The sequence below is a fragment of the Hevea brasiliensis genome, chromosome 4 (assembly GCF_030052815.1).
Source record: "Hevea brasiliensis isolate MT/VB/25A 57/8 chromosome 4, ASM3005281v1, whole genome shotgun sequence".
Classification (NCBI taxonomy): domain Eukaryota; kingdom Viridiplantae; phylum Streptophyta; class Magnoliopsida; order Malpighiales; family Euphorbiaceae; genus Hevea; species Hevea brasiliensis.
Window position 1 is genome coordinate 8,591,549 of NC_079496.1, and position 143,448 is coordinate 8,734,996.

At 35.3% G+C, this 143,448-nt stretch overlaps 13 protein-coding genes, 1 long non-coding RNA gene and 1 other non-coding gene across 17 annotated transcripts; 8 read left to right on the top strand and 7 right to left on the bottom strand.

The window, feature by feature from the left end:
* Positions 1-16,912: 16,912 nt before the first annotated feature.
* LOC110662143 (probable glutathione S-transferase) lies at positions 16,913-17,985 on the bottom strand. Its single transcript, XM_021821027.2, has 2 exons — positions 17,638-17,985; positions 16,913-17,505 (listed from the first exon to the last, which is right to left on the bottom strand). Exons 1-2 carry the CDS (start codon positions 17,944-17,946, stop codon positions 17,152-17,154), a joined length of 663 nt encoding a protein of 220 aa, XP_021676719.2. The 5' UTR covers positions 17,947-17,985; the 3' UTR covers positions 16,913-17,151.
* Positions 17,986-19,978: 1,993 nt separating this feature from the next.
* On the bottom strand, positions 19,979-20,963 carry LOC110662144 (probable glutathione S-transferase). Its single transcript, XM_058145237.1, has 2 exons — positions 20,633-20,963; positions 19,979-20,511 (listed from the first exon to the last, which is right to left on the bottom strand). The coding sequence occupies exons 1-2, from the start codon at positions 20,939-20,941 to the stop codon at positions 20,158-20,160; spliced, it is 663 nt and encodes a 220-aa protein (XP_058001220.1). The 5' UTR covers positions 20,942-20,963; the 3' UTR covers positions 19,979-20,157.
* Positions 20,964-30,010: 9,047 nt separating this feature from the next.
* LOC110662147 (NADH dehydrogenase [ubiquinone] 1 alpha subcomplex subunit 13-B) lies at positions 30,011-36,267 on the bottom strand. The gene is made up of 3 exons (XM_021821031.2): positions 35,841-36,267; positions 30,592-30,663; positions 30,011-30,502 (listed from the first exon to the last, which is right to left on the bottom strand). Exons 1-3 carry the CDS (start codon positions 36,053-36,055, stop codon positions 30,358-30,360), a joined length of 432 nt encoding a protein of 143 aa, XP_021676723.1. The 5' UTR covers positions 36,056-36,267; the 3' UTR covers positions 30,011-30,357.
* Positions 36,268-36,462: 195 nt separating this feature from the next.
* On the top strand, positions 36,463-41,258 carry LOC110662146 (chaperonin CPN60-2, mitochondrial). Its single transcript, XM_021821030.2, has 17 exons — positions 36,463-36,714; positions 37,017-37,041; positions 37,179-37,310; positions 37,665-37,824; positions 38,002-38,273; positions 38,511-38,615; positions 38,783-38,869; positions 38,985-39,074; positions 39,190-39,270; positions 39,359-39,427; positions 39,618-39,695; positions 39,783-39,878; positions 40,039-40,138; positions 40,244-40,347; positions 40,482-40,587; positions 40,692-40,770; positions 40,904-41,258. The coding sequence occupies exons 1-17, from the start codon at positions 36,677-36,679 to the stop codon at positions 41,004-41,006; spliced, it is 1,725 nt and encodes a 574-aa protein (XP_021676722.2). The 5' UTR covers positions 36,463-36,676; the 3' UTR covers positions 41,007-41,258.
* Positions 41,259-41,887: 629 nt separating this feature from the next.
* LOC110662148 (PHD finger protein ING1) lies at positions 41,888-47,957 on the bottom strand. Its single transcript, XM_021821032.2, has 7 exons — positions 47,738-47,957; positions 46,870-46,941; positions 46,016-46,203; positions 45,189-45,252; positions 43,167-43,266; positions 42,378-42,528; positions 41,888-42,264 (listed from the first exon to the last, which is right to left on the bottom strand). The coding sequence occupies exons 1-7, from the start codon at positions 47,763-47,765 to the stop codon at positions 42,154-42,156; spliced, it is 714 nt and encodes a 237-aa protein (XP_021676724.2). The 5' UTR covers positions 47,766-47,957; the 3' UTR covers positions 41,888-42,153.
* A 1,126-nt stretch (positions 47,958-49,083) lies between these two features.
* Positions 49,084-52,043, bottom strand: LOC110662149 (hydroxyethylthiazole kinase). 2 transcript variants are annotated; one of them, XM_058145239.1, is made up of 3 exons: positions 51,457-52,043; positions 50,881-51,297; positions 49,084-50,052 (listed from the first exon to the last, which is right to left on the bottom strand). In XM_058145239.1, exons 1-2 carry the CDS (start codon positions 51,949-51,951, stop codon positions 50,908-50,910), a joined length of 885 nt encoding a protein of 294 aa, XP_058001222.1. In that variant the 5' UTR covers positions 51,952-52,043; the 3' UTR covers positions 49,084-50,052; positions 50,881-50,907. The 2 variants fall into 2 exon arrangements, with proteins under 2 accessions (XP_058001222.1, XP_021676725.2); XM_021821033.2 differs by lacking the exon at positions 49,084-50,052 and having other exon boundaries at positions 50,795-51,297; positions 51,457-52,042.
* LOC110662150 (dirigent protein 16) lies at positions 49,377-50,218 on the top strand. The gene has a single exon (XM_021821034.2). It carries the CDS (start codon positions 49,377-49,379, stop codon positions 50,115-50,117), a length of 741 nt encoding a protein of 246 aa, XP_021676726.1. The 3' UTR covers positions 50,118-50,218.
* Positions 52,044-52,344: 301 nt separating the features above from the next.
* Positions 52,345-53,666, bottom strand: LOC110662151 (uncharacterized). Its single transcript, XM_021821035.2, has 4 exons — positions 53,300-53,666; positions 53,148-53,184; positions 52,925-53,046; positions 52,345-52,826 (listed from the first exon to the last, which is right to left on the bottom strand). Exons 1-4 carry the CDS (start codon positions 53,615-53,617, stop codon positions 52,764-52,766), a joined length of 540 nt encoding a protein of 179 aa, XP_021676727.2. The 5' UTR covers positions 53,618-53,666; the 3' UTR covers positions 52,345-52,763.
* A 1,336-nt stretch (positions 53,667-55,002) lies between these two features.
* LOC110662152 (protein PAM71-homolog, chloroplastic) lies at positions 55,003-66,587 on the bottom strand. Its single transcript, XM_021821036.2, has 10 exons — positions 66,313-66,587; positions 65,355-65,514; positions 64,504-64,687; positions 63,866-63,913; positions 56,978-57,074; positions 56,496-56,659; positions 56,217-56,282; positions 55,932-55,982; positions 55,728-55,832; positions 55,003-55,638 (listed from the first exon to the last, which is right to left on the bottom strand). Exons 1-10 carry the CDS (start codon positions 66,431-66,433, stop codon positions 55,573-55,575), a joined length of 1,062 nt encoding a protein of 353 aa, XP_021676728.2. The 5' UTR covers positions 66,434-66,587; the 3' UTR covers positions 55,003-55,572.
* A 1,593-nt stretch (positions 66,588-68,180) lies between these two features.
* Positions 68,181-70,211, top strand: LOC110662153 (GATA transcription factor 1). The gene is made up of 2 exons (XM_021821037.2): positions 68,181-68,575; positions 69,390-70,211. The coding sequence occupies exons 1-2, from the start codon at positions 68,372-68,374 to the stop codon at positions 69,978-69,980; spliced, it is 795 nt and encodes a 264-aa protein (XP_021676729.2). The 5' UTR covers positions 68,181-68,371; the 3' UTR covers positions 69,981-70,211.
* A 6,113-nt stretch (positions 70,212-76,324) lies between these two features.
* On the top strand, positions 76,325-81,243 carry LOC110662154 (probable leucine-rich repeat receptor-like protein kinase At2g33170). Of its 2 annotated transcripts, none has more exons than XM_021821039.2 (3): positions 76,325-76,938; positions 77,352-80,315; positions 80,607-80,766. In XM_021821039.2, exons 2-3 carry the CDS (start codon positions 77,381-77,383, stop codon positions 80,624-80,626), a joined length of 2,955 nt encoding a protein of 984 aa, XP_021676731.2. In that variant the 5' UTR covers positions 76,325-76,938; positions 77,352-77,380; the 3' UTR covers positions 80,627-80,766. The 2 variants fall into 2 exon arrangements, with proteins under 2 accessions (XP_021676731.2, XP_021676730.2); XM_021821038.2 differs by having other exon boundaries at positions 76,328-76,938; positions 80,512-81,243.
* Positions 81,244-87,839: 6,596 nt separating this feature from the next.
* LOC131179524 (uncharacterized) lies at positions 87,840-88,928 on the top strand. Its single transcript, XR_009148426.1, has 3 exons — positions 87,840-88,112; positions 88,215-88,372; positions 88,821-88,928. It is a non-coding gene; the product is annotated as an uncharacterized LOC131179524 (long non-coding RNA).
* A 10,680-nt stretch (positions 88,929-99,608) lies between these two features.
* Positions 99,609-100,067, top strand: LOC131179367 (uncharacterized). The gene has a single exon (XM_058146188.1). It carries the CDS (start codon positions 99,609-99,611, stop codon positions 100,065-100,067), a length of 459 nt encoding a protein of 152 aa, XP_058002171.1.
* Positions 100,068-115,895: 15,828 nt separating this feature from the next.
* On the top strand, positions 115,896-116,003 carry LOC131179665 (small nucleolar RNA R71). Its single transcript, XR_009148553.1, has one exon. It is a non-coding gene; the product is annotated as a small nucleolar RNA R71 (small nucleolar RNA).
* Positions 116,004-136,521: 20,518 nt separating this feature from the next.
* LOC131179368 (S-protein homolog 6-like) lies at positions 136,522-137,001 on the top strand. Its single transcript, XM_058146189.1, has one exon. It carries the CDS (start codon positions 136,522-136,524, stop codon positions 136,999-137,001), a length of 480 nt encoding a protein of 159 aa, XP_058002172.1.
* Positions 137,002-143,448: the final 6,447 nt, after the last annotated feature.

The following is a 143,448-nucleotide window of genomic DNA, read 5'->3' on the forward strand; positions in this document are numbered from 1 at the left end:
AAACAACTTTAGTTTTCGCATGTCTATACACCTACCCATGTTTGACACATAACCATCTGGGAATCTAAGATTTTTAAGCCATTCACACAACACTGCTTTTGATTGTTTGTCTAATGTGTAACATGCTTTAGGATACTTTCCTGTTGCCATATCCCTCTCTAACTCAGGTCTGTGACAAAACTCTTTCAAATCTTCCCTTGATTTTGCATTGTCCTTCGTCTTCCCTTCAACATTCATCACAGTATTAAAAATATTTTCAAATACATTTTTCTCTATATGCATGACATCCAGGTTGTGGCGAAGCATGTTAGTACTCCAATATGGCAAATCCCAAAAAATGCTCCGTCTCTTCCAACCCGTGTTTTTTGCTTTGCAACTGTTATTCTCATCTGCACCCATATCTGTGACACACATTAATCCTAGATGTTCTATTTGTTCTAAAATTTCCTCACCAGATAGAATGGGGGGAGCACTTTTTGTAACTGTCTTGTTCTTTCTAAAAGCAATTTTATTCCGTCTGAAAGGATGGTTAGCTGGTAAGAATTTACGGTGATTGTCAAACCATGATTGTTTACCACCCTTTGTCAATGTGAATGCATCTGAATCGTCCCTACAATATGGACAAGCAGTCTTGCCTGCTGTGCTCCAACCGGATAACATTGAATATGCAGGGAAATCACTTATTGTCCATAATAACGCAACCCTCATATTAAAATTATTCTTCTTTGATGCATCATATGTCTCAACTCCAACTTCCCACAACTGTTTCAACTCTGCAATAAGGGGCTGTAAGTACACATCCAATTTGTCTTTTGGGTTTCTCGGACCAGGAACTATTACCGTTAGGAACATATACTCTTCCTTCATACATAACCAAGGAGGCAAATTGTAAGGAGTGACAATGACTGGCCAAGATGAATATTGTTGTCCAGACTGACCGAATGGTTGAAACCCATCGGTGCACAGTCCTAGCCTTACATTCCTAACCTCAGCAGCAAATGAAGGATGTGTTTTATTAAAATGCTTCCATGTAGTTGCATCTGAACAATGACACATTACCCCATCTTCATGGTCATGCTCAGCATGCCATCTCATTTCTTTTGCTGTTGCATTCGAAGCATATAATCTTTGCAATCTCTGTGTGAGAGGAAAGTAGTACATTTTCTTATGTGGCACATTGGTTTGAAAATTAGAAGAGCCTCGACTATGTCGTTTGAACCGTGGATGGTCACAAAATTTGCAATTCGTTAACTCACTATCTTCAGCCCAATATAACATACATCCATTAGTACAACAATGAATCTTCTCAACAGGTAGGCCCAATGCTTGAACCAACTTCTTCAGTCAGTAAAAGTTTTAAGTCATTAAATTTTCATCCTGTAACACCACTTTCATAAGTTGACAAATGACATCAACACACATTTCTTACAAATGATGTTCTGACTTTATGTTCAACATCCTTGCAACAACTCAGAGCTGCGAATGTCTTTCACAAACTGGCCACACCTCTTGATTAGCGACTTGTAACATGTCATACAATTTTGAGTGATGGATTTGGAGGCTCCTCCATTACATCCTGAAAGAAATCAGGACCTGCTGCATCCATTACCATTTGCTCATAGGTATTGCTTGTGCTATTATCAACCTCTTGAACAGACTCCGCTATCATAACATTTATGTTTTGACTATCAATATCACTTGTGCGGGGTTCCCCATGTAAAATCCATTTATAATAATATGGCACAAATCCATGCTTCATCAAATGTAACCGAATTGTATTCTCATCGGCATAATTACGATTCTGACACTTTCGATGATTACATGGACACTTCAGTTTATCCCCATCCATCCACTCTGGATGTTGCTTAGCAAATGTTATGAATTGTTCAATACCTTCTATGAATTCTGAGGTCAATAGACCATCTTTTAACCTAGCATACATCCATCTCCGATCTGATCCCATTTTGCTAATAGCTGTGTAATAATTAAGTGAATATTAGTAATGATATGTCATATATCAGAATTACATCATATCCCCAATCATGCGTTGATGAGAAAAGGCCCTAACCCAATTAGAATTGTATCATCTCTACCAATAACAGACAGATAATGACATGTCATATATTTGTAAAAATTCCAGCAGGATCTCCCATTAGTTCTCAAAGTGCACAACATAAAATTTGCACCCAGAGAACAATGAGAGATGTTACAAAATTTCTACAAATAGAAAAAATTATCACCTCAAAAATTGATATGCATGCATCTACAAATTAAAACGCCATATTAAAATATTACTTACCTGTGTGATACTGAAAGCAACGGACAAAATAACGAGAGATAGTGACCAAAAGAGAATGAGACAGACTGTAGTTCCAAAAAAAAAAAAAAGAAATTCTGTCAGTAAATTCTTGTATAAAATTTAACACCTCAAAGTAAATAAATAAATAAATATAGTGTAATTATAAATATAGTGTAATTTACAATCACATGGACGACTCACGTGTAAGCTAAGATCCCTGAGAGAGGCCGGACCTAATATAGTGTAATTTTGTGATTTGTTGTCCCCTCACTCTTAGCTTAAGGTAAAATTGAGCATATATTATATATATGGGAAATTTTTCCTAGTCTATTATGGGTCGAAAATATAAGTATATGAGATTTATATATTTAATAGATAAATTCTATAATATATTTTATATCTTGAATTCATAATGAATTGAGTTTAAGTAAAAAAATTCATACATATCTAAATTAAAAAATTATAAATATATTATAAATATTAAAAACTAATCATGAATTTCATGAGTGAAGTTCATGTTAAAAAAATTTTAAAATATAATTTTTGTATGTATAATGTTTGTATTATATATATATATATATATATATATATATATATATATATATATATATATATATATATATATATATATATATTATGTTATTAGCATATAGGTAGCTTTGCACTCATTAGATTTCAGTTATTTTCATTGGTCAAGACTTGTTGTCACAAAATTGAATTGTTGATGAGAAAAGGGGAAAAAATATGCGTGCTTTGTTGTGTGAGAATTGACTTATTTGAATTAGGTGTGATTAGAATGTGATTTAAATTAAAATAATTAATATTGTATCAAATTAATTTTTTATTTTATTATTTTTAATTAATTATTAATATTTATTTTTTATTGTAAATAATTAAATATTATTATTAAAAATTGACTTATTTAATTTCTAAAAAAATTAACATATTAAAATTTAGATAAAAATATAAATTATTAATAAGTTTTTCTTAAGTGTTCCCACAGATCAGACAAAATGAAATGGGTATTGTCCACGTGGATCTTTCTTGACCCCGTAAGGGATTTGGCAGTGTCCAAGTGGACCCCAATTACACAATTTTTAGAGACATTGGCCCAAAGCCATGCTCCATGTCTCACAGACAAGACTCCTTCATTACACAATTTTTGTCCAGATCATAGGTCAGTAAGCATGTGATTTGAGTGTTAGCTTTAGCTACAATCTGCCAAAAGATTTTTGAATCTACGTTAAGGAGATCCAAAATGCATTGAGATGAAATTGATGCACTAACTACAAACATTTTTTTGAGCTAATTAAGGAAAATAAGAAACAGTGAAAATAGAATTGAATAGAAAATACAAAAAGCCAAAAGTCATATAAGGAAGACACAAGGGGAGATGCTGATGATCATAAAGCAAACAAAACAAATGTCAGCAGACAATAAACCACCATATAACAGACACACCGCTTGTACTTCAACGCATGTATGTAGTTGTGGGTATTACAAAACCCTGAGAATGACAGAAACATATATTTACCCTGAGAATGACAGAAACATATATTGCAAATAAAGTGAAGCAAATGGGAAGTTTGGAAAAGCGGAATCCATGAAAGTTTCATGTTCTAAATTCTTTTATATTCACCTCAATCATTATAAATTAAAAATATAAAAGCAAGAATAAGATTAAAAGCGACTATGTGTCTTGAGAATACTGGCTGCAGTTCATGGGGCATCTCACATTTTACAAAGAAACAAATTCCATTGATTGAGTGGCCCAACACAGTGATGTATCAATTTGTCTTTTTAACAAATAAGATTGTTAGACATCTCACATGGATCAATTGCCTTGGCAGAATCTCAGCCAAAGATAACTACTAGGATCAGTGTGCATTAAATACAGTTGCCTATTATCAATCAACCAATAAAATCAGCAGACTATTTAGCTATTGCTGGTTAAGCCTTTCATCTGAAATAGAAGGCTACTTCTTTCGAACCAGTGTTTCAACCCTTGATTGAGAGTCTCCCATGAGTTCCATATGTTAGTGTAACATGCTGTTTGCCTTACATCAGTGTTAAGTTCTTTGAATTTGTTTATTGTAGTAAGAAGAGTGGTAATAGCAATGAAATTTTGTTAATGTTGTTAATTCTTTTTTTTTTCCTTTTTCCTCCTTCTGCAGCACTTCCTTGTGATTAAAAATGTCTTAACCCGCAAGGTGGTAAAAAGGACCACCAGCTACCATTCTCTCAATTCTCTTATTCATGAATGCCTGAAACGCAATTGCTTTCCCTCAAATGCGCTCAGCTAACACTCCAAATTGCTAAAATTTAGGTTCAGCTTCATAAAAACTATTGTCCATTTTGATTCACATAGAGACTTTTTTACCTCCAGAAAGCAACTATGTATGGCTTCGAAGATAGGTTAAGTTTCTTATATCTAAAACCAAGGTCAAATTATCCAGTCCAAAATCAAAACAAGCAAAGCCAATTCAGCAAAAATAAATTTGGGAGCTGTAGGGGGAATAAGAAAAGCTCTAAAAATTGGAATTAACTATGTACATCACATGCTATAGGAAACAGCCGTCCACACGATGGAAGCAACTGCCTTCACTTCAAAAGGCGCTAGTGCCACCTAAAGGAAAAGGAAAAGATACGCAGAATGAGCATACAGGTTTGCTCTCGCTGCATACATCGGTTATAATATATACAGGGTAAACTACGCACTAATACAGACATCTTCACACTTCATAATATCATCAATAGAGGAAAAAATGGAAATCCTAATGCAAAATGGATCTAAATTCTCAGGAAGAAATGCAACTTACTTTTTTATTGTTTCTCTGTTCTTAATACCCATAAGTTCTTAATACCCATCAGAGTGCAAATTCATCCACGATTACAGTCTCACCTGTGTCGGCAAATCAGAATCCACAATCGTCCCCGAACTCTGTCTCTTCCGTGAAAGGAAATTCTGGGAAGCAAGAGAAAGGAGTTGCAGTGAAGAACGAAGCATCAAATAACACTGCTTCTCTGTTAAATAAACAGAGTAATGGGTCCAAACAGAAGAATAGAACTAATTCAGAGGCGTCAGGCAAGTAGGGGATCGAGAGCTTGTTGAATTGTGATTAATGAAAGACCAAAAACTGGATCGGAAGATGAAACACCCGAAACCAAATCAAGAAAAACAAACCTGACTGTTTCCAACTAAAAAAATTGTGATTTTTGCCCTAGTTTCCTTCATATATGATGAGATAACATTACATATCAACTAAAAGAAACAAAATGACCATCAAATTAAATGGCAAACCTTAAGAGCAGATCCCACTCGTGCTTCAATCCACCGAATTGAGGAGATTTGTTCTAGAGAGCAAAGAAAGCTATTTGGGTATTTGGGAGAACAAGCATCGGCAACTGAGTGATATTAGATGAGAGTTTTTTTTTTCTTAAATAAATAAATGGCAATTAGAAACTGACTAAAATCGGTTTCTAATCCAAGAGTTTTGAAACCAAAATATTCGGTTTCTAAATATACATAAGTATACATAAACTTTTGAAACCGCACAAATCGGTTTCTAATTATAACAAAATAAATTAGAAACCGATAAAACTCGGTTTCTAATTCCTTTTAAAATTTTAATAAATAAAATAAATAATAGATTAATTTTGAAACCAAAATTACTCGGTTTCAAAATATAAATAGAAGAATTAGAAACCGATATGAATCAGTTTCTAATTTGATTAAATTTGAAATCGAAAATAATTGATTTCTAAATAAAATTAAATAACACTTTAATTTTTAAAATCGAAAATAATCAGTTTCTAAAATTAACCAAAAGAATTAGAAACCGATGTGAATCGGTTCCTAATTTGATTTTAAATTTAATCGATTAGTTTGAAACCGAAAATAATCGGTTTCTAAATATTACTAGCAATAGAAACCGATAAAAATCGGTTTCTAAGTTGGCTTTAAATATATTAAATAAAATACACAATTAGATAAATTTTGAAACAGAAAAATATCGGTTTCTAAATTTCAAAAAAGAAAATTAGAAACCGATAAAAATCGGTTTCTATTTTGACATTAAAATTCATAAAAAAGTAGAAATAATATTAATTTTGAAACCAACAAAATCGGTTTCTAAATATACCTAATAGAAATAGAAACCGAAACGAATCGGTTTCTAAATTAACTTTAAAATTTATTACATAAAATATACAATAAATAAATTTTGAAACTGAAAGTTATCGGTTTCTACAATAAATTAGAAATCGAAAATAATCGGTTTTTATTTTCACTTTAAAATTTAATAAATAGAATAGAAATTATATTAATTTTGAAACCGATAAAAATCGGTTTCTAAATATAAATAGAAAATATATTCATTGTGGAAACCGAATTCAATCGGTTTCTAAATTAAATTCAATGAATTAGAAACCGACGTTATTTGGTTTCTAATATGACCTAATACAATAGAACTAATTTTGAGCCTCCAAATTAGAAACAAAAATATGTCAGTTTTAGATTTCGGTTTCTAATCGGTTTCTAAACTGATGCTAATTTAGCATTTTGAAACCGATGTTTTTCTGTTTCAAATTTCGGTTTCAAATCCGTTTCTAATCGGTTTTTGATAAATTTAACTAGTTCTACTCAATTTCTGTTGCAAAAGCCGTTTTAAATTATAAACCGATATAAATCCGTTTCTAAAGTCGGTTTCTGTTCCGATATTTTCTTGTAGTGTTACTAGTTCTATTACTTCGAGAATTCTAACCTTACGATTTACTCCTACCAGCACATTCTTCACTTTATGTAACACTTATAATTAACCATAGAAAATTTTTTCTTGTATCCCCTTTTTCTAACTTAACTATCAAAAAATTATCATTCCCTACCAGCCTTAGTAGGAAATTGCTTATCCTGGATGAATAGGAGCCCCATAAACTATAAGTTCCATCTGAACTAACACGGCTGTGGAAAATATGTGTCATGCCTTAATTCCAAACAAGATACTTCATGTGTTCATTCTCCTTAATATAATCACATATACTGCCCATGGCTTTCCAAACTTCAATCTCAACTTTTCCCATTAGCAACAATTCTATTCACTGTAACTCATTAGCAATTAGCACTTCCTCCAGCTTATAGTTCAAAAGGGTTGTAAGCCTTAGTAACTAGCTCGATTTAACTCATGTTATTACTCTAATCGTCCTTTCATACTTAACACTAAGTATGCACTTACTGTCATTCTCATCTCAGGAAATTGTATATGGATCGGTGCCTACCAAACTCTTAAATAACTAGGTCTCTTTGCCTCAGTCTCTGCTCCTTATATAACGCTCTAGAATCAAAAACACGAGCTAAACTTGAAAAGAAAGAAAAATATTCTCTTATATTCAACTATGCCGATTATCCATATAATAATGTTTAACCTATGTTTCTTGGTTTTTCTCTCCAAATTTTATTATCTCCTAGCACAATTGTGCTCTACCTATAAGGTATCATCTGCATGAATCCTTTACCGTACCATTGTCCTTCCTGACATAATATTTTATAATTTATTAACTTTACTTATACTCGACCTATGATTCATATCTATCATGGTTTATATTGTGCCCTTTACTTTTGTTGATTCCTGAAAGATTTCTCTCACTAATAAATTCTTCCAACACTAATTCCACCCTTATCTATGGTCATTAATTTGATCCTTGAACTTTCTAGTGCTTTATAACCACCCAGACTTGTCACTTTTCGTTCTACCCCTACTATTGTCCTGTCGTTATTGCTTCACTACAAAGTGATTCTATTGATTACACTAAAAATGTTTACCTGACATTCATAACGAACCTCTAACTACCTTCTCACTATCTGAAAAGTCTAACCTAAAGCCTATGTGTCATTATCTATAATTCTTTTCCTATCATCATACCTATTTGATCCCTTAGATTGACCTTTATTCAACTTACTACTTACTAACTTCTTTTTCTTTGCCTAATTAGATAGTCCGCAATACCATCACACACCTTCTAGCTTTTGCTCATTATTATTGTATTCCTCGCCTAATCTTCTTGATACTATTAACAAGTTAAAAGAATCTTGCCCCTTTGCTATCCACTTCACTTTTGGGATTAGGGAATAGATAAAGTATGATCCGATCATATAACTCAAAACTCTATATTTTAGCCCCTGGCACTACCTTGACTACATCATGCTATGAGTATCACATTACTAGATTCCATATCTCCATCACTATTCTCACTAATGTGGTCCCATTTTGGGTTCTCCGTCCTTGTCATTTACCTTGCCAAGAATAACACTTAGCCTACCCTATATCTTAACTTTGTTCCTTTTATTATGCGCTCTTCAGGTTGTCCTTCCGTTTATTTCCTTTGTCTTACCCCAAATAGAACTTGACTATTCTATCCCTGGTTCCATTCTTCTTCCTAACATGACAGCTGCCTGCTAACTATATCTTTCAGAGTCTCTACCACGTTATCACATATCTGTGCTATTCAGATTTGGTCCTTTGACCACTCTAGCTAGTACTTCTACTGGCATTTAGATTATATTGCATATGCAATCAATTCTCCAAACTTGCATTCTATACTTTCTCTATCCATTAGCCTTTTCTGATTTATCTTCGCTAATTTATTGCTCTTAATACTGTTATAATTAGATTATACTATTGTTTTGAACAATATGAAGTTAGAAAAGAACTCGGGAAATTACAGTCATACTTTTATTGTATGATCTCTATTCTTATCCTTTAGCTTACATAATACCCTTACTACCTCGAGAACTGATTCTGCAGTAATTTTATTTATTATTATTATTATTATTATTTTTCCTGTTTACTCAATTAGCCAAAACTTAAGATTTCGGGCACCCAAACCAGTCATCCAATTCAAAGGATTTACATCCATCGTGATCTGATTATATATGATTCCTATAAAGAAACTTGTATCCTCTGCAGGATACCCGAGCCAACTACTCTCTTCCACACTCTACAGTCCCATCTAGGACACTATTCCATAAGTCATCATTATCAGTAATAACCTTTGATCCCTTCTGAAAAGATAGGACTATACCCTAACTTGTTGCAACAAAGGTACTACATTTACCACCTTGCCAAAACCATGTCAAATTAATAACTCTCCTATCATATCATAGCTCTGTGAATCATCAATTCATAGTTTTGACCTTCCCTAGGTAGTAGGGTTGTACTTTATTCCATACTGATACACACAAGGTATACTATTCTCATTAAGCTCTAAGCAAAATGTTTGTCATACTACAAAAACCATCCAAAATTCCATACCGAAGACTAGATGGTCCCACTCTATAGGTGTCACCTTTACTTTGCAACTAGTCCAAAACCTCTGGTCTGATGACAACTCTTAATGCAGCTCTAACTCATGCTAGGGTAACTGAGTCACTGACTCTAGTTACCATCCAACTGTGACCTTTCGATATTCTAGCTCTAGATCCCTAACCAGGAGTTCCCAACTCCTCTACAGATATAGAACTCTGTTCTGGTATTACTGTACCAAAACAGAGGCCATCCGCAAACACCCTCATTATGAAGCACCATGGGGATGCACGCAGCTCTACACAATAATCTCATGTCGGTACTGTAATCTGCAGCTTACAGAGCAGACATCGAGAACATTGTATAGTTACTACGATACGTCCTGACAGACTAGGTCTCCTAATCTCTTATCTCTCTTGAATCTACTATTATCATAAACTTATTCTGACTGGGTCATCCACTGATGATTGCCAGCAGTGGTATCCTCATCCTTATCTAGGGCAACTGTACTTTCAAGACTCACTTTTATATACTCGTGCCTTGCACGAAATGGGCACACCATTTAAACCCATACAGACAGAAATATAGTATTTATTAGAGTACGTGTCCTCATGACAAACCTCAACATGTCTGCTAACTCTATTTCACATTTCTATGTACTCCACGAAAACCAAGACACTAACTGAGGTACTCTTATATTTCCCGAGGTATAACGCAGAATCTAGAAACAAAGAGTTACAGAAAAAGACGAAACAAAATCCTACACTCCGCATGTAACCTCCTAACAAGACTCTTTTTACACTCCCAATTATATTATTTCCCATGAATCTAGAGCCTAAGCTCTGATACCAACTTTGTCACGACCCAACCTATGGGCCAGACCGGCACTAGGACCTGGGCCAGTCTAAAGCCCCCGAGGCCCATAGTAAGCCTAACTATTCCTCAAATCCATAACCAGGCCCATAATTTAGGCCTAATATGCATATAAAATAATCTAAATCAAACTGTTATAATTGCCGACTTAGCCCAGAAATTTTCAGAAAACTAAAATTAGGGGAGCCCAGCTCAACCCTGTTACCTCATTTACAAACTGTTTAAATACCATACAAATCTTCATTTATTAATCTCAAAATTTTAAATTAACACAATTTCTAACAAGGCCCACACTATTATTAACACATGCGGAGTTCTAGATTTTAAATTTAGAAAAGATAGTAAAACAATTAAATAATCGACGTTAAACCTGCGAGGAAGAAAACAGGTTGCTCTGTAAAATAACTCCTCCTGTGGCCTGGAAAAAATATTGAACAGGAGTGAGCGTTCGACTCAGAGAGTAAAATATCAATTTTAACCATAATCTCTATAACTATCTAAAACTAATACACCCTGTAGAGTGAAATATAACACCAGCAATAATTTCACATCATAACATCAAAAAGGTAATTTGGAGAACTCACACACCCAATAATAGCAATCATAATATATGGGAGCTGATCCCTTATACAGCTCTCTTAAATCCAACCTGTGCCAGCGAAGAACTCAGCTCGGACTTCCACTTAATAACCAAATCGGGGTCCTAGCGAAGAACTCAAGCCGTGTCTACCCCGAAGGACCGGGTCCGAGCGAAGATCTCAAGCCGTGCCTACCCATCCTATCCATAGTCCACACCACATTACACGCACACCAACGCACGCACACTGCTCCAAATGACCACAACAACATACATGGCACTTTAACAGTTGTGAATGCACCATAAAACGTGCATAGAGTTTAACTACATAAATATATACATATAAGTGATGCATGGGCATGCTTGAACATATAATAATAGTGAAATTACAATTAAAATTAATATTTTACTCACAGTACACCGATGACTATTGTGGCTGCTGGATGCAGAAAAATAGCTGACCTTGATAACCTAATAATTAAATTATAAATTTATTAGTTCTAAGTTAAGATAAAACTCTAAAGAGGCAATAGACAGCCTAATTCATGCCTAAATCGTGAGTTTCCCTATACCTGGAACCTACCCAACCTGCAAAAAGGCTCAAATAACACTTCTAAATTCTCAATTTCCACAACCACATCTCATCAATATCACATGGCCCCTCCTGGGCCCTCCAAATCAGACAATACTCAAAATCTTAAAAATTACGTTTTAGTCCCTATAATTGACATTTTTCAAAAATCCACTCAAACAGGCTCTAAAAATTCTAAAATTTTACCCCGTGGTCCTTAATAATATTATAAGGCTATTGCAAAATGAATTATAATTTTCTAATCACCCATGAATATTTTATTCAAGAATTTTACTCGATTCCATAAGTTTCCAATATCTAACATATTCTTAATTCAACCTAATTAAATATTCGCATATTTAAACCTCTATCCTCAAGCTTCAACCAATTATATAAAATTTAATTATCTTAATTTCAAATAATCCTATATGCCCATATGCTAAAAATCTAACTAAAATCCATCTATATTTTTTCAAAAATATTCTACAATCACTCAAAAATTCAACAAACACGATAGAATATCTCTAAATAAATTTACTTTCATCATATATTTTTCTTAGAAATTTTCTCCAATTTTTCCTGTTTAAGAAACACTGTATTTATGCTTCACAGACAGAGAAATAATAAAAATTGTCTTACCCGAAATTTATTTGTGTCTCAAAAATTTCAAAAATTTATGAGGAAGCCTCTGGAAGTTGAATCATCTCCATAGCCCATCGGAGCCACCGCCGAAATCACCGCACACGGTGGCCGGCCGCCGGTCGTCGGCGACATTTGCCGGATCTGATCATACCACCATGTTTCTCTCCTCTTCCTCAGTCCATATGTGGTCTCGGATCATCAATACAACGGTCGTATCGTTCTAGATCTGACGAAAAAGTTTGAAAAACCCGAAATTTCTCTCCTCCATATCTCACTCATCCGACCTCCATTTTCTGCAAAATTGGTATCAAAAGAAAGCTCTCGGAACAAGCTTTCCAACGCCACCTGAATCGCCTCGATCGGACGTCGGATGAAGCCGGAATCGCGCCGGAAAGCCGCTGCCCACTGTGCGCGCGTTTTCTCTCTCTTCTCCCTCTCTTGCCGCTGTTTCTGGTGGCTCTTGCCGTCGCCAGAGGTTCGCCGGCCAGGTGGGGAGCTGCTCGAGAGGTCGCCGGCCGTCACCGGAAAAAGAAAGAAGAAGAAGAGAGGGAAGGAGAGGAGAAAAGGGAAAAATGGGGGGGGGGGGGGGAGTCCTCCTCCCGTTTTTTTTGAGTCCCTTTTTTTTTTTTTTTCTAAAAGGTTGGCAGTGACAGTGGAGTCACACGCCAAAGTCACTTTCATTCTTTTTTTTTTTTTGTGGTTGTTACAGCCACCATGATTTCTTTAGAATTTTAAAGTACTTACACTAAGAAAAAGTTTAAATCGAAAGATACTTTTCATTATGCATAAAACAATGGGATCTAACAATACAAGTTAAGTGGGGGATTGTTATAAATAGCTTGTATGTTAGACAGTATAAAGAGAAAGAATTTCTATATTGTTAAATTATAAGAAAGTGAAGGAATGACAATAGTGAAATATGTATAGAATTATATATATATAATTCAATATATATTATTCTATTATGGCACTTAGCACGTATATGTGTGAAATAAAATAATTATCTTATTATAATTTTCGTAAATAAATTACAAACAGATGTATTTATTAACAAGTAGATATATCTATTAATAAACAGACATGTTAATTCTATATAAACAATCATGTTAATTCTATACAAACAGTCACAACTGTTTGTATAGGTGTCTGTTAATAAAAAGACATGTCTATTCTATACAAAAAGTCACAATTATTTATATAGGTGTCTGTTAATAAATAGACATGTCTATTTTATACAAAAGTCATAACTATTTGTATAGGTGTTTGTTAATAAACAGACATGTCTATTGCACAAACAGTTGTATCTATTGGAGATAGATAGATGTGTCTATCTAGTAAAGAAGCCATGACTTTTCATTCTTTATAAATATGGATGAGTTTTTTAATCTACAAATATACTACTTCTACTTTTTCATTATTTATAAATATGGATGAGTTTTTCAATCTAGAAAAATACTACTTCTACTTCTTCTTCTTTTCTTTTAGTCTCTCTAAATTCGGTTCGTATAAAGAGTTCTTAAGGGAAATCTTCAAGAGTTGTTGTCTGTAGATTTCAGGCTTTGTTGTATCTTGAAAGTATATTGCCATAACCTTGCAGCAATCTAGTGGGGGGCAATTAATACCTTAAAGATAGTGATTTATCACGCCTCAAAGCCTATTTTACGCCCACTAACTCAACACTAGGTCCTATTGCAATAGAGATGTATTTTCCTGGCTACTAATGCTAGAGAGTGGATTAATGGAGTCATTAATGCCAAGGTGAAGTTCAAGATTTACAGATGCGCCATACTAAATATTGCATGAGTTTGAATAAGTGATGCTTTGCATTTTAAATTTCATGTCAAATTGGTTTCCACTGGTTATCAAAATCTATATTTTTTTATAGCAACTTCAATGAAGATAACTATTACTATTTAGTTTTCTCAAATCTTATAGTGGAATGGGAGTTTTTATTTGTGTTGAACTGTCCTTTCATGAAAGGATCAAAGGAATAAGGATTCAATTTGGAATCTGTATCACCACTACATGCGTTTCCTTGCTAGAAAGTATGTGAGCCAACAGTAATAGGCTCTAAGAATTGGATAAGCTCTGTTGCTTTCTGTTAGCCAAAGGAAGGAAGCAAGCAAACTCTATGTTACTATTTCTGTTGAATTAACAACTTAGAATGGATTTAAAGAAAAAACAAATAAAGCAATGGTCAGCCAATGGATAGTAGTTGTTATTCTACAAATAGCATAGATTCTCATGTTTCTGGTATTTCACACCGTGATCTTTTATAATCTTGAGGGAAGATGACACAGCAGTAGGAATGGGTCGCAACTCCATAGAGCTTATCGTTCTCCCCATTTATTCTCTCTCTATATGAAACTATAAAATCTAAATCAATATTTTAATTACTAAATGCCATTTATGTCTGTTAATTTTAAATTTAAATGTGCTATTTTAAATACCTCATGGATTTAATTGGATCTCAAAATATCTTAATAACTTATATGACCATTTAGTATAATTTTAAGAGTTAAAATAAACCTTTTGCCTTTTTTTTCTTTTAAATTTACGTTTTGTTGTAAACAATGACCGTCTGGGAACTTCTTGTTTGGGCAATAAGTTCCAAAGTAAAAAATTCTAATGTACGAAATAAACATATGTTTTTAACATAGATCAGTTTATAAATGGGTTTTTTCTCTAACCCAAACGCTAGCTCTCCATCTTCGTCGGTCTCAGTGATGTTCCTAGGGGAGGTCCAGCCGTCCGACCATCAACCCTCCCCCTAATCCTTTCCTTAAATAGCGGTTTTTTTTTTTTTTAGTTTTTTAGGTGGCTTTTCTTTTCTTTTCTCCTAGTGGTTTTTTTTTTTAAAACTCCTTTGGAGTCGAAGTATCCCTCCTTAAATGGAGATTTGGTGTTCTCCGGTTGGGTTTATGGGATGCTTTACATGGTGCAATCGGCTCCCCTACCATGTGGTGTGAAGCTGTTGGAGCTTCATCGTTGGGCAGTCTCGGAGGTGTACGCTGCTCTGGTCCCCTTCGCCTAGTCCTTTCCTGATTCATCCAGCGCGGTTCTAGTCCCTGCATGATCTTTGGTTTTGCTGCTTTTCCCTTGTTTCCATCTGGGTTTGGTAGTACTGAGTAGGGGAAGTATGTGTTTGGGTGATTAAGCTCTTTCTCTGTTGTTCTCTCCCTACACGCTTTATTCAAACGTAGATCCCTTGCTACAAGGACAGTGAGGTTTGCTGGCAAAGCAGAGTCGGCATCGCCTGGTCATACCCGATAGCATAGGAATCCATTTTTTTTCAGGATTTGGGTCTTTTAAATGGGCTTGGATTGGTTTAATGTGCCTTGCTTTTTTAGTGCACTTGAACCATGTATTCCATATTGAATCTAGTGGACCACTTGGCCTCAAAACTCTCCAATCAATATCTCCATCAAGTGTAAAAGCATCTTTTAAGAAATAACAATGTGGGAATAGTACTGAGTAATGTTGTTTTTGAGAAGGAAGATTACAAGATCCCTGAGATTAAATGGAAAAAGCTTGCAGTTTTCGTCTCCTAGGGAGGTTTCAAACTTTAAGTCAATTCATCAAGCTAGCCTTCAGGGATGAGCCCATGGTGGCGTTGTCCCTATGCTTGCAAATTACATTGCAGAGGAGCTGGCCACAAGGGTTCTTAGAGAATGATAAACCAACTTTTTGAAAATTGATTGACAAGATGGACTATTGATATAAAAACAAAAAATGGCCGCTTCCTCCTCCCAAAACCCCCCACCCCCGCAGCCATCCCTAAACCTCCAACACCAACACCACCACTACCTTCCCAAAATCCTCTACCACCACCTGCATGTGGTATTAAGATTTTATAGTCATAGAGATGATTTCAATATGGTGAAATGTTTAATTTAGTATCTGTGTTTGAGAATTTCAATTTAATCCATTTTAAATTTTTTATTTAAATTAATTTAAAATTCTCAATTTAATCTCAATTTAACTTAAAAAATAAAATTTATAAACTAAATTTCTTGATTTAAATAAAAAAAATAAAAAATTCAATTTTTTAATTTTGAGATTGAATTTCCTGATTTTTAAAAATTTTATATTAAATTGAATTTAAATAAAAAATTTAGAATAAAAAGTTAAAAATAAATTAAATTAAACAAGTAAATATGAGTAATTGAGTTTTAATTCATTTTAATATATTAAATTAAAATTTATTGATTAGCAGAGGACACGTAGATATCTTTTAAATTTATTTTATATTTTCTGGGCTCACATAAATTTATTTTATTTTGTTCAATTTTTGCTATAGTTGTCTCACCATGAACAAGCACGAGGATCTGTTCGTGAAATGGATTACGCTGAAGAAGAGTAGGACTTTTGTTGGATTGATCTTCTTCTATGAACTAGTATATTATGCCTTTTAGTTTCAATGCCAAGACTTCACTTTGCCCATGATTGGTGGGATAGTTGTGCTATCAGCTTAGTAAATCAAGAATTAATCTTGGTTTTGAAACAACTAAACGATCACAATTCATGGGTTCTTCTTTTTTGGCATTTTCTCCAGAATTTCAAGTTGGGTGTTTGTGTTTGATTCTTAGACATAATAATACAAGTTAAGTACAGGCAGGCAAAGGCTAGAAATATAAGATGATTCTCCTCTAGAAAATTCCGACGTTCTGGGAAACAATTTTATAAAATATAGAAAGTAACAAGCTCCCATACAAATTAAATCTTCCATTGCCAACACCAAGAAGCTTTTGAATACAAAAGAAGTTCGAAAATAGATAAAAAGATTTTGGCATTGTGATTTTATTTAAGAAGAATTTATTCGATAAACAGAACAACTCATTGAATCAAAAGCACCTCTCACAGGTATAAGATTTTTTCAATAAGTTGTACGTCATGCAGATGCTAGCAACTTCTCCCTTGCCTGTTTGAAGTAAACCAGCATTTCGTCGCGATCCGGAAGATTATCTACGATAATAGGTGCCTCTTTGAAATTTTTAGTCCATGCATGCAACCGAGGAAACTTGTAGGGTTCAAGCATTTTTATGCCCACCACTTCCTCTACAACTTCCAGCCAGTGAGCAATAACGCCATAGGCTATGTCCACCATGCCAATCTTGTCTCCTCCAAAATATTTCTTCCCCCCAAGTGCCTGTTCTTCGATAGTTTTTAGCATTTCCAAGGTGTCCTTCACTGCCTTCTCTTGTTCTTCCCCGCTGGTTCGGTGTACTACCCACACCGATGGACCCTGCAGTGCCAAACATATAAAGGAAGACAAGTTAAGATTTAGGAAGATCAAGATTTATTAGATATTAATGGAAAATTTTAAAGCAAAAAAAGGGAGTCGACTTTTGAACCCAAGAACTCGATAAGTGGGTACCTTATCTTCAATAAATTTAATCCAAAACCTGGCTACAGCTCTTTCATAAGGGTCACTGGGCAGTAGGGGATTTTGCGGCCATGTCTCGTCGAGGTACTGGAGGATGATCACGGACTCGCAAATTGGCTTGCCACCGTGCACGAGCACAGGGATCTTCTTGTAAACTGGGTTATACTGTAAAAGCAAAGGGCTCTTGTTGAAGAGATCTTCTTCTACGTACTCATATGGAATGCCCTTAAGTTTTAGAGCCCATAACACTCTGTAACTATAGGGACTTGGCCATGTTCCATGGAGCTCAATTTCAGCCATCTTTGAGAATTGAGATGGTCAGCGATTATCACCATCATCCCTTTTATAGCGATCAATGAAGTCTAAACCAAGCAACTTAATTACAAGGGTTATAATTTAAAAATGATTGATTAATAGGAAAGAACTTTCCCAGCTACGAAAATTTAAATAAGAATATGGAAATTTGAATCGGATAAAGACCATATATATGTTACTTTCCATTTTCTAGATGATATGCGATGGTCATGCATGACATAAATATAGAATAGCATTAAAAGTGATGAGAAATTGGCATTATCTCTTGAGTAATGTTTTTCTTTCCTTAAATTTTTTACTGTTTTAAAAATATTTTTGGGATTATTTACTCTTATTACACAATATACTAAAACAATATCCGCATTTACTGTCATATATAAAACGGTACCTTTGTTTTCTTTTTTAACTTTTTCATTTTTTATATTTTTTTATTCGTTTTCAAAAAAATATCAATCTATCCAGTGATTTATTTTAATTTATTTTAATTTTTCAACAAATTATTAGATTTATATTAATTACTTTTTTAATAAAATAATTTTAAATGACTTTATTTATATATTGTAACAAAATATATATATTTATATATACTAATTGTGTTCCTTTTTTTTTATTCCTTTTTATTATGAAAAGAAAATAATAATTTCACTGCTAATCATTGTTAAATATGTATAGAAGAAAAACATAAAATTATTTAATAATTTCGAAACGAAACCCATTCGAATGAGGCCAGCTGAATTGGCTATTCCGGCTTCGAACTGGATCGGTCCACGTCTAGGTCTACATCTCACAATAATGTCTAAAAATTTATTATAATTTGATAATAATATGGGCTAAAATTTATTAATAATATTAATCTCTCGTTATTTCCTTAATTGAGGAGAAATTTATACATACTGCATCATCACTTCCACTATTTTTTCTCTCTTGGCAAGTTAGTTTAATTTATTCATCTCTAACATTATTACTTTTATTATTTGTTGATTAAAATTTTAATTTTCGAATTTGATGATGATGAAATGAGAAATATTTTATCAATTTGAAATAAATGTCTCAAATCAAATTAAACAAGCAATTGCTCTCTCATATGCATCTGTTCAATGTATTCAAGGAAGATGTTGGACTCAGCAATTGGCTTGCTATGGTGAACAAGGAGAGGGATCTTCTTCAAGAAGTTCATTCTTATTTGGAAGGTCTTCTTCAATGTACTCATACTCTACCCCTTTCAGTTACAGAGCCCATATAACTCTGTGACTAAATGGGCTAGCCCAGAATCCATGTAGCTTCACTTCTGCCATTTGTTGTCCTGAGATGAAAATGCAAGGTTCAGTGCCAGCAACAAGTTATCTACCTTATGGTAAATTTCAATTAATTATGTCAAATTTGGTGGATCACTTGGCCGCCTGTTACAGAAAGAGAGTCTGGGGATTTTGTTTTGTGTTTCTTGCTCCTATCAGGCGGAGGATATGCTTTTTTAATTTATCTGGTATCAAGATTTTATAGTTATGAACAACAGTCAAGAAGATGATTTCAATATACCACATTAAAATTCATTGATCAGCAGACGATATGCATAGATAACTACATATCCTTTAAATTTATTTTATGTTTTCTGGCCTAGCTCGCATTAATTTATTTTATTTTATTAAATTTTTCAATGCTGCGGTTGTCCACCATGAACACGCAAGGGGATCTGCTGTGAAATGGATTACACTAAAGAAGAGTAGGACTTTTGTTGGATTGGTTTTCTTCTATGAACTCATATTCTATGCCATTTACTTTCAGTGCCAAGACATCACTTGACCCATGATTTGTGGGCTAATTATGCTATCAGCTTTGTAAATTAAGAATTAGCCTTGGTTTTTAAACAACTAAAAGCTATCAATCGATTACAATTCATGGGTTTTGTTCTTCTTTTTTTGCATTTTCTGCAGAATTTCAAGTTTGGTGCTTGTGTTGGATTCTCAGACATAAAAATGCCAATTAAATACAGGCAAAGGCTATAAATACAAGATGATAGTACAGCCAACACCGAGAAGCTTTTAATTTGAATACAAAAGAAGTTTCTTACAAGAAAATAGATCTTTGAAATTGTTATTATTTAAGAAGATTTATTTGATAAAAAGAACAAACCATAGATTCAAAAGCACCTCTCGCAGGTCTCTGGATGTAGGTAATTAAGATTCTTTCAACTTTGTGTCATGCAGATGCTAGTAACTTCTCTCTAGCCTGTTTGAAGAAAACCAGCATTTCGTCTTGATTTGGAAGATTATCTTTGATAATGGGTGCCTCCTTGAAAGTTTTAGTCCACGCATGTAGCCGAGGAAACTTGTGGGGTTCAAGTATTTTTATGCCCACTACTTCCTCTATAACTTGCAGCCAGTGAGCAATTCCACTACAGGCAATGTCCACCATGCCGATCTTGTCTCCTCCAAAATATTTCTTCTCCCCAAGTGCGTGTTCTTCAATGGTTTTAAGCATTTCCAAGCTGTCCTTCACTGCCTTCTCTTGTTCTTCCCCACTGGTTCGGAACACTACCCACGCTGATGGACCCTGCAGTGGCAAACATATAAAGGAAGACGAGTTAAAATTTAGGAAGATAAAGATTCGAAGTAAAAGAGGGGTGTCGAATTTTGAACCCAAGAACTCGATCATATAAGCACTGAGCACGTACCTTGTCTTCAATAAATTTAACCCAAAACCTGACTACAGCTCTTTCATAAGGGTCACTGGGCAGCAGGGGATTTTGCGGCCATGTCTCGTCCAAATACTCGAGGATGATCATGGACTCGCAAATCGGCTTGCCACCGTGCACGAGCACAGGGATCTTCTTGTGAACTGGATTATACTGTAAAAGCAAAGGGCTTTTGTTGGAGAGATCTTCTTCTACGTATTCATATGGAATGCCCTTAAGTTTTAGAGCCCATAACACTCTGTAACTATAGGGACTTGGCCATGTTCCATGTAGCTCAATTTCAGCCATCTTTGAGAATTGAGATGGTCAGCGATCATCACTGTCATCTCTTTTATAGTGATCAATGAAGTTGATATTTGCTTGGGCGATAAGTTAGGTCTCAATCAAGCAACTTTTAATTATTTAATAATGGGAAAAAAACTAGTCTCCTGACCAAGGAAATTTAAATAAGAAAATGGAAATTTGAATTGAGTAGTTACTTGTAGACACAGAGATATAGTCAAGCTATGTGGCTGAGCCATAAAATATTAGCTTTTTTCATTTATTGAAGTATATAATATTAGTTGATATGGTTGATTAAGACCAAAAAATCCCACTTTTCATTTTCTAGGCGATTTGCCATCGTCATGCATGATGAATATAGCTTTTCCCCGTAAATATTATGTTATTTATTAACTTTTTCTTCCTTGCTGATGAATCTTAGAAAATTTCAATCCTCTCTGGTGGTTGAATTCCAACTGGAAAAAAAAAAAAAATGAAAACTCAATTGAGTTTTTTATATTTCAAATTATAACACTGAAGAATAATAATAGATTCACTAAATTATTTTACAATCTATTTTATTCATTAATTTATTAAAATTAGCAAAATATATTTATAATAAAGTAAAAAATTAATAAAATTACAATATTTTTATTTTAAATGAAGAATGATTGATGAATAAAAAATACTCATTAATTAAATTAATAAGTAAATTTTATATATTGTAATATTCTTTATTTTTTAAATATATTTAACAAGTTTTTAATTAAAAAAAAATTAAAATGTAGGGACCTATGGGGCTTGGAGGCCATGCCTCCTCTAGTCCACTCATTGCTTCGCCCTGAACCACATGTCACCCCCTAAAATTATTGCTCCCGAATTATCCCACAATTTTCTGCTTGAAGACTGTCCACGCGAAGCCCAAATTATGTGCATGGAACAATTGTGGCCGAGGCATTGGTGAGAGGGACGTGAGGGCTAATTGCATGTGCATGGGAAGGCCCCAAGAGGGTGCACTATGGTGATCCGCATAAGCCAAATGGGGAGCACGTGAAGCACTTGCGTGGACGTGAGAATAAACCACTAAAAGTGGACCATGAAGCCACTAGTGGAGGCCATGTGCAGCGGCAAAGTGGAGCCAAGCACATTTACGTGCATGAGAATGAGATAGTGGGGCGCACTAAAAGGGCCAAGGTAGCCAAGTGGGCAGCACATAGAACGGCAAGTGGACCAAGCTAGTTCCGTGCATGGATAAGGGCCAAACCATGCAACGTGAAGAAGGGAGTGCAGCCCATGTGGGGGCGTGTGGGTCCAAACGAGTGGGACCAATGCCAAGGCACCAGATTTTCCCTCCTTGCCCAATTCAAACCCAACGGCTGGATTGAGGTGGCAAGCTCTGCCGCACCCCATGTACATCACGCCACTCCCTATGAATATTTTAACTGTGCATTTGAATTAGTTTAAACTTGGCCACACATTGGGCATCATGAGGGCAGACAAACCTTGTATATAAAGAGACTTGTTCCCATTTTGTATAGAGATAGTGAGAGAGGTGAGAGTAAACACATTTGAGAGAGATTTGTGTGAGAGCTACTTTGGCAATTGTACAGCCGTTTCAAGCAATACAAGAAATCCTTTGCATCATTTCTCTCCTTCTACCTTTCTTTTTATGTGTGCATGGTTGTGTGTTGCTTGTGCTTTGGTTGCTTGTTGTGTTGATTTGGCCATTGTGAGTTTGGGTGAGCAAACTTATTACCGTGGTCTTTGGGACATTGAGAGGCTGACTTATGTTGGACACAAGTGCCACACGGTTGAGAGGAGGCATTTTGGATAGTGAAACAATTCTCCTGTGACAGTTGGTATCAGAGCAGTGTGGAGTGTTTCGGCAACTATGGATGATTCGAGTGACCAAGTGCATGAGGCTGGTACTTCGGTGGTGGAATAACAAGTGGCTGGTGTAAGGAGAAAGGGGCGGGCCAAGTCTAGGGACCCTTCTTGGGCAAGAGATGAGATGGGTGATGTTGAGACTAGGTTGGCCAAAGTTAAGCTTCACTTAGTCAACGAGGATGAAAGGTTCGAAGAGTTGGAGAACCGGTTGTTGGAGCTTGTTGAAGGGATGAATGAGACCCAAAATGAGTTAAAAGCTGCCCTCAACGAAGCCCTTGACAAGGTGGCTAATGAGAGTGAAGCCCTAAGAATTGCCCATGCCGAAGAGGTGTCCACCATGAGAGAGGAAAACCGGCTACTTAAAGAAGAGGTAGAAAAGATGAACAGGGAGATGAAAGATGTTAGGGACGAGATGGTGTTGCTTCGGAGGTTGGTGGCTCAAGGAGTTGGGACCAACCCCCACCCCACTCTCACTATTCCCACGGTAAGGGTGGAGATACCCAAGCCAAGCTCATTTAAGGGGGCAAGAAGTGCTCGAGAGATTGATAATTTTCTGTGGAGTTTGGACCAGTATTTTAGAGCATTTGGTGTGGATGATGACACACGCAAGGTGGACCATACTCCACTTTATTTGGCCGAGAATGCCATGGTTTGGTGGAGGAGAAGAATGGCCGATATGGAGAAGGGTACCTACAGTATAAGGACGTGGGATGAGTTCAACAGGGAGCTCAAAAATTAGTTTTATCCAGAAAATGCAGCTGATGAAACAAGGGCCAAGCTAAGAAGGCTCACACAAAAGGGGACAATAAGTGAGTATGTCAAGGAGTTCTCAGAGGTGTTGTTGGAAATTCCGGATTATCCCGACCAAGAAGCATTGTTTTCCTTTAAAGATGGATTGCAAACTTAGGTTAAACTTGAAATAGAGAGACGTGGTGCCCAAGACCTTGCTGCTACCATAGCCATTGCGGAGTCACTTGTTGAATTTAAGAAAGTTAATAAGGCCAAGAACAAGGATAGCAAAGGCAAAAATGGGGGAGACAAGGGTGGTGGTAAGGAGAGCAACAAAGAGGGACCGAAGGAAGGGAATGGCAAGAAATTTGGGTTTGGGAAGAAGGACACACAAGATGGCATATTTAAGAAGTTTGAGAAATCCCACAAGCCAACCGATAGACCTCCTTTAAAATGTTTTTTGTGTGATGGTCCGCATAGGGCAAGAGAGTATCCTAAAAATGCTGCACTCACCATATTGGTTAGAGACAAAGAAGAGAGTCATTCACGTCAAGAGAGATCCAGCATGGGTTCTTTGCAATTGGCAGCCGTGGCAAAGGGTAAACAAGTTAAGACTAAAGTAGCCAATAAGGGCAGGTTGTTTGCACAACTCAGAATTGGGCAAAATAAGGTTCAAGCTCTAGTTGACATAAGAGCTTCAGACAACTTTTTAAAGCTAGAGGAGGCGCAAAGGCTTGGCATTGTTTTCCACAAGCAGGTTGGTTGGTTGAAGGTAGTAAACTCTAAACCTACTCCCACACATGGTGTTGCTAACAAGGTTGCCGTGAAACTTGGTGAGTGGACTAGTCTTATAGACTTTTCTATTGTCTCTATGGATGATTATGCATGTGTTTTGGGAATGAACTTCATGGATAGGGTTAGGGCAATCCCCATCCCCTTTTGCAAACAGCTTGTGTATAGTTGAAGATGTGGGAGCATTTACCATTCCATTGAAGAGAGGAAAGGCCAGGAGTAGCACCCTGTCCGCCCTACAATTGGTAAAGGGTGTGAAGAGGGCCGAACCAACCTACTTAGTGGCTTTACAAGCTGAAGAGGGTGATTGTGCCATGGAGGTGCCTCATGAGGTTTAGAATGTGTTGCAAGAATTCGATGATGGCATGCCTAAGGAGCTGCCTAAACAATTACAGCCCAAGAGGGAAGTGGACCACTCTATTGAGTTGCTGCTCGGTGCCAAACCACCCGCAGGTGTGCCCTACCGAACGGCCCAGTTCTCCTATAATTTGAAAAGGAGTAAGGCAACAGGAGCAAGCCCATTTGAGATTACTACAGGACAGTAGCCCCTCACACCACACATGGTAATGATTCCTTATAAAGGTCCTAACCCTATTGCTTTCAGGTTTGCCAAGAATTGGAAAGAAAAGGTGGAGCTTGCAAGAACCTCATTGGCTAGGGCTACCAAGAAGTTAAAGAAATGGGCCAACACCAAGAGGAGGCACCTAGAATTTGAATAAGGCGACTTGGTGTTAGTGAGGATGTTCCACCGCACTCATGGCAAGTGGCACAAGGGACTTTTGAAGAAGTATGAGGGACCTTTTTCAGTGGAGCAACGGGTTGGAAATGCTAGTCGGGAACACAAGTTGAAGTTGTGACAGCATGAGAAACTTGTGAGGCGATACCAACTTGAGGCAATGGGGGCGTTCCTGGATTGAATGGGGGAGAGTGTCACCCCTAAAATTATTGCTCCCGAATTGTCCAACAATTTTCTGCTTGAAGACTGTCCACGTGAAGCCTAAATTATGTGCATGGAATAATTGTGGCCGAGGCATTGGAGAGAGGGATGTGAGGGCTAATTGCATGTGCATGGGAAGGCCCCAATGGGGGTGCACTATGGTGATCCGCATAAGCCAAATGGGGAGCACGTGAAACACTTGCATGGACGTGGGAATAAACCACTAAAAGCGGACCATGAAGCCACTAGTGGAGGCCATGTGCAGCGGCAAAGTGGAGCTAAGCACATTTACGTGCATGAGAATGAGATAGTAGGGCGCACTAAAGGGCCAAAGTAGCCAAGTGGGTAGCACATGGAACGGCAAGTGGACCAAGCTAGTTCCGTGCATGGAGAAGGGCCAAACCATACAACGTGAAGAAGAGAGTGCAGCCCATGTGGGGGTGTGTGGGTCCAAATGAGTGGGACCAATGCCAAGGCGCCAGATTTTCCCTCCTTGCCCAATTCAAACCCAATGGCTGGATTGAGGTGGCAAGCTCTGCCGCACCTCATGTCCATCATGCCACTCCTTATGAATATTTTAATTGTGCATTTGAATTAGTTTAAACTTGGCCACACATAGGGTATCATGAGGGCAGCCGAACCTTGTATATAAAGGGACTTGTTCCCATTTTGTATAGAGATAGTGAGAGAGGTGAGAGTAAACACATTTGAGAGAGATTTGTGTGAGAGTTACTTTGGCAATTGTACAGCCGTTTCAAGCAATACAAGAAATCCTTTGCATCATTTCTCTTCTTCTACCTTTCTTTTTATGTGTGCATGGTTGTGTGTTTGTGTGTTACTTGTGCTTTGGTTGCTTCTTATGTTGATTCGGCCATTGTGAGTTTGGGTGAACAAACTTGTTGCCGTGGTCTTTGGGATATTGAGAGGCTAACTTCTGTTGGACACAAGTGCAGCACGGTTGAGAGGAGGCGTTTTGGATAGTGAAACAATTCCCCCGTGACAACAGGCTGGACAAACTCTAAATAACTTTAACTCTATAGATTATGGAATTAATTGTGGATAAGCTCAACTTCATAACACTTGCTAGAAAGGGATATTCATGTGTTGCATATTTGCATTTGATATTTACATTTATTACTCAAACACTAATTGCTCTCTTGGTATAAATCATCTCATGGTAACAAGTAGAAATTAGCATACACATTGAGCTTCACTTGCAAACATGTTCAAGTCCGTGGCTCCCTACTACTACATTCTCCTTTCCATTCTAGCAATATTTTGCACAACCCAAGTACCAGTTTCTGCAGATAGAGGAAGGCATACTCACTATAAGTACAATATCTACATTATCAACGGCTGCGAAAGTGGTATTGAGCTGCCTATAATAGGTAGGAGTATTTGATTCTTGTTCGGTTCAAGGTTTGCCTAAGAATCGGAATCGAACTGAAATTTCAGTACAATTCTGATTCGATTTTTCATTGTTTCGGTTCTAGTTCGGAATGGTTTTCGATTCTTCAATTCTGGTATGGTTTCGGTTCGGTTCTTGATTTTTAAAACAATTTTATGTTGTTATTTTCTTAAAAAGTCATACTTAATTGACATTTAAGTTTTAAATTAGATTATTAATACATAATATATCATATAATATATTTTTTAGTTATACTTAAATTATATAATCTTTAACTATAAAATGCATATATAATTTAAGATTAAATATATTATTTAATCTAATAGTATAAGTATATGATATTATATACATTTTAATTATTTATTAATCATATAATATTTAACTATAAGATATAAATATAATTAAGAATCATATATATATTTATATATAAAAGATAATAGTATATTTATAATTAAGAATCATAAGGTGATTTAATATATTTATAACAAAAATTATTAAGAAAATATAAAAAAATATAATATTAGGTTATATTTAGTTTATAATTATATATACATACATAAATATATATAATTATATTAAAAATATATATTATATTTAAAAAAAATAGAAAAATATATATACAAATTTAGTTTTCTGTTCGGTTTCGATTTGATACGATTTCAGTTCTATTTCAATACGGTTCTGATTCAGTTCTCAGTGAAAAATCAAAACCGTAACGGAACCGAACCAAATTCAGTTGGTATGGTTCCTATTAATTCAGTACGATTCTTCTGTTCAGTTCGATTCCACTAAAAACTATGCACAGCCTAATTGTGGTACTCCCCATCACAATGTGGGTAATTTTACCCTTATCCATCCATGGGATCACTTCTATTGGAGTTTCTCTGTGAATTATCGTAATAATGTGGGCTATCATTGTGACTTGGCAAGGGGTTTTGCTCATTCCCAGAGAAGGAGCATTGTAGCTTTCGATCTTAGCAGAGATACTGATGACTTGAGATGTGGAAGAACTGGACAGTGCTTCTGGAAAGTCACTGAGGTTGCTGTCTATTTTGGCAACAACAATTCTACTTGGACTAGAGCCTACAATTGGTCCTCAGTTGCCTCGACTGATAAGGATAATAATAATACGACCCAACCTCGTCCTTGGCCTAAAGCTTCTTTGCCTTGATCTAAGAATTTAAGAGTAGTAAAATCTTGAGAATGGGGCTCAGGATTTTGGCTAACAGGATCATGACACTGCTATATACAAATTTTGGCTTAGTTACATGAACAAGTATATATAAATATAACTCTAGTTAGGCAAAGATTACAACATCCAATTTGGCCCAACAAGACGAGCCATCCCATGCTCAATTTTTTCTTGCACTGGCCATATTGTCTACTGCAACATATGCAAGAGACAAGTACGAGGTGCACGTAATTAATGGGTTGGGTTCCTACATATTATACATTCGTTGCCAATCCAAGGACAATGATCTTGGCCACCACTTACTGAAGGTGGGAGAGGATTTTCATTGGCATCTTAAGGTGAATATTCTTAAGACAACTCTCTTCTTCTGCCGCATGAGATATTCAGATAGGGAATCAAGATTTTATGCTTTTACTGTTGAAGATGAAGGTGCAAGGAGTGCTGATACTGGCAAATGTTTCTGGTCTGTGAGAGAAGATGGTTTCTTCTATAGCAGTGGTAATGCTTCCTGGTATAAGCATCACGACTCGTCAAGATGAAATTCTGGTTAGAATATATTAAATTAAGAAGAAAAATGTAGCCATTAATCACTAATTGGTGTTATTAGTGGGTAATGGTGAAACAAAATAAATAAAAACAGAAGGCTCTAATGGGTTTTTGCAGTTATTTATTTCGCCATATATTGCTGTTGAGAATATATTTAAAACACCCTGCGATTTTTTATGCATCTTTTTCTCACAAATATACGAAATATGAAACTTATAAATTAGAAACTTTAAAATTGCTCCTAAGTTAATCCATTTGGTAAAAATGTGAATTCCTCTTCTTTATCAACCATGATTTGACTTTGTTGAGGATCACTTTAAATTTATTGTGAACACACTAGACAGTGTATACCCTTAAGATCACCAAAAAAAAAAAAAAAAAAAAAGAGATTTTGTCTTGATGCATGAAAGCTGACTCAAAAATATCTTTAACAGTAAATAAAAAAAATAAAAAAAAACCTTTACATATATTATTCTAATATAAGACATATAAAATCTAGTCTGACTTATAATTTGTTTCAAGTTTGAATTTTCACTTTCTTTTCTTTATTAAAATATATATTTGTAAAACAATACAATATTTTATGTGTTTCATTCTCTTAATATAGAATTATATCCACTGGGTATGTAACATTTTGGAGTTGCCAAATGCTCAAACACAATGCGGATCAGAAAATTTCAACATCCAACAAGGAACCACGGCACAACGCAATTTTCCCACTTATTACTGGAATCGTTAGACCATGCATGATGAGTTTGTTCGAGGAGCAGCTATGAGACCCTAAAAGCTCGTTATCATAAGGATTATAGACAAAGGTTGTTGACTCTAGGTTCAGCCAGTACATGAATCCATTATAGACACTGTGTGTTGTGAAGGTGGTGGTATCTTAGAAACTCCTTGTGATTCAGAGACCATGGAAGAAGTACACTGACAACTTTCAACCGAGAAGATCTCTACCTGAAATTAAATCGGGATGTTACGCAAATAACAAGGTATCTGCACTACCCTAAAAGATAGGGATTGATGATGACGTGTTCTTTATCTGGCTGCTAGTATGGATCCCAAATAAAGCTAACATGCCAAGAACTTAGTGAGAAGTTGATAAGTCCTAGGCACCCTTCCATTGCAAATCGATTTTCAATGGTGAACTCTATCTAAATAGCATGTTTCTCAATAGTTCAACAATTCATATCAATTGGTATTCGAGCAACCCCATCTTGCGAGACCCAACACTTGGTGTGGTGGCCTTGCATATGTAGCATACAGTCAGAACATACGTGCCTCCAATAGAACACAGGAGAGCCAAGTTATTCTCTTGCCCTAAATATAACTCTCACCAAAATGAGCTTTTGGCCTAAAAGCATTCCTGTTCAGTATCTTCATGGCTACCCCTTAATGTTTCCAGCTAGCCATAAGCCATTACATTAAAAGGTGCCTAATTTTGAAAATTATAAATGACAAAGCAAAACCCAACGGTGACGACCAAAGGACACTCTTGATCGATCAATCTCAAGAGAGAGCCAGCTCAAAGCCATTGATCCAAAACAATCACGCTGAAGAGGGGAAAAAAACAAAGAAATTCTTCAACCCAAAGACTGATAACTATAACAGAAAAATGAGTATCATTAACTTCAAAAGCCATAGAGCAGCATTAATCTAACAAATCTTATGAAATAGGCGAGTGAAGCCTAGCTGCATTTACTGCCAAACTTATGCACTAAAAGAACATCTTTTATCTTTAAAATTTTTTTAGACAATGATGGGAAGGTGGTAAGGAAAGAAAATAAGACAATTGCTGTTGGCAGTACTTTCAGTGCATACAAGGAGTTTATCAGCTAAATTTTTATTTCATGAGAAAAGAAACAACACCAAGTGAAAAAAGAAACTTAGATGAGGAAAAGTCACAATGATTCCTGAATCTTGATAATTAAATATGCACACTGACAACACTGTCACCAGACATCTGGGCGCAGCTCACCAGTTGCTGGGGGCATCCATTTCCCAGAATTGTAGACATTCTCACCAACTTTCCAACCAGGCACGTCCTTCATTACTTCTGCCTCATACTCAAGATACTTCTTCCACTCTTTGACAAATCTACAGGGAAAAAAGCAGACAAAAGGAACAACTTCAATACACAAACAGGAAGCGCACATCATTTACGGCAGTGGGAAAAGAGCTACTACCTTTCATCTTCTTCAGCTTGAAGAACAGGTAATATTGCTCTGCGAGCAGCATATTTCTCTTCCTTGAGTGCCCTGCAGCATGAGAATTATCGATTACTATATTTATAATTTGTGATGTTTCCACAAAAGCATGCATAAACCTTGGGCATTCTGCCTGTATTATCAGTAACTTGCTCTTTAACCACACATGGTAGAACATATCAGTATATGATCTATTAAACAGTATATAGTTGAAATTAAGACCAGTCGGCCATGACCTGAAAAAAACTCCTCTATAAAGCTACAAATTATCATAAGACTGTTATTTAGCTGGATAAGGATTAAGCAAAAGAATGCAAATGTTTCTCATTAGAGATTATTACCAAAACTATCCAAGTAGACAAATAATCCAGCCTCTTTTGCCAATATATCATATCCCCTCCCTTAAATTGATCAAAGTATACACATTGAAGATAAGTATACAAAGCCCTGAGCCCCATGGTTACATTCAAATTTTGGAATTAACAAGGCAATAAAATATTTCAGCACAAGCACCTGAAGAATAAGATCTAGTTTGCCAATAAATCATCGTTGACCAAGAAATACAAGCATCAATTCTTGATTAAATCACACTTGCATCAGAATTACATCATTCAGTGTGCAAATGTTCTTTTTATGACTAATAACTGCACGTCACAAACACCATTTCTTTAACAGTATATGAAGCGATAAAAGCTTCATCATCTCAATCGTTGCTTGCCCTGGCTATGGCAGCAGAAATTGCTAAGGCCAACTTAGGTGATTATTCAAATGCTACACCGCTGAGATCGCTCACTAGATACAACTATCACGTCAAGAAGATTCAACAAAAACTTCCTTAGCCTTTGTTGGCCATTGAGACATCTGTAACACCCCTAATTTTTAAATTTATGATTTTTGGGTAATTATTGATATTTTATTTTATTTGAATTTTAGGAAATTATTTGAAATTTTTCGGATTTTCGAAATCGGGTTTGATTTCCCGAAAATATAAAACTTTGATGATTTTTAAAAATTAATTTAAAGACCACGTGGCAAAACTAAAAATATATTTGGAGTCTACGAATTTTTTTGAGTTTTCTAGAATTTTTTCGAAATTTTTGAGCCTCATTTTCGGTCCCAAGGCAGAGTAAAAATTTAAAATTTTGTATCCTGAATCGAACCGGCCAAATCGAACCAGACTGGATCGGACCGGTCGAATCGGACCGGCTCCTTCTTCCTTTTTCTTTCTCCCCGCGCGCGTCCCGACCCCTCTCTCTCTCTCTCTCTCTCTCTCTCTCTCTCTCTCTCTCCCGTTTTCTCTCTCCTCCCTCCTCCCCTCGCAGCGCTGCCGCCTCCCCAGCTACCCCAGCTTGCCGGCGCGCCGCCCCACCCCCTTCCCACGGCCGGCCGACGCTCCAGGTGGCCGAAAAACGCGCGCGAACACCTCCCCTACGCGCGTGCGACGCTTCGTCTTCCTGGCCGATCCGGCCACCGATTGAGCCGGGTCTTGTGTCTAAACCCATCTACACCTCGAGAGCTTTCCATAGACACAAAAAACACCAAAATCCATCGAGCGGTTTGTCCAATTTTTGTCCTTGAAATTTTAGCCCATTTCGACTTTTGGGCTAGATTTCTCGCAAACCGTGAACCACACAAAAAAACTGAGAGTACCAGAGCGCTCCACTCGTCGAGAGCTTTGCGGCAATATAAATTTCAAAATTTTCCGACACCGTTTTTCGGTGGGTCCAACGGAACTTCATAGTGTTTTTCCGAGCATTAAATGAGCTTAAAAAATTCCGTAAAAAATTTTATACTAACCCCCGTGTTGTGGGCTTCGTGTAGGTATCTTCAATTCGTGAAAATTCAACAGTTGTCCGGGTCTGTGAATTTCTGGCCAGAGAGACCGACTATCGAAAAAGTCTCCTAATTGGATCGAAATTTTGGCTACCCCACCATTGTCAGACGTCCCGAGCGCGTCCCCGGAGTCAGAATCGGCATAGGTAAATCCGAACCTTACTTTTTCGTAATTTCTAGTACTTAAATGAGATTAAAAATTCATAAAATATTCGTGATAGCTCAGAAAATTATGATTCTTTTTGCATTAGCTTAGTAATATTGCTAAGGACCGCGGCGCAAAGTTTTAGAATTTTTAGAGCTTGTTTGGGTAGTTTTTGTAAAAAGAGTCAATTATAAGGACTAAATTGAAATTTTACATATTGTGATGGATGACTGTCTGGATGGGCCCAGGAGGGGCTGTGTGATGTGATTGAGTTGTGGATATATGAGTTGTGAATATAGAAGTGTTTTAAGCCTTTTTGCAGGTTAGGTAGGTCCTAAGTATAGGGGAGACTCTGTCGGATTTTCGGCACGACTTAGAATGTATTTGGTCTTTTTCTTAGTTTGTACTGAGTCAAATTTATTAAATGATTGTAATAAAATTGTCGTGAGCCGATGACCTTCTTCCTCCGCCACCGCCATAGGATCGTTGTCAAGTCTGTGAGTAAAATATTAATTTTAATTGTAATTTCGATATTATTATATGTTCAAGCATGCCCATGCATCACTTATATGTATATATCTATGTAGTTAAACTCTAGGCACGTTTTATGTTGTATTCACAACTGTTAAAGTGTCATGTATGTTGTTGTGTTAATTTGGAGCAGTGTGCGTGCGTTGGCGTGCGTGTGATGTGGTGTTGGCTATGAACAGGACGGGTAGACACGGCTTGAGGTCTTCGCTGGGACCCGGTCCTTCGGGGGTAGTCACGGCTTGAGTTCTTCACTGGGACCCCGATTTGATTTATTAAGTGAAAGTCCGGCTTAAGTTCTTCATTGGCACATGTTGGATTTAAGAGAGCTGTATAGGGGATCAGCTCCCATATATTTATGATTTGATATTACTGAGTGCGTGAGTGCTCCAAATTACCTTTTTGCTGTTATGATGTGAAAATATTGATGATGTTGCATTTCACTCTATAGGGTGCATTAGCTTTAGATAGTTATAGAGATTATGGTTAAAATTGATATTTTACTCTCTGAGTCGAACGCTCACTCCTGTTCAATATTTTTCCAGGCCACAGGAGGATATTTTTGAGGTTAACCTGCTTTTCTTCCTCGCAGGTCGTTTATTAATGTTTGTATAAACCTGTTAACTCTAGGATTTCTGCATGTGTTAGAAATAATTATTTGATTTGGGTCTGTAATATAAATTGTTATTTTGGACCTGTAAACTTATTATTTTATGCACGTTGATGGACTAGATGAGGGAGCTGAGCTCCCATTTATTTTATGACATTTGAGTATGTGGAGGATGAGCTGAGCTCTCCAATTGATTATATATTGTGTTTACAGGTCGGGTGAGTCAAAGACTCCCCGTTGAAAGGTCCATTTTATGGCTGGACTCTGTCCGGTTGAATTCTTGAAATTGGGCCCAAATGGGCCTTAGAGTTGGGTTAAGGAATAGTTAGACTTACTACGGGCCTCGGGGGCTTTAGGTTGGCCCAGGTCCTAGTGTCGGTCCGGCCCATAGGTTGGGTCGTGACAACATCCATGTACGCAAAGGAAACATAGAGTACATCAAATTATCAGCTATCAAGCCACTTCTAAATTTACCCAAAATCACCCATCCATTCTCTTCTCTATTTCTCCGCCCTTAATTTGCTGTGTTTTGAAATAACTATGCATTAACATCCTCATCCTTTTATGATAACCAAGTCAAAATGTTTCTTGGCAAATCTACATAAATTTGTAACAAATTATAACCTACGACTTGAAAAAGAGTATTCACATTAAAGGACTGTTAGCAGCATCTTCTGCATTAATAACTCCTAAAAATTAATCAAACTAATACAACTAAAGCAACAACTTCAAAGCATATTCCAAGCTTTCAAACCACCCAGCATGTGCAGTTTTGCTAAGATAAAGACTTTCACCTGTGTCACCTTCAGGATACACACAGCTAATCTATTAACTCTCAAAATTAATAAATCCCAAAAAATATTTCCTGTACAAATCTAGTTTCACCTTTTATTCCAATCCATCAAACAACACAACTTGCCCTACAAGTAATGTAATTATGTTGCCCAATTCTGAAGATGAAGAGTCAAATCATGAAAAATTATGTAACCATACCAAGTGAAAACTGTTCAGTAAAGACTCCCTTGCATAGGTTCCCAAATAGAAAGTACTAAAAGGATATACAAAAATCACTCTCAAATGCAAACACATTCTCATTTTTTCTAATATAGTTTCTACAATATTCTGCATATTGCTTACATGTGCAGTGAATACAAAACATTACAAAGCTGAACTTAGATATGAACTTCATTCCCTTTACTTAACCTTTATCTCTTGAGTTTAAATAATCATGATCACCACACCATCTCTAGCACATGAATAATTAAATATCGTAAAATTTTCCCCTAACATTTTAAAGCCCAAGAAACTAAACAATTTACTCAAATATGTCACCAGGGTATCCATAAAAATTATCATCAAATTTAATGTCTTTCATGTCACTGCCATTCACAAAACTCAAATTGATTTAATCTTTACTTGACCCAAGATAACAGTTACTCTAAGTGTATTAGCTGTGTTCAACTACACAAAATGGCACACTCCACTCCGCCAAAAACCAGCTGTATTTGGATAACTTCGAAATTTTACGCAGAACCAGCACCAAAATCAATTCTTCATTGAAATCCATACAAATCAATCTTCAGAAACTGATAATTAGTCACTTGTGAGTGTGTGAGTGTCTGTGCAGATAAATGCCTTCAGAAACCAAAAACCATTCCTATAATCGAATATCAATTGAATTTCGTAGTCAGGTTGGCACAATGTCTAGCTCTTAGTTCCAATATCAACTATAACTCTACCCTCATCATGTATCAACCAATCCAAAAAAAATGTGCAAACCTATTCCCCAATTGACAAGTCAAAACCGCGATAAATAAATAAAGTCTTATAAGATTCATAATTAAAAAAATAAAAAACAGACACCAAAAATATTCAAAATACTAAAATATATAATAACAAAATAAACTAGGTTTAACAACCAAATGGAGATATTAATGTTGATGTTCATTATTCCAATAATCTTCAATCCGATGATGCTAGTAACAGTGACGACAAGAAAAATTCTCCCATTACGAGTTCTGATTTCGGAATCAAACTGAACCCACAGATTAAAAACTACTAAAAAGCAAAAATCAACGACATGGTAGTGTTATAAAACTGCCAGGCTCCTACCTGCGGATCTTATTGCCCTGACCCACTTGATACATCCCGTAGGAGAAAGCGCCGAAAGCAGCAAGGAATATGGCCATAGCGCTGGGTCCCTTGTTGGGGATCCGACGGGCGTACCGGACCGGCGGGAAGCCACCAGGAGGGGGGCCGTCTTGGAGAATCGGCATGTCCTTCACGCTCGCCATACCTGGCTTCTTCCTAATCACAGCCTCCGTCATCTCTGTGTGTATCGCTGTGCCTGTGAATTAGTTTCAAATTTGATGGGTCTCCACGAACAAGGTGAAATGAAGAAGCAGAAAGACGATGGAAATAACTCAAATCCGGTGGTGCTGAATGTAGCGTATCGTGTGCTTGGTTGAGGTTCCGTTGAGGCACGTGTTCGTCAAATCTGCGATGGTGGTTTGGCCAATTCACCGAGTTGTTAGTGTATCAATGCTCTTTTTTATTTTTTTTCTTTGAAAGAGAAAAGGGTTGCCGAGGCCCGGTTCAAGGGCCTGAACCGGGCGGTTCATGATAAATATTAGTAGTCTAAAATCCAATTTTAAAGTCTTCAAGTTTATTTACGGTTTTAATCAAATTTAATGTTGAAATTAAAAAAAAAAAAAAAAACACTATAACTCAAAATAAAAATTAAAATAAAAATCGTTAAACCCTAAACCCTAGAACTAGAAGCTGCCGTGCCCGTGCTGCTTCAGTGCTTCTAGAGCCTTCCTCTTTTCATTAGAAAAGCACCTCCTTCCACTCTTTTCAGCCCTCCTCGTGTACGCTTCCTCTGTTAATTCACCCGTCTTCCTCAGCAACCAGTCCAAAATTCTTTCTTTCTCTGCAATTTGAGCACCATGTATCGTTTCGTCTCTAGCCTCGCTTCTAAAGCTCGGTACTTTCTGTTCCTCTTATACTTTTCTCCCTGCTTATCCATGGGTTTTGATTGTTTTCTCCATTTTCCGTTTGGTACCCTAGTAAATGATGCAACATAACACGAAAGATAATAAATTTAAGGTTTCCGATATCGGATTTCTATTTTCCCCCCTTTAAAATTTCCTTTCTAACTGGATAAAATAACTGAACTAACAGCTTATTACTTGAGTTTTGAAATGCGGTGTCAGTGGTCAATGCTCAATTTTGCGATTTCTGTCATTGCTCATGCCATATGTTAATGGGTTTCTTTTTGGCTCGCAGGATTGCTAGGAACAGCACGCATCAGGTGAGCTGTAGTGTTCTTCCTTCTTTCTGGCTAGTACATTGTGCATTATCTTATTTGATCTGCCTCTGCGATTGTTGCTCTTATCGTTAAAGTTTTGGTATTGCTTTCTCACTTTTTGGGTCTTTCTGCTGTTATAGATTGGAAGTAGATTGAGCTGGAGCAGAAACTATGCGGCGAAAGACATCAAATTTGGTGTGGAAGCCCGTGCTTTAATGCTTAGGGGAGTTGAAGAGCTTGCTGATGCTGTGAAAGTCACCATGGGTCCTAAGGTACAATATATGGTCTCACATTTCATATTCCATTTGATACTAATGGCTAAAAGATTGCCATTAGCTACAAATAGTCTTATTTTTATCATGTGTTTTATTTTGTTGCGCTATCTGTAAATTTGCTTGCTGCACCAGATACATGCCTGTTTGATGGAATCTTAGTAGATCAATTTTACTGTTTAAGTATGCTTAAATAAATGGAATTGAAGATAAGTGTGATTGTTGTTGTGCCCTTACTGACTATCATAGATCTGGTTGTATTTCGTTATTTGTTAAATCTTGTCCTCTTTGGAAACTTCTATTGTTTATCTAATCAGTTAACGGTGGTTGCCAATGGTGATTTATTGTTTGTAGGGGCGCAATGTGGTTATTGAACAAAGCTTTGGTGCCCCCAAAGTGACAAAGGATGGTGTGACTGTTGCAAAGAGCATTGAATTCAAGGACAAAGTCAAGAATGTTGGTGCTAGCCTTGTGAAGCAGGTTGCAAATGCCACCAATGATGTTGCGGGAGATGGTAAGGTTCATGTTTACCTTGATCTAAATATTATTACCAAATGTTACCTTGATTGTTCATTGTTGTCTTTGAAATTTGTGGTAGATCTCTTATTCTCTATGCTACTTATGACTCATGAAATCTGTGATGGTCCTACTTTGTAATAACAGTGACGTCTTTCTTTTAATGTGGCTGCAGGGACCACTTGTGCCACCGTTCTTACTCGAGCAATCTTCACAGAAGGATGCAAGTCCGTTGCAGCAGGGATGAATGCAATGGACCTAAGACGTGGCATCAGCATGGCTGTTGATGCTGTTGTTACCAACTTGAAGAGCAGAGCACGAATGATCAGTACATCTGAAGAAATAGCACAAGTTGGCACAATATCTGCAAATGGAGAGAGAGAAATTGGTGAGTTAATTGCAAAGGCAATGGAGAAGGTCGGCAAAGAGGGAGTTATTACAATCCAAGTAAGTTGAACCATTTTGACGCATCTTGATCCATTGCAAGTGGCTGTACTTAACCTAATTTTACCTCATTTCTTTAACTTAGGTTGTCAGAATTGATGTTGGTAAATTATTTTAGATTTGATATCAGTTATAAAAGCTTCTTCTTCTTGATTGGGATTGGAGTTAAGGGATTGTTCTGCTTTGTTTCTCATGTTACAATTGGGTCTTAAATTCTTAATTTATGTCAAACTGTCGCAGGATGGGAAGACTTTATATAATGAGTTGGAAGTTGTTGAGGGAATGAAGCTGGACAGGGGTTACATATCCCCTTATTTCATCACCAATGAGAAAAACCAAAAATGTGTAAGCCTTTACTTCTTCTGAATCAAATTTATAGGCCATAGCATATATCTTTAAACTTTTGTGGCGCCTAGATGGCTGGAATGTGACTAACTGTTCCTTTCAGTCATTTAGTTTAATTTTGCTGACTTACTTTATACTTAGTTATATACATGCCTGTGTGCTTACAGGAATTAGAAGATCCTTTCATTTTGATCCATGAGAAGAAAATCTCAAGCATAAATGCTGTGGTGAAAGTATTAGAGTTAGCTTTGAAGGTGAGTGTTGCCTTCTTATCAAGCATTCATAATTGGAGCATATTTTAAATCCTTTATTAAATGGTATGTTTACATTTGGGCATGTAGTTGACAAGAGTTTCTTGTCTTTGCTTAGAGACAAAGGCCCTTGTTGATAGTTGCTGAAGATGTGGAAAGTGAAGCATTAGCAACCCTTATTCTAAACAAGCTTCGTGCTGGAATTAAGGTTTGATTTTATAATTGGGGACAATGCTTTGTATGAATTTCATGTGTTTTCAATTCACTTGAGTTGTGGATTAGTGTTTATATATTTTTTGTATTTTGATTTATGTTTTACTTAGGTGTGTGCCATTAAAGCTCCTGGTTTTGGAGAGAATAGAAAGGCTGGGCTGCAGGATCTTGCTGTTCTCACAGGGGGTGAGGTGAGTTTACTTTTGTACATATATTGAAGTACTTGTCTACAAATTTTATGGCCTCTTGTAACTGAGTTCTGTTACTTCTTATTTGCAGGTGATAACTGAAGAACTTGGCCTCAATCTTGAAAAGGTGGATATAGATATGCTTGGCAGTTGCAAAAAGGTAAGCTCAAAATTCATTTTGAAGATTGTGGCAGCTTAGCCATGTGATGATGATGTTGCTTGAATGTGAGATGGGATAGGATTTGGTTGCAAATCTTATTGATATTGAAACTTTCATCTGGATGCATTATTATTATTATTATTATTATTATTATTATTATTATTATTATTATTATTATTTTGCCTTGTAGATTACGGTGTCCAAGGATGATACTGTTATTCTTGATGGTGCTGGTGACAAGAAAGCCATTGAGGAAAGATGTGAGCAGGTTGGTTTTTATTCATTATTGGACATGCTCAAGACATTCTTTCATTCAAATGTAAAGCCTGATCAATGAATACTGCTGTGATTGCAGATAAGGTCTGCAATTGAGTTAAGCACTTCGGACTATGACAAAGAGAAATTGCAAGAAAGACTAGCAAAGCTTTCTGGAGGTGTTGCTGTACTTAAGGTTTGTTTACATTCTCATGTATTGTCAACAGCTTGCACTCATTTGCCAGGGACAGATTTTGTGCTGGCTGAGTCCTTTTAAATACTGACTGGGTCTGTTGCTGATACTGCATTGCTTTTTAGTAAGTGTGGTAACACCAGTGAAAATTTGCTGATTGCAGATTGGAGGAGCTAGTGAAGCTGAAGTTGGTGAGAAGAAAGATAGGGTTACAGATGCTTTAAATGCTACAAAGGCAGCTGTAGAAGAGGGTATTGTGCCAGGTAATCTCTCTTTTTTTTAAAAAAAAAAAAAATTTAAATAACTTCCCCCAGTTAGGAGAGTAATATTTAGAATCAAAAGGTAATTAATGTGTTCTCCTTTTCCAGGTGGTGGTGTTGCTCTTCTTTATGCCTCAAAAGAGTTGGATAAGTTGCAGACTGCTAACTTTGACCAGAAGATTGGTGTCCAAATCATTCAGAATGCTCTAAAGGTTTGTCCGGTTTTAGAACAAGGGGCATCAGATGAATCTCATATGATTTCTAAAGCTTTAGATGTTCCAACATGCATGCTATTCAAATGTTGTATGTCCTTTGCTTATCCCTTATGTCTAACCTATAATTGCAGACTCCGGTACATACAATTGCAAGTAATGCAGGAGTTGAGGGAGCTGTTGTCATTGGCAAGCTACTAGAGCAGGATAACCATGATCTTGGTTATGATGCCGCCAAAGGTCAGCAATGCTTTTGTGATTGTATTTCTTTTTTCTTGTTTGTAGCTGGAGATTGAATGCCCATTTAAATACTAAATTGATTGGTAAATTTGATGCATTACCAGGTGAATATGTTGATATGGTGAAAGCAGGGATTATTGACCCATTGAAAGTAATTAGAACTGCTTTGGTTGATGCAGCAAGGTGATCATAGGAATTTGTATTAAGTATTGGTTTTCCTTGTTTCGTTACAAGCTTTCCACCTCTTGGCATTCACTAGTTCAATATTTTTATTTTTGCTTATCAATTAGCACTTTCTGTGGTCATTTGCTTGCAGTGTGTCTTCATTGATGACAACAACAGAGGCTATTGTATCTGAACTTCCAAAGGATGAGAAGGATGCTCCAGCAATGGCACCAGGCATGGGCATGGATTATTGATGTTCATCATAAAACACTGACAGTCACTAAAATCCACATAGGCTATTTGGCTCTTATAAATTTTTTAACGAGTTATTATTGTGAAGGTCCAAAGGCATCCATGTATTCATGTTTCATAGTGAGATCCGTAGGTTGTAGTCTGGGGATTGCGTAGTGCAAGATAAAGCCATCTTGAATTCTTGATTGCTAGGACAATGTAACGGCACTCTTTTTTGGTCCCCTTGGAATAAAACAACGTTACCTATTTTTCAATTGGTGGATTTGCACTGGGTATTTTTCTTTAAGTTTATTGGTAGATTCATTTTGCACTTGTATATGCTCCACAAATTATCAGTTCACTTGCTCATAAAATATATATATATATATATATATATAAACGGTTATCTAGTGGCTAATCTTCTTGGATGTAGCTGCATGTTTGCCTTGCTTTTGCGTTTCTTATCTAGTATTAATATAAAATACAAACCTCTTGGCAAAATTCAATTACGTGTCACTTAGCACCGGCAAAATTTCTTCACCAGTTGTAAGACTCGACTCGCAACAATTGGACATTTGACCCCTTTCTCCCCTTCCCAAAGGCATCATCTAGGCTTTAAATGGTAAATTTCAGCCTTCATCTAAGTCGACAATGTTCCAACACGAACAGGAAACATGCATAAAGAATCCTCTGGAAGTCTTGCCACTTAATAAATCAAAATACTTCCACTGCAACTAGCCTAGTACCAAAATTCTAAATATGACAAACAAATGTGTGAAAAAACGTGCGCCCTTGCATTTGCGCATGCATGCGGAAGAGAGAGAGAGAGAGAGAGAGAGAGAGAGAGAGAGAGAGAGAGAGAGACATTCACAACATCCTCGGGGAAGATAAAGAGATGGTACTGTGTATGGAGTTCTAAAAATTTATTTCCAATGCAAGCGGTGATCATCTACCAAAACTAGTTTTAACATAGTCTTCATAAAATTATAATGGTACAGAATTGCAGGTTAGCTGAAATCACTAATATGAAAATCAACAAAAAGAAATTCCTGAAACCCAGAATAATCCAAAAATAAGGGGAAAAAAAGATTAGTTAATATGAAATCAGTTTTCCAATAAAAAAAATTATCAAATTCCACATATACAATTCCTAGAACACAGTACTCCACATCATCTGCCTTTCCGTCGATTTTTTACAGCAGCACAATCTGAACAATACCATTTCCCTTTTGGTTGTTCTTTCAGACCAACACAGCCAAAATGGAACCATTCTATGGTGCACTGTTAAAATAGAAGAAGCTTTAATTAAATTGCATATTTAAATAGAAGATGATTAGATGCTTTTCACAAAAGAGGCTTGGAATAGAATGGCCAAAAGGAAGTTGATTACATACATGAGGGTTATCACAAGCTACCATCTCTCCATAGCTAACTTGCTGGCAGAAACAGTAGGTTGGTTCATTTGGATCCACTGGACAATCTAATTCCATACCAGTAGGATTTGCTGAAGTTGCCGCTGTTGCTGCTTCTGTAGCCAGGCGTGTTCTGCACATAAATAATTTCAGTAGCCAATTGTACAACTTACCCAAAAATATAAATGCTGTTTATTTCATGCAAAATCTTAAATCAATGCAGTAAAACTTCATTTGACAGAAGGCAATTTAAAGAATTTCCCTCACACACACATACGTGTGCACAAGCATAGCCACTTTCGCGTGAGAAATACTTTCATATGCATGCATATTCATGCTCCATTACAGATGGGTACCAAGGATGAAAGTCTCCCAGAAAAGTGCCTCATAAAGGCTATTATTCCTTCTCAGATTTCTGCCTCTTGCTCAGTTGTGGAACCCTTGGTGCTCTCCTAGAATTTCCCTATTTTTCTTCATCATAAGCAAATAAATCCCCTCATACTTGGAATGATTTTATTATCAAAAAAGTCATCTTTTCTTGGGGAAAATGTTCTAATTCCAGATATCACAGATTTCAGTATCAAAACTTCCATTTCAAAAAAATATATATATATAATTAAAAGAAAGATGAGACATTAACCAAATCAACACTCAACAAATAACTTCCATAAAAGGGGAAAAAAACCCATAAATTTAAATGCTTAATCTAGTTATTGTATGTCAAGTAATCACTAAGGACATTAACAAAGCAAAATTAGAAGAGATGGATACTTTTTGCGCCCTCCTCTGCCACCCTCACTAGTCCTTCCAGATTTAGCACCACCATCAAGACTTGAACCAGGCAATGCAATTGCTGCAGCACTCTCTCTTTCTATAAAAAAAAAAAAAAAAAAAAAAAAAAGAAACATATGGTTAGGACAAACACATGAAAAAAGATGGAGATACTTAAGTGGGGTAAATTTCATTAATTGTTCCTGAACTTAAGGCACTTTAACAGTGTTATCTCTTAACTTCAATTTGTAACATAAAACCCCATGAACATCAATTTAGGTAACACTGAAATTCTTGTGACCTAATATTCCTAGTTTGCAGGTAAACTGTTGGAGTGGTATCACCATTTTGGCATTTCTCCCTCCTCCACATCACCATCTCTTCTCTCTTTCATCTCTCTCTCTCTCTCTCTCTCTCTCTCTCTCTGTGTGACTAGTGTTTCTCTCCCTTTCCTTTCCTTGTCCCCTTCCTCCCTGACTATCATTCTCTCTCTCTCTCTCTCTCTCTCTCTCTCTCTCTCTCTCTCTCTCTCCTCTTAAAACTCATCTGCAAAAAGCCTACAAGAGATCAATATTAGAATCAAGAAGAGATTGATCCCAAAAGGACATTAATCTATAATCTAAAAAACAAATCAATTCCAAAAACACAAATTAAATAGAAACACAATCAACAACCAACAAAGAGAAAATCAACAAACCCAAATGGGAGAGGAGAACCTAGATGAGTTCACGAAGAACCATGATATCATATTGTTCCTCATTCTCATTCCAAATTAACAAATACATCCATCTCATTTCAAATACAGTAAAAAAAAATATCATCACAAAAATTAACAAATCCAAAAATTTATTCCCAAATCTAACAAAACATACTAATTTCAAAATAAACAGCCCTAAAATCAACACATAGAAAATCAACAGCCATGGGCCAAATTTAGGACGTGAGATGTTGCAGAGAGGGTGAGATTGTGAAGAATGGGGGAGGTGAAACCAAATTGTATCCAACAATGACAACCTCCTCGTCCTTCTCCGCAGAGTCCTCACTATGCAAATCAAAACTCGTTGCCTCCTCTCCCACTGTTTCTTCATTTTCCTCATCATTTTCGATTTTTGAATCCTTTTGGCCACTTTGATACTTTATCTTCAAACCCACGACACCACCCTTCTCTTCTTCCTCACCACCAGCAACCCACTTTGTTTTATCCTTCACCAGATAAACCCAGCCAAAGCTTAACTCTCTTTCTTTTTTATTAAAAAAAATAACCTTGAAAAAAAAAAAGGTTGATAAATACAAGAAAGACAAAGTATACAGTATAGAAGCCATCCTCCATAGCCTCTCTCATTCCTTTTTAACAATTCGTGGAATATATAGAACCCATCTCTCCATCTCCACTTTCTTAACTGTTGGCATGATAAGGCCTACAAACCTTATGGTTGTGACTGGAATATCAAGCCTTCCAGGCCTCTTCTTCTTCAACACCATCCTCAACACCAATGGTCCAAAAGATGAAGCTAAAGTAGAAGCCAAAGAATAAGGGAGGGCAAAGGGCGGCTTCTAAAAACGAAGCCGTAAAGGAGAGCAAGGAGATGATAGAGAAGAAGAAGTGGATGATGGAGATTGCAATGCTTTTGAATGGTTTAGTGTTAGGGTTAAAATTTATGTCGATGATGGAGAAATTAACACAGGAGTTTTGTTGTTGGCTGGGAGAGAGAAGGGAAGAGACTAGAGAAAGAAATTATATAGATTTATTTTTAATTAAAATATTTTAAAAATTTTAGTTGAAGTGTCATGTCAGTTTTTACGACGGGGAAACCAACCATTTCAAATAATAGATACTTTATTGTTAATCAAATTAATGTTCAATGGGTTTTAAGATATTCAAGGACGGTGTTGTTACAATGCCGTAAGCTCAGGGATGATGCGTAAATTTATCCTACTTAAGAGATCACATGAGAAATGTAAGAAAGCCTGTTGCTAAACTATAATAAAGGATGCTGTTACAAAGGTAAACAAGTAAATTACCACGTCGAAGCTCCTCATCGAACTTTTTTAGATATTGATCAAGTTGTTGTATGTGTGCATCAACCTGAAGCACAATTAGAGCAGAACAGTTAACAAGTTATTATTTTATCTAAAGTAGGGCAGTAATGAACATGGAGTCGGTCCAGCATTAAAATCCCGTAGTATCCTTCCATAAAAAGTTACAACTTTTTCTGAGGGGTTTGGGGAAGAAACTGACTAGACTCGAAGCAATCAAAGATGAAATCTATCAATAATCCTGAAAATGAAGAGCTTGCATTGACTTCCAGGGTCATATCAAGAAATGACATCAATATTTTTTTTGTACAGAAGAACAATCTCTTTGAAGTGACCAAATGATTTGAACTTTAATGTAGCAACTTTAAGTAAAAGATTCAGACATTGATCTAATTAGTCAGAAGTAGTAAGATTATCCAAACAAGACAGCATACCTCTTTAACCTAAAAATTAAGATTTGAAGAGAAAGGCTTGTCAGAAGGTAACAATTCATGAACCTAGTCATGTGGTTAATACAAATTTATTGAAACTGTGACCTTTTTAAGCTACATGCTTATCAGCATTTTCCTTGTTTCCTATGTAGGTTTTCCATTTCTTTTTTAACAATAAAAACTGCAGTGCTGAGTAGTTCTCAGAACTTGCAGCTGCAACCATAGAAGATCAAGAAACAACACAACCAACAATTATAAATATGAAAAATAATGAAATATGTGTGAGATGCTAATCATATAAGCTTAGGCAACATCAGACACTTGTCCCAACTCCTAAGTGTATTAATCATCTACAGAATAATAATATGATATTAGACATACCAAATCATATGCTTGGACGGCCAATGCAACCTTTTCATCTGCAATTCTGATGCTATGCTTTTGTTCGTCAAGTGCCTCATCTGAGAATCTGATAAGTGAGGTATCAGGTGTAATATTTCCAGCCTTAACTCCTTGCTTAATATCATCGATTTCTTGTTCACAACGTTGTTCATTTTGTCGCTGGATTTCTGCTCATATATATTTAAAAGGAAAAAAAAAAGTTTTGCTTGAGAAAAGGATAGACGTATAGAAACTTAAAATCTTAATTAATTTTTCAGTTCATGCATTGGCCAAATTTGGGGGGAAAGAGAGCAATGGATTGTAAGGGGAAATAATTCTAAGCATTAAAAGTTGAACCTCACAGCATAATGCAGGATTACACAGAGGATAAAATTGCGAAACAAAGCAGGGGTAAACACACACACACACACACACACAATCACATGTACTCTTTCCTGTCCCATGTTCATCACAGATTCATAGTGAAATGACATGTCCAGGCAAAAGTGACACCCATATCTTTCCAAAAAGAACTGAAAACATAGACGCTCCCTACTTAGTAGCATAAACAACATGATGCTTAATCTACGTAAGAAAAACTCTGTAATTCACAATTACCACATCACCAAATGTAAAAGCTTGGGAGAGAAGGACGAAAAAGAAGAAGTAATGGTGATCATTTATCTGATGCTTTAACATCTTTAGCTTTACTATGGAGGACCTTTATCCCTAGGGAAATTAGGTAATACACAAATAGAAAGACACTAAGGAATAAAATTGATAGAAAAGAAGAAAAAAAAATAAAAAAAATATAATGATATTATTATTAATAATAATTTCAGTGTAAGGCGTACCCTGCAAACTTCTATCTAGATCACGCAACAAGGCATACTTCTTCTGCAGAATATTAGGCAGTGATTCCAGGTCTGCAGGTGTAATCAATTTTAAAGTCATTCATTAGTAGAAAACAAAAAGACAACAGAACACTTATTGCTGTATGATAAAACAACATATCTAAAGTTCACATGGAGTGCAGTATGTGATGCCAGAAATATAAATCTTAATCCCTGTTGCAACTACTGGAAGGGAAATAGAAATAAGGTAAAGTTAAAGCGGAAAAGGCTCCTCTATTTACTATAAACATACTATATTTTCTCAAATAACGAATTCTAAACTAACTAGTGTTGATGAAAATGTCAAGAACCTGCACCTATCTCAAGACTTCAGTTATCAAGTCTCAAGTATAAAAGCAACCAAGCCAAATGCATGCAAGTATTTGTCACTATGGACACTTTTCACCACTAAGGATAAAAGTATTTCACGCCCAAAGAAGAGAATCAACTTTAACAAGAGACTCTCAAAACTCATAAACATAAAGAGTATAAGACCATCAAAATGAGGCCGAACTGAATATAAATAACAGTAGGAAATCAGTCCAATACAAAATTTATACAAGAACCCTTCAAATTCTAGTAAAATATGCAACCGGGCAAAAAGGCATGGTTGAAATCGTCATCAGATTTTAAACATTTGATAAGAATCCAATTCTGTTGCCTTAATGTTCTTCCTCACAGTAAAGATTGTTGGGTTTTTTTTTTTTTTTTTTGTCGATTAAACAATAATGGAAAAAGAAAAGAAAATTGAAAAAATATGAAAAGGACTTGATTAAAACATATGAATACCAGAGACCATTATGAAAAAATAGACGGAGAGAGAGCTTACTGGCTTGGAATTCGTCGAGGAATGACATTTTGGGGAAATTAGGGTTTGAATTGGGGATAAGCTGAAAGTGATTTTTGGAAGAGAAGATTCGAGTGATTGTTTGCGTCGACAGAGTGTGTGAAAGAAATCTGGGCTCTACAATTAGACAGTTGTCTTAACGATGCTTGTTAATTGATTCTGATCCTTCCCGCCACAGCCGTGCAACTGATTTTGCAGGTCGATAAAAATGTCTGTGAATGTGATTACCCCGTGGCGGTCCTTGCGTTCCCCAGAGAACGACGCCGTTTGCTTCATACTTTTCTAAATGAAAAATTTATTATTAACCTTTTTATTTTAATAAAATTAATTATTTAACTCCATATTTAAAAAAATATATTAATTAGCCAATACAAATACAAGAGAGAAATTATTATTATTATTATAATTAAATAATTTAATATTTAAAAATGGAAAAATCACATAATTATTTTTTTTAAATTACAAAAATTAAATAAATTTAGTTAATACTTTAAATGATTGAAAATTAAAAAATAAACGAAATAAAAATATAAAAATTAATAATTTATAATTAAAAATAAAATAATTAGTTTTGTTAAAATAAATAATAAAATAATAATTTTACTTTTTTAAATATATATTAATAAATTTCTTATTTTATATAATTTGTCAATACATAAATCTATTTATATTAATTTTATAATAGTGACCAGCAAAATTAAAGTTAAAAAATTTAAATTAATTATTATATGTGTTGAAGTAAGAGGCAATATTCATAATTAAGAGTAAAAAAAAATATTAAATGTAAATTAATTTTTTTTAAAAATTATAAATGCTAAATTTATTTGATTTGGTCTGAAAACTTATTGAATTTAAGTCCAAATAGAATTAAGAATTAAAATTATATTTAATTAATAAAATTAAATTTTAATTAGAAAGATTGAATTAAACTAAAATCAATTGAAGCCATAAGTTTTGATACAGTAGAGGTGAGCTGCAAATTTAGTCAAAGAAAATTCAATATATAAAGTGCCTTGCAGTGGTGATATTAAAAATTGTTAGGCAATTTTTATGAATATGGTAAGTTCATAAATGACTGATTAAATTTGAGAAAAATAATTAATGTTTGGTAATTATTTTTTTTATAGAAATTTTATATGTGTAACAGATTTTTACCTAACTACTTAAATTTTTTTTTTAAAAAAATTTTTCTGTGAGATTATTTTGGGACGACCAAGTTCAACCAAAAGTAATCTGTAACTTTCCAAGAGGCTAAACTTTGGCAACCATCCTTCGCAAAATATTGGTATCACCAATGGGGCAAAATCAATGGAGAGGAAAACCTGAGATTTTGAAATGGTTGCAGCATGATTGGTTAAATTTTGACGAAATTGGCAAAACCTATCATACATCAGACTCCACTCCTCCATGATATCCCCCTAACATAATGATTTAGACTTTCCATAACTAATGCAACTCCAACAACTTCACCGCCTTTATAGTCTCACACCTACTCCATCTTTGTTCTTCCTTGACTTCTATATAAAGAGCAAGGTGCACAGCCACTTGCATGCTCATCTAAAGATCTTTCATTCTCCAGGTGTTGCGGATCCTCAAGAACCTCTAATACAGAAATCACAGGATGTTCAACCAACCATCACCATCTATTTTCATTGCAGTGCTGATTGCTACCATAAACATGGCAACATATTTGGCTGCTACTGACCCTGCACCAGCTGGTGAGGAGCCTGTTCTTGAGTTGTACATGCATGACATTCTTGGGGGCAGTAACCCCACTGCCAGGCCAATCACCGGCTTGCTGGGAAACATTTATAGTGGCCAAGTACCCTTTGCCAAGCCAGTAGGATTTATTCCCCCAGAAGGTGCAGTAGCAATCCCTAATGCCAATGGCGCTATTCCAACTGTTAATGGTATCAATGGCATTCCACTAGGAACTGGCTTGGCTGGTACAGCTTTTGCAGGACAAAATGGTCAAGTTCAAACCCAGCTGGGACCTGACGGGTTGGGACTAGGCTTTGGAACGATCACTGTCATTGACGATGTCTTGACAACCAGCCCTGAGCTTGGTTCGCAGCAATTGGGAAAAGCTCAAGGAGTCTACATTGCTAGTTCTGCAGATGGGAGCACACAGATGATGGCATTTACAGCTATCTTTGAAGGAGGAGAATTTGGGGACAGCCTCAACTTCTATGGCGTATATAAGATTGGGAGTGCAATGTCACATTTGTCAGTGACTGGAGGAACAGGCAAGTATAAGAATGCTGTTGGAATTGCACAGTTGCGAGGACTCATTCCACCTGGTCAGCATGCCACAGACGGTGCAGAAACATTATTGAGGATAATTGTCCATCTAAAATACTAAGAATATTATATAACTGGATTAAATGTGGGATTCCTCGCGCAAAAATGAGTGTGGTCATGATTTCCAATTTCTATTTGTTAACGCCAGATGTACTAAATGTTTCCGATAGAAAAGGTGATGGAATATAGCATTTGATTCCCACAAGGAAGAAATATCATGAATGGACTCCTCTGTGTAACCAGAAAAAAAAATTGGAAAAAGGGAAATTTGTTGGCATATCTAGGTTGGAAATCTAAAATCATAAAATTTTTTGCAAAACAAGAAGAATAAATTTTCAGTTCTTAGGACTTCCATGAAAATTCCAATTAGGTTCATCGACTATACGGCCTGATAGGCAGGCTAGATAGAGTAAAAATTGTAAACTGTAACTTTGTGAAGGTTGAGCTTTTCTGGAACAGCAAACTAATGTGTGTGATGACAAACCAAAGAGGCAAATTCTCTGTTGACTATATGCCTGCAAGAACTGGTAATACCACATCTATGCTAGGAACATCTGATTATCTCTCCCCACTAATTTAATGATCAATGATCACAGCAAACAAAAATCATGGATTCTTGCAATAATATTTCATAAAATTAGTATAACAGTGAGCCTATAATTGCCTGGCAAAAGTTTTGTCACAGTGGAAATGGTATGGATTGATCACATTATATTCTCACTTGCTAAACGAGCAATATTTGATCAAATAGGTCTGGTCATTTGGATTAATTAGTAGTATTCTCGCTCAATATTTGATCACTATTATATTAGTTGTTGACATACCATTTGTACAGAGCTCCTACAGAATCATTACAGGCTGGTAATCTTTGTATGCGAAAGCAGAGCAACTTGATCAAGACTATAAAGGGAATCAATCAAGTGCATCCGCAATGAAGCTGGTCCTTTGGCCATGTTCATTCCCAATTCACCAGCAATACCAAATATGGAAAATGCTGAAGCTGTTGCTTCCAAAGCATGTAATGGATCAACAGCAACAAAAGCTGCAATGAGGGCTGTGACTGCACATCCTGTTGCTGTGATTTTCTGCATCATGGGCACCCCATTATGAGCACCAACAACTCGGTTTCCATCTGTGATGATATCAACAGCACCTGAAACTGCAACTATGGCACCACTTGCTTGAGCCAAAGACTTTGCTGCTTCCATTGCATCCGTTGACTCATGGGAGCTGTCTACCCCCTGGAACACGAAACCCATTTATGAAATTAAAAATATAACAAGATAGAACCAATTAAAAAAAAAAATTGCAAGCATCCCAAATTAAACTGTGAAAATTGACATGAAAAGTTGCTATCTTTACAATTATAAGTGCAAATATCAAACATCGATCATTAATACCTTGGAGGCGCCGAGAGAAGCCTTAAATAGCGCGATGATCTCCGACCCATTTCCCCTAATGACAGTGGGCTTCATACCCACGAGCTCCAAGCAAGCGTTCAACCGGAAACCAGAAGCTCCGGCAGCAACGGGATCAAGAACCCAAGGCTTCCCGAATTTATTGGCCAACACCACGGCTGCTTTCATGGCTGGTAGCCAGTCAGAGGAAAGAGTGCCAACGTTGATACAGAGGGAACGAGCATGAGGAGTGAAGTCGGGAATTTCTTCAATGGAGTGGATCATAGCCGGGGATGCACCAGCAGATAGGAGAGTGTTGGCCATCAAATCCATAGAAACAAAGTTGGTGATGCACTGAACAAGCGGTGATTGGTCCCGGAGTTTCGAGAGTAGGTTCCATGCTCTCGAAGGCCAGTCTTCTATGGAATTGGGTCTCGTTTCCATGCTTGAGGTTGAGGCTATCCTCTCCGGCTCTTCCCCTGTATTCTTCCCTATCATACTTCAACTTGTTGGGGCCAGGAGCTGGCGTTTTCGTTATTAATAGAATATATTTAGGTTTCTTTCTTTCTTTCTTTCTTTCTTTTGATGTTCTGAAAATGTCAACATAAATTAATTCCAATTAAGTTATATTAAATGTAATAAAATATAAACTTATTAAAATATATTGGTAAAAGTAAATCAATCATTGGGCACATTTATTGATCTCCTTTTAAAAAATTAAAATGAAATGACCTTTACACCTAAAAAGATTGGTGGCTTTTTTCTTTTCTAATGGAGAATTTTGTAACTTTTCCCCCTTAGTTTCATGCTGATTTTTTTTTATGTATTTTAAATTTTGGATATATATTTATGATTTCAGTTGTGATTCCATTTAAAAATTTCACACCCATTAAAATAAAAAAAAATAGATATATGATAATAAATTTGTGAAAAGTGAACTTTCTAAAAATAATAAACAATTTAAACTAAACAAGACCTTAGCTAGAATATGTGCAGGATAATTTCCATAACGCGATATATGGTGGATTCCTTGCTTGCATTACACTTCCAGAATGAATATGTCACATATCACCCCATTTGATGTAGATGGCTCAATTTTGTACTCCATAAGTTTGTGTATGATTTCCACCATATGACAGTACAACTCATTGACATTTTTGCAGAGTCCCATGTAAGAAAGCACTTCAAATTTGCTTTTTTTTTTTCCAGCAATCTTGCTTGAAGGCCACAGTGTTGCTTTGGGCACTTCAAATTGCTCGTTTTGAAACAATAATCAAAGCATAACACTGATACTGACAACACCAAGTACCTCAAAAATTCTCAGGGCTATCATCCAATTGTTTCTCGTCTTCTATATCTACCTCCAAAATTTCCTGATAGGCAAGAAGAAATCACACGCTACCCCATGACTAAAACTTCACCATAGTTGACATTCCTGACTAAAGTTAAAGCTGCGAAAACAGTAACTTACAGGGATTCTTTGCTTCAAATAATTGCCAAGTCTCGCAAGAACTGTGGAACGTTTATGCCAAAATCGACCTTTGAGGCTTATCTTCACAAAGGGTCCATCCAATTCAGCAAGCTCAGCTTGTCCTACCACATGTTTAATTTTTAACCTTTATATAATTTTACCACATTTCTGTAACAATAAATTGCAAGAGAAATGAAGTCCATAAAGACTAATGAGGAATCACCTGTCATGCCAACTGAAGTGTCAAAAAGCTGTCCAAACTGCAATGTACGCACCATTTTCAGACATATATTTAATTAAGCATATAATCTTTCATTAAGGAAAAATTTAGTAGTTAACTATGGTAAAGCAAGTGCCCAAGAAAAGGATTCTTACCTCGAGTCTAGCATCAGCTAAGACCTGTCTAACGTTGTCTTCTGTCAAATCAAGGGGTGGCAGCCGCACTCCTCCTCCTGCTGCCGCTGCTACTATTGTCAGTGATGCGGATTTTCTATGACTTCTTGTATTGGATCTCAAAAGTGGCAGCATTTCCAGTTTAAGTGATGAACTTCTCCTTGGCTTTTCTTTGTGGTCCTTTGTTGATCGAGATTGGATATAAGAGGAGACATTGAAATTCCAAGAACGGAGTCCCAGTGCTGGTATAGTAGGTATTTGATAATGGTTGCCATGGAGAAACAGCAGCTCTCTTGACATCTTCACTGAGGTCTCAAGCTTCCCTTCCTACCTGCAAAATGTAATCATAATTGCATAAAAATGGAACTGGATAAGAGTCGTGGCAATTTCTGAACCACCCAGTTGGATAGGTGGTGTGTTCCTGCGACACCTAATAAGTCGCTTTCAATTTCAAGCATTCAAGGAAAATTTGCATGCAACTGTATATTAAGGTTTTCTATTATTAATTTATTATTTTAATTTAGTAATATAATTCCACGTTATATTAAGCTTGAAATGTTTAGTATTCTCAGGAAAAAAAATTGGAATCGTTTATATATTATCGTACGCTAATTTTCCATTTAGATTAAGTTGTGGATAGAAAAAAAAAATTCAACTTAAATTTTCAATTTAAATTTCTTTGGAGTTTTAATGAAAATTAACAAACCATCAATTATTCTTCAAATAAATCTATACAAATTTCAATTATGAGAATAAAATGTTAGATTTTGAGCAAGCATAAATTTGAGAAAATTATATAGATAATATCTCAATATAAAAATATATAACAATAAGCTATTTAAACTTTTATTTGTAATATAAAACTCTTTTATCTTAATTTAAGTAATATAAAATTTTTAATCTAGTAATAAGTTTTTATGTTATTTTTATTGAAATGATACTTATTAGATTAAAAATATTATATTTTTTCTTTATTAATTTGAGAATTATCATGAAAAAAATGTTTAATTGTTTTCTCTTTATTTACAATTCTTATGATCTAATTTGCATATATCAATATTTCAACGACCTATAACTTATTTACTTGAAACTTTCAATTCATGAAAATATTATTTTTTAAATTTGATAGATAACACGTCAATATAAATAATTTAAAAACCATGTCACATTGAGTTTTGTGTTAATTAAATTGAAAATAGATGATTTTATTTTATAAATTAAAATTTAAATACTTTATTATTACATGTCACTAAATTGAGGTACTATCTATATAATTTACCTACATAAATTTCAATAGTCATATGGTTGATCAACTGTTATTATAATCAATTTTACTCATATGTAAAAGATAATGTGAAGCAAAGATGGTGAAATTTGCATCCTAAAAAAAAAATTAGTGAAATTGGCTTCCTTAACACCTTGTTTGGATAGGTGGAAAGGGGAGAGAGGAAAATAACAGCAGGAAAATAAAGTTGACATGATATTTTTCCTTGTTTGGAAAGAAAAAGGAAAATAAGAAGGGAGAAGAAAATTTGTCATATTTTCCTCTAGTTATTTTCTCTCCAATTTGGAGAGAAAATAAGAAATCAAAGTGTTAAAATAGCTTATTTTATCATTTTTTATTTTTCACCCTCTATTTTTTTTTACTTATCTAAATATAAAAAGAGAAAATAAGTAATGAAAAATAAGAAAAAATTTCCTTCTTTGATTCTCCTTCCTCCCTAATTGTTTATCCAAACAGAGTGTAAAAGAAAAGATAGTGCAATTTGCAACAGAGCATATCTTCTTCTAAAGGAAGGGAAAATGTGTAGAGGGCTTGATGAATATAGCCAGACGTTCCAGCTTGGCATTTTCTTTACTTCATCTTGGTTTCAGGAACAGAACCAGCCATTAACAAGATCGCTTCTGTTTATGTCCTCAGTGTTGAAAGTCATAGAATAATACTGAGAGTGGCAGTATCTTATTCACAACACCTGTTTAATTAAGCGACTGAAAATTTTTTCAAAACCCATCTCTCCATCTAAAGTTCTCTAATATGTAATGCTTCCAATAGCGCACAACATAACATACACTGATCCATCCTGACTTGAGTTTTTGAAGTGTGAAAAGCCTGTGTTAGACAACTTCATGTCCATGGTGCATTTCAGGCTCCTTTTTGTCTACTTTCTTCTCTAGCAACTAATGATGTCTGATGATCAAAGGCGCAGTGCTCCATTATGGTTGCACTAAAAATTTCTAAATTCCCCATGAATTTATTAGAAAACTCCAAAAAATGTGGCAACAGCGAAAAGAAGGAAAAGCATTCCACCCGAGTAGCCAACCTGAATGAAAGATGAGAGTGTGTTGCATGGAAAAATAACACAAAAGCTCTGATGCTCAAGAGTGGTGATTCAAAACTCATGGCTCTTACCAGTTTTTCTGAAATATAGTTGGCAAGAAAAGCTCCTCCTAGAATTGCAATAGATGTTGCAACCAGGTGTCCAGCAATAGCTCCAGTTGCCACACCCCATGGAGACTGTAGAAAATGTAAAAAGACAAAATTGTTTTCTGAGAAATTTTGGATCATTGAGAAAATAAATAGTTATGGTACAATCAGAAGTTTATGCAATTAAACCTGAGCAGCACCAAGAGCAATTGTCGCAAGCATTGAGCGATCTCCCCATTCCTGTAAGCAATTACATGATAAAATCGGAACATGAACCCCAACATATAAAACAAACTAATTTCAACTATTTCATGGCAAAATTGTATATTATTGTTGTGAATAGATATCACAATGGAAGTTCTATCTAATTTATTAACTTAATACATAAGAAAGCAAACAGAAGGAAAACAAAGAGATTTATTTCTTGAACTCAAGACACACTTGTTGCTAAAACAGGGACAAAAAGATACTTACAGCAAAGAATACAAGGCTGAATGACTTCCAGACAATCTCGAATGGATTTGTGAGCCTTCTTGAGACCTGAAAACATGAAGAAAGAAGCATCAGCCATTATGAAATTTTGGAAACCTCCACACAAACATGCAAATCAGCACAAAATAAAATCTTCCAATACCAAAATCACTGAACAAAGAGTACCATGCATAAATCTTCACAATCCAGTGATGGATACATGAACTATCAAACTTGTAAGAAATAATTCTGAAGGTAAGGCTCCCAAGTTAGAGAAATTACCTTTTCTTTCACAAGTTCCTCAGCTTCAGCATATTCATCAAGTTCAGGACCGCTCTTCTCACCACTTTTAACTTCATTTGATGGAAGATCCCATGCATCTTTTATTGATTTGAGTCCAAAGAACATTAGAAGAGTTACAGCTGCATATTCTCCAATTGGAAGGGCTGTTCACATATCAAGAAAATAAGAGAAACATCAAGATTCAGTATGAACTATATAGCTGTTGTCCTAGTCAGAAAGATCATAACTTCAACAACATGCATTCAGGATCAAAAAGCACTTCTGATTTATAGATCAAGATCTACGAATAAACATAAACCATCTAATTTGTTCATTAGACATAGCGCATGTCATACATGCGAATCTTAACTCATTTTATTATCCCCTGCACTTTCCACTGCAAATCATGCTGTGTGGAAACCACTTTAAAGCATAAAAGCAAACCATGGTCATAATTAGAGATGACACAAACTATAACTTACTCGTTTGGAACTGAGAAGGCACTGAATGAAATATCCGTCCAATTACAACTGACAAGATTGTCATAAGTGAAAGAGCACCCATTGATCCCAGAAGAACCTTGTCAAATATTTAATACATAGTGAAAACCATTAGTCCCAAACGTATCAACAAAATATCTGTCACGTATAGGAGGAGAAAGTTTAGAAATAGAAAAGAAGAGTAGTTGTTTTGGGAGGGAAAAAAACTGTTAGTTTGTTGAGAAGTTGTTATAGCTGTTGAAATTAGTCAATGACAGTTATTAAATAATACTATAAATAATTGTCATTCATGTAATTGAGATTCATTCTGGAATCAATAAAATCTCAGACTTCTTCTCTCTAAATTTCTTCTCTCTCTTATTCTAATTCTCATCCCTATCTCTCTCTCTCTCTCTCTTCTCTTTCTCCTTTCTGCCTATATTCTTCTAAACTCTCTGTAGTCAGTAGTAACCCTTAATTCTAGGTAACTACTGACAAATTGGTATCAGAGCCAAGTTCCTGTGGAGGGCTTTGATCCAGATCAGTACCAAGGGTGTCAAGAGATGCCTAGGAGTCAAGTGGTGAATCAAGAAACTGTCAGAATGGAAGAGCTGGAAGAAAAGGTGCGCAATTGGCAAGAAACTGCCGAGAGGAAGCTAGATCTGAAAATGGAAAAAATGGAGCAGAAATTAGATGATATGGGAAAAAAAATAATGGATGAGATGAAAAAAATGATGTGTGGGTTCTTTAATGAAAGGAATAAGGAAGTTGAGGTGAATAGTGAACATGAAGGACAGGGAAGTAAGGGGATCTTGCCCAATCCTCCCAAGAAAACTGCTAAGGATCAATTCAGTACATCCTTTGCAGTAAACATTGATGATAATACAAGAATTTTGCCCAAGATTGAGTTGGTGACCTGTGATGGTAGTGAGCCTAGGGTTTGGCTTAGAAAGTGTGAAAAGTATTTTGAGATTTACAAGGTTCCTAAGGAGCAACGTGTGGGAATTGCTAGTCTCTTCTTGATTGATAAGGGAGATTCTTGGTTTCAAAATTGGAGTAAAGGGAAAAGTGAAATGCTGTGGAATGAATTTGAGAGGGCATTATGTGCTAGATTTGGGGAAGAAGGAATGGAAGATGTTGTGGAGGAATTTATGAAGACAAGGCAGATTGGGAATGTAATGGAGTATCAGGATAAATTTGAGGAGATGAGAATAAAGATGGAGAGGGTTATGCCTTATCTTGAAGAGGGATATTTTCTGTCAGCCTTCATAGGAGGATTAAGGGATGAAATCCGTCCTATGGTAAGGATTGTTAGGCCTGCATCCCTTTCTCATGCATTTGAGATTGCAAAATTTCAAGAACAATTACTAGAAAGCAACAAGAAGTCCACTTATCCCTCAAGATCCTACGCTGGTAATTTCAGATCTCAAACTTCAACTTATAACCCTTCCTTTAGAACCTCTCAATTACATCAGAATTATCCTCAATTGACAAAACCCCCAAACAATGAAGCTAAACCTAATTTCACAGTCTCTAATCCAAAACAATCTCAGTCTGTCACTTTCAGCAATGCAACCAATTCTTAAGCCTTTAAAACACCTATATCCACAAAACCTAACAACCAAACAAATGTGAGACAGCCCAAACCCTGTTACAGATGTGGAGAAAAATATTTTCCAGGGCATGTGTGCAAGCAAAAGACTGTTATGGCTTTATGTGGGAGTGATTCAAGTAGGGAGGAATGGATTGAGCAAGGAAATGAGGAGATTGAAAGGGAAGGCAACATTGAAGTTCAGCAATGGGAAGATGTGTTGGGTAGTATGGAGGAGGAGATGACACTTTCCCTTAATGCCATTGAAGGGAAGTTGGGGACTAAAACTATTAAGGTGAAAGGTCAGTATTTGAATAGAGAGCTGCTGATTTTAATTGACAGTGGTAGCACCCATAGCTTTATTGATGCTAGAGTGGCTAGGGAATTAAAGCTACCTATAGTCCAAACTTCTGCAGTACCTATTTCTGTAGCTGATGGCAGAAAATTAATTTCAAATTGCACTTGTTTTGAATTTCCTTGGAAGGTGGGAAAGCATAGATTTGTGTTTGATCTCAAATTGTTGGAGCTGGGGAGTTTTGATATTATATTGGGAGTAGATTGGATGAGGACTACTAGTCCAGTTTTATTTGACTTTGTAAACTCTAGAGTCACTTTCAAGAAGAATGGGAAGGAGATCACATTGTATGGGATCAATGATAAAGCTGTTACTTGTAAGATGTTGCAATGTGAAGACATTAATAAGATGTGGCAGAGGAAGGGGAAGGATTTCCAAAACCCTCAATTTTATATTGAAGTGCCACTATTGCAACCACAACCAGCAGAGCATTCTGAGTTACCTAAGCTCTTTTCTGTGACAGCTGCAATTTCAGGTAATTCTTCTACAGATTATAATGAAATTCAAGGATTACTTGATAAATATAAAGATCTGTTTGAGGAGCCTAAGACATTGCCTCCTTTTAGAAACCATAATCACTCCATACCATTGCAGCCAAATACACAACCTATTAGTGTGAGACCTTATAGGTATCCACATTTCCAAAAGGCAGAAATAGAGAAGTTGGTATCTGAAATGTTGGCTAATGATGTTATTCAGCCTAGTACTAGTTCATATTCTTCACCTGTGTTGTTGGTTAAGAAAAAGGATGGTACTTGGAGGTTTTGTGTTGATTATAGGAAGTTAAATGATCTCACAATCAAGGATAAGTTTCCAATACCTATGATTGATGACTTACTTGATGAGTTACATGGGGCTGCTGTGTTTTCTAAAATAGATTTGAGAGCTGGTTACCATCAAATCAGAATGGAGCTCATTGATATTCCCAAGACTGCCTTTAGGACACATCATGGCCATTTTGAGTTCAATGTTATGCCATTTGGTCTTACAAATGCACCAGCAACCTTCCAAGCTCTCATGAATCATATTTTTCATCCTTTTCTAAGGAAATTTGTTTTGGTTTTCTTTGATGATATATTGGTCTATAGCCCAAACATTTCTACTCATGTCAAGCATTTGGAGGCGATATTTCAAGTTCTAAGGCAGCAAAGGTTGTATGCTAAGATGTCTAAGTGTGCTTTTGCTCAAAGACAAGTTGAGTATTTGGGGCATGTCATATCTGGAAATGGGGTGGCTACTGATCCTAATAAAATCAAAGCTATGGTGACTTGGCCTGTGCCACAGAATGTTAAAGAATTGAGAAGTTTTCTTGGCCTCACTGGTTATTATAGAAAATTTATCCATCACTATGGCTCTATTAGCAAACCACTGACTGAATTGTTAAAAAAAGATTCATTTCGTGGAATTCAGACTCAAGGTGCTTTTGATCACCTTAAAATTGAAATGTCTCATGCTCCGGTCCTTTCACTTCCTGATTTTACAAAGCCTTTCATTGTCGAAACAAATGCTAGCGCTTTTGGTATAAAGCGATCTTTGCAACAGTGAGGACATCCAATTGCTTTCATTTCAAAGGCATTGGGACCAAGAAATAATGGTTTATCTGTCTATGAGAAGGAATTATTGGCTATTACATTTGCTGTTACTAAGTGGAGACACTATTTGGAGCAAGGGCAATTTTATATTAAAACAGATCATGAGTCTATAAAATTCCTCTTGGAGCAGAGGCTACATACTAACTTGCAGCAAAAAGGCATTTCCAAATTATTAGGGTTGGATTACAAGATCTTGTATAGAAGAGGGGTAGAGAATAAAGTGGCTGATGCTCTTTCTAGGATACCATTGAGGGAAGCAGAGCAGAAATCTACTTGTACTGTCATTACAGTCATCCAGCCTGCTTGGATAAATGAATTGATAGCCAGTTATGAAGGGGACAGTCAAATTGGGCAATTATTGGCTCAATTAGCTATTGATAATAGCTCTCATCCTGGTTATAAATGCAAAAAAGGGATATTATACTTTAAAGGCAGGCTGTTTGTGGGCCCTGCTACTTCACTTAGACAGAAATTACTGGCCATCTATCATGACTCTCCTATGGGAGGACATTCTAGTATTCACCCTACTTACTTGAGGCTGAAAAGACATTTTTTCTGGCCAGGTCTTGTGCAGGATGTGATCCAATGGGTTAAGAAGTGTGATGTGTGTGCCAGGTGTAAAAGTGACCATAGCCTGCCTGGTGGTTTATTACAACCACTACCAATCCCCACACAAGCCTGGCAACATATTTTAATGGATTTTATTGAGCAATTGCCTAGGTCTGAAGGCAAGGATGTTATTTTGGTAATTGTGTAGAATGACTAAGTATGGGCATTTCTTGGCTGTCTCTCATCCATACACTGCTGCTTCTATTGCTAAAGTGTTTCTCAGTCACATTTACAAGCTTCATGGACTGCCTCTTTCCATTGTATCCGATAGGGACAAAGTTTTCACAAGTCTCTTTTGGAAAGAGTTATTCATGTTGTCTGGGACTTCATTGCATTACACTACTGCCTATCATCCTCAATCTGATGGGCAGACTGAGAGGTTAAATCAATGTTTAGAATGTTATTTGAGGTGTATGACACATAATTTGCCTGCTGCTTGGAACAAATGGTTACCATTAGCTGAGTGGTGGTATAACAGTACTCACCATAGCAGCCTCAAGATGAGTCCCTTTGAAGCTTTATATGGCTATCACCCTCCTGAAATTCATTTTCCCTTTCCTGATTCCACTCCTGTCTGTGTCATTACTAATTTACTTCAGAGAGACAGCATATGACAGAAATTATACAAGAGAATTTAACTAAGGCCCAAAGATAGAATGAAACAAAGAAGCAGATAAGAAAAGAGCGGAAAAAGAGTTCCAGGTTGGAGATTGGGTATATTTGAGGTTGCAGCCCTACAGACAAGTTTCCATTGCAGTTAGAAGGTCACTCAAGTTATCAGCAAGGTATTATGGGCCATTTCAGATAGTCGCTAAAGTGGGTGCAGTGGCTTATAAGCTGCAATTACCTACTTCCTCTACTGTTCATCCAGTTTTTCATGTTTCCTTGTTGAAAAGGAAGGTAGGGGACAATATCACTCCAATCTTGGACCTTCCAGCTTTACAAGAAGATCATACTTGGGAAGTGCATCCAGAGAAGCTGTTGCATATTAGAACTATTGAAAGAAATGGGATTCCAATTTTGCAGGGCTTAGTTAAATGGCTGCATTTCAGTGAAGAAGATGCAACTTGGGAGGACCAGTCATTTTTGCAAGCTCAGTTTCCATCATTTAAACCTTCTTGGGGTCAAGAAGGTTCTAAAGGGAGGGAAATTGTCACGTATAGGAGGAGAAAGTTTAGAAATAGAAAAGAAGAGTAGTTGTTTTGGGAGGGAAAAAAACTGTTAGTTTGTTGAGAAGTTGTTATAGCTGTTGAAATTAGTCAATGACAGTTATTAAATAATACTATAAATAGTTGTCATTCATGTAATTGAGATTCATTCTGGAATCAATAAAATCTCAGACTTCTTCTCTCTAAATTTCTTCTCTCTCTTATTCTAATTCTCATCCCTATCTCTCTCTCTCTCTCTCTTCTCTTTCTCCTTTCTATCTATATTATTCTAAACTCTCTGTAGTCAGTAGTAACCCTTAATTCTAGGTAACTACTGAAAATATCTTCATATACAGACACTGAAAAAGAAATCTATGAAATAAAAAGAAATCTATGAAATAAAACTATCAACCTAAAAAGTTATTGCCAAAAGGACTACAATTGATTGTAAAGCATTGAGATTCTACATGAATATCCTCAATATTAATTTTTTTTTCTTTCTCAAGGGCTGACCCCAAACCAACAAATAAACTTGTAACTGAAATAAGAAGATTCGCTAAAAAATTCTGTGAAAATAAGCTAGACAAAATTAGAAAAATGACTAATCAAGGAAATGAGCAAGAAAGGATCTATGTCATTGACTTTGATCAGTCCATTGCACTCTCTCTGGACTTCAAAGAGACATCCTTGAGAAGCTTTCCTGTAGTAAGGACACAGACCAAAGGTGCTGAACGGAAAAGGGATGAATTTATAACAAGAAAAAAAAACCCCAAAAATAAAAACCTTTAAGGGTTGTGATATGTATTATATTTCATTGTATTTCATAGTGACTATTTCAGTTGGTTGTGGCTGTTACAGGCATTAAGAGGAAGTTGAACTGTGACTGTTACAGGCATTAAGAGGAAGTTGAAGACATTGGCAGTTGTTGAGATGGATTGGAGTTGAGGGACCTGTGTAGGCTCTAGCGCAAGAGGTGGTGGATGATCAGCTGTATTTGTTTCTTGATGTAATTGAATAAATAACTAAGGAAGAAACTGATTTCAGTATCTTGTAATGAATGAATGAAATGCATCGTATCTTGCAATCAATGAATGAAATGCATACTTCCTTCTGAAATTTCACCCTCTCAAATCTCTGCTTTTCTGTTTCTTTCCTCTTCCAAATTTCAGTCCATATCAGGATGTCACAATTTTAGCCCTACCTCTCAATTTCTCTAGTTACATGTGTCAATTTTAGACATCCCCAGTTACTGGCCTTATAACAAACATGTTATTAAGTAGTACTCCGTGAAACTCAGGAAAAAGGAACTACTAATAGTTGTGGTTGAAAATGAGTAGGGAGGCCAAAGAGTACCCATTTATTACTCTTATCATTTCTTAGTTTCTACATGAAGGGTAAGATAATAAACTTTTATAGATTTTCCAGCTTTTTGTTTGCTTCTATGTTATAGAAGTGCCACAGTTATGGTCTCATTGAAGAAATAACTCAAAACAAGCACTGATTCTAGGAAAAACTAAAGCAAATAAAGAAAATATGAAACAAAATTAAGCAGCAGGAAGGCGAACGGTGAGGAAGAGGAGTCGGAAGACTACATACCAGTCCTTTCTCATATTGCATGGCCAATAGTGCAGCAATAAAAAATGTCTGGTCAATGCATGAAAAAGTTAACTTTCAGGCCCAGGAAATAGAAAATGAATGGTTAGTTACATATAGCAAGTGCGATAACCAGCAACAACACAATCTTTTGGTATTTTATGTCATTAACAAGTGCTGGTCAAATATGCAAAGCAAACACAATCATATAGTAAAAAGGTATATGGTATGTTAATCATATAATATGCATCAATTAAAGGAATACTTCTTTGTTGATTTTGAAAATGTGCATGAATAAAATCATTTACTTCCACCAAGAATTCAAGTATGTGTCCTTTTATGTCTGAGCAATCGATTCTGTCCAGATCTCACTCTTAACAACCTAGGAACTATTGCAATATACCAGTTCTAACATTGTGCATATGCCCAAGTTTTCAGAATAATGCTAAAAGGTATTGAAACAGAGTAGTTCATTATCAAGAGCAATGAGTATAATATGATAGTCAAAGCTTCCCAGTTACACAGTTTATAATTTCAATAAACACAAATTTAAGTGCATTGTCAAACAAAAACTATGAGAAATTAAACCACTTGCTAATTGAAAGGATAATTCATATGTTTGTCAATTATAAGATGGTTACCTTGTCCCCAATTTCAGAAACAAATATTAACGTGAATGCAGCTGTTAATCCTGACTTTGCAATTGCTGCTAAGATTGATGAAGGACCACCTTTCACAAAGGCAATCAACAAAACGACCAAAGCGCATCCAAATAGCACAATAGCTACAAATAGAGGATAAGGGATTTTGCTGGGAGGTTTCACACTGAAAATCAAGAAGGAAATATAAGTGAGTGAGGCTAAATTAAGGTAGCCCATCATAACTTTAAAATTTCAAACACACTAATTAAATATCATGTAAAATCATGCAATGTGAAAGAAATTTTAACACAGGTTTACCCTTTGAAATCAAAGGAATACTTTTTTTTTTATGTGAACAAATTAATAATACTCTCTGTTAATTGTGAAAGTAGGTCTTTTTTCAAAAACATTGAATTGTTTATTGACATCAATATCATTTAAGTTATACTGATACATGGGAAAGAGAGATACTCAAATATGGTTTTTTCATAATTTTGCAATGAAAAACATCTGTTACCTTTGGCACTGCTCTGTAGGGGGTTGGAATCATACAAGATCTCAAACAAACCAATTCAGATAAAATTTCCAGTGAAATAAATCTGAAAATTAATACAATTTGCAAAAGGATTACCAGCTTTACTTTTTGTGGGGAAAGCAATTAACTTGTCAATTTTTAAAGAAAAATAAATGTACTTGTCAATTGCTTCTTTCATTATGCATGACTTGGAGTGCATCAAAGGATCATTGTCAAAATGTTATCTATGGAAGAAGTGGCATTGCACCTAAAGGCATTAACTACATAAATATTCATCACCTTTTAGTATTAAGAGAATAGCTTTGTCATTACTCACATTTCCGATGATTTGTCATTTGATGGACCATTAGCAGAACATTTTTTGTTGTCTTGCTCCTCCCCACCTTCATAGCCCCCAGATCCAATACTAACGTTAGATGCTTGTGGTCTAAGTGTACCAAAAGCAGAATTCAACCTTGAGATCTCTCTATATCTTACTGCAAATGTAATAGAATAGATGTTACCTGCTTACCCATTGCAGTTGTAACCGGAAATAGGCATCATGCCAACGTGAACAAAAATAAAATTAGATTAACTAACGCATGGCATTTCCAAGTATTGCAGAGCATGAACAAATTTATTTATTTTTTTTTTTTTTTTTTAAGAAATGGCTTTAACACCTGAATGGATGATCAACTCAACTAAAATCAAATGAAACTTAATGCCAAACTTAGATTCAAATGATATCACTAATCGCATTCATCTCATTGCTTGTGCTGGATAACCACTTTGTTAATACAACAGAAAATGCCCCCATAATATTTGGGTTCTTGTCTTCGGTTAAAGAAAATAATACCATCAGATGTTCTACAATCTAAATGTTATTCCTTTCCCTTTAGCTTCATCCATCAATTATCGACTCCTTTAATTCCAGCAAGTAAGATAGATTCAGTTATAAGAACAGTCCACTTCTAAAACCACCAGCCTATGAAGTAATTCACATCCTCTATCCTGAAACGGTGAATTTCCCCAAACTAAACCAACGAATTTTTCCAGACACACAGTTTCTCAACCCAGAATCCAGATAGTTCAATTCCCCACGTATTCTTCTTGCTTCAGTAAACAAAGAATTTAATTTACCATAACTAAAATTCCAATTCAGAAACTCTAGGGTGAATGGGTGATTGAATCGTGCTTAATTGAACTAAAGGTAAGCAAAGCCATCTCCCAGCTCCTCCTACTACAGATTCAGTTTCCAAACGAATCAAATAAAGAGAGAGTGATAGAGAACTTACGAGAAGAAGAAATGGGTTTTCTAGAAATGCTAGCGAAACTTGGCAATGAGTCCACCAAAGCCAATAAGGGTGGCTTCCCCCTCGAAATGAATGGTGTTCTCTGAAGACTCGGCCCCTGCATAGTTTATGTCTTCTTTTTTCCTATCCTAAGTTCTCAAGAAGAGTGTTCAACCATTCATTTTCAGCTCCGCAATCGAATGGGCATTGCTCAGAGATTCAAATGGCTAAATTCTAATGTTATCAGTGTCAGTAACAGTGAGTTGCTGCTTGGGCCTTGGAGATGCGCACCTTTTGTACTAAAAATTTCCTTTGGTCGCAGTTGCTGGTGCCACGTGCATAATGGAGATAAAATGGGAGGATCGCTTTTAAACGACAGCGTTTTTCTGAATTGGCATACGTGCCCTAAGATTTGGCAAAACGATTTGTCGTCAGCAGCTTTTAGAGACTTTAAAAGGTCAAGAGTCTGGGCCGAGGGCCCTTCAGATCTCAACGTTCAAAGACCTTTCCTTCGGCGTCCTTGGCATTCGTTTCTTTCAAAATAATAATAATAATAATAATAAGTGAAGTCCTATTTGATATTAAATTTTAGAGTCTAAAATTATTTTTTAAATAAAAATATTATTTTAAATATTATTAAAAAAATAATTTTATTATTTTATTATTTTTATAATTAAAATTAATTAAATTTAATTTTTAATTATTTTTTAATATTCTTCAATTAATATATTTAAAAAAATTATTTTCCCAACATCAATTTGAACCACATTATTAAACAAGTCCTCAATAGTCTACTGCTAAGTAATAATTCTCATGAACAACATATGTGACTCCCGCGTTATTGAAAGAATATGTTAGGGATGCCAACCATTGAGAGATCACATTAATTATAATTTTTAGTCAATACATTTTATAAATTTTAATTAATGTTAATTAATGATAATATTAGTTAGTTTTAATAAATATATTAATTAATGATCCACCATATAAGTACTCCTAATCCACCCCTTCTAAGCACATGCACATACAACAAGCAAGCGGGCCCACACTTAAAATTATAATGGACCATTTTGGAAAAATTGGGCAACTGATATTATTATTTTTTTAATTAATTTTTTTAAAAATTTAAATTAGCATAACTTATTCAAGAAATATTTAGGTACAACACGTATCCAAGTATCACAAGATCATCGCCGCCACGTGCGTTGTCGGGGAGGTCAAAGATTTAGATTTTCTAAAAAAATAAAATTGACAAAATAATGTATTAGCACTTGGCCCTTTTCTATTGGTGGAATGACGTGAGCGTGGGTGCTTATTGGGAGGAGCGCATCGAGTGGCCTAGCAGGCCTGGCCGTTGCGTAAGCGGCCCGCCCCCTCCTTTTTTATCCTTACTTTTTTTCTTTTAATCTCCATTGTTCCCATAATGCCCTGACCTCTGTGTTGTATTTACTTTTTACAATCAAACCACTGGCAACCAAATTTGGAGTTCCTTTGGAAACTGTAGGTGTGGCAATGGAGAGTGACAAAAAATTATGGGCTAAAGATACAAATGCATATGCGTTACTTACTTTATATATGTATTTTATTATTAGAGATGAAAAATATTAATTGAATTTTAATTTTAATATTAAAGTGAGACGATGATAGGATGGCAATTGTCGTCTTCTTCTCCTAGTCATTATACATATTATAATCGGATCTATCTGCAATGAGGTATTTAAAAGAGGTCAACTGGAGCGGTGAATTTCAGCATATGGAAGTTAATTGTGGGGTTATTGATGAAGTTTGAAGAAAAGGACGTGAAGGTTATGAATGCATGGGATACTTACCCAATACACGTTATATAAAAAAAAAAAAAAGGAAAATAAAAAACGCCAAAAATTTGTCATCCCTTCGTTCCCACCCAAAAACCCTCAAGGCCATCGTGATGGTGATGATGTAGCCAAAACATTTTCTCTCTCATAACCTTCTTTTCTCTATATCTCTTTATTAAGTGTCAATACATCCCTTTCTTCTTTTTTCTCTTTCTGAAAAACCTTCTTTCCGTTCTCTCTATCTAGAAATGGAGTCTCTTGACCCTGCAGCCTGCTTCATGGACGACCTACTGGACTTTGCTTCTGACATAGGAGAGAAAGACGATGATGAAGACCCCAGCAAACCCAGAAACGCCTTTCCTTCACTTAACCCCTCACCAAATGGCCTTGCCGTTGTTCCGCCTCCTTTCGATGTTTTCGACCACCCAGATGACTCTACCCGTCCGTCACCTGTAAGTTTATGCCTCCATCATCGTCATGGCTTTTTCTCTTCCTTTTAAGGGTTTTAAGGTCTCAAAACTCGGCTACTTCCGTCGTTGAGGGTGTTCCGGGGCTCGACTCGCCCTGACTCGGGTTGTCTTTTAGGGTTGTTGTTGAGTTAACTCGGGTGATTCCTTCCGAGTTTTTAAACAATTGACTCACCCGATGGCAACTGGGCCGAGTCTAAGTAGATGGTACTGCATGGTAAAATAATGATTTTTTTTTTTTTCAACAAGTAGTTGTTGGCTTTCTGATCTTGTTTCGTTAGATCGGCAGCCACCGCCCTGTTGCATTGAATTGACAATTCTGACCGCTGGGAAAACTCAGTTCTACGGGCACGTGTCAGTTAAGAATTGGAGGGTATTTCTGTCAGTTCAAGGTCAATGTTGGGTCTTAATTGTTGTGAGCTGTGGTTCACGAGGATAGAGTTGTACCCAATAAATGTCTAGCAAATTTTTCTTTTTGGTTGTAAACAGAAACGGGCGCTGCACCCACCCACTCACTTGAAAAGACAATATCATCCTCAAACTTCCAAAAATTCTCCAACTGTACCCAACAGGCCGAAACACTGATTGAGCTGGACATGAGGGAATATCACATGGGTGGCCCACTTGGCATAAAAATGGGGCACCCAATTATGGACGAGCGAATTCTTTCGAGTTACCGAGTCCACCATTCGAGTCAACTCACTTTTTTTTTTGTTTTAATTATCTCAAATGGGGTTTTATGGCTTATGGATTCTAGATTCTTTTTTTTTTTTTTTTTTTTTTTTCCAATTTCGCTCAGGAATTTGCGGAGGAAGAGCTGGAATGGTTATCTAACAAAGACGCTTTCCCGGCGTTGGAAACATTCGTCGACGTTCTCTCGGAGCACCCAGGTAGCCTCCCCAAGCAACGGAGCCCAGTTTCGGTGCTGGAGAACAGCACCACAAGCAGCACCAGCAACAGCGGAAATAGTGGCGCAAATGGCAGTGTTATCATGAATTACTGCCGCAGTCCCCATGTGCCAGTCAAGGCGAGAAGCAAGCATCAGCGCAGGCGCCGTCGCGACCTCCAAGCCCAGCAGTGTTGGTGGAGCCTGGAGAATTTGAAGAAATTGAAACCAGCCGTAACATCATCGACGATGGGAAGAAAGTGTCAGCACTGCGGTGCTGAAAAGACCCCTCAATGGCGGGCCGGGCCGCTAGGGCCTAAAACCTTGTGCAATGCCTGTGGAGTGAGGTATAAATCCGGACGGCTGGTGCCCGAGTACCGGCCCGCTAGTAGCCCGACATTCTGCAGTGAATGGCACTCAAATTCGCATAGGAAAGTTATGGAGATGAGGAAGCAGAAGCAGATTATGGGATTGATGGTTGTGAAAACTATAGAGAAAGGGTAGGGCAATGGTGATTGGTGCCACCTCCTTCTCTCTCTCTCTCTCTCTCTCTCTAAGTTTTATTTTGGTTTACGAGCATAGTTAGGAAGTAGGGGTTTGGTGTAATGGGATAGGTGATTAGTGATGTTCTTTGGCTATGATTGAAATTTAGTAGGGGAATTTTGACTTGCTAGTGTGTATGGTTGGTTGGTTTATGTTTTTAGAATAGAAAAGCAAGGTAGTGTTATTGGGTTCTGTCCTATCTTTAATTCTTTTGGTGCGTTTGCTTGGTTTGGATTTGCAGATGATGGCATTGAAGAAAAAAAATGAAAGTGTGGTTGAGGGATTTGGTGATATGATTTTTTGTTTGAGACTTTTAAGAGTAGTGGTTGTCATGTTTCATTGCTTTGAGCTAACTGATTTCTTATGGATAGTGGCAATTGGTGAATGGTGAGCTGTAACACAATTCAAACTCGGTTGGTGGGGAGTTGAATCAGGTGAGTGATATTATCGCATTTAGCCATTGAACCAAAAATAAATTTTCAGTTTTAACTGAATTCATCAGATGTGAACACATTCCAAAGACGCATTGTTTCTGAATTCTGATGGAAGGGCACGAGGAAGAAGTATTTGCGCGGAGGAAGAAATTTGTGATGTTTCATAGTTACAGTAGTTTTGTTTTCATCCCTCGGGGTTTGGATATTCTGAACCTATTGAAAGCAACATAAAATGTGTGTGTTACAGACAGATAAACAAAACTATGGTTACGGTGCTGCTAAAAATTCCCTTGCTTTGGAATTGGAGGGTTTTATTAGCAGATGGTGGTCCTCACTGTCTGCCCGGAGTTTCTGCCCGTCAAGTACTCCTTGCCTTCGTTCAAATACTGATTTTCAGTTGGTAAATGGTTGGTTTAAGGGCTCAATATCTCAACTTCAGCATTGTAGAGATCGTACATGTCAGGAATCTTCAGGTGACCCCAGTTAGGGCAAGAACATTTGAGGATAATTTGTGCTTTGTGACAATTATCAGGGTAAAAGGGTCCGAACCTGGTTAAATTATTCCATTAAGACAGCCATAATTGCCTGATGTAACTATTTATGAAAAATCAGAGCAATTTGGAACGTTAAGCAATCAATAATCTGGACAGGGCGTTTGGTGGGTTTGAAGATTGAAATGGTCCCTGTGAAACCACAGTTTAAGCACTGATCTTCTCCATTGATAGTGTCATCGTGTTCCTGAGTGACAGGTCAGCAACTGGTAATTTTATCGCAATTCTCACGGGACAATCTTCTTCTTCTTCTCTTTTCTTTTCTTTTTTTTTTTTTTTTTACTCTCTCTTTAGCATTTGGGTATCAAATAATTTATAATTTAGCGGATTTGATATACAACAAATTTAAATAGTAAAAAAATAATTTAAAAATAATTCATATAATCAACTCTATTAGTTTGAGATTAATATTTAATTGTTATTGTTCTCTTCAGCACTATGATTTACCATAACCACATGGGAGCAACAGTGTGGTGAGCTGTTTTTGTTGGTCATGAGATTGGCAATGATTAATTGGAGAACACACTTCGCATACCCTGCTCAATTGCCTCTTGAGGTAAGAAAATTTGGCCAACTCCCTTACTTACCCAATAGACTAAAGAAGAAAAGGGAGAATCTTGTGCTGCTGAAGAACAAAATTGGGTGTATCTGTTTGTGTTTTCCTGCCATCAGAAGTCAGAACTGGTTTAAAAGGGTGCCTTTAGACCCATGGGTGCTCACGGTTCAGTCAATCGACTGTTGAGTAAATTTTAAAATCAAACTGTTAAGATACCATATATGGTGTAGAAGAGGAGTTAAAGGGAATCTTCTCCGTGGACAAAGCGTCCTAATTTAAATGGAGTAAACAGCAAGTTCATGGCCAACTTGTGGGGTGACACATGCTTTCTTCCTTCCAACTAGAACACAATAAAAAATAAAAAATAAAAAAAAAATTCAGGTCCTTTAAGGAAAAAGTATGCGTGGAAATAGCATCTAGGTGGCGAAATTAGAAGAGGATTTGCTTTGCAGGGGCAGCGATAATGAAAGGCATTAAGGGATGAGAATCTTAATTATAGTCTATTAATAGCAAAATGATTAGGTGGTAATGGTTAAGTGATTGTCCTTACTATTGCTAGCACTTTCTCGGAAAGTGAATAAAATGAGCCTTGTTTGCTTCAACAAGAAATTTGATACAATGGTGTGTAATGGTTGCTAAAAAGCAACTCAAGCGTGGACATTGCCATCTCAATATTCATAGCCGGCTGATGTGCTCCAAATTTGACTTGGAAGATCTTTTTTACTGGAAGGCCGGCCTCATTGGTTCACTTAAGAAAATTGCATTAAGTTAATCTAGTCCTTTGATTTGCAGGGCAACCAATTATCTTTGTCTAATCTCAAGATAATGACCTATTATTACCTATGACAAGACAAATAGTTTTAAAAATTTATTGCCTAACTTGTATGATTCAATCATACCTAAGATTGAGATTGTATCAAAGGTAGCGAGTGGCTCCCAAGTTCCCAACAACAGTTCTTGAATGCAGGGGAAATAATAGGAAAGTAGGAAGCAAAGGAAGAGACAAGCTTATTAAATAAGGGCATGGGCTTGGGTATAAGTTAGGCAATCATCCTTATCGGCCCTTTTGTAGTTCACGTGCAGTTAGGCAATCATCCTTATCGGCCCTTTTGTAGTTCACGTGCATTGTCATGGACCCACTTTGCGATTTTTCACGATTTCGAAATTGATGTAAGCCTTGCGTGCTTTTGCTTGGTGGTTGTTTCAGGCTGTGTTTGGATCTTTCCTCTTTACATCTTTCACGTTCATCAACTATTTAAAAAAAAAATTTATACCGCTCCTAATATTTTATTTTAATTTTTTGAGAAAAAAAAACTTTATTTTATGCAAAATATTGATTTCTTTTGTGATTTTATACGATTAAAAATAATTAAAGTTGAAAATTATTTTCCCTTAAAAAATTGATATGGAGAAAGCATTGTCTAATGTTAAAGGGGTTGAGGAATCAGAGGCCATGCAGTTGCAGATCCAATAACCAGAAAACGTGAGCCAAGTAAACTATTGTTCAATATATATTCATAAAAACCCCAACCTACTCTAACCTTGTTAAATTAATTTGCAATCTTTGAGGAATTTCGTTATTTCATATTCTTCTTTCTTGCTTAGAGGGTAGGGATCTTAATTAAGTAATGCATGCTATTAGTTATATATATGTGGAGTCAGAGGTGGTCTTCTCTTCAGCTTCTTCTATTTTTCTTTTCTTTTTTTTTTTTAAGTTAATTATCGATGATTAATGATATATTTTTTTATTTTTTGAATATTTTATAATTTAATTTCTTTAATTAAAAAAATAATTTTAAAATAAATAAATTTACATCAAAAGTGAGAACATTTTGCAATAATTTAATTCTTATCATGATTTTTCATATTAAAATCTCAAAGCACCTCATATTTAGACTTTGTTTATTTTAAATAAAATATAAGATTTTTTATGGAAAATAATTTTTTAAAAAATATTTCTCATTAAAATATTTTATGTTATTTAGTTGCAATGTTAAATTAATGTATATATGAGTATTTTCATATTTTAATAAGGTTATTAAAATTTTAAAAATGAAAAATAATTTTTTCTTTTAAAAAATAAGTCATTTTCTTTAAAAATAATTTAATTTTTCTTTAATCAGAAAAATATTTTTAATTTATTAATTTTTTTGAGTGCCATAAAAGTTAGAAATACAAAAAATATTTTATTTTCGTGAAATAAACAGGCGTTAAATTGCAATTTTTTTTGTCAATATATATAATAAAAATATAATAAATTTATTTTACATTTTAATTATTTCAAATAATGAAATGATTTCTCTCATTTAAAAATATATTATAAACACATGAATTTTATGTCAAAATCATTTAAACAGTATGATATCGAATAATATATCAAAACTGAAAGGAGTAAATTTTCATCAATTATTCTCTCAACCTCTAAATATTAATGTATAAATACTATACTATTAAATAATATAAATAAAAAAAAAACCGTTTTATTGAACACAGCGTAAATAATTAAAATTGACTAAAAGGAAAAGTGAAAGAAGAAATAAGGGAGTAAAGCAAATATTTTCAAAAAATTATGGTTAAATCTTTGAAAATGTATGTAGGAATTAATGTTCTAAGAAAGAATCAAAAGAATTAATAATGAAAGTCTCAATCTAACCAACTCACTATGAATAGATGTGCACAAAGAAAAAAGGTTGGTTCTCTGAGAGCCATAAAAGAGGTCAATAACCTACAGAAACAGATGAGGTTTTAGTGGGAATGAGCCAACCCCAAATACCTGCCATAAAATTCCTCAACAGTCAATAATAGACAAACCCATTTTAAAGGTGAAGTAGTGATTGCCCTTGCCTTACATAGACGTGCCCCCCACTCTGCTCTGCTCTGCTCTCATGAGTTTTAGCTGTTTCAAATTGAGAAAGTTGATGAATTGAAATCTGATTAATTTTAGTTTCGTTGTAATCAATCTTAGTTTAAAAAGGATCAGAGTCAATTTTAGTCTTATTTAATTAATTTTAATTTTAAATAATTTTATTTGATTCTATTTGTATGGCATATTTCAGATGAGTCATCTTTTACTTTAAAAAATATGATTTAATTCATAAGAAAATAAATCAAGCAAACCATTCATTTCAATTTAGAGATGGAAGGAGGAAGGCTAAAATCAAATTCGGTCTGAACTAGTCAATTGGACCGGTGAGTTGGCCCTTAAACCAATTTAATTTTGTAATTAAATTAGACAAAGAAGAGCTCAAGTGGTAGAACTAGTAATTAAGTATATTAATAGATTATTTTTTTTCTTTTTTAATATTGGTATAAATAATTGAATTCAAAATCTTATAAAAAAATTTTTAAGATTTAAATCAATTCAACTATTTTGATAGTTATGTGTTGTTTTTTATTTAAATATATATATATATATATATATATATATTAAATTTTATAAAGTAATTTGTTTATTTATTTTTTAATTATATTTAATATTTTATAAATATTAAAAGACAATTACATTTATAAAATTTTTTTATATATTATATTATTTAAATATTTTTATATATGTTTAATTATTTTTTGAAGGATCAGTGGTTCGGCTATTGATCTATCAACCCGATTTCTCTGCCGAGCCAACCTCCAAATCAAATTTAATAACACTGCATCTACAAGATTAAGACTTGTTGATCAAGAATATTTGATCCGAGCCCATCTGAATCCGGTTCGGAGCTGAACCGGGGTCTAGCACATGTGCTGAAATTCAAATTTCTTTTTTAATAACCGCTCTTTTGGTCTTTCAAGGTTACATGATTAGTTGCAAGACTGATAACCCGCAAATGTGAACCGTGTGATCTGAACAAAAAGGTAATTGGTTGGACGGCTGAGGCCTAGGGAGCTGTCTCACCCATTTTGTGGGTCCATATCTAGGGCTCGACAATGGTGGGCGAAATTTCTATGATCCCATTTTCTTAGGGGCTAATATATAGGCCCCACTGCCACGTCCCATCTCGCCATTCTTTTTCAAGAAAATAGTTAAATAAACTCTTAACTTTTCACACTAATATGATGCATCCAAAAAGGTGCTAATAAATAACTTAAACAAAAGCAGAACGACATCGTTCTTTCTTTAGATGAGAAACAAACAAAAGCACGTGAAGGAAAAGGAAAACATTTTTTTTTTTTTTAATTTTCTTTGAAAAAAAAATGGAGGAGTACACCCATGATGATAATTGTAACCCAGCCATGCTAAGGTAAAATATTCAAGCAAGTGGATATAAAAAAAGAAGATATACAAGTCCAATGATATGGGGGTACAACGAAATCTCTAAAATTTAATTTTATCTTTAAGTCTCATCATTCAATTGCTTTCTTATACCATAGAAATTGAAAAGAAAATTTCAAAAAATTGTTATGAAATCATATCAGATAGAGAGAAATCATGAAAATGAAATGGGATTAGCTTGAATTGATGAGAGGAAGCTTAGATGGTCGGTAGGACTTGGACCGATATGAATTTTTATGTAATTGCTGATTTGTCAGTATTGAAGATTAAAGAATAAAAATACAAGGTGATTAGTGTTAATTAGCGAAGAAAAATGGAGCCAATAAATCAGAAAAATTTGTTTGTGTATGAAATATAGTGAGATTTCAGAAGAAACCTGCCACCCAGCGCTGAAGCTGTCACAATCAAAGCTGTCACCAAAAAAAAAAAAAGTTTTCTTGCCTAAATAAAAGTTTCAGCAACAGTTACCTACAGCAACAGCAACAGCTCTCTTTTTGCTAAGGCACTAAAAAAGAGAAAGAAAGAAACTACAACTAACTATAGCCAGCCAGCCAGCCAAGCCCACCAATCCATCCCCACTCCTACAGGGAGAGATAGAGGAAACAGCAATAAAAGAGAGCATTATACCACTAGTCCATTACCATTTATATTGGGTTAAGTAGAAAGAAAGGGAGAGATGGAAAGGTCTACCGTCTATATACAGAGGGATAGAGGAAATGAGAGCATGCCTTGTCGGCCATTAAAGCTTCAAGGGACGAGCTAAAGCTCGTTCCTTTTCATGTGCTTTCGTTTCGTTGCAATATCTCTATTGTAAATCCTTAAAAAAATCTCTCTTTTTTGGTTCGTTCCACTTTTGGTTGTTTGTTTGGTTTCTCAAAAGCAGGAGAGAGAGTTTTTTTGGGTCCAAAATCTTTGGCCTTGAGATCCAAAGATCCGCGCCATTTGTGGCTAAAGGTGAACTGGGTTTGTTTTGGTTTTCTCTCTCGATTCATGAATTCCACGGTATCTTTCTTTTTGTGTCTCAATGTGTAACAGCAAAGTGGTGCAGTTATTGCTTTTACTATCTCTTCTTTGATGAGTGATTGATTGATTGATTATTTGGCTTAAACAGGTTAGTCTCTCTTTTTCTGTATTGCTGGTTTATTTGATTGCTTAAATTTGCTTCTTTGACGGTTTAATATAAGTGTTCATGTAAATAAGGTGATTATGGTTTGTTAGGTTTCTAAAATTTAGAGTTAGTGCCTTGCTGAGTTCTTTTACTCCTTCTTATGTTCTTGATTTCCTTCAAATCGTAAGGTGACTGAATTTCTGGGCTTCAAATATCAATTTGGTTTTTCTGTCACTCTATATATTTGCACTGAATTCCTTGCAAAGTTTGAATGGCTTGTTAAACAGTGTCTATATAGAAGATATTCCTATCATCATCAATTCAGTGTGTCAGTTGATCTTATTCTCATAAAATATACCCGTATTTTGTTGAATGTTCTTTGGCAATTCCAATCTGAAGTAGCTATATACGTGCAGGTTCGGAATTATCATATTATGCTATAATCATGATCAAGCTGAGGGATACTAGAATGTCAAGTAGAACTTTTGAAGCAGGGTTTACAGTATTTTGGCTCTTGCTATTGGTTTGTACTTCTGAGGGGTTGAATTCTGAGGGGCACTCCCTCCTGGATCTAAAGAATAGCATTCATGATGAATTTGATCATTTGAATAACTGGAAATCCACTGACCAGACACCATGTGGGTGGATCGCCGTGAATTGCACTTCAGATTATGAGCCCGTGGTCCAATCTCTCAATTTGAGTGCAATGAATTTGTCTGGGATCCTGAGTCCCAGCATCGGTGGCTTGGTCAACCTAAGATATCTTGATCTTTCTTACAACATGCTCAGTGGACGTATACCTAACACCATTGGAAATTGTTCAAAGTTGCAATATCTATATCTAAACAATAATCAGTTTAGTGAACAACTTCCTGCAGAGCTGGGTTATTTGTCTCTTCTTCAGCGTTTGAATATATGCAATAACAGAATATCTGGTTCTTTTCCAGAGGAGTTTGGGAATTTGTCTTCATTGGTTGAGGTTGTGGCTTACACCAACAATCTGACTGGTCCATTGCCTCACTCTATTGGGAATCTCAAGAACTTGAAAACCTTTCGTGCAGGGCAGAATGGAATTTCTGGTAGCATTCCAGTGGAAATAAGTGGATGTCAAAGCTTACAATTACTTGGTCTTGCCCAAAATGCCATAGGAGGGGAGCTGCCAAAAGAAATTGGGATGCTTGGGAGCTTGACTGATTTAATTTTGTGGGGTAACCAACTCACAGGATATATACCAAAGGAGATTGCTAACTGTACAAACATAGAGACGCTTGCTTTGTATGCAAACAATCTTGTGGGATCGATACCAGTGGAAATTGGGAACATGAAGTTTCTGAAGGAACTCTATCTATACAGAAATGAGTTGAATGGAACCATTCCAAGAGAAATTGGGAATTTATCTATGGCAACGGAAATTGATTTCTCAGAGAATCAGTTGACAGGGGAGATCCCTACGGAGTTCAGTAAGATAAAAGGTCTGCGTCTTCTATACCTCTTCCAGAATCAGCTTATTGGTGTTATACCAAATGAGCTTAGTAGCTTGAGGAACTTGACAAAGCTTGACCTTTCAATTAATTATCTCAAAGGTCCTATTCCTTTGGGTTTTCAATACTTGACAGAAATGATTCAACTACAGCTTTTCAATAACTCCCTTAGTGGCAGTATTCCTCAGGGGCTTGGACTTTACAGTCGACTTTGGGTGGTGGATTTTTCAGACAATTATCTGACAGGAAGAATACCTCCTCATCTTTGTCGGCATTCTAACCTGATGTTGCTGAATCTGGAGGCAAACGGCTTTTATGGGAACATCCCAAATGGTATCTTGAACTGCAGATCATTGGTACAGCTTCGGCTTGTTAGAAACAGGCTTACAGGTAGCTTTCCTTCTGAGATGTGCAAGTTGACGAACCTTTCTACCATTGAATTGGATCAGAACAAGTTTAGTGGTCCGATTCCTCCGGCCGTTGGCAACTGTCAGAAGTTGCAGAGGCTTCATATTGCAAACAATTACTTCACTAATGAGCTGCCTAAGGAAATAGGTAATCTGTCTCAACTTGTGACTTTTAACGTCTCTTCTAATTTGCTCAAAGGACAGATTCCACCTGGAATTGTTAACTGCAAGATGCTTCAACGACTTGATCTCAGCCACAACAGCTTTGTAGATGCTTTACCAGAACAGCTTGGAACCCTTCTGCAGTTAGAGCTTCTCAAGCTGTCAGAAAATAAATTCTCTGGGAATATACCTCCAGCATTGGGAAATCTCTCTCACTTGACTGAATTGCAGATGGGTGGCAATTTATTTTCTGGTGAAATTCCTCCAGAGTTGGGTTCTCTTTCAAGCTTGCAGATTGCAATGAATCTTAGTAATAATAATCTGACTGGGAGCATACCGCCAGAACTGGGCAATCTTAATTTGCTGGAGTTCCTCTTTCTCAATAATAATCATTTGACTGGTGAAATTCCAGAAACATTTGAAAATCTTTCAAGTTTACTTGGGTGCAACTTTTCATATAATAACCTTACTGGACCCTTACCTCCCGTACCACTATTTCAGAACATGGCAGTTGGCAGTTTCCTAGGGAATAATGGGCTTTGTGGTGGGCATCTTGGCTATTGCAATGGAGATTCATTATCTGTCCCTCCTTTGAAAAGCATGGATGCTCCCCAGGGTAGAATAATCACAATTGTTGCAGCTGCTGTTGGTGGAGTTTCTCTGATTCTAATTGTAGTAATATTATATTTCATGAGACACCCAGCTGAATCAGTTCCTTCCATACGTGACAATGAAAGTTCATCTCCAGAATCGGATATCTACTTCCCTCCAAAGGAGGGATTCACTTTACAAGATCTGGTTGAGGCCACAAACAATTTTCATGATAGTTATGTTGTAGGAAGGGGAGCTTGTGGAACAGTCTACAAGGCAGTTATGCATACTGGACAAACCATTGCTGTGAAAAGACTAGCATCTGACAGAGAGGGGAGCAACGTAGAGAACAGTTTTCATGCGGAGATTGTGACTCTGGGAAAGATCAGGCACCGGAACATTGTGAAGCTTTATGGATTTTGCTATCACCACGGTTCCAATCTGCTTCTTTATGAGTACATGGCCAGGGGTAGCTTGGGTGAACTGCTTCATGGGCCCTCTTGCAGCTTGGAATGGCCAACAAGGTACATGATTGCACTTGGTGCTGCTGAAGGTCTTGCCTATTTACATCATGACTGCAAACCGAGAATAATTCATCGTGATATAAAGTCCAATAATATTCTACTTGATGATAATTTTGAAGCTCATGTTGGTGATTTTGGTTTGGCTAAAGTAATTGACATGCCTCAGTCTAAATCAATGTCAGCAGTTGCAGGGTCATATGGGTATATTGCTCCTGGTATGATTTTGCACCTTTCAGATTTTAATAAGACTATCAAGATGTAGGACTATATATATTTCTTTTAGGCTTACATTTATCCTTAAGTTAATTTTCTTAAAACATTAGAGGTTGGTTGAGTTAAATGCGACAGTTTACCTGAAATTTTCTCTCTGTGACTATAACTGACCTCTAGTTTACCTCGTATTCATGGCAGAGTATGCATACACAATGAAAGTAACAGAAAAATGTGATATCTATAGCTATGGAGTTGTTCTGTTGGAGTTGTTGACTGGGAAAATTCCTGTGCAGCCACTAGATCAAGGAGGTGATCTTGTGACATGGGTGAGAAATTATGTCCGCAGCCATTCATTGTCATCTGGGATACTTGACAGTAGATTAGACCTCAAAGATCAAAGTACTGTTGATCACATGATTTGTGTACTGAAAATTGCTTTGATGTGTACAAGCATGTCACCTTTTGATCGTCCCTCAATGCGTGAAGTTGTATTGATGCTTATTGAGTCTAATGAGCGAGAAGGGAACTTCATTCTGTCTACAATTTATGATCTTCCACTGAAAGATGATGCTTCACGAAAGTAAGCTATCATCTCCCAGTTTCTGTTAAAGGACAGCAAATGATGGTACCTTGTACATTCTTTTATAAGCAAATAGAATCACTGGATAGTTCTGTTGCTCATAGGGGCTTAATATCATTGTTGCTCTCACATTCTGTATTTCATCTTGCAATTGCTACAGTATAGTAACACTTGTGTACAGATGGACGTACCATTATATCTACATGGATCTCAAAGATCCAGATGTTACCATTACTCAACAGATGCTAGTTGATGTGCTGTTTTCAGTTAGCCAGAGACTCATAAATCTGGATAATAGGTACTCTTTATTTGCAATTTTAATAGATGAAGTTAAAATGATCTTTCTATTAGATTTATATGTTATACTACTGAATGAATGGCATATGCAATTTTCTGTTACTTTAGAAAATAATCAGAATATGGCTTCTAGTTCTAGATATCGATATGATACTACAATTCTTTTTAAGTCAACTTTTTATTTTGATTCTTTATGGAATTATTATATAGAAAGAATTTTAAGTCAAATTTAAATTAATTTACGAATTATGAATCATTTGGAGTAAAAAATAATATTTATACTAATCGAGCCAACTTTTATGTATTATTTTTAACTGAATTATTCAAATTATTAAATTGACATTTAATTTTAGTACTAATTAAAATAAATTAAATATCATTGTAAATCGAATTGGACTGAAGTTGAATTCACCAATCCAATTAAAATTTACTTAGCTCTAAGAAAGTTTTTGGCTTAACTTATGAAAGTTAACTTATAAATACCTAATGCCTTACATTTAAGCATTTAAAATTTTAAATAATTATATATTTAATTAAATTACTTATAAATTACTGATAAACAATTAATATGTTTAGTAAAAAATAATTTATAAGCACATTTATTATTAAAATGACTAAAAAGAATAATAAATGAGATTTATGATAAAATTTTAAAAATTAAATGAAGATAATATTATAAAATACTTGGTTAAACTAATTTATAAGTACATGGTTTATAAGCACCAAAATAAATATTTTGGTCCTTCAACTTATTTTTTTAGCTTATAAGGTGAATTTATACAACTCAACTCAACTCAACTAAGCCTTTATCTCAAAAATTTGGGGTCGGCTATATGGATTCGCTTTTTCCACTCTGAACGATTTTGAGTTAAATCCTCAGAAATGTGTAATGCTTCTAAGTCATGCTGTACTACTCTCCTCCAAGTCAATTTAGGTCTACCTCTTTTTTTCTTTCTATCCTCTAGCCTAATGTGCTCTACTTGTCTAACTGGAGCCTCCGTATGTCTACGCTTCACATGACCAAACCACCTCAATCTCCCTTCTCTCAACTTATCTTCAATTGGCACCACTCCTACCTTTTCTCTAATACTTTCATTACGGACTTTATCTAGTCTAGTATGGCCACTCATCCACCTTAACATTCTCATCTCTGCAACTCTTATCTTAGATGCATACGACTCTTCCCAACACTCACTACCATATAGCATTAAAATTTTCCTTTTAATTTATTGGGAATCTTACGATCACATAGAACTCGTGGCACGTCTCCACTTCAACCATCCGCTTTAATCCTATGACTAACATCCTCCTCACATCCCCATCTACTTGAAGGATTGAGCCTAGATATTTAAAGTGATTACTTTGGGAACTCCATTCAAACTAACTCCTTCCCTATCACCGTTTGGCCTTCGAACTTGCAATGCATGTATTCTCTTCGTTCTACTTAACTTAAAACCCTTTGACTCTAGAGTACTTCTCCAAAGTTCTAGCTTCCTATTGACTCCTTCTCGTGTCTCATCTATCGTAACAATATCATCCGCAAACATCATGCACCAAGGAATACTCTCTTGTATATGTTTTTCATCTAAAACTAATGTAAAAAGGTAAGGGCTTATGGTGATCCTTGGTGTAATCCAATTGAAATCGGAAAATCTCTTGTGTCCCCTCCAATAGTAGTTGCTCCTTCATACATATCTTTCAATACTTGTATGTACCTAATAGATACCCTCTTTTGTTCTAACGCATTCCATAAGACCTCTCTTGGAACACTATCATAAGCCTTCTCCAAATCAATAAAAACCATGTGTAGATCTTGCTTCCCAACTATATATTTCTCCATCAAGCTTCTAATGAGAAATATCGCTCCATAGTTGCATGAAACCAAATTGATTGAGAGAGATAGAAGTATCATGACGTAGTCGATGCTCCACAACTCTCTCCCACAACTTCATAGTATGGCTCATGAGTTTAATTCCCCTATAGTTTGAGCAACTCTGTATGTCTCCCTTATTTTTAAAAATAGGTACTAAAATACTCTTCCTCCATTCAGGAGGCATTTTCTTTGAGTTTTGAATCTTATTAATTAATTTAGTTAACCATGCCACTCCCATATCTCCCAAATACTTCCACACTTCAATTGGTATTTCATCTTTACCTACTTTCATTCTCTTAAGTGCTTCCTTTACTTCTAAAGATCTAATCCTTCTAGTATAATTTACATTCTTTTCTATTGTTCTATAATCTATATTCACGCTATTTCCATTTTGACTATTATTAAAGAGATCATTAAAATAATTTCTCTATCTTTCTTTAATGTCCTCATCTTTCACCAACACTTTTCCTTCTTTATCCTTAACGCACCTAACTTGATTGAGATCTTGACATTTCCTTTCTCTACTCCTTGCTAATCAATCCAAAAATTATAAATCCAAAAATTATTATAAATAAATAGGTTAACTTAGAGCTTATAAACTGGTTTTATAAGTTAAGAAAAATACTTTTAAATAATAGGTAATTATGCTTATGAAACTTGAATTTTCTATATGGATGTGACTATCCCACCCATTAGGGCTATGTATAGTTCTCATGGTTTCAAATCAAACTGAAAAATCGTATCGAACTGAATTTATTTTGATACTTTAGTTCAGTTCTGATTCTTCATTAAGAATCGAATCAAAATTGTATTGAGACTAAACCGAAAACTGAATTTATACATGCATTTTTCTATGTTTTTTTATATGTATCATATATTTTTAATATAATTATATGTATTTATATATGTATATTTAATTATAAACTAAATACAACCTAATATTATGTTTCATTTCTCTATATTTTCTTAATAATTTTATAAATACATTAAATTATCTTATAACTATTAATTATAAATATACTATTAGATTACATATATGTTAATTCATAATTATATTGGTATCTTATAGTTAAATATTATATAATTAATAAATAGATAAAATATATATTATATGATATACTTATATTATTACATTATATAGTATATTTAATCTTAAATTATATATACATTTTATAATTAAAAATTATATATTTAAAAATAGTTAAAATATATATTATATGATATATTATATATAAATAATCTAATTTAAAACTTAAATATTAATTTAAATATGATTTTTTAAGAAAATAATTGCATAAAATTATTTTAAAAATAAAAAATTATACTGAACTAAATCAAAATCAAAGAATTAAGAATCGTACCAACTCTAACAAAAACAATTAAGAATCAAATCAAAACTATATTAAAATTTCGATTTGATTCTGATTCCTAGCAAACCTTAAATCAAATCGGAGCTACATACCCCTACCACCTATTAATGGATATTATCCTTGTAAGGCTTTCAATAAATTGCTACAATTTCAACTTTTAATTACATTTAGTACGCCTGTTCTAATTTATTATTAAAAATCAGAAGCATGAAAAATTTATCTACTAACTTTTTATAGACCCTCATAAAGGTTTAATTTATTATATTTATTAATTAATAATTTTTGAAATTTATATATTTTTTTAGTTTGATAAAATATGAAAATTTAACCATTAGGTTTATTCAAATATCATGTGTCTTTAAGTTGATTCAAATATCATATACCGGCTCTAAGGTTTGGGTTTCTAAGAGAGATTACTCCTATCCTCTACAAATTCCCCTCCTCCATTCTTTTTTTTTTTTTTTCTTTACTTGAAAAAAACTTTTAAATAATTAATGGTGAGATTTTTTAATTAATTATAATTTTTTCATTATCAATAAGTGTTATTGCAGTAGTAAGACTTACTATACTATTAAGGGGAAAACTCCAGTTTGATCTTTAGAGAAGGCGAAAGGGGCAATTATAAATTTCGGAGGAATTAATATTTTATGAATCATAAAACAAATATAGAAAATACTTTGGTGTAAAAAAAAAAAATTCCTTTTTTTCTTGTTTGATTATATATCAATAAAGTAAAATTTTATTTATTGTTCTTATTTTTTTAATTTTGTGTCTTTTTTTTGAGATTTTTGTTTATTTTGTTGCTTTAAATTATTTAATTGACAATAAAAAAAGGATAATTCTTCTTTTAAAAATAAATATTAATTTAGTAATTATTATGTCGGGTCATAAAAAAGTTATAGAGTTAAATAATGATTATTTAAAAAAGTATATTATAAATACCATTAAATGTATATTTTTTTATCGGTTAACTAATTCAATTACTCTTTATCAACTTGTATATTTAAATTAAAATATTTATTCATATATTTAGTTTTTAAAATTTATATTAAATTTATTTAATAAAAAAATTAATATTATAAGATAAACTCCACCGTTTTGATTTATATTATTTTTCTATTAAATAAAAGCTTTTATTTTTCCTTTAAAAAAATAACATTTGATCAATGGTTAGATTTAACAAAAGAAAATTAGTAGAGAGAGGATTCTGCCTAAGATAGATAAAAGACATGAAAGAAATTTTTATCTATTAGTGAGAAGGATTTTGCTCAAATACCCTTTATAATATAGTAGTTAAAAATAGTAAATATATTAAATTATAACTAAGATTAACTAATGTATTAACTATTATTTGAATTGATGGGTAATATGATTTGAAGTTTGTAATTAATGATTATATTTATTTATAGCTGAAGATGACATAAATTTTATTATTTTGTGTGTTTATTTTGTTTTTTTTTAATTTACGCGCTTCAACAAACATATAATAAAATTATTAAATTTACATAATATAATATATAAAAATAAAAAATAATTAGCAATTAACATATAAATGTGAAAAAATTGCAAAACAGATCCTTGAAAAATGACAACAATCTATTATTATTATTATTATTATTATTCACTCATTCATTTATTGGCACAATTCTGGGCTATCAAGGCTTAACTATCCCAAGGAAAACAATCATTGTAAATCTGTTTCTCTTCATTCCACATACATGGGCCTGTGGGTTTTATAATCCAAGAACAATTATTATGAGGGCATTTATCTTTATCTCTTTGTGCTATGTAAATATCGAACCCATGGGTTTGGCCCTGCCATGTCATGTTGCAGTAAAACAGTGTGGTATCCATGAAATTAGGACGAAATCTGAAGGAAAAATTGCCATTGAAGGGGATTTCTCTGGTGCCCAAATCGTCATCCTTTGACTTGCAATGGATGGTTAGCTCCAATCCCTTACCAAGCACATTGGTTATACTCACTGTTTGCTTCTTGGGAAAAAACCAGGCTTCACAGCTACTCATCAGTAACAAAAACACCATTACCAGGGAAAGGCTTCTGGCGATGAAGGGACTCATTTTTTATGCTTTTGCTTCTTTTGGGTTTAGCAGAGAGGAAGAGGAAAGCATTAGTTTGGAGTCAAGACTGCATTTTTGTATTTCACAAGTTTGTATATATAGAGAGGCATAAAGATTGTTATTTTCAGAAATAATTTAATTGAACACCATGGTTAGTATCTGATACTCAGTTGTCACAATATCTCATTTTTGGTAAAAAATTTAAATTTGTAGTTATACAAGGAAAAAAAATATAACCTCTGCTTTTGTTGCCTTTATTTTGTATTCATTGCATATTCAAGAAAAGTTGCCATCTTGGCTAGATGACTAGGATAGAAAAAGATAGAGAGAACTAATTTAATCTATATATTTTTATATAAAGTAGAAAGATTTTCTCTTAATTTTATCATGTGACACTTATTATATAAAAATTATTATATTTTATAATTATAATAAATATTGTACATAAAATATTTAATTATATTTAATTATTTCTTTTTTTTTTAATTTCATTTTTTAATATCTTTATTACTATTATTGTTACCAAAAATTTCACAACTAATTAAAAATATTATATATATTTAAATAATTTTATAAAATTCTTATTTAATGATTCTTAAATTTTTAATTATTTCATTTAATTATAAAAATTTAAGATTTATATATTTTAAAATTAATAAAATAATTTAAAATTTAAATTTATATATATAATGAATTATAAGAAAATAAATAAAATTTTATTTTCATAGTTATAATAAATAAGAAATTTATATTATTATTTAATTTTTATATATTTTTTAATATTTTTATAGTATAATTAATAAATAATTAATATTATTATGTAACACCCCAAAATTTTATTATTTATGAGTATTTTTGGTATTTTAATTTTATTTAAATTTTAGGAATTTTTTTGAGATTTTTCGGATTTTAAAAATCGGGTTCGATTTTCCGAAAATATAAACTTTAAGGATTTTTAAAAATTAATTTAAAGACCACGTGGCAAAACTAAAAATATATTTGGAGTCTACGTATTTTTCTGAGTTTTATGGAATTTTTTTCGGAATTTTTGGACCTCGTTTTCGGTCCCGAGGCAGAGTAAAAATTCAAAATTTTGTATCCTGAATCGAACCGGACCGGATCGGACCGGTCGAATCGGATCGGCCCTTTTCCTTCTTCCTTTTCTTCTCCCGCGCGCGATGGCTCTCTCCCTTCTCTCCCTCATTTCTCTCTTCTCGCCCACTTCTCACCAGCCCAGCCAGCGCCGCAGCCGCCCTGACCCAAGATGGCCACGCCCGAACGAAAAACGCGTGAAAACGCCTCGCAAGGCTGCCGCTTCGACTTCTCCGGCCAAATCCGGCCGATCCGGCCACCAATTGGACCGGGTCTTGTGTCCAAAATCATCTACTCGGCGAGAGCTTTCCATAGACACTAAGAACGCCGAAATCCATCGAGCGGATTGTCCGATTTTTGCTCGGGAAGATTTTAGCCCATTTCGACTTTTGGGCTAGATTTCTCAAAAACCGTGAATCCCACGAGAAAACCGAGGCCACCAGCACGCTCCATTCGTCGAGAGCTTCGCAACGACATAAATTTCAAAATTTTCCGACACCGTTTTTCGGTGGGTCCCACGGAATTTCGCAGTATTTTTTCGAGCATTTAATGAGCTTAGAAAATTCTGAAAAATTTATGTACTAACCCCCGTATTATGGGCTTCGTGTAGGTATCCTCGATTCGCGGAAATTCGACAGTTGACCGGGTCTGCAAATTTCGGGCCAGACAGACCCGTTACCGGAAAAGTCCCCGAATTGGATCGAGGTTTTGGCTAGCCCCCCATTGTCAGACGTCCCGAGCGCGTTCCCGAAGTCGGAATCGGCAAAGGTAAACCCGAACCTTGCTTTTTCGTAATTTTCTAGTGCTTAAATAGGATTAAAAATCCATAAAATATTCGTGGTAGCTTAGAAAATTACGATTCTTTTTGCAATAGCTTAGTAATATTGCTAAGGACCGCGGGGCAAAGTTTTATAATTTTTAGAGCTTGTTTAAGCAGTTTTTGCAAAAATGATCAATAATAAGGACTAAATTGAAATTTTACATATTGTGATGGATGACTGATTTGATGGGCCCAGGAGGGGCTGTGTGATATGATTGAACTGTTGATATATGGATTGTGAATATATAAGTGCGTTTTTAGCCCTTTTGCAGGTTGGGTAGGTCCTAGGTATAGGGGGGACTCTGCCGGATTTTCGGCACGACTTAGGACGTAATTGATCTTTTCTTTGCTTGTATTGAGTCAGATTGTATTAAATAAATGTAATATAATTATCAGGTGAGCCGGGACAGCCTTCTTCCTCCGCCCAGCCGCCTCAGTGATCACCGTCAAGTCTGTGAGTAAAATATTAATTTTAATTGTAATTTCGATATTATTATATGTTCAGCATGCCCATGCATCACTTATATGCATATATTTATGTAGTTAAACTCTAGGCACGATTTTTGATGCATTGATAAATGTTAAAGTGCCATGTATGTTGTTGTGGTAATTTGGAGCAGCAGCGTATGCGTTGGCGTGCGTGTGATGTGGTGTGGATTATGGATAGGACGTAGACACGGCTTGAGTTCTTCTTGGGACCACGTCGCCGGGGTAGACACGGCTTTAGTTCTTAGATGGGACCCCGATTTGGTATTTAAGTGGAAGTCCGAGTGAGTTCTTCGGCACTGTGTTGGATTTAAGAGAGTCAGATAGGGATCACCCATATATTATGATTGATGTTACAGGGTGCGTGAGTGCTCCAAATTACCTTTTTGATGTTATGATGTGAAAATGATGTGGATGTTGCATTTCACTCTACAGGGTGTATTAGATTTAGATAGTTATAGAGATTATGGTTAAAATTGATATTTTACTCTCTGAGTCGAACGCTCACTCCTGTTCAATATTTTTCCAGGCCACAGGAGAATATTTTTGAGGTTAACCTGCTCCCTTTCCTCGCAGGTTGTTCATCAATGTTTATGTGATTTTATTAACTCCTAGAATTTCCGCATGTGTTAGAAGTATTTATTTGATTATGGTCTGTAATATTATTATCATGTTGGACCTGTAAACGTATAATGATATGCATGTTTGATGGATTGGATGAGGGAGCTGAGCTCCCATTTATTATTATGTTGATGAGTATGTGGAGGGTGAGCTGAGCTCCCCAATGGATTGTTTATTGTGTTTACAGGTCGGGTGAGTTGAAAACTCCCCGTTGGAAAGTCCATTTTATGGCCGGACTCTGTCCGTTTGTTTTCTTGATATTGGGCCCAAATGGGCCTTAGAGTTGGGTAAATGAATAGTTAAGGCTTACTACGGGCCTCGGGGGCTTTAGGCTGGCCCAGGTCCTAGTGCCGGTCCGGCCCATAGGTTGGGTCGTGACAAATGTGGTATCAGAGCTTAGGCTCCAGATTCTTAGGGAAAAGTTGTCTAAAGTGTTGGGAAGAGTCTACTAGGTGTCACATGCGGAAAAATAGGGTCCATATTCGTCTTGCATTGTCATCTTTGCTTCTAGTTTCTGCTTCATATATTGTGTGTAAATATGAGTCTATAGAGCTGTGCAATGTGCAGTTTTGAATTTTGTGGGCTAATGCTGCTGAATTTCAGGAAAATGCGTAGAAGGTGAGAGCCGCCATCGCACTGTAACAGATGTGCCCGACGAGGTGTCAAGACAGATGAGGCGCCGCCCGAGGAGGCGGGTAGGAGTCCTAGAGATGCTCTAGTAGAAGAGCAGCCTACCCACGCTCAGAACGATCTTTCATGGCACAGTGGTCCCATGGACCCCATGGCGCTACTCTAGCTAGTCTCAGAGAACCATCGACATGATGGCACAAAGACATGGTCCACCCTCCACAAAGAAGAGCATCCACCGCACCAAGAGAGGAATCTTACAAGCAGATCATAAATTTCAAGAAGTTGGTGCACAGTACCTATGATGTGTCGACGATGCATATCGCTTTTTGGATTCTCGCAGATAGGCAGAATGTAATTACGCTGATTGATAAAAGATTGATAGAGTGTATGCAAGACGTCATGGCGCCCATGCCTACACAATGGATGAATGACTCCGTGTTACCCTGGATGGAGGGTTTGACATGGGCCTGGGCCAGGAACTTTTATCAATCGGTTTATGCGTAAAGCTTCAGAGATCGAAGCGGTGGGCCTTTGAGGCCTTAAGACAGAATGGCAGTCCAGAGATGAATATGCTGCAATTTCGAATTGAGCAGATATGCCCCTACAAAGAAGATTCACAGAGACTATGAAGGTGAAAAGATTCCTAAAGGGGCTTGACAGAGATATGCAACCTGCCATGATGTCCGATCGCCTTTGATGTGGTGGTTGATCGAGCTGCATGATTGAGATTAGCTATGCCGTGGATGACAATGGAGAGCAAAGAAAACAGAGCAGGGTTCTTGTGTGTTCCCCACATGGGTACTACGGATAGTGGTGGCCAAACTACTTACAGAGGAAGAAGCAGGAATAAGAGGAGTGGTTTTAGACACAAATCCAGGGTTCGGACTGCAGTGCGGATCCAAAGAAAGGGTAACAGTGTGGTACTGCAGCCTGCGCTCGTTCAGGATCCTCTTTGGCACCGTGTGCACAGTGTGGAAGAGCACATTCAGGACCTTGTTTGATGGGGTCAGGAGTATGCTTCAGGTGTGGCCAACCAGGTCACTTTGCTAGAGAATGCCCCGTTTTCAGTGAGCCACAGATGGGGTCACAGGGTTCTGTTGCTAATGTTCCTCGCCAGTTGTATCCGGGTACTTCCAACATGGCAGGCAGTCAGTTCAGTGGCCAACAGGGCCGAGGACAAGGGGGACGTGGATTTGGAGGCAGATCAGGAGGTAGAAGTCAGTATCAAGGTTCTGCCACTCAGGGTAGGGGTCAAGCTCGGGTTTTCACCCTGACCCACCAGGATGCTCAGGCTTCCAATGCAGTTGTGGCAGGTATTCTTCTGGTCTGTTCTTATGAGGCTCGTGTTTTGATAGATCCGGGTGCTACGCACTCATTTGTCTCCCCTGTGTTTGCCATGAGGTTGGGTAGAAACCCCACAACTTTAGAGTGCCCTTTGTCAGTAGCTACCCCACTTAGTGACAACATAGATGTAGATATGGTTTTTCCGGGTAGCCCAGTGGTAGTGGATGGAAAGATCCTCCCAGCAGACTTGGTTCCTTTACCAGTAATGGATTTTGATGTAATCTTGGGGATGGATTGGTTGGCAACTTATTATGCCACCTTAGACTGCAGGAACAAAAAGGTGTATTTCCACATACCTGGTGTGGAAGAGTTTAGCTTTGATGGTGACAGGAGCGTGGCTCCGTATAATTTGGTGTCAGCAATTAGTGCTAGAAAAATGTTGAGGCGTGGATGCCAAGGGTATTTGGCATTGGTGAGAGATACATCTGTAGAAGGTGTCAGCATGGAAAATGTTCCTGTTGTCAGAGAATTTATGGATGTCTTCCCAGAGGAGCTTCCAGGGTTGCCACCAGGAAGGGAAATAGAGTTTTGCATTGATGTTGTGCCGGGTACAAACCCCATATCGATGCTACCTTACAGGATGGCACCAGCAGAATTGAAGGAGCTGAAGGAGCAACTACAGGAGCTTTTGGACAAGGGTTTCATATGTCCGAGCACTTCACCCTGGGGTGCTCCTGTTCTATTTGTGAGAAAGAAGGATGGGTCATTGAGGTTGTGTATCGACTATGCATACCGAACAAGGTGACTGTGAAGAACAAGTATCCACTTCCTCGGATCGATGATTTGTTTGATCAGCTCCAAGGAGCTAGATTCTTTTCCAAGATAGACCTGCGGTCAGGCTACCATCAATTGAGAATCAGGAATGAGGACGTGTCCAAAACGGCTTTCAGGACAAGATATGGTCATTATGAGTTCCTGGTGATGTCTTTTGGACTCACTAATGCACCAGCAGCCTTCATGGACTTGATGAACAGGGTGTTCAAGCCATTTTTGGACCGTTTTGTCATCGTATTCATAGATGACATTCTGGTATACTCTCGGACCGAGGAAGAACAAGTGTGGCACTTGAGGATGGTGTTGCAGACTTTGAGGGAGCACCAGCTATACGCCAAATTTTCGAAATGTGAATTTTGGCTAGAAAGCATCTCATTCTTGGGACACGTGGTTTCTAGAGACGGTATTCAAGTGGATCCCAAGAAAATTGAAGCTGTAACTGATTGGCTTAGGCCTACAACAGTCACTGAGGTGCGAAGTTTTCTGGGTTTAGCTGGCTACTATAGGCGTTTTGTACAAGATTTCTCCAGGATAGCGGCTCCCTTAACTAAGTTGACCAGGAAGAATGTTCCATTCATTTGGACAGATGACTGTGAGGTGAGTTTCCAGAAACTTAAGGAGTGTCTAACCACGCCTGTGTTGACACTACTGTGAGTGGTGAAGGATACACCGTATTGTGACGCCTCCAGAGTTGGCCTAGGTGTGTTTTGATGCAGAATGGAAATGTAGTGGCTTATGCTTCAAGGCACCAAGAGGCATGAGCGTAACTACCCACCCATGATTTGGAAATGGCGGCTGTAGTCTTTGCACTGAAAATCTGGAGACACTACCTGTATGGTGAAGTGTGCGAGATATACACCGACCACAAGAGTTTAAAGTACATCTTCCAACAGAGGGACTTAAACTTGAGACAGAGGAGATGGATGGAGCTTCTGAAAGACTATGATTGCACCATCCAGTACCACCCTGGGAAGGCCAATGTTGTAGCAGATGCCTTGAGCAGAAAATCTTCTGGCAGTTTGGCGCACATTTCAGTAGAGAAGAGACCATTGATTCAGGAGGTACATGAGTTGATGGATCAAGGTTTAATCCTAGATCTTTCAGATGAGGGGGTATTGTTGGCTCACTTTTGGTGAGGCGGACTTGAGGGACAGAGTTAGAGTTTCCCAGCACAGAGACCAACAATTGATGAAGATCATAGAAAGAGTACAGCAAGGTGAAGGTGGTGAGTTTGGATTTGCCAATGATGGTGCCCTAGTACAAGGTTCTAGGATATGTGTGCCCGATGTGGACAACCTCAGGAATGAAATCATGCGAGAGGCACACTATACACTGTACAGTGTCCACCCAGGTTCCACCAAGATGTACCATGATGTGAAAGATAGCTACTGGTGGAATGGCATGAAGAGAGACATAGCAGACTTTGTGTCCAAGTGCTTGACTTGTCAGAAGGTGAAGTTTGAACACCAGAGACCGTCGTGAAGCCGCAAGAGCTCCCTATCCTGAATGGAAGTGGGAAATGATCACTATGGATTTTGTGGATCAAGGTTGCCTCGTACCACGCGAGGATATGACTCGATATGGGTAATTGTAGACCGTCTGACCAAATCAGCTCACTTTTTGCCTGTAAAGACTACCTACTCTGTGGCACAATATGCTCGACTCTACATTCGAGAAATAGTCAGATTGCATGGAGTTCCTGCTTCCATAATATCTGACAGAGGGCCCCAGTTCACTTCTCGATTTTGAAGAAAGTTGCAGGAGGCACTTGGCACACAGTTGAACTTCAGTACGGCTTTCCACCCTCGCAGACGGACAAATTGAAGGACAATCCAAACACTGGAAGACATGCTTCGCATGAGTGTCTTGGATTTTGGAGGTCAATGGGATGAGCAGCTAGCTTTGGTGGAGTTTTCCTACAACAACAATTACCACTCCAGCATAGGGATGGCACCCTATGAGGCATTATATGGAAGAAAGTGTAGGTCTCCTCTGTGTTGGACAGAAATGGGGGAAGCGAAGGTGCATGATGTAGACCTAGTGCAAGACACTTGAGGTAGTTCCTTTAATCGTGAACGATTGAAAACTGACTTTTCAAGAGGCGTAAGAGTTATGCACTTGCACGGAGGGATGTGGAGTTTGCAGTGGGCGACTATGTATTCCTGAAGGTTTCTCCAATGAAGGGAGTCATGAGATTTGGAAAGAAGGGCAAGTTGGCACCTCGGTATATTGGACCTTTTGAGGTTACTGATAGAGTTGGAGCAGTTGCCTACCGGTTGGAGCTACCACCCAACCTTTCTCACGTTCATCCCGTGTTTCACATCTCCATGCTCAGGAAATACATTCCCGATCCTTCTCATGTACTGCAGCCGGATGTGATAGAGCTAAAAGAGAACTTGACATTTGAGGAGCAACCTGTAGCCATAGTGGACTACCAAGTAAAACAGCTAAGATCCAAATAGATCCCTATGGTTAAGGTTTTGTGGAGGAGTCAGTCAGTGGAAGAGTGCACCTGGGAGTCAGAACGGGACATGCGTAGCAAGTACCCTTACTTGTTCAATGTATAATCATGTACTTTATTCTGCCTTGTGTAAAAATTCGAGGACGAATTTTCTGTAAGGGGGGAAGAATGTAACACCCCAAAATTTTATTATTTATGAGTATTTTTGGTATTTTAATTTTATTTAAATTTTAGGAATTTTTTTGAGATTTTTCGGATTTTAAAAATCGGGTTCGATTTTTCGAAAATATAAACTTTAAGGATTTTTAAAAATTAATTTAAAGACCACGTGGCAAAACTAAAAATATATTTGGAGTCTACGTATTTTTCTGAGTTTTATGAAATTTTTTTCGGAATTTTTGGACCTCGTTTTCGGTCCCGAGGCAGAGTAAAAATTTAAAATTTTGTATTTCGAATCGAACCGGCCGAATCGAATCGATCGGATCGGACCGGCCGACCTGACCGCCTTTTCCTTCTTCCTTTTCTTCTCCGCGATGGCTCTCTCCCTTCTCTCCTCGCTTTCTCCTCTCGCCCTAGCCGCCACAGCCTCACCAGCCAGCCAGCGCGCGCGCCACCCAATGGCCACACGCCCGAACGGCCGGAAAAACGCTCGTGAAAACGCCCATGCGCGCGCGCGCGCCGCTTCGACTTCTCCGGCCAAATCCGACCGATCCGGCCACCAATTGGACCGGGTCTTGTGTCCAAAATCATCTACTCGGCGAGAGCTTTCCATAGACACCAAGAACGCCGAAATCCATTGAGCGGATTGTCCGATTTTTGCTCGGGAAGATTTTAGCCAATTTCGACTTTTGGGCTAGATTTCTCAAAAACCGTGAATCCCACGAGAAAACCGAGGCCACCAGCACGCTCCATTCGTCGAGAGCTTCGCAACGACATAAATTTCAAAATTTTCCGACACCGTTTTTCGGTGGTCCCACGGAATTTCGCAGTGTTTTTCCGAGCATTTAATGAGCTTAGAAAATTCTGAAAAATTTATGTACTAACCCCCGTATTATGGGCTTCGTGTAGGTATCCTCGATTCGCGGAAATTCGACAGTTGACCGGGTCTGCAAATTTCGCCGCATGCACTGCTACACGGAAAAGTCCCCGAATTGGATCGAGGTTTTGGCTAGCCCCCCATTGTTAAACGTCCCGAGCGCGTTCCCGAAGTCGGAATCGGCAAAGGTAAACCCGAACCTTGCTTTTTCGTAATTTTCTAGTGCTTAAATAGGATTAAAAATCCATAAAATATTCGTGGTAGCTTAGAAAATTACGATTCTTTTTGCAATAGCTTAGTAATATTGCTAAGGACCGCGGGGCAAAGTTTTATAATTTTTAGAGCTTGTTTGAGCAGTTTTTGCAAAAATGATCAATAATAAGGACTAAATTGAAATTTTACATATTGTGATGGATGACTGATTTGATGGGCCCAGGAGGGGCTGTGTGATATGATTGAACTGTTGATATATGGATTGTGAATATATAAGTGCGTTTTTAGCCCTTTTGCAGGTTGGGTAGGTCCTAGGTATAGGGGGGACTCTGCCGGATTTTCGGCACGACTTAGGACGTAATTGGTCTTTTCTTTGCTTGTATTGAGTCAGATTGTATTAAATAAATGTAATATAATTGTCAGGTGAGCCGGGACAGCCTTCTTCCTCCGCCCAGCCGCCTCAGTGATCACCGTCAAGTCTATGAGTAAAATATTAATTTTAATTGTAATTTCGATATTATTATATGTTCAGCATGCCCATGCATCACTTATATGCATATATTTATGTAGTTAAACTCTAGGCACGATTTTTGATGCATTGATAAATGTTAAAGTGCCATGTATGTTGTTGTGGTAATTTGGAGCAGCAGCGTGCGTTGGCGTGCGTGTGATGTGGTGTGGACTATGGATAGGACGGCAGACACGGCTTGAGTTTTTCATTGGGACCGGTCCTTCGGGAGACACGGCTTGAGTTCTTCACTGGGACCCCGATTTGGTATTTAAGTGGAAGTCCGAAATGAGTTCTTCACGGCACTGAGTTGGATTTAAGAGAGTCAGATAGGGGATCAGCTCCCATATATTATGATTGATGTTACAGGGTGCGTGAGTGCTCCAAATTACCTTTTTGATGTTATGATGTGAAAATGATGTGGATGTTGCATTTCACTCTACAGGGTGCATTAGATTTAAATAGTTATAGAGATTATGGTTAAAATTGATATTTTACTCTCTGAGTCGAACGCTCACTCCTGTTCAATATTTTTCCAGGCCACAGGAGGATATTTTTGAAGTTAACCTGCTCCCTTTCCTCGCAGGTTGTTCATCAATGTTTGTGTGATTTTATTAACTCCTAGAATTTCCGCATGTGTTAGAAGTATTTATTTGATTATGGTCTGTAATATTATTATCATGTTGGACCTGTAAACGTATAATGATATGCATGTTTGATGGATTGGATGAGGGAGCTGAGCTCCCATTTATTATTATGTTGATGAGTATGTGGAGGGTGAGCTGAGCTCCCCAATGGATTGTTTATTGTGTTTACAGGTCGGGTGAGTTGAAAACTCCCCGTTGGAAAGTCCATTTTATGGCCGGACTCTGTCCGTTTGTTTTCTTGATATTGGGCCCAAATGGGCCTTAGAGTTGGGTAAATGAATAGTTAAGGCTTACTACGGGCCTCGGGGGCTTTAGGCTGGCCCAGGTCCTAGTGCCGGTCCGGCCCATAGGTTGGGTCGTGACATATTATTTCGATTAATATTAATCATGCTATATTATTTAGAAAAATTATATATATATATACTAAGTAATTTCATTAAATTCTCTCTATCTTTTATTAGTTAATTATACAATTTCTTTAAATTAAGATTAAGTTATTAGTACTTTAATTATGTATATATAAATTACAAATTATTTAATTATTACAAATACTATAATAAGTAACTCAGAGTTAATTAGACTAATATTTAATTATACTCAATAAATACATATGCTAATTTTATATATGTTCTATTCTTACTTTATGAAGAGATAAGATTTTAAGTTTATTACATTTATGCAAAGTGATAATTTTTAATTGAATTTATTTATTACAATTTTTTCTATATTTCTAAATAGTTGTAATATATAATTATTATATAATTTAATTTTTTAAATACAATTCTTAATTAATTTGATCTTTTAAATTTAAATAATAAAAAAATATTAATTACTAAATATAATTATTATTCATTATGAGATTTCATAATTTTTAATTTGAAAACATAATATTCAAACATACACTTACTTAAAAGGAAAAAAAAAAATCATTTAGTGAAATATTTTTAAATATATTTATTGTAATTAAATTTAGTATTTAATTATTGATAATTTGTCAACCAATATGTTTAATTTCAAAATTCAACAACTATTATCATGACTCGTCAATTATTATCACAACTAACAGTTTAATTTCTTTTAAAATATACACTCTAAATTAGAACCAAGCATCAAGGCATATTTGAATTTTAATAAAAAATTAATAATTAATTTTTCTTTTAAATATGCCTAATTATTAAAGATAATGTCTATCCATTAATTTTATTTTTTTTTTAAAGAGAAAAGTCAACATTAGATTTGTTTCTGCATTTTTTAAAGAGTTGTAATATATAATTACTAAATATAATTATCATACAATAATTTAATTAATTAATTTTAAAAAAGGTAAATGGGAAAAAAAATCTCAAACTTAACTCTTCTTTATAATTATATTATAAATTTTTTAGCAATTAATTGCATCTTAAATTATTAATAACAGTGGAGTATCTTGCCGTTGATGATCCATTGACCACTTCAACTCCACTTGATTTCATAAATAAATAACTTCATGTTTACAATATTTTATTATTAATTATAAAAAAATAGGAAAAAAATTAAAGATTATTGCTCTTCATAATTTTAGCTTTCAACCGAGAATTCAAAAATCAATAAAATTATTAGATTTATTCAATAAAAAAATCAATTAGAAAATAACACATAAATGTGAAAGAAATTGCAAAACAAATCCTTGAAAAATGACAACAATCTATTATTATTATTATTATTATTATTATTATTATTATTATTATTATTATTCACTCATTCATTTATTGGCACAATTCTGGGCTATCAAGGCTTAACTATTCAAAGCAAAACAATCACTGTAAATCTGTTTCTCTTCATTCCACAAACATGGGCCTGTGGGTTTTATAATCTAAGAACAATAATTATGAGGGCATTTATCTTTATCCCTTTGTGCTATGTAAATATCGAACCAATGGGTTTGGCCCTGTGAAAGAATATAACAATTAATTGGAGCGACAGTCAGGTCAAAGAAAAGGTGCTGCTAGTTGTCACGGTAACAGAAAATGTGCAGCACCACCAAAAGTGAAACAGTGCAAATTGAAGCTGAAAGAAAAGTTTTATAAAGTCAAGTAAAACGTACCGTAGAGAAAATTGAACCATTGCGCAGAAGAAGATTGAAACGTGAAACATCCTCAGCAAGCAAAACAGAGTGATTTAGCACGGGAAGATTTGTTGGTTTGTTATCAATTTGTTATTGCTGTCATAGAAGCTTCTTGAATCAGTTTTTGATTAACTGTAAATAGTTCTATATATATTGAGAAGTTACAGACGATTGATTGTATCTTGATTTTGAATGAAATGAAGTTCTTATTTCTTTCCCATTTCAGTTTTTGGTTCTTTGATTAATTTCTCAATTTGTTCATGGTATAAGAGCATCGATCACTTCCTCATGATCATATTTGTGATTCGCTGCTTACAAATTTGTTTTCTCTCTTGTTCTGAGTATTGATTGATTTTAATCATGGCTGATGCTCATGAGAGAGTTGCAGATGCTAGCCAGAAAGATCATTTGGCTTTACAAAACTCTGATTCACCAGGAATGGTTCTAGTAAGTTCCCCTTTGACCGGTGACAACTACTTTATCTGGAGTAGGTCAATGATGATAGCTCTTCGAGCCAAGGACAAACTGAGTTTTATCACAGGAAAACATGATAAGTCGGAAGAGAGTTCTCCTTATTACGAGAAGTGGATCAAAGCAGACAGCATGGTAATCTCCTTTCTTAATTCTATTTCAAAAGAAATTGTAGAAGCCTTCATTTACACCACATCTGCTGGAGAATTATGGGAAGATCTCTCACAAAGGTTTGGGGGTAGTAATGGTCCTCAAATCTATCAGATCAAACGAGAAATAGAATCTTTTCAGCAAGGAAATCAATCAGTTATGGTTTATTTCACCAAATTAAAAAAAACTATGGGATGAACTTGCATTCTTGAAACCCTTGCCTATTTGAACATGCGGCACATCTAAAGAAATAAGTGAAAGTGTTGATAGTGATAAGTTGATGCAATTCTTGATGGGCTTGAATAGTTCATATGATCATATAAGGAATCAAATTCTACTCAAGGAATCTTTTCCTACAGTAAGCAAAGCATACTCAATGATTCTTAGTGTAGAGAAGTAAAGAGAAGTGAATGTAATCGCAACAGAAGTAATAGAAAGTTCAATGGCTATGGTAGCTAAGACTCAAGGGTTTAAGAAGGAGAATGTGGGTGCAGGAACCAAATCACAGTACAAAAAGAAAGAAGGTAACAAGAAGGATGATAGATATTGTGAGCACTAAGGCTCCTGGCCATTTGAAGGAATCTTGTTTTAAATTGGTTGGTTACCCTAATTGGTACAAACAAAGAAAGGGAAATAGATAGCTAATGTTGCTACGCAATCTGTAGATGAGTTGGCTGATTCAGAATCTTCTGGATCTATTATAAATAAAGAAAACTTGACTGCTACCATTACTTCTATTATTCAACAAGAACTATTCAAAGCCATGAAAGGTAAACAAATCTAAGAGGCAGGTTGTGTTGAATATATTGGCTTTGTAGGTAATATTTCTAATAAAGCGTCAGCTTCTAGCAGCTCTCATAGATTGGAAGAATGGATCATAGATATTGGTGCTTCAGCTCATATGTGTCTTAACAAAACCATCATGCATAACCTCAGACCTATCACTACTATAAATCCTGTATTCTTACTTGATGGTAGTACAAAATTTGTTAAACACCTTGGTAATATAACCTTGCATCAGAACTTAACCTTGCAAAATGTCCTGCATATTCCTGGTTTTAAACATAACCTCTTATCCTGATCATTGTGATATACAGGACCTCTGGACTAAGGAGTTGATTGTTGTGGGACAACTGGAAAGAGGATTATACAAGCTTAATTCTGAGTCTTTTGCTGCAATAATCTCAGTCCAATTTTGTATTGAGAAACTTACATGGTTCCTTTTCCAGTTTTGGTAATGCAAGTGATTCTGTAAATGCAAATAAAGTCAGTTTTTCCTTGTGGCATATCCGATTCGGTCATACATCTATTTCAAAACTCAAACACATTCCACATATTGACTGCAAGAATTCAGATACTGTGTGTGATATCTGTCCATTAGCTAAGCAACAAAGGCTACCTTTTCCTAAGAGTACTATATCTAGTCCTTGTATTTTTTATCTTCTTCATTTAGACATATGCGGGCCCTATTCACTTCAAACCTTTACTGGTGCATCATATTTTCTCACTATTATAGATGACTATAGTAGAACTACATGGACCTATCTACTTCAAAACAAATTTCAGGTCTGTCATACCTTATCTGTCTTTCTCAAAATGGTTCAAAATTACTTCAATGCCACAGTCAAATATGTTAGAACAGACAATGGTTCAGAATTCCTAAGCACAAACACCACATCCTTGTTACATGATTTTGGTATCATACATCAAAAGTCCACTACCTATACACCCCAACAAAATGGGGTTGTGGAAAGGAAACATAAACATTTGCTGCAAATAGCTAGCGCATTAATGTTTCAATCAGGGTTGCCTAGACAGTTTTGTGGTGATCCATTCTTCATGCTATTTATTTAGTCAATAGGTTGCCTAGTTCTGTTCTAGAATGGAAATCACCATATGAGGTCTTGCACAATCATACTCCTAACTATCATTCCCTAAGAAACTTCGGTTGTCTTTGCTTTACCACAAATGTTAAACCCCAAAAATCTAAGCTTGATTCTAGAGCTATCAAATGTGTTTTTCTAGGTTATTCCCTTGGATATAAAGGTTACAAATTATATGACATTGTTGCAAAATCCATTTGTATATCAAGGGATGTTGTCTTTCATGAGTCAATATTTCCTTTTAAGCATATTTCATCTCATCCTTCTGCTGTATTTCCTTTGTCTGTGACAGATGACTATTCTTTTACTCCTGTTTCACAAGTATCTCCTTTTCCCTCTATGTCACAAGATTCTGTCTCTATAGAACAATCCACTTATCTAGACATACCCCTCACAAACATATCACTTGTCCCTCTGTCTACTCCAAGCACATATCAGTCCTCCCCATCACAAGTAGCTATTAGAAAAAGTTCTGGAGTTTCTCATAAGCCTTCTTGGTTTAATGATTTTATAGCAAATGTGCAAGTTCACATATGAGTTTTGTTGCTTCACTGTCTATGATACACGAGCCTAGTTCTTATGAGCAAGCAAATACTGATGAAAAATGGATAGCAACAATGCAGTTGGAATTAGATGCCTTGGAGAAAAACCAAACTTGGGAATTAGTCCCCTATCCTACACATAAGAAGCCTATAGCCTCAAAATGGGTATACCGTATCAAATACAAGCCTGATGGTTCGGTTGATAGATACAAAGCCAGGTTAGTGGCAAAGGGGTTCAACCAATTGGAGGGAATTGATTACACAGAGAGCTTTTCTTCGGTAACCAAATTGGTTACTGTGAGACTTTTCTTAGCAATTGCTTCTGCTAAAGCTTGGCCAACACATCAACTTGATATCAATAATGCTTATCTACATGGCTTCATTGATGAGGTTACATGTTACCTCCTCAAGGTTATACCAAGGCCCAATCTCATCAATTGTGCAGGCTTAGAAAGTCACTCTATGGACTCAAGCAAGCAGGGCGTCAATGGAACAAGGAACTAACATCTAAGCTCATTCAGTACGGTTTTGTACAATCTGCCCATGATCATTGTTTCTTTACTAGAGACACTTCATCTTCATTTATGGCCCTTATTGTGTACGTTGATGATGTACTTATCATTGGATATTATGAAGCTAACATTCTTTCCACCAAGAAGTACCTCGATCAACAATTCACGATTAAAGATCTTGGTCATGCCAAATTCTTTCTTGGATTAGAAATTGCTCATTCTACATCTGGCATGTACCTAAATCAACATAAATACATTCAGGATATTATTGTTGATGCGGGTTTACAAAATGCAAAGATTGCACAAGTTCCTTTACCTCAGGGATTTAAAGTTACTGCTAATGAAGGTCCATTGCTTCCTGATCCTGCTAAGTATCGATGACTTGTAGGTCATCTTCTGTACCTCAATTGTCTCGACCAGACATCACCTTCTCAGTACAACAGTTAAGCCAATTCATGCTGTCCCCTCGTTAATCCCATTGGGATGCAGCAATACATGTACTTCACTACTTAAAAGGTTGTCCTGCGAAAGGCTTATTTTTCCCATCTCATAACTCTTTAACTCTTACTGCTTATTGCGATGTGGATTGGGCGTCCTGTACAGATACTTGAAAGTCTATGACTGGGTTCTGTATATTTTTGGGCAGTTCTTTAGTTTCTTGGAAGTCTAAGAAACAGGCTACTGTGAATCATTCTTTGGCTGAGGTAGAGTATCGCAGTATGGCTTCAACAGTATGTGAGCTTCAATGGTTGTCATATGTCCTCCGTGATTTTCGTATTCCACTTATCACACCAATTCCTCTCCATTGTGACTGATGCATCCCAACCGCAAGTGCACGGGTCGTACAAGTAGTATAGAAAAATATCGATCCCACGAGGAGTTGTGTTAATGATTGAATTTTCGATATAAAAGTTGATTAAATTGAAGTATTTATGAAATTAAAATAATGAATTAATGGGTAATGGAGTATGAAATCTAAATGTGCAAATTTAATATTCTATTCAACAATGTATTAATTAAACTAAAATTGCATCAAATAGAAATAAGCAAGTTCAAATATGGCAATATTTAAAATGGCAAATGATTAAATTTGATTAGAAATTAACAATGGTAAAAAGGTGATTCCGGAGTTCGGGATTTCATATTCGAGCTATTTTGGGATTTTAAATTGGTTGTCCAATCTTATGAAACTTATGAGTTTTAAGGAGATTAATTCTTAAATCCTTTGAATTCCCTTTCGAGTGAGACAAAGAGTGCCTTAATCAAACTAATCCTACTTTTGTGGACTTAGAATTAATTAAGACCCATTAAGTTCTTTAATTAATCTGTGAATCCTCTTAATCCTTAGCCTATTTCTAGGTCTAAGTTAATTAAGTCCAATTTCCTGATTATCTATCACAAGGTCTTCTCCTTTCGGTGCTTCAACCATGGATTAAGAACATTACTCAATGGGATCCTACATTAAGCATGTCATTAAGCATACAAGAAATGAATAAAACTCATTAAGGCCACAAAATATGGATTACCCAATCAAAATCCACAAAATATCTCAAATATTACAACCCTTACTCCAGAATCAAAAGTAAACTACTCACTATCCATAATGCTTACAAGATATGATGAGTTTAAATGGAAATAAAGCTTTAATCTAAGCTAAGAAGTAAGAAATTAAACACTAGAAATGTAGAAAAAATGTAAAAGAAGGAAGAATTCTGCAAATCTTGGTTAAAAATGGTGTGGAAGGTGAAAATGACTCCTCAAATTCTGCTCAGCCTCCTCTTCTTCTTCTTTGCTCCTTGCCTCCTCTAAAATGAGAAAATGGGACTATTTATAGCATTTTTCTGACATGGAGCCCTAAAATAGTATGTTCTAGGAGGAATACATTAAGGGAATCTTACACACTCATTAATGAACTCTTTATGGATGCATAAGTGGATGCATAAGTTATCTGATCCCTTATGCGATTCAGCTGTTCGGGTCACTTATGCAGTCGCATGACTTGGTGCATCGGTTATGCACAAATTCGTGAATGTGAATAAGGGAGGTGAGAATGTGCATAAGCTATGCAGTCTCCTTATGTACATTTCGGCTGGTTCTGGAACAATGTTCTTCCTCCTTATGCGATCGCATAGCTTATGCAGCAAGTTATGCGCAGTTTGGTCAATGCATATTTCAGCTTGAAAACTTGTTTTTGGCATCTTTTTGCTGTAGAAGACACTCCTCAATGGCAAAATTCTCTTTAGTCCTTCAAAAACACCATTTTTCCTACAAAACAAAGTAAAAATTACAAATTAGTGCAAAATTGACAACTATGAAAAACTAACTAATTAACTAATGAAATTAGCTAAAAATGACTAATAATCAAATAAAATGATTGTGAAATTAGACCTAAATGACTATGCAAAATGTGTGCATCAAATACCCCCAAACTCAAGCTTTTGCTTGTCCTCAAGCAAACTTTAAAATGTGATGCAAAGTTTTTAGGGGTGCCTTATCCAAAGAGCTATGAAAATTACCTATTAAAGTAACTAAACATACCTTTAGCCATACCAACAATCCATATACCCATCCTTCAAAATGCAAAGAATCTAATGCTTATCCAAGCTTTCACCGCTTAGCCATCAAGTCAATTATCATTCAAAATCCCCAAACCAACCAATCAAAAGAGAGAGAGTCATGCTCAAAAGGAATTCTAGAACAATCAATAGTCAAGGTGACTCTATATGGAATGATGGAATTGAATGAATGAATGAATAATTTCCCAATCCCATAGGCAAATTCTCTACTCCTATCTCCACTAATGTAGCTAGTACTATCAAGAGATCAAAGGTCTTTTTAGGGATGTAATGGGGCCATGGGGTTCAAAATGAGGCTAAAAAGAAAGATGGGTAAAAAGGATTCAAAGCATGAGAATATTTTCAATTTTGAAACATAAGGTACACTTTATTATATATTTTTTTTTCTTTTTCTCTCTTTTTTTATATATGGGAGAGAAGAATACACAATGATGATTGTCAAGTGCTAGCATAGTTTACATAAAAATGAAGGGACATTTTGATACTTTAACTTGTATTTTGCATTTTCTTTTTATGATTGTCCCTAAAATTGCCACCCCTAAACTCATTTCTTTTAATACTTTGGGTGGATTTCTTTCATTTTGAATGGCAATAGTGAAAAGCACATATACTAGCACTTTTACAAGGTGACAAGCACTTCTTCTCCTTTTTTTTTTGTATATTTTTTTCTTTTTTTCTTTTTTTTTATTTTTATTTTTATTTTTTAGAAAGTGTACCTAATATTCAATATTATTCTCATGAAAAGGGTTGGAGTGTTTGGTTCATTGGCTAGGTAGTAATAAGGATTTCAAGAAAAATTAGGGATAAAAAGGTTCAAAGGGGTTTGCAAGGGTAATTTTAATTAGGAAAAAGGGCCAAAGGTTTAAAATGAGAAGGTTTAAATCAAAGAATGCCTAATCATCTCTCTTTTCAAGTACAAGCTGGTATTTCGCCTTGAAAGGTTTAGAAAATTTGTTCTAGGATTGGTGAGACGTCATTTGACTACCTTATATCCAATAACTCCCTCTAAACACTCCAATCTCTAAATGACTAGTTGGGTGGCTTTTTGGCTAAGAAGATATAGGCAAGGGATAGACACTTCAAAACCTTGCACCTTTTAGGAACTTTCAATCCACAAACCCAACTAAAAGGTGAGTCAAATCACTCTCATAGGCACATTTTCAATACTCAAGGGATTTGGCAAAAGATTTTAATGCATGGTGTATGATTCCTAAAATGAGTAATGCATGAACTAAATGGAGGAAGCCTATTTGTATGCAATTTGTGCAATTTCTAAGTGATGTATAATGTGTGTGTAAATGTGTAATGAATATGTATGTATGGATGTATATATAAAATATTTACAATATATGTAAATGAACTGGGATGAGATGCTCTTATACTCAAAATGTGAAAAATAAAGCTAAAAATCAAAATGTGCACCCCCAAACTCAAAATTAGACATTGTCCTCAATGTCTCAAACAGTAGATATCCAAAACTCAAAGCAAATAAAATTGACCAGGAATTGTAAAAAGTAAGAACAAAAAGAAAGAGTTACCTGGTATGAGAATTCAAGTTAAAGGGATGCATAAGAAGCTGCACAGGTTATGCAGAGTTAAGTGCTGTCCAGAGCATGTGCATAGGTAAGGTGCATAAGCCATGCGGTGCTGCATAAGAGGCAATATATGTTGCATAGGCTATGCAGGACAGTTGCATAAGGGAAATACAACCTGTGCAGTTCTGCAGAAGTAGCAGAAGGAGTTGCACAGGCTATGCAAAAGTTGTGCATGAGGAAATTCATAGCTGTGCAGTGTATACAAAAGCTGCTGCATGGGAATTGGCAAGGGGAAATGTACAACCAGCAGTAAAAGTATGGAAATATATATAGAGTATGGGCAGATATGTACAAAAGGGCAATAAGTGCAATAAAAATCAAAGAAGACTAATGTAATAGCTATCCAATAAAACTTCAAAAGAAACAGAATTTAAAACAAACTAATTCAGAACAAACAAACAAAATCCAAAACAAACTATAAATGTTTGAACATATTTACAAAGAAAAGGTCCTACAAGATTGAACAAAAGTAAAATAAACACTAATCTATGTCTATTGTTTTTCCTTTGTCCAAGGATGTTGCTAAGGGGCTGGTGGCTGCTGCTGGCTGACGAAATGATGGTGCAGGAGGAGGTGATGGAGGTGGGGGTGGCATGCCCAAAAAGATCATGAGTTGCTTCACCATTTCCTTCAGTTCTTTCTGTTTGTCCCTGGTTTCCATGACAAGGTCGAATAGCTGATCATGACGATCCTTTAGTGTATCAAGACCACTGTCAAGCTTTCTATCCACAAAGTAGATATCATCACTAAGCCTGTCAAGGTAGGTGAATAAGGCTTTAGTGTTGAATGCAGGAGGTGCTGTGGATGAGGTAGGTTCAGCTGTAGGAGGAATGGGCTGAGCAGAGGTAGCTGGAATGTCCTGAGTAGGCTGAGGGGGTGGGGTAGGTGTAGTAGGGTGCTGTGGGACTGGTGTGAAAGGTTGGGTTTCTGGTTGTGCAATTGGTTCAGTTTCTGCTGCAGGGTGGCCAGTGTCAAAATATGATAAATGGAACCCTGTTTTGGTTAAGTGTGCAGTATCAAAATAGGAAGTGTCCTCAAGTGCTGGGATTGAGTGCTCTGCAGGATTAAAGCCAAAATGCTTGGCTATGACAGTAATGAGCCCACCCAAAACAATGTCACCAATGGATTTGGTGGCAATATGCAGCACATGTTCACAAAAGAAGTAACCAGGAGATACCTTAACTTTGTGAAATGCACACCATAACATAAATAGTTCAGATTTGCCCACAGCACCAGAACTAGTCCCTCTGCCCAATATGGTGCTAGCCATCAGCCTATGAATAAACCTAAGTGCAGGATCAAGGATTTGGGATGTTTTGGATCTACCAGCAGAGAAAGTTTGAGGTTGGTTTGTTATGATTCTCCAAAATTGGGCAGGATTCCAGATGCCCTTGTTGGCTACCTCTACTCCAGTGTGTGGTACTCTAAAGAACCCATCAATTGCAAAACCAAAAATGCCATGAAATTGGTCTAATGACAGTTCTCTATTTTGCCCCAAGCATCTAAATGTCATAATTGGCTTATGGTCTACATCATGCAAGTTGAGGGTAGCAGAGAATGAAGAAATAAACTCCAAGACTAGAATCGGATAAACTACCTCTTGCTTATGCACAAATTCTGTCCAACCCATACCGTCAAGAAATGCAACTATATTGTCAAATAAACCCAGAGATTGTAGAGCATCAGCAGACATATACCTAGTAGGTTGTACCCTTCTATCTTTGAGTCTTTTGAAAGCAGCTTTTTGAATTGTATCAGGGAGAGGCCAGGGTAGCTTTGATACAAATGGGGTTGCTGAAATTGTCTTTTTGCTGGAAGAAGGTGTAGAGGCTGGAGCCTTTGGCTTTTTAGGAGGTGGTTCCGAAAATGGGGTGGGTGGGTCTTTGCGTTTGGACAGAGGAGGAGCAGAGGACATGGGTCGCACGGATTTGGATTGGATTTTGCGTTTGTATGTGGTTGATGGAGGTGGTGGGGGTGTCGTTTGTGGTGGAGGATTGGACGTGGGATGTATGGATGACAATGGAGAGACTTCGAGAGGAGAGGCGGGGCGGGAATGTGGAGGGGAATCCATTGCTGATGGAGAAGAGATAGGGGGAAATGAAAATGTAGGGGGATTTAGGGTTTTCGTGATGAGAGCGCTGGTGGAGAAGATGGGAGAGAGAAGGCGAGAATGCCGGAAGAAATGGAGGATGAAGGGCGGTCGTGGGGTGAAGAGTCGGGAAGTGGAGGTAGTGGGAATTTTCTTTGCCGAAAATGAATTTGAATCGGGTTTGTAGGAGACTGCATAAGGGGAAAATGATTTATGCATAACCTGTGCACTCTGTTGTACATGTGTTAAAATGATTTAAACTTCAAAGAAATGCTTATGCACAAGTGCATAGGTTATGCACTGTCCTTATGCATGTTTCGGTGACCCTTGAAATGTTGAGGAGCGAAGTCATGCGGGAGTGCATAAGTTATGCACTCCCCTTATGCATCTCTCGGCAGAAGTGGTTGTTCAGAAAATTGGGTCATGCAGAAGTGCATAGGTTATGCACTCTGCTCATGCACTGTTCGGCAAGTTTTGGAATTTTGGTTGGTGGTCATGCAGATGTGCATAAGCTATGCACTCACCTTATGCACTCTGCGGTAGGTTTTGAAATTTAGAATTTTGGTTATGCAGAAGTGCATAGGCTATGCACATCGCTTATGCAGGTCTCGGCAACTTTTGGGATTTTCGATTACGGTTATGCGTATGCATAGGTTATGCACTCTGCTTATGCACTGTTCGGCAAAGTTGTATTTTTGGAGTTCTTGGTTATGCAGAGGTGCATAACTTATGCACCTTCCTTATGCACCCCTCGGCAAGGTTGATTTTTCTGGGTTGTTGGTCATGCAGAAGTGCATAGGTTATGCACTCTGCTTATGCAACCTTCGGCAGAATTGGAGTTTTGGATTTTTGGTTATGCAGGAGTGCATAAGTCATGCACTCTCCTTATGCAAGACTCGGCAGAGAGAAAATGAAGGATTTGAAGCTATGCAAGTGTGCATAAGTCATGCACTCACCTTATGCAAGTTTTGACAGATATGAAATTTGACAAAATGAGGTTATGCAGAGTTGCATAAGCTATGCACTCTCTTTATGCACTTGCAATAAAGGTGAAAAATGGCAAGAATTTTGGTTATGCAGGATTGCATAAGCTATGCAGTTGCTTATGCACCATTCAACAAAATTAAGAATGCAATAGAACATGAATTGCAAGTGTGAAAAATACCCTGGAATGATGAAATATAATTCTATGAAGCACAAACCATGAGAAATTTTCACCAAAAACACATCAATATATTCAAAGTTCATCAAAAGTGCATCACACAAGCATGTAAAAATGGATCCTACATAAAAAAACCTTTGAGAACTATGCCATTTTAAGACAAATTCTGCAAATCAACATTTAGCAAATAAAACTCCATAAAAATCTACATGAAGTTGCATCTAACCACAATTGAGAAATGAACTCTCCAAGATTTGCCAAGAAAATGCAACATTTCTACCTTGAATCCTACAACCCCAAAGGAGCTCGAAACTGCAAAAATGACCAACTGACCACCATAATATCATTATAAGCACAAATATTAGAAATTACCCACCCAACCTCACCAAAAACACAAGTGATCTGCTGCAGATTCTATTTTTCTGCTCTGCATAAACCAGATAGCAATTTCAGTAGTTCACCAACCTTTCTCCATTGATATACATCTAACCTCATCAAAAACATGAGCCATTTTGCTGCAGACACCCTTTTTGCTGCAGAATGTACATTTCCTCTGCATAAACCAGATTGCAGCTCCCGTGACAAAGTTATGCAAAGAAAAACTTATCAGTTCTTTTGAAGGACAAAATTTTTCAAGTTAAGAATTACTTCCCAACAGTTCAAAAGCCTTTCTTCATTGAATTACATCTACAAGAGACAAAATTTAACAATGTCAAAAATTGAATTTGGGGAGATTTAAGATAAAAACAAAATTAATGAAAATGAAAGTAAATCAACAAAAGCAAAATAAAAGGACTTGGGATGCCTCCCAAGAGGGCTAATTTATAGTCCTTAGTGGACTCTTCATGAATTTTCTGAAAAGAGGTGAGGGATTGGAGAGCTTGTAAATGACTTGCTCCTAGTATTGGGTCTCCGCTATGTAATGCTTCAATCTATGCCCATTGACCTTAAAATTCCCAGATTTTTCACTCCAAATTTCTATTGCTCCATAAGGGAAAACCTTAGAAACTCTATACGGACCAGTCCACCTTGACTTGAGTTTTCCAGGGAACAATTTCAATCTTGAGTTGAACAACAAAACTGAATCACCTTCTTTGAATTCCTTTTTCCTCAGATGCTTATCATGCCAAACTTTAGTTCTTTCTTTGTAAATACGGGCACTTTCATAAGCATCCATCCTCAATTCCTCAAGCTCATTAAGTTGTAACAACCTTTTCTCACCAGCTTGCTTAAGATCAAAATTCAAGGTCTGAATGGCCCAATATGCTCTATGTTCTAGCTCCACAGGTAAATGACAAGACTTACCATACACCAACCTAAAGGGAGTAGTTCCTATAGGGGTTTTGTAGGCAGTCCTATATGCCCATAAAGCATCATCTAGTTTGATAGACCAATCTTTCCGAGAATTATTCACTGTTTTCTCCAAAATATGCTTGAGTTCTCTGTTAGAAATTTCAACTTGTCCTGAAGTTTGAGGATGGTATGGGGTAGCTATCTTGTGCACTACACCATACTTCCTCATTAAGCTCTCAAATTGCTTATTACAAAAATGGGAACCCCCATCACTAATTATAGCCCTAGGAGCTCCAAATCTGCTCAAGACAAATTTCTTCAAGAATTTCACTACCACTCTAGCATCATTAGTTGGAGTTGCAATAGCTTCCACCCACTTTGACACATAGTCAACCCCAACTAAGATGTATCTATTACCATATGAAGGAGGGAATGGCCCCATAAAATCTATTCCCCAAACATCAAATAATTCCACTTCAAGAATATTATTTAGGGGCATTTGATCTCTTTTTGACAAATTTCCACTCCTTTGACATTTATCACAATTCAACACAAATTTCCTCACATCCTTAAAAAGATTTGGCCAAAAGAAACCAGCTTGCAAAATTTTACTGGCTGTCTTAGAGATGCCAAAATGACCTCCATAATCAGAAGCATGGCAATGATGCAAAATACTTTGTACCTCCTCTTCAGGAATACATCTTCTAATTAAACCATCACAACATCTCCTAAAGAGTAAAGGATCATCCCATCTATAAAACTTCACTTCATGCAGAAACTTTTTCTTTTGTTGCCATGTCATACCTAGAGGTAAAACCCCACAAGATAGATAATTCACAAAGTCTGCATACCAAGGTAGTTTAGCAACAAGAGAGAAAAGTTGGTCATCCAAGAAAAACTCATCAATAGGTATTTCATCCAATTCTTCACCATCCAATTTCAACCTACTAAGATTATCAGCAACTACATTTTCAGCTCCTTTCTTATCTCTAATCTCCAAATCAAATTCTTGTAGCATCAGAATCCACCTAATGAGCCTAGGTTTAGCCTCCTTTTTACGGAGCAAATACCTGATGGCTGCATGATCTGAAAATATAACCACCTTTGAGTCAATAATGTAAGGTCTGAACTTTTCCAATGCAAAGACAATTGCCAAAAATTCCTTTTCAGTTGTTGCATAATTTGTTTGAGCCTCATCCAGTGTTCTACTAGCATAATAAATAGCATAAGCCTTTTTGTCCTTTCTTTGACCAAGAACAGCCCCAATTGCATAGTTGCTAGCATCACACATAATTTCAAAAGGTAGGCTCCAATCAGGTGGTTGCATGATTGGTGCAGTGATGAGAGCTTGCTTCAACCTGCAAAAGGCATCCAAACACTCTTGGTCAAATACAAATGGTGTGTCATTACTTAACAAATTAGACAAAGGTTTAGCTATTTTAGAAAAATCCTTGATAAAGCGTCTGTAGAACCCGGCATGTCCTAGGAAACTTCGAATTCCCTTGACATTGGTAGGAGGGGCCATCTTCTCTATCACTTCAACTTTGGCTTTATCAACCTCTATTCCTCTATTAGACACCAAATGTCCAAGCACTATCCCTTCCTGAACCATGAAATGACACTTTTCCCAGTTTAACACAAGGTCGATTCGCACATCGCTGCAAAATTTTAGAAAGGTTAGCCAAGCATATATCAAAAGAAGATCCATAAATAGAAAAATCGTCCATAAAAACCTCCATTATGTCTTCAATGAAATCTGAGAAGATTGCCATCATGCACCTTTGAAAAGTGGCTGGTGCATTACACAACCCAAATGGCATCCTTCTATAAGCAAAGGTTCCATATGGACAAGTAAAAGTGGTTTTCTCTTGATCATTTGGATGGATAGGGATTTGAAAAAAACCTGAATATCCATCTAAATAGCAAAAGTAAGAATGCCTAGCTAGTCTTTCCAACATTTGATCAATGAAGGGAAGTGGAAAGTGATCTTTTCTAGTGGCAACATTTAATTTTCTGTAATCTATGCACATTCGCCAACTAGTCACTGTTCTGGTGGGAATTAATTCATTATTTTCATTTTTGACAACTGTCATTCCACCCTTTTTTGGGACAACATGTACTGGGCTCACCCAAGTACTGTCTGAGATGGGATATATGATCCCTGCATCAAGCAACTTCAAAATTTCCTTTTTAACAACTTCTTTCATATTTGGGTTCAACCTCCTTTGATGTTCAATAGATGGTTTACAATTTTCTTCCAAACTGATTCTATGCGTGCAAAAGTGTGGGCTTATTCCCTTAATGTCGTCTATGGTGTATCCCAAAACTTTCCTAAATTGTCTCAACACTCTTAACAACTTATCAGCCTCTAAAGTACTCAAATTTGCATTTACAATTACTGGATAAGTGTTATTAGTGCCAAGAAATTCATACCTGAGCTGAGAAGGAAGTTGCTTAAGTTCTACCTTAGGTGCATCTTCTTCCTTGAATGATGATTGCTTAAATTCAGCTTTTTCCTTTTGTGTGAGTTGAAAAACTGGAGCAGAAATGAATGGTGGACTTCCCTCTAAGTGTTGAGTATATGCAGCTACATGAGGGTTGTCATAGTCTATGCCTCCTCCATGAATCAAACAATTTTCAAGTGGATCTTCTGGATATTTCTTCCTGAAGTGTTCTTCAACCAGCTCATCAATGATATCAACTCTCAAGCAAGTATCAGCTTCAGAATGATGCTTTCTCATAGTGTTATTAATATTGAAAATTAATTGCTCTTCACCAACCCTAAGAGTCAGCTTTTCTCCTTTCACATCAATCAATGCTCTCATTGTAGCTAGAAAGGGTCTCCCCAATATAATTGGAATATTAGAATCTTCCTCCATGTCCAAGATGACAAAGTCAACAGGTATATAGAACTTTCCAACCTTCAGGGGCACATTCTCCAAAATCCCTTCAGGATATTTGATTGTTCTGTCAGCTAACTGAAGAGAAATGTGGGTTGGCTTTAGATCTCCCATGTTGAGCTTCTCATAGATAGAAAGGGGCATAAGGCTAACACTAGCCCCTAAATCACATAGAGCTTTTGTAGAACAAGATTCTCCAATGTGGCATGGAATTGAAAAACTCCCTGGATCCTTTAGCTTTGGAGGAAGTTTCCTTTGGAGGATAGCACTACATTCTTCTGTCAAAGCTACAGTTTCATCATCTTCAAGTTTCCTCTTGTTTGAGAGAATTTCTTTCAAGAATTTTGCATAAGAGGGCATTTGTGAAAGAGCATCAACAAAAGGCACATTTATATAAAGTTTCTTCAAAACCTCTAAGAACTTCCCAAATTGCCTATCAAGCTTGGCTTTGTGAAATCTTTGTGGAAAGGGAAGTTGTGGCTTGTAGGGCTCAGGAGGTATATACTTCTCTTCTTTTTCTTCAAACTTCTCCTTACATTTTTCTGCACTCTCTTGTTTTTCACTCCCATCAGTTCCTTTTTCATTTTCTCTCTTCTCACTGTTTTCACTCTTCTCATCATTTATAACTTTTCCACTTCTTAAAGTAATAGCTTGACACTGCTCTCTTGGATTTTCTGGTTGACTTGGAAGCTTTCCAAAAGATTTGGCACTTGAGGAAGATGCTTGTTGTGCAATCTGGTTTTCCAAAGATTCATTTGTGTGTTTGCATCTGTTCCAGCCTTGCTTTCACCTCTCTCATCTCCTCATCATGCTTATTTTGGTTGGCAAGAATCTGTTGCAATAAAGCTTCAGTGGTGGAATTTCGTTCTTGCTGTTTTGGTGGAGGGTTCATATTTTTCTGCTGAAAATTAGGCAATGGTTGCCTATTTTGCTGATATGGAACTTGACTCACTGTGGTTGAAAATTCTGATTTTGAACTTGACCTTGCTGATTGCCCCATGAAAAGTTGGGATGATTCCTCCAATTTGGATTGTAAGTTTGAGAATAAGGATTTCCCATTTGCTTGTTTCCATAATTACCAACATATGCTGCTTGTTCTCCATAATCTACTCCACAGCTGGTTGTTTCCTCTGCATAAGCCACTTGTTGTGAACTTCCAGCTGATGATGATGAACTAACCAACATACTCAAATCTTCCATCTTCTTAGCAAGGACATTTGTAAGTGCATCAAACTTTGCATTAATCATGTTGAATGGATCAAGATCATATATTCCAGCAGCTTGCCTTTTCTGAGTTGGAGCTGGTCCTCTTGGACTACTCCAAAGATGAGTATTCTTTGCAATTTTCTCCAATAGCTCATAAGCTTCATCTTCATGCTTTATAATAAATTCTCCTCCTGTTTGAGCATCAATGATTCCTCTGATTGCAGGAGTGACATTTGTGTAGAAATTCTGATTTATCATCCATTTTGGAATGGCATGATGTGGGCATAATCTTTCCAATTCCTTCCATCTCATCCATGACTCATAAAGAGTTTCATCTTCTCTTGGTCTGAAAGCTGTCATTTGATTCCTCAACTCTTGAGTTTTTCCAGGTGGAAAATACTGTGCAAGAAATGCATCAGTGAGTTGCTCCCAATTTGTAATGGAGTTGTGAGGTAAAGAATCAAGCCAATCCAATGCTCTATCTTTCAAAGAGAATGGGAATAGCTTCAATCTTGCTGCATCATCAGACACTCCAGGTTGTTTTTGCATGTCGCAAATCATAGCAAATTTCTTCAAATGTGTGTGTGGATTTTCAGAAGGATGTCCTCCAAATTGAGAGTTTTGGATCATTTGAAGAACTCCAAAATCCATCTTGTAACTATTTGCATCAATTCTTGGTCTTGCTATACTCTCTCTCAAGTCATCAAAACGAGGAAAAGCATGATCCATCATACTTCCCCTAGGCACGTTTGCATTAACAACTTCTTCCCCTTGGACTTCATTTTCATTGTTTTGACCATTTCCAACATTACCAACACCAATTCTAACTCTTTCATCAGCCATGTCTGCTTCAATTTCAATCTCTCTCACAGCTTCCTTCCTTTTTCTAGTCTCTTTCTTATTGGCCTTACAAAATTTCTCTATTTCAGGATTGAACAATAAGGTTGTGTCAGTTGTGCTTCTAGCTCTTCTCATAAAAAAAAAATTAAAGTACCTGAAAAAGAACAAACAAACACAAAATGAAAAAAAATAACAAAGATAAAACTAAAAACAACTAAAATGATCAAAAACTCAATCTTAAACAAACAACTCCCCGGCAACGGCGCCAAAAACTTGATGCGTCCCAACCGCAAGTGCACGGGTCGTACAAGTAGTATAGAAAAATATCGATCCCACGAGGAGTTGTGTTAATGATTGAATTTTCGATATAAAAGTTGATTAAATTGAAGTATTTATGAAATTAAAATAATGAATTAATGGGTAATGGAGTATGAAATCTAAATGTGCAAATTTAATATTCTATTCAACAATGTATTAATTAAACTAAAATTGCATCAAATAGAAATAAGCAAGTTCAAATATGGCAATATTTAAAATGGCAAATGATTAAATTTGATTAGAAATTAACAATGGTAAAAAGGTGATTCCGGAGTTCGGGATTTCATATTCGAGCTATTTTGGGATTTTAAATTGGTTGTCCAATCTTATGAAACTTATGAGTTTTAAGGAGATTAATTCTTAAATCCTTTGAATTCCCTTTCGAGTGAGACAAAGAGTGCCTTAATCAAACTAATCCTACTTTCGTGGACTTAGAATTAATTAAGACCCATTAAGTTCTTTAATTAATCTGTGAATCCTCTTAATCCTTAGCCTATTTCTAGGTCTAAGTTAATTAAGTCCAATTTCCTGATTATCTATCACAAGGTCTTCTCCTTTCGGTGCTTCAACCATGGATTAAGAACATTACTCAATGGGATCCTACATTAAGCATGTCATTAAGCATACAAGAAATGAATAAAACTCATTAAGGCCACAAAATATGGATTACCCAATCAAAATCCACAAAATATCTCAAATATTACAACCCTTACTCCAGAATCAAAAGTAAACTACTCACTATCCATAATGCTTACAAGATATGATGAGTTTAAATGGAAATAAAGCTTTAATCTAAGCTAAGAAGTAAGAAATTAAACACTAGAAATGTAGAAAAAATGTAAAAGAAGGAAGAATTCTGCAAATCTTGGTTAAAAATGGTGTGGAAGGTGAAAATGACTCCTCAAATTCTGCTCAGCCTCCTCTTCTTCTTCTTTGCTCCTTGCCTCCTCTAAAATGAGAAAATGGGACTATTTATAGCATTTTTCTGACATGGAGCCCTAAAATAGTATGTTCTAGGAGGAATACATTAAGGGAATCTTCTGCCAGCTCATTAATGAACTCTTTATGGGACTGCATAAGTGGACTGCATAAGTTATGCAGTCCCTTATGCGATTTTACTGGTTCTGGGTCACTTATGCGAAGCTGCATGACTTGGTGCATAGGTTATGCACAAATTCGTGAATGTGCATAAGGGAGGTGAGAATGTGCATAAGCTATGCAGTCTCCTTATGCACATTTCGGCTGGTTCTGGAACAGTGATCTTCCTTCTTATGCAGAACTGCATACCTTATGCGGCAAGTTATGCACAGTTTGGTCAATGCATATTTCAGCTTGAAAACTTGTTTTTGGCATCTTTTTGCTGTAGAAGACACTCCTCAATGGCAAAATTCTCTTTAGTCCTTCAAAAACACCATTTTTCCTACAAAACAAAGTAAAAATTACAAATTAGTGCAAAATTGACAACTATGAAAAACTAACTAATTAACTAATGAAATTAGCTAAAAATGACTAATAATCAAATAAAATGATTGTGAAATTAGACCTAAATGACTATGCAAAATGTGTGCATCAGTGACAATAAAGCAACACTTTATATTGCTGCTAATCCCATTTTCCATGAGCGAACGAAGCATCTGGACATTGATTGTCACATCGTGTGTGATTAGTCTATTAAAGGATTTGTTAAACCCATGCATCCCTCTTCTAAACTCCAACTTACTGATATTTTTACTAAGTGCTTGGGTTGTCCTTTGTTTTTCCTCCTTTGTTTCCAGGCTGGGAATGGTGACTCCTTTTCCTTTTTTAGCTTGAGGGGGGATATGAAAGAATGTAACAATTAATTAAAGCTACAGTCAGATCAAAGAAAAGGTGCTGCAAGTTATTACAGCAACAGAAAATGTGCAGCACCACCAAAGTGAAACGGTGCGAATTGAAGTTGAAAGAAAAGTTTTATAAAGTCAAGTAAAACACACAGTAGAGAAAATTGAACCATTGCAGAAGAAGATTGAAACGTGAAACATCCTCAGCAAGCAAAACAGAGTGATTTAGAGCGGGAAGATTTGTTGGTTTGTTATCAATTTGTTATAACTGTCATAGATGTCACGACCCAACCTATGGGCCGGACCGACACTAGGACCTGGGCCAGCCTAAAGCCCCTGAGGCCCGTAGTAAGCCTAACTATTCCTCAAATCCATAACCAGGCCCATAATTTAGGCCCAATATGCATATAAAATAATCTAAATCAAACTGTTATAATTTCATTTCAGGCCGACTTAGCCCAGAAATTTTCAGAAAACTAAAATTAGGGGAGCCCAGCTCAACCCTGTTACCTCATTTACAAACTGTTTAAATACCATACAAATCTTCATTTATTAATCTCAAAAATTTAAATTAACACAATTTCTAACAAGGCCCACACTATTACTAACACATGCGGAGTTCTAGATTTTAAATTTAGAAAAGATAGTAAAACAATTAAATAGTCGACGTTAAACCTGCAAGGAAGAAAATAGGTTGCTCTGTAAAATAACTCCTCCTGTGGCTTGGAAAAATATTGAACAGGAGTGAGCGTTCGACTCAGAGAGTAAAATATCAATTTTAACCATAATCTCTATAACTATCTAAAACTAATGCACCCTGTAGAGTGAAATGCAACACCAGCAATAATTTCACATCATAACATCAAAAAGGTAATTTGGAGCACTCACACACCCAATAATAGCAATCATAATATATGGAGCCGATCCCTATACGACTCTCTTAAATCCAACTTTGTGCGGTGAAGAACTCAGCTCGGACTTCCACTTAATAACCAAATCGGGGTCCCAGCGAAGAACTCAAGCCGTGTCTACCCCGAAGGACCGGGTCCCAGCGAAGATCTCAAGCCGTGTCTACCCGTCCTATCCATAGTCCACACCACATCACACGCACGCCAACGCACGCACACTACTCCAAATTATCACAACAACATACATGGCACTTTCACAATTATGAATGCAACATAAAGCGTGCCTAAAGTTTATCTACATAGATATATGCATATAAGTGATGCATGGGCATGCTTGAACATATAATAATAGTGAAATTACAATTAAAATTAATATTTTACTCACAGTACACCGATGATTATTGTGGCTGCTGGATGCAGGAAAATAGCTGACATCGATCACCTAATAATTAGATTATAAATTTATTAGTACTAAGTCAAAATAAAACTCTAAAGAGACGATAGACAGTCTAATTTATGCCGGAAATCTGGCAGAGTTTCCCCTATACCTGGGATCTGTCCAACCTGCAAAAAGGCTCAAATAACACTTCTCAATTCAACTCATATCTCATCATCATTATATGGCCCCTCCTGGGCCCTCCAAACCAAGCAATACTCAAAACCTTAAAAATTACGTTTTAGTCCCTATAATTGACATTTTGTAAAAATCCACTTAAACATGCTCTAAAAATTCTAAAATTTTGTCCCGTGATCCTTAATAATATTATAAGGCTATTGCAAAATGAATTGTAATTTTCTAATCACCCATGAATAGTTTATTCAAGAATATTATTCAATTCCATAAGTTTCCAACAGCTAACATATTCTTAATTCAACCCAATTCAATATTCACATATTTAAACCTCCATCCTCAAGCTTCAACCAATTATATAAAATTTAATTATCTTAATTTCAAATAATCTTATATGCCTATATGCTAAAAATCTAACTAAAATCCATCTATATTTCTCAAAAATATTCTACAATCACTAAAAAATTCAACTAACACCATAGAATATCTCCAAATAATTTTACTTTCATCATATATTTTTCTTAGAATTTTTCTCCAATTTTTCCTGTTTAAGAAATACTGTATTTATGCTCCACAGACAGAGAAATAATAAAAATAGTCTTACCCGAAATTTATCTGTGTCTCAAAAATTTCAAAAATTTATGAGGAAGCCTCTGGAAGTTGAATCATCTCCATAGCCCACCGGAGCCACCGCCGGAACCACCGCGCACGGTGGCCGACCGCCGGCTACTTTTGCCGAATCTGATCATACCACCATGTTCCTCTCCTCTTCCTCAGTCCATAGGTGGTCTCGGATCATCGATCCAACGGTCGGATCGTCGTAGATCTGACGAAAAAGCTTGAAAAACTGGAAACTTCTCTTCTCCATATCTCACTCATCCGACCTCCATTTGTTGCAAAATTGGTATCAAAAGAAAGGTCTCGGAACAAGCTTTCCAACGCCACCTGAATCGCCTCGATCAGACGTCGGATGAAGCCGGAATCGCGTCGGAAAGCCGCTGCCCACTGTGCGCTCGTTTTCTCTCTCCTCTCCCTCTCTTGCCGCCGTTTCTGGTGTCTGGCCGTCGCCGGAGGGTCATCGACCGGTCACCGGAAAAAGAAAGAAGAAGAAGAGAGGGAAGGAGAGGAAAGAAAAGAGAGAATTGGGGGGGGGGGGGGGGGGGCGGGTTTCCACCGCCCGATTTTTTGAAGTTATTTTTTTATTTTTATTTTTTTTAAACTTTGGCAGTGACAGTGGAAATCCACTGTCACACGCCAAAGTCAAATCTCATCAGGTTTTTTTTTTTTTTTTTTTCTGGGTTGTTACAATAGAAGCTTCTTGAATCAGTTTTTGATTAACTGTAAATAGTTCTATATATATTGGGAAGTTACAGACGATTGATCGTATCTTGATTTTGAATGAAATGAAGTTCTTACTTCTTTCCCATTTTAGTTTTTGGTTCTTTGATTAATTTCTCAATTTGTTCACTCTGCTGATGCATGCATTTTATATTATCATTTAAGTATAATTTTTACACATAATTTATCATTATTTATAGCTATTACAGTAAATATTAGCATATATTTAGTTAATTTTACCTTTTTACACTTTTTAGTTTAATTTTTAGAATTTATTTATTTTGTAGGTTAAATTTGGAGAATTTTGATGATATTTTGATCAGAGCAGCCATTTGAAGGAAATTAGAGTTGAATTATAAAATTTTGAAGTTGAGTTAAAGAAATAGAAAGTTGTACAACCTATGACATAGCTTATGTCGTAGTTTGTGTCATTGTCAGATATGAAATTTTTCTCAGGCAGAAAGTTATACAACTTGCAACACAAGACGCAACACAACCAATACAGCTTGTGATGTTTTAATGAAAACTGCTGACATGGCACTTTCGCTCATTTGATTTAATACATCATTTTCTCCATAATCTTTTGTCTTTTAACCCATTCTAGGGCAGACCTTTGAACCACATATAAACACCTTTTTCTCTTTCTTTCCACAAGGAGAAAAGAAGGGAGACTTTGTAAGAGAGAGAAGAAGAAAGAGGAGCACGTGAGATCGGGTTACTGTAGAAAAAGGGACGCCATCTGCAACGTTCCAGCAGCAGTTTCTTCACCATTTTTACTGGGTTTTTTTTGTCCCTTGAGTTAGATTTTCATTTCTTCTCCATTTCTATACTTGGGTTCGTCTTGAAATCATGATTTGTGAGTAGATTTTTGAGATTCTAGAGATGAGTCTGTAAATATTGCTTTGTATTATGATTTTTAAACTGATTTAGTCATTTAAATGAGATTTACTGTATTTTAATTTATTGCTTGTGAGCTTGTTGCCTTACTTGATGAAAGGACCCTTATTAAGTTAAGTTTTAACCCTTAATAGATGGACTAAAAAGTGAATGTTTGAAATAGATAATCTTGCAATAAACTTAGTTTTCTTGGTGTTAGAGATAAGCTAAGAGGATTAAGGGGACTTTCAAAATCAATTAGAGCTTTAATTGGGTTTTTGTCAAGTTTGAAATACTGTAAAAATAGGGTTCGATTTGATGAATACCAACTTTCAAATACTTGAAAAAGGTTTCAAAGAATTAAGAATTGATTTCTCTCAAAATTGCAATTCTTACGTGCTTGGCTAAATTGGGGTAAACCACATGCAAACAATATTGAAAATTCTATCTCTAGAATCATTTTAATTTTCATTGAAGTTAGATTTAATTTCTCTCAATTTTATAATTAGTGATTTCAATTTTAATTTTAATCATCTAGTTTAATTAGTTTAATTAATTGTTTGAATTAGCTTAAATTCCTCAAATACCAGTTTTAATTTTGAATTTCATTATCAATAACTTTAAATTTTGACAATTCTAATTAGCTTATTCTTTTATTTCCAATTTAAGCACAATTCCCTATAGGAACGGTATTTTTAAAACTATATTACTGTAATCCATGCACTTGCAGAAGCTATTTCACAGCAACACACCACCTGCCATGTCATGTTGCAGAAAAACAATGTGGTATCTATGAAATTGGGACGAAATCTGAAGGAAAAGTTGCCATTGAAAGGGATTTCTCTGGTGCCCAGATCGTCATCCTTTGACTTGCAATGGATGGTTAGCTCCAATTCCTCACCAAGCACATTGGTCATGCTCACTGTCTGCTCCTTGGGAAAAAACCAGGCTTAACAGCTACTCCTCAGTAACAAAAACACCATTACCAGGGAAAAGCTTCTGGCGATGAAGGGACTCATTTTTTATGCTTTTTGCTTCTTTTGGGTTTAGCAGAGAGGGAGAGGAAAGCATTAGTTTGGAGTCAAGATTGCATTTTTGCATTTCACAAGTTTGTACATATAGAAAGGCATAAAGAGTGTATTTTCAGAAATAATTTATAGTAAGAAATTGAACATCATGGTTAGTATATCTGATAGAAGCCACAATATCTCATATATTTGGTAAAAAATTTAAATTTGTACTTGTACAAGGAAAGAAATATAACTTCTGCTTTTGTTACTTTTTTTGAGTGATTTGCATTCATTGCATATTTAACAAAATTAAGTTGCCATCTTGGCTAAATGAACAGGATGGAGTTGAGATAACGAGAGCTTCTTTATTTAGTAAAAATAGCTAGCCAAAGAGAAGTAATTAAAGACGGCTATGGATTCCAAGGAAAACAAATATCAAAGTGATGAGTTTTGTCGTTCAACATGCAAGGGCCTGTGGTTTGTATACTCCACACACACACAACACACCGATCCGCGTCCCTGATATCCAAGTAAATGTCGAACCAATGGGATACTTGTTCCCAACTCATGAGGCAATAGAAGCGAGTGGTTCCCCAAGCGTTGGGACGAAATCTGAAGGAAAAGTAGCCTTTGTAAGTGAGTAGTTTTTGTCCAAGGTCGTCATCCTTTGATTTACAATGGACTTTGAGGTCCATGTCTGCACCCAGATCGTTAGTGATGTTTACTGTCTTCTTTTTTGGAATAAGCCAACTTGCTTCACCACTTTCAGTTGTCATCAGTAGCATCAACAACACCATTTGCACCAACATATCTCTAGTGAAAGGCCTCATGTTTGTGCTTTTTTTCTTTGGTGGATGGTAAGGGAAAGAGGGGGTGTGCCTCTTATTTATATAGGTGAATTTTTTTACGTAATTAACCTCCCATATATAGGATATGATTGTATGACAACAATATATGTTAAGTTGGTTTGTTTTTGAGAAGTTTTATGCTAGCAAATTCCGTTGAGTTGATATAAAAGGGTTATTCTTTATTGCTGCTGTTTGTTCTTTTGGTTTTATTTGTTTTTAGTCATGGCTATCTTCTTGGTTTGGTTTGTAATTAATCACCAGATTTTCTTACTTAATATGTCACATTTGTCGACGAAAGGTTTATTTACTTGAGTTTAGATTGTTTTACATGTAATTTTTTCCTGACTTTTATTTACTTAATAAAAATTAATTTTTTTAATGTAAGTGCGACGTTGATTATAATTATTATATGTACTCATAATTTAAACTTTTATTTGTAATTTTCTATTAATTTTTTTTATTTATGATATGATATTATATATTATAATATATTAAATTTCAATGACCAATTAAATTTAGCCATTCATTATTATAGTACTAAATTACCAAAAACGTATTCTACTCATAATTAATTATAAAGTTGATTTGTATTTTTTTAATTTTTTTATATGTTTAGTCTGTTAGTCCTGAAGAAAATTGGGCTATATTTTCTTAAAATATCATGTTCGATTATTTATATATTTTAGTGTTTCATTGAAATTCTTCTATATATTTTTTTTCTCTATATTACCATATAACTTCAGTATGGAATATATGATAACAATGATTCTTTATATGCTATGAAGAATTGAGTTTTGTAGTGTTCTTTGCTTGTTGTCTAATAATTTATGATTTATTAAATAGTTTATCTAACCCGATTAATTTAATGTTTGTGACTGGTGCAATAACCGCAATATTTAATGTTGTAAACAAATTAAAGGTTAAATGGTTGAACACGATTTGCAAACCATTAACATTTATTATATTAAATATTATTAAATAAGTATATTTTGCATATGTCTTACAAAGCAAAGGATTACACCATGTTTTTTTTTTAATTTAGATATTCATATTTTATTTAAAATATATTAATTTTTAATAATTAATTAAATTTAATTTTTTATTTCATAATAGTAAATTAATATAAATATTTTTTTCTTCTTTTCATTAGTCCTCTTTCTATTTTTATATATACAAGATTAAAGATTTGAGATAATCAGGGCTCTAATCAGTAATGTTTGCAAGTATTGACATAAAGGCTTTTTGACATTGGCTGCTCCATCTTTTGGGATGCTTTTCTTGATTATTGCTTTAGAATTTATATTGGAGTTGTGTCAATTATTAAATACCAACAATTTTTGCAAGTGTGATTGCAGTGTAAAATTATAATAAAAGGTATAAAAAAATGTTATATTAATTATATTATTTTTTGAAAAAATTATCATGTAGTCTTTTTTTTTTTTTAATGAAATTAACTATTTAGTTTTTATATTTTTAAATATACATTATTTAGTTCTTGTATTTTGCTTCTGTTAATTTCTTTAGTCCTTCTGTCAAATTTTATATTAGCCAATGGATTTTAATGCAAGTCAAACCATTATTTAGTTCCTTCATTATTATTTAGTCACTTCATTTTAGCAAAACTAATTAGTTGATTATTGTATTTTGAAAAACACAATGTTTTGAAAAATATATTCTCAGATGAAAATAAAAATTTTGTTGTGTAGAAGCTAAATATGAATTTGCATTTTTTTAAATTATTCAAGTATTCCATTTAATTCCCTAGACATCATTTTTGTATTTTATCTATTGGGAAATAATTTTCCTAGGTTATCGTCTTAATTACTTGGAGATCTAAAGGAACTTATTAACTTTTTACGTAGATAGCTTAAACTCTTGTCTATATATATATATAAAAAACAGAGAGATAATGAGGGGGAGAAGGGTATGAATGCAGAGGAAAAGAAACATGGAAGAAAGAAATAAGGGAAGGGGAAAGAGAAATAAGGGGGAGAGCATCAAAGTGATTTGGATATAAAAAAGTTGTAACACCCCTTACCCGAACTACAGTAGCCGGATAAGAAATGCTATATTCTGTGCCAGAGCACCTTATCGTATCTTACTTTATTCCATATTAATTTATTTGTTATTTTAATTAATTATTCAATTTATTTTTATGTGTAGAAACTGACGGGGTTTTCCCTATTTTTATAATCATTTGGCGTATTACACAATTCACCTATTTAAAATAATCTCAATATCAATTTTCATCATTGCATAATATCAAATAATATTATCCATGTCCATTTCCATATCAAATTTCAACTCATATTATACATGAAATTTACAAATTTACAATATATACAAATTAATTATACAAACTTATAATTCACATTACAACTTCAAAATTAATTACAATGAATAAAAATAAACTACACTATTATGATACATGCGGCTGTTAGTAGTATGCCTTAGAGCATATCATTTAGTATGTATATTGTACATATTTTATTAATAAAAATGTAATTTCACTTTTCCGTTTACATAATATATTTATGTGTAATAGAAAATGTCCATTGATATTTTATTAGAAATTCTATTCTTAAGTTGTTAAGAATATGAGTGACAGTATTTCTAGCACAAAATATCATAAATTGGTTCACAATCAAGGATACTTCACACAAGACATGACTTATCTAGAAAGATTGTATTCATGTTTATTCCCAAGTTATTTATATGAGATGTAAATAAGATGGAATGGTGAGTCTCATGCCATATAACAAACATGATAGGCACTTATACATGATAAGTAGGCCGAACCAGTGACACTTATGACAAGCACATGGAGTTTACTCTTGTTAATGCATGTCATAAATTATATCAATGCATATAATCTTTAGACCTGAGATAGCACAGTTATCTTGTATATAGGTGGTTGGAGTTTGATACTGCTTTCATACTTGTACTGTGTATGGCTATATGGGCATGTGTTGGCTCCTACTAGTTATATATGGAGGTAGGTGTTGATCAAGATGGAATCTGTTACCCTAAGTAAATAGGGATAAAATCCTATGTTCATTTAATTGTTCTTGATGTTTCAAGTTCCTAGGCAAGACAGATAGATTTAATCAGAAAAGAGTTTATGATAAGAAAATCTTTTTAATCAAGAATTGAAATTAAAAGAGAACATAATATTCATAGCAAATGTAGTTTGACATAAACCATGATTCCAGCTTGAATTGGGATTTTGTAACAGAAAGATTCTAGTGCATAACAACATATGATAAAAGATTCATTTAAGGTATTCCTTATTACTGATTGGGTGGCCATGGCATACTATGCTAGGTGTTAACCATGGTCTATGAGATGCCAAAAATGATTTAGAGAAATCATTTATGGTAAGAAAGAGTTCTGATGATATTAAGAGTTAATATCATATCTCATTGTCAATTAGTGATGAGCCTAGCGAGTCACACACACACACAAGTAATCACCAAGTTAAATGGGATTTAATTAATTAGTTAAAGAGTTTAATTGATTAATTAAATACGTTTGGTTTGCAATTAGATTGCAAAGTTCCTAGCATTACTTGAAACCAAATCTAGATTATTGGATGTATATTATAAGTTAAATTTATATTTAAAGTGTGTAAATATGAATTTAATTATGAGAAATTAATTAATAGAGATTAATTAATTAATTTATATTTGATAAAAATTAATTAGAAGAGGAGAAATAATTATTTGGGTTGAGAACTCAAAATTACAGCATAAGGGTAATTTGGTCATTTCACAGGGTGACATGTGGCACCATATAAGCTTGCCATTTATTTTCCAATCATGTAAGATGATCAAAGTCAAGATTCAATCTAGCTTTGACATTTGGCATAATGTGATTGGGTCAACTAAACTAAGATGCAATCAGAAGATGACATGTGACAAGGGTTTTAAGTGGTGACCTAATTATAAAAGGGAAACGATGAAAGAATAAAACACATTCTGATTTTTATCAAAGAGGTGCTGCCACCCTTGAAGCTTTCATCCTCTCTTCTTTTTCATCTCTCATCAATTCAAAGAGAATTGCCCATATTCTCTTGAATTAAAATTGCTATAAATTGTTTCTAGTGTCCTATATGCATCTACAACCTCTCTAAAGGCAAATCCCTAATTTCTAATTGGTTGGCAAGGCTTTAGAAGCTGTTCAAGGGGCTGCCATTGGTGATCTTGGTGTGGACAAGCTAGAGGGATAACATCTGGGGTCCTAGGTGCTTCACAAAGATACCAAACACATCTACAATGCATTAATAGGTTAGTGCACATGTTCTTGAATTAATCTAGGATTCTAATGAATTATTTTGTTAATTCTAAAATCTTAAATGGCAAATGTAGATCCTAATACATATTAAAAGAGTTTTAATATGCAATTGAACATTGAAATCAATAGGTAAATAATGAATCTTGCATGATGCATGAGACCCTAGAAAAAAATTTTTGAATTCAATGTTCTAATCTGATAATTTTCATGCTTCTGCTCCTTCAATTGTTAGTAGTATGCCCTAGAGCATATCATTTAGTATGTATCTTATACATATTTTATTAATAAAAAGGCAATTTCACTTTTTCGTTTACATAATATATTTATGTGTAATAGAAAAGGTCCATTGATATTTTATTAGAAATTCTATTCTTAAGTTGTTAAGAATATGAGTGACAGTATTTCTAGCACAAAGTATCATAAATTGGTTCACAATTGAGGATACTTCACACAGGACATGACTTATCCAGAAAGATTGTATTCATGTTTATATTCAAGTTATTTATATAAGATATAAATAAGATAGAATGATGAGTCTCATGCCATATAACAAATATGATAGGCACTTATACATGATAAGTAAGCCAAACCAGTGACATTTATGATAAGCACATGGAGTTTACTCTTGTCAATGCATTGTCATAAATCATATCAGTGCATATAATCTTTAGACCTGAGATAGCACAGTTATCTTGTATATAGGTGGTTTGAGTTTGATACTGCTTTCATACTTGTACTGTGTATGGGTATATGGACATGTGTTGGCTTCTACTAGTTATATATGAAGGTAGGTGTTGATCAAGATGGAATCTGTTACCCTAAGTAAATAGGGATAAAATTCTATGTTCATTTAGTTATTCTTGATGTTTCAAGTTCCTGGCCAGGACAGATAGATTTAATCAGAAAAGAGTTTCTGATGAGAAAATCTTTTTAATCAAGAATTGGAATTAAAAAAGAACATAATATTCATAGCAAATGGAGTTTGACATAAACTATGACTTCAGCTCGAATTGGGATTTTGTAACAGAGAGATTCTAGTGCATGGTAACATATGATAAAAGGATCATTTAAGGTATTCCTTATTACTGATTGGGTGGCCATGGCATGCTATGCTAGGTGTTAACCATGGTCTATGAGATGCCTAAAATGATTTAGAGAAATCATTTATGGTAAGAAAGAGTTCTGATGATATTAAGAGACAATATCATATCTCATTGCTAATTAGTGATGAGCCTAGCGAGTCACACACACACACAAGTAATCACCAAGTTAAATGTGATTTAATTAATTAGTTAAAGAGTTTAATTGATTAATTAAATACGTTTAGTTTGCAATTAGATTGCAAAGTCCCTGGCATGACTTGAAACCAAATCTAGGTTATTAGATATATATTATAAGTTAAATTTATATTTAAAGAGTTTAAATATGAATTTAATTATGAGAAATTAATTAATAGAGATTAATTAATTAATTTATATTTGATATAAATTAATTAGAAGAGGAGAAATAATTATTTTGGGTTGAAAACTCAAAATTACAACACAAGGGTAATTTGATCATTTTATAGGGTGACATGTGGCACCATGAGATGGTGACACATGGCACCATATAAGCTTGCCATTTGTCTTCCAATCATGTAAGATGATCAAAGTCAAGATTAAATCTAGCTTTGACATTTGGCATAATGTGATCGGGTCAATTAAACTAAGATGCAATCAGAAGATGACATATGGTAAGGGTTTTAAGTGGTGACCTAATTATAAAAGAGAAAGGATGAAAGAATAAAACACATTTGATTTTATCAAAGAGGTTCCGTCACCCTTGAAGCTTTCATCCTCTCTTCTTCTTCATCTCTCATCAATTCAAAGAGAATTGCCCATATTCTCTTGAATTAAAATTACTAGAAATTGTTTCTAGTATAGTATATACATCTACAACCTCTCTAACGGCAAATCCCTAATTTCTAATTGGTTGGCAAGGCTTTAGAAGCTGTTCAAGGGGCTGCCATTGGTGATCTTGGTGTGGACAAGCTAGAGGGATAACATCTGGGGTCCTAGGTGCTTCACAAAGATACCAAACACATCTACAATGCATTAATAGGTTAGTGCACATGTTCTTGAATTAATCTAAGATTCTAATGAATTATTTTGTTAATTCTAAAATCTTAAATGGCAAATGTAGATCCTAATACATATTAAAAGAGTTTTAATATGCAATTGAACATTGAAATCAATAGGTAAATAATGAATCTTGCATGATGCATGAGACCCTAGAAAAAAATTTTTGAATTCAATGTTCTAATCTGATAATTTTCATGCTTCTGCTCCTTCAATTGTTAGTAGTATGCCCTAGAGCATATCATTTAGTATGTATCTTATACATATTTTATTAATAAAAAGGCAATTTCACTTTTTCGTTTACATAATATATTTATGTGTAATAGAAAAGGTCCATTGATATTTTATTAGAAATTCTATTCTTAAGTTGTTAAGAATATGAGTGACAGTATTTCTAGCACAAAGTATCATAAATTGGTTCACAATTGAGGATACTTCACACAGGACATGACTTATCCAGAAAGATTGTATTCATGTTTATATTCAAGTTATTTATATAAGATATAAATAAGATAGAATGATGAGTCTCATGCCATATAACAAATATGATAGGCACTTATACATGATAAGTAAGCCAAACCAGTGACATTTATGATAAGCACATGGAGTTTACTCTTGTCAATGCATTGTCATAAATCATATCAGTGCATATAATCTTTAGACCTGAGATAGCACAGTTATCTTGTATATAGGTGGTTTGAGTTTGATACTGCTTTCATACTTGTACTGTGTATGGGTATATGGACATGTGTTGGCTTCTACTAGTTATATATGAAGGTAGGTGTTGATCAAGATGGAATCTGTTACCCTAAGTAAATAGGGATAAAATTCTATGTTCATTTAGTTATTCTTGATGTTTCAAGTTCCTGGCCAAGACAGATAGATTTAATCAGAAAAGAGTTTCTGATGAGAAAATCTTTTTAATCAAGAATTGGAATTAAAAAAGAACATAATATTCATAGCAAATGGAGTTTGACATAAACTATGACTTCAGCTCGAATTGGGATTTTGTAACAGAGAGATTCTAGTGCATGGTAACATATGATAAAAGGATCATTTAAGGTATTCCTTATTACTGATTGGGTGGCCATGGCATGCTATGCTAGGTGTTAACCATGGTCTATGAGATGCCTAAAATGATTTAGAGAAATCATTTATGATAAGAAAAAGTTTTGATGATATTAAGAGTTAATATCATATCTCATTACTAATTAGTGATGAGCCTAGTGAGTCACACATATACACAAGTAATCATCAAGTTAAATGTGATTTAATTAATTAGTTAAAGAGTTTAATTGATTAATTAAATACGTTTAGTTTGCAATTAGATTGCAAAGTCCCTGGCATGACTTGAAACCAAATCTAGGTTATTAGATATATATTATAAGTTAAATTTATATTTAAAGAGTTTAAATATGAATTTAATTATGAGAAATTAATTAATAGAGATTAATTAATTAATTTATATTTGATATAAATTAATTAGAAGAGGAGAAATAATTATTTTGGGTTGAAAACTCAAAATTACAACACAAGGGTAATTTGATCATTTTATAGGGTGACATGTGGCACCATGAGATGGTGACACATGGCACCATATAAGCTTGCCATTTGTCTTCCAATCATGTAAGATGATCAAAGTCAAGATTAAATCTAGCTTTGACATTTGGCATAATGTGATCGGGTCAATTAAACTAAGATGCAATCAGAAGATGACATATGGTAAGGGTTTTAAGTGGTGACCTAATTATAAAAGAGAAAGGATGAAAGAATAAAACACATTTGATTTTATCAAAGAGGTTCCGTCACCCTTGAAGCTTTCATCCTCTCTTCTTCTTCATCTCTCATCAATTCAAAGAGAATTGCCCATATTCTCTTGAATTAAAATTACTAGAAATTGTTTCTAGTATAGTATATACATCTACAACCTCTCTAACGGCAAATCCCTAATTTCTAATTGGTTGGCAAGGCTTTAGAAGCTGTTCAAGGGGCTGCCATTGGTGATCTTGGTGTGGACAAGCTAGAGGGACAACATCTGAGGCCCTAGGTGCTTCACAAAGGTACCAAACACATCTACAGTGCATCAATAGGTTAGTGCACATGTTCTTGAATTAATCTAGGGTTCTAATGAATTAATTTATTAATTCTAAAATCTTAAAATGGCAAATGTAGATCCTAATACATATTAAAAGAGTTTTAATATGCAATTGAACATTGAAATCAATAGGTAAATAATGAATCTTGCATGATGCATGAGACCTTAGAAGAAAATTTTTGAATTCAATGTTCTAATCTGATAATTTTCATTCTTCTGCTCCTTCAACGGCCCCTACCAAAATGCACGCAATGAGGAGGTGACATTGGACACTATCTATAGATCCGAACTCCCAAAAATCCCAGTCTGAGGTTCACTAGGTTATATCTTCAGTACCTACGCGTGGACAAATTCAACGCGCTAAGCATTTCTACTTAGTGGTGCAATAACACAATAGAAATATAATATACAAATAAATGTAATAATTCATGGTTGTAGTGCTTATAAGGAAAAATAAATAATTAAAAAATTATGGATTAGTTGAAGGCTAATTAAAATTTATGATATAGACTCTTTCTAGCATCTTATTGATCGATCCCATAATGATTTTAAATATCATATATTTTTGTTTTCATTTTATTGATCTTCAGGAGCATTTAATTTATTGGAATCTTTCTTGTTCTTTATTTTAATATTAAATTTCCTTACTTGATTTCAACTTGCATTTAATCTCATTAATACTTTTCACTGCCCAAGTAACCTATAACAGATTGATTGGACTGGATAAATGGGTAACTAGCACTGGATACACTTATGCCACGGGCCATCATACCGTGGGACATATAATGTCAACCAGGTATATAACAGAATGGCTAAAAAGCCATAATAGCAATCACGCATAAAGCCATATACATCATCATGTAACAGAATGGCTAGAAGCCATAATAACATAATGGCATGAAGCTATAAGTAGTACTATAAATCAGAACCCTATTGGCATGCCAATCTATCCAACCCATACAAACACATGTAGGCATACATGGGCAATTTATATTAATAAGTATCCACAGGTTATATATTATCATCACATTTCATATTCATGCTTTATAGCATTTTTGGTTTCACTTATGTTGGGAACATGGGTCCCAAATACATATTCATCTTATATTCAAGATCATGGAGCTAATGGTATTGAATACCAACTATATTCTAAGTCATTTATGTAATGTTTCATAATTTTCAAAATTTCAGTCTTGATTTTACTCTCATTTTAGGTCAAGTTACAGTAGTAATCTGATCACACTTTCTTCATTAAAGTTATTCCTTATTGTCTTAAGTTTAATTTCCTCTTTGAATCATCTAATTTGGAGTTTTCTAGCTCTAGTTATGGGCAATTTATCATATACTGGTCCAATGACCAATATTGTTCCAGAATAAGGCAAATTCTGGAACTCAACTTTGTCAAGCTCTTTGGCCTAGTTGCAGCCATAATTTGGCTTAGTATCCTTCATATAAGTTGTTCCTTTGTGTCTCATGGTTACACAGGTTCAAGAATGACTAAATTTAGAGTTTTGTACAATGAGTCATGCTCATTAAAATGTGTGCTATTCATTTAGTCATTTTCAGGATTCCAGAATTACCATTCCAGATTCCAGTCAGTTTTTGGCTATTCTCCCATCATTTTCATGTCAAGGCTTCTTCTTGACATTTGTTCCCCTATGTCTCAGCTTTCCAACAAAGTAAATTTCACTTCATTTGGAGTTATACACAATAAGTTAGAGTTATATTAGCAATCCTGATTCACAGGCACAGTACCCTGTGATTTCTAGATTTTCAGTATTCAGGTCAATTTTTGCATTCCACATTTGAGTATCTTACACTTAGAATTTGTGTAAAGTCTCTAAATCAAAGTTGTTGCCCAATGTCTTAGGTTTCCAGAACAATTTGGATCATCTCAATTGGACTTATATGTTGTAAGTTATGTTAATTTTAGTACACGAGTATCATAGTACATTCTACTGGAATCTTAGGCAATTCCAGATGCAAAAATTTCAACTTGCCCTAGCAATTTGGTTAAGTTGCCCTAAAATTTTGGTTCAGTTCAAATCATCAAAGTTGTAGGTATGGATTTCATCTTTAATTTGGCACTAATTTCACAACAATTGGAGTTGTGAAACTCAAGTTATGGTCAATTGAATACTCTGAACACAAACTGTCCAAAATCAGTCTCATTGCACAACCTTACATACCTTCAATTGTTTTGTCATCTCATCAACATATATCAACAAACACATGCCAAATAGTCTTCATTTAGGCTTAAATACATCAATTAAATCATAAGAATTCAAATCCCTAAATTCAGAAACCCTAACTCAATTTGCTAAAACTTCAGAATCCAAAAGATTTGATAGCACTAACCTTGTTTCCTAGGTTCAATCAACCACAATTCACCCTACCAATCAACCAAAGCTTGAATCCCTTCTTGGTTCCCCTTTCAGTCGAATTTCTTGCCGCCCAAATACTCCAAATTCCTTTCTTTTTTTGCTTGCATTCTTCAAATTGATGCTCAAGGTCAGTTTTTCTCTCAATTTCAATTAGAGTTTGTAAGGAAATTTAGGGTTGTTAAAGCTTATCTTAAGCTCTAATAGAGAAATGAAAGAGAGAGATGAGAGAGATGTTTGGTCAGTTGGTTTGATAGAAATGAAGATGAGTTTTCTGATTTTTCTTTCCTTTTAATGATATTTACATTATTTTAATATATAATGGCAAAGTTGTAAATTATGGGTAATGGCAAACTTGTAATTTAGTTAAACTTTGTAATCATTTCATTTGACTAATTAAATAATCATATTTAATTTTTATAATCTCTATTAATTAAATTAATTTGGCTTTATTAATTTAATAAATTTCATTTTTTTGTCAAAGTGGAACCTTTAAATTTCATTGATCAAATTTTACTCTTACCGGATTTTCGGTTTATCTTTTTTCTTAATACCCAATAAGTCTTTCATTTTATTTTTCCCTTAGCTTTTCATTTACTTATTTGAACTTATTTTTTTGTGTTTTCTTGACTTATTTATGCACAAGATCAATGGAATAACTACCAGACCCGTAGTCACTCATCGCTATAGGTTTGTACTCATTTAATCCATTTGCACTTCACTTCTTTTATTTTTCTTTAATTTTACTTGAGGATGTCACAAAAGTAATCAAAAGAACTGACCAATTAACAAACCCAAATTATAAAAACTAACTAATATATTTTTTTTAAAATATAGAGACGAACTAATTAGTTTTATTAAAATAGATGTGCTAAATAGTAGTTTAAATGGCATTAAAATTCATTGAATAAAAAAAAATTGATTTAATGATTCAACAATTTAATGGATTAATAGGTGAACTAAATATTATATTTTTTAAAATAGAGAGACTAAATAACTAATTTAATTAAAATGCAAGAGCTAAATGATAATTTCTTTGTTTTTTAAAAGGAATTATATTATTGACTGCATAATAATAATCAGCATTTATTCAAGGTATATTATTTCTTATATTTGGGGCCAAGAATTAAATAATTTAATGAAAGAAAAATACCACTAAAATATATAGATATATATGAATTAGAGATCGAATATCTCATTTCAGATCCCTTAATAAAAGCTAGATATGCTCTCCATCTATGAAGACCTGTGTTGCTCATTACCCACAGTATTAGAGAAGTCATCAAATCCATTTGGTCATAATTTGCTGCGTAGGAGTCTTGATTTCTAATGCCATATGGACAATAACAAGCAAAAATTAAGTCTTATGTAGTCACAATATGGCTTATATATACCAAGATTATAAATATTCATAGGAACAAATTCTCCTACAGACATTAATCTTATCAAAATCCATACACAGATCTCATATAAGTAGCCATGAATCTCTTCAACAAAGGTGCCAGCTTCTTGTTCCTCATCTTATTCTTGATTATCATCTTATCGCTAGAGCATGCACCCACAACTTCTGCAAGACTCCAAGCATTATCTGTGCAAGAAAAATTCTATTTCTTTCCAATCGGCACGAAGGTCCAAATCTACAACAATGCAGGGGAGGGTGAAAACGTGACTGTCCATTGTAAATCAAAAGACAATGATTTAGGGACGAATGTGCTGCAAGCCGACCAGTCCTTCCAATGGAAGTTTCTTGTTAACTTCGTCGAAACTACCCTTTTCTTCTACAGCTTTACATGGAGAAGGAACACAGGCGTTTATGACACCTATACAGCGAAGAGAGACTTGAAAAAAAGGTGCCCAACAAAATGCATCTGGAAAGTTTTTCAGAATGGTGTTCATGGCTTCCGAGAAAGGACTGGAAAGGAAGATCTCTATTTCAGGTGGAATAAAACCTATGTTTAAATTACTAATTATGTCTAAAATTAGTAAATGACCTAATTATCGATCATGTGGAGTGGAAAACTTTAATATAATATGGACATTATATTATAACATTTTCTTGCAAGTTGATTATGGAATCTTCAATTTAAATATATGAGTTTCATATTTTTTTAATTTTTAATAATTATTGATTTATTTTTATGGACCCATTTGAAAAATATTTAGATAACTAAATCCATTTTTGAGTGCTAAATATTTCAAGATTTGCCAATTGTTTTTTTATGTTTTCAATTCACGAAATTTTTTATTCAAAGACATTAAATTTTTTTTTAATAATATAAAATAAAAAATAAAGAGAAATTTATTAGCAACAGTTCAAAAGACATTAAAAAAATTACAAAGTTGAATATGTAAAAATACAAAAAAAAAAAAATTTAGAAATTCATGATTTTTAAACCTCAATAATTTCCACAATTGAAAAGGCTATGTAACTTTTTCTTAAGTATATTTTTTAAATTGTCGCTAATGTCAAATTTCTATTTTTAATTATAATTTAAATATTTTTTTATAGAATAAAGTTGAGGAGAGACATATATCACTAACCTCATTGAAAAATTTGAGTGGATTTTACAAATTGCTAACTAAGAGAGAAGGTTAGTAAGACGTGAACTCTAAGTTTAATGGGAGTGCTTGGTAATTTAAATCATTAAAGAAGTTATAATACTGTATACATGAGTTATGATGGACCGATATACAGTCACATTATGGGAGTGCTAGCTAATTTAAATCATTAAAGAAGTTATAATACTGTATGCATTAGTTATGCTAGACCGATTTGCAGACACGTTATGGGAGTGCTGGGTAATTTAAATCATTAAAGAAGTTATAATACTGTATGCATTAGTTATGATGAACCGATATACAGTCACATTATTATGAAAAAAACAAACCATATTTTAAAGATTTTCACTGGTTTTATTAGATTGGTGTAAGAACACAAATCAAAGATGGTTCCACCAGTATCCGGACCCATCAAACAAGGGCAATTAGATTTGACAAGCCACAAACAACCATGGCGGCATTTATCAGAATCCCTGTTAAATATGTAAATATAAAACCAATGGAACCCTCCTGCCCATGCCATGCTACAATAGAATCGTGTAGTGCCCCAAAAGTTTGGCCGAAACTTGAACTCAAAAAATTCCTGGAAATGGACGAGTTGGAAACCAAGGTCATCGTCTTGGGAGCTACAGTGCAGAGTAAGATCCAATCCTCCTTCCAATCCATTAGTCGCACGAACTCGAGTTTTGTGATTAGAAATACCAGCAAGAGCACATGACGGCGTCGTTGCGAGCATCAAAACCAGCAGCATTAAAAAAAAATTGTTTATAGAAAGAAATATTCATGTTTAGAGTAATGGACAATGAATTTCAAATGAAAGCTTAATATATACTTGCACGGCTACATTAATCCATTCATAAAAAGGTATTGCAATAAAATTTGTCTCCATGTCTGCAGATTTTGCAATAAAAAAGGAAGCATTATTTCCATATAAAGTTTATGAATTTTATTTAAAAAATTTTCACGCTTGATCTGTTTAAAACTTTAAAAATTCATTTAAAATTAATTGTACTACTTAAATCAGACTTATATTTAGATTAAAAAAAAAATCAGACTTACGTTTATATCACAGTACTCCTAAGAGAAATTAAGCCTTATTCTTATTTATGGCTCTAGAGTTTTTTTAGATTTTATTTCATTGTATAGTTGGATGAAAGAATAATTTATTTGGGGTTTGATTATGTTAAAGTCCTCCTATAAATGGCAACTTCTTACTTGAATTTCTACTTGACCAATCCTTCGTGGGTAGACTATCAAAAATTATTTATAATTGAAAAATCAAATTAAGTCATTCTAATTTAGTTTTTGTTAATATCATTTGATTTTGAATATGGGTAATTTGCCCCTCATAAAGTTTTAGTCACTCTTTTTTCCTTGAGTTAACTTTTGGAGGTAAATTAAACCTAACTCATTTTCTTAAAATAGTATGAGAGCATCTCCAATTAATAGATCTCTCATAAGTATTTCACACTTTAAATATTTAATTCTTGACGTGAGTAGGAATGTTAATATCCTACATTAGTTTAGGATAGGAGTAATGTGTGGTTTTAAACACTCCTTCCCTTTGAGTTAATTTTTGAAAGTGAATTAAACCCGACCCAATTTGCTAAGATAGTGTCAAAGCCTCTACATTAATGGTATTAGGCACCATAAATTAAATATTTTAATATTTTATTTTTATAGGTTATATAAAATTTTAATAATTATTATTTTTTGGACAAAAGAAATTTCTATAGTTATATAATAATTATTTTAATATTTTATTTTTTAAAATTTCGATTAAATAAATTTATCATTTATTTTATAGGAGATTTAGCTATCAATTATGAGTTAAAGTTAAAATTTTATTTTTATTTAATTATTACTATTGTATAATAGTTAACAATATATTATTTATCAACGATTCACTAGCCTAATTGTTAATGATAAGATAGGATTGGAAAAAATTTCAGGTTCGAGCCTAGAGGTTTTAAATGTATCATTTAACTCTAGATCTTATAGCTAGCTATTTAACTCTTATAATTTTTTAAATTATTACAAAGATTTAAAAAATTATTATTGTAATTGATTAATAGTTAAGATACACTTTTTGATGGTTAAAAAAAATAATAATAATAATAACAATGTATTATTTATTTTATAAAATTTAGTGCCCTTAATTGTGTGGTGTGCATATAGCACCAAAAAATTGTTCCTAGGTCAAAGTAACCATGAGAGTCCATCAACTGGCCTTACATAATTAATCGCTTTCCTGACCTTAATCATTACCTTTTTTTTTTTTTTTTGACAGCAGATCAAATCAAATCTACTAAATATGCATGTGATGTGATATGTCAATTTACTTTAATTAATGACTGTTTGGTGCTGCTGAGCATGAAATTATCGAAATCTTTTATCATCTATTTTCCATTTTCACACAGCAAGGTATGGGCGAACTCTCCATTGTCATTTCCACTCTCTTAGTGGGAAGTGGCAATAAGCAAAGAATGATGAGTCCAGATGAGGAGATGGGTCAGTGATAAGATCATGGCAGCCATATAAGGGAAACACTGTTAATGGAACAGTGCAAAGATATAACAAAGCTTTTGCTTCCTATCCGTTGATGAAACACCTTTATAAAGGACTTCTCCTTCTCATATTTGTTGCTTTGTTAAGGGAAAAAGACAGTTGATGTTGTGCTAGGGTATGATTTGTCCCAATCTATCAGCGTTACGTCATTGTTGAAATGTCTTTCTCTATTGGGCATTGGTTCTTCAGAACAATTTTTTTCCCCTTACCAATTATATTTATCGCTTTTGCTTGTGCATCCAAATACCCAGGCAGGAATCTTGACACCTGGTTGATGAATATCATTGTCAATGGTGATTGAAAGATGACTCAAATCAACCACCACTCTCCTTTGTTAAGCCTTGTCTGCCCACATGAGAAGCAACTTGAATAAACTCAACTAATATACATAATTCTATCCACCATGTTATACTTATTTATGTTGTCCCATATCTATCATATTAGAATGCTAAATATAAAAATTTAGATAAAGTTAGTTTTTTGAAATTGAGTTAGGTTGATTTATTTTTTTTTTAGAGTCGATATTTATCTCGATATTGAGTTATTGCAGATGTTTAGGACTACAAATTTCACGCTCTAAATATTCATGTTTTGTTATTTTTTGTAGCTTAAATTTTGAATATGTTTTTCATGGATTCGAATTGTAATCCGACACGAAAGTTTCGCGTTGTGACCCGATTGGGATAAAAAGTGAAATCTATAATGATAGTGGAGGGCACGGGCCGATAAGACTAGGCCCGAAGCACACAACTGATCTCCTTGGGGGTGCGAGGGCAACGCTCCGTGGTAAGGACCAGTATAAATATCGTAATATTCTACATTTTGCGATAAATTGTGAGATATTCGGAAAATACATTGAGGTTAGGATTTGAGAGTTCTGAGTGATTGTATCTTGCTCCTTTCATTATAGTATAACTTTTTCTCTTGTCTTGTCCGTGGACATAGACCTTACGGTTGAACCATGTTAAATCATGTGTTATTCTTCTTCTTTTTTTATACTGTATGATTGTGAGATTTGTGTGTGTGCCTTAAATTTGCGTGCCTGTTATGACATGTCCTAATGTGAGGGTATTCGTAGGTATTTCAGTCGATGTTCAGTGTTGTAAATTTTACACTCCAAAACCAACCCTCATCTTGTCATTGGGTCGCTTACAGATGTTCAGTCCTATGAATTTTATGCTCCAAATGTTCATGTTTGGGTGTGAGCTAAGGTGTTTGCATATGTCCCTATAGATGTTCAGACCTGCGAATTTCTTACTCAAAAATTCGTTCCTGGGTGTGAAGAAATGTATTATCTCATATTGACCAAATTTCATGCCCCAAACATTCATACTTGAGTGTGAGGAGTGTATCATCCCACACCAATCATGTATAAAATAAAAGTGCTAAATATAAAAATTTGAGCAATTCTTTCCCCTAAAATAACTTTTGGAGGCAAGTTAAACTCTACTCAAAATTTATCAATTTCAATATCTTGTTTTTATTTTTTAAAAAATTAAATGGTGTAATAATAAATTCATCTTTCTAATTTAATGAAAAACAGAATATTTACGAGATTTGTAAGAAGAAAAGAATATTACCTTGGAGTATAAATCCTAAAATTTGAATTTTGATTAACACTCGCCAAATGCTTTATAATAATGAAGTTAAAAATTGTCATCGACAAATAATATGGACTCAAGAAAAGAGTTATGAGAATGAGAAAATTTAAAACCCTAAATAAGGAGCAAGGCAAGTCGGTGATGCTTAGCCAAACACATAAAGTTAAAGCAAGTGATCTACAGGTCCAACTTCATCTGCAGAAGTTGCCGATCGAAGCTTTCAACAATTACCTGAGAGCGACAGATCGATGTGGGTGCCTGTACATGTGGGATCAACCCTTATCCAAATAATAAGGACGGTGCCTATCATGCTTCATATAATTATTGTTCTTTTTTCCACAACCTTCTCCTTATTTTTCAACATAATATTCATTATATAATGTACTTTCTTTTTTTCCCTTGTAAGGTGAAGTTTGGAAGCAGCAAATACATGTTTTATTTTTATTTTTATTTTTATTTTTTTACTTCCAATCAACACCATATATATAGGAATCTAGCACTAGTACAAGAACGCGTGGTGTTCCTAAGAAATATTTATAAGATGTGCATTCAGGGAACATTAGGATGTGACCAAAATATTAGACATAGATGGCAAGTGGCAATAGTAAATAGGCCAGATACCTGCAAAAATCAGTCAATCTATTTGAATTCGAGCTCAATTAATTTTATAATATTTGAATTTGTCCAAATCTAATTAAATTTATTATAAATTACCTGAACCCTCAAAATCAATTATTATTAAACAAAAAGTACCAATCCGTTTAAATTGATATATTTTAATTAATAATTTATAAAATATATATTTTTATATTAATAATTTATATTTTAAAAACTTTATCTCAACTCAACTCAACTAAGCTTTTATCTCAAAAATTTATTGAGGTCGGCTATACGGATTCTCTTTTTCCACTCTAAACGATTTTGAGTTAAATCTTCAGAAATGTGTAATGCTTCTAGATCATGTTGTACTACTCTCCTCAAGGTCATTTTATACTACTCTTCTCCAAGTCAGTTTAGGTCTACCCCTTCTTTTCTTTCTACCCTCTAACCCAATGTGCTCTACTTGTCTAACTGGAGTTTCCGTATGTCTGCGTTTCACATAACCAGACCACCTCAATCTCTATTCTCTCAACTTATTCTTAATTGGCACCATTCTTACCTTTTCTCTAATACTCTCATTATGGACTTTATCTAATTTAGTATGGGTACTCATTCACCTTAATATTCTCATCTCCGCAACTCTTATCTTAGACACATATGACTCCTTCATTACCCAATACTCATACCATATAATAAGGTTGGTCGTATGGCTGTATGGTAAAATTTTCCTTTCAACTTATTGAAAATCTTGCGATCACATAAGACTCCTGTGGCACGTCTCTACTTTAACCATCTGGCTTTAATCCTATGACTAACATCCTCCTCACATCCCTCATCTACTTGAAGAATTGAGCCAAGATATTTAAAGTGATTACTTTGGGTAAATACCACTCCATCCAAACTAACTCCTTTCCTGTCACTAGTTTAGCCTTCACTGAACTTGTAATGCACATGTTATGTTTTCATTCTACTTAACTTAAAGCTCTTTAACTCTAGAGTACTTCTTCAAAACTCTGACTTTCTATTGACTCATTCTTGTGTCTCATCTATCAGAACTAGGGGTGTTCGTTTCAGTTCA

Excerpts from the sequence above, each read along its gene's own strand:
- LOC110662143 (XM_021821027.2), bottom strand. The coding sequence starts at position 17,946 with ATGGCTGAAATTGAGCTCCATGGAACATGGCCAAGTCCCTATAGTTAC. Across the intron at positions 17,506-17,637 it reads TTAAATTTATTGAAGATAAG|GGTCCATCGGTGTGGGTAGT; the intron begins GTACCCACTTAT and ends TTGGCACTGCAG.
- LOC110662144 (XM_058145237.1), bottom strand. The coding sequence starts at position 20,941 with ATGGCTGAAATTGAGCTACATGGAACATGGCCAAGTCCCTATAGTTAC. Across the intron at positions 20,512-20,632 it reads TTAAATTTATTGAAGACAAG|GGTCCATCAGCGTGGGTAGT; the intron begins GTACGTGCTCAG and ends TTGCCACTGCAG.
- LOC110662147 (XM_021821031.2), bottom strand. The coding sequence starts at position 36,055 with ATGACGGAGGCTGTGATTAGGAAGAAGCCAGGTATGGCGAGCGTGAAG. Across the intron at positions 30,664-35,840 it reads CAGGGCAATAAGATCCGCAG|GGCACTCAAGGAAGAGAAAT; the intron begins GTAGGAGCCTGG and ends CTCATGCTGCAG. Across the intron at positions 30,503-30,591 it reads CAAGCTGAAGAAGATGAAAG|ATTTGTCAAAGAGTGGAAGA; the intron begins GTAGTAGCTCTT and ends TTTTCCCTGTAG.
- LOC110662146 (XM_021821030.2), top strand. The coding sequence starts at position 36,677 with ATGTATCGTTTCGTCTCTAGCCTCGCTTCTAAAGCTCG. Across the intron at positions 39,428-39,617 it reads TGCTTGGCAGTTGCAAAAAG|ATTACGGTGTCCAAGGATGA; the intron begins GTAAGCTCAAAA and ends TTTGCCTTGTAG. Across the intron at positions 39,879-40,038 it reads GAGGTGTTGCTGTACTTAAG|ATTGGAGGAGCTAGTGAAGC; the intron begins GTTTGTTTACAT and ends TGCTGATTGCAG.
- LOC110662148 (XM_021821032.2), bottom strand. The coding sequence starts at position 47,765 with ATGTCATTCCTCGACGAATTCCAAGCCA. Across the intron at positions 46,942-47,737 it reads CCTCGACGAATTCCAAGCCA|ACCTGGAATCACTGCCTAAT; the intron begins GTAAGCTCTCTC and ends TTACACCTGCAG. Across the intron at positions 42,265-42,377 it reads TAGCTTGTGATAACCCTCAT|TGCACCATAGAATGGTTCCA; the intron begins GTATGTAATCAA and ends CTATTTTAACAG.
- LOC110662150 (XM_021821034.2), top strand. The coding sequence starts at position 49,377 with ATGTTCAACCAACCATCACCATCTATTTTCATTGCAGTGCTGATTGCT.
- LOC110662149 (XM_058145239.1), bottom strand. The coding sequence starts at position 51,951 with ATGATAGGGAAGAATACAGGGGAAGAGCCGGAGAGGATAGCCTCAACC. Across the intron at positions 51,298-51,456 it reads CTTCTCTCGGCGCCTCCAAG|GGGGTAGACAGCTCCCATGA; the intron begins GTATTAATGATC and ends TTCGTGTTCCAG.
- LOC110662151 (XM_021821035.2), bottom strand. The coding sequence starts at position 53,617 with ATGTCAAGAGAGCTGCTGTTTCTCCATGGCAACCATTATCAAATACCT. Across the intron at positions 53,185-53,299 it reads TAGCTGATGCTAGACTCGAG|TTTGGACAGCTTTTTGACAC; the intron begins GTAAGAATCCTT and ends CGTACATTGCAG. Across the intron at positions 52,827-52,924 it reads ATTTGAAGCAAAGAATCCCT|GAAATTTTGGAGGTAGATAT; the intron begins GTAAGTTACTGT and ends CTTGCCTATCAG.
- LOC110662152 (XM_021821036.2), bottom strand. The coding sequence starts at position 66,433 with ATGCAGGGGCCGAGTCTTCAGAGAACACCATTCATTTCGAGGGGGAAG. Across the intron at positions 56,660-56,977 it reads GCCTTCTCAGTTCCAAACGA|CCCTTCCAATTGGAGAATAT; the intron begins GTAAGTTATAGT and ends ATATGTGAACAG. Across the intron at positions 55,639-55,727 it reads ACTATATTTCAGAAAAACTG|GTTGGCTACTCGGGTGGAAT; the intron begins GTAAGAGCCATG and ends TCTTTCATTCAG.
- LOC110662153 (XM_021821037.2), top strand. The coding sequence starts at position 68,372 with ATGGAGTCTCTTGACCCTGCAGCCTGCTTCATGGACGACCTACTGGAC. Across the intron at positions 68,576-69,389 it reads ACTCTACCCGTCCGTCACCT|GAATTTGCGGAGGAAGAGCT; the intron begins GTAAGTTTATGC and ends AATTTCGCTCAG.
- LOC110662154 (XM_021821038.2), top strand. The coding sequence starts at position 77,381 with ATGATCAAGCTGAGGGATACTAGAATGTCAAGTAGAACTTTTGAAGCA. Across the intron at positions 80,316-80,511 it reads ATATGGGTATATTGCTCCTG|AGTATGCATACACAATGAAA; the intron begins GTATGATTTTGC and ends TATTCATGGCAG.
- LOC131179367 (XM_058146188.1), top strand. The coding sequence starts at position 99,609 with ATGGCTGATGCTCATGAGAGAGTTGCAGATGCTAGCCAGAAAGATCAT.
- LOC131179368 (XM_058146189.1), top strand. The coding sequence starts at position 136,522 with ATGAATCTCTTCAACAAAGGTGCCAGCTTCTTGTTCCTCATCTTATTC.